General features: G+C 43.8%; 1 protein-coding gene across 4 annotated transcripts; it reads left to right on the forward strand.

Annotated features, from left to right (window-relative positions):
- The first annotated feature begins 23,135 nt into the window (after positions 1 to 23,135).
- LOC127575922 (CD99 antigen-like protein 2) lies at positions 23,136 to 90,615 on the forward strand. Of its 4 annotated transcripts, none has more exons than XM_052026162.1 (10): positions 23,136 to 23,348; positions 53,071 to 53,127; positions 57,897 to 57,956; positions 59,947 to 60,006; positions 61,830 to 61,886; positions 63,899 to 63,952; positions 65,896 to 65,973; positions 67,367 to 67,483; positions 70,670 to 70,723; positions 90,107 to 90,615. In XM_052026162.1, exons 1-9 carry the CDS (start codon positions 23,285 to 23,287, stop codon positions 70,708 to 70,710), a joined length of 588 nt encoding a protein of 195 aa, XP_051882122.1. In that variant the 5' UTR covers positions 23,136 to 23,284; the 3' UTR covers positions 70,711 to 70,723; positions 90,107 to 90,615. The 4 variants fall into 4 exon arrangements, with proteins under 4 accessions (XP_051882122.1, XP_051882123.1, XP_051882124.1 ...); XM_052026161.1 differs by lacking the exon at positions 90,107 to 90,615 and adding an exon at positions 75,076 to 75,280 and having other exon boundaries at positions 23,137 to 23,348; XM_052026163.1 differs by lacking the exons at positions 59,947 to 60,006; positions 90,107 to 90,615 and adding an exon at positions 75,076 to 75,280.
- The last annotated feature ends 47,884 nt before the right edge of the window (positions 90,616 to 138,499 follow it).

A 138,499-nucleotide genomic window follows, 5' to 3' on the forward strand; every position in this document is an offset into this window, starting at 1 on the left:
AAAGGCCTCCTCCATTACCGTGACAGCGCCTCTTTCCCAGGGCACCAATGCTCAATACAAGAGGGCATGGCTTTAAAGTAATGGGTGGGAAGTTCAAGGGAGATATCAGAGGAAGGTTTTTTAGCCAGAGAGTGGTTGGGGCATGGAATGCGCTGCCTGGGGTGGTGGTGGAGGCAGGTACATTGGTCAAATTCAAGAGATTACTAGATAAGCATATGGAGGAATTTAAAATAGAGGGATATGTGGGAGAAAGGGGTTAGATAGTCTTAGGTGAGGTTTAAAGGTCAGCACAACAATGTGGGCCAAAGGGCCTGTATTGTGCTGTACTGTTCTATCTTCTATGTTCTATGTGATGTTTTCTTCTTTAGACCGATGTGAAATATTCATTTATGCTCTCTGCCTTTTTGAGAAGGCTTCACAGAATTAGGTGGAATGAAAAGCAACATTCCATTCAGTACAACTTGCCAATGCTCAAGGCAAGCCCCCTCCTTCACCTCAAAGTATTTCCTCTCTTGTCTCTCAAGGGCCCCAATGTTGCCAATGACATGCAGCACACCAGGCAATGCCATTGTCTAACAACCTTGCTTTTTTATTAATCACGATGAGTCAAACAAATCAAAGATTCACTATATAGTTTCAAACATGACTCATTAACTCTTAAGTTTCACAACCCTTTTAATTACACAACTCTTTAGTTTACTTTCACAACTTCCAAAACTCACTACTTGTATTCAGATATTACCCACTCTTGCTGAACCTTGCTAGGGTTCGACCTCAGCCAATTCTTCTCTGAGTCCCTGACTCAGGATCTGCATCTTATCTCTTATCTCTTATCAGTGGTTGACATCCGGAGACACTGCTGCTGATCATCTTGTAAGGAGCCTTTTTATACATTTCTTTACATACCTTCCAATCATTGCTTCGTCCTTTATTGCCAGTTGCACACCTGTAATTCCAATCCTCATCGATACGAGAATATGTAATAGTTAGTAGGTAATTGGTTTATTATTGTCACTTGTACCAAGATACAGTGAAAGGCTTTAGCTTGCATGCCAGCCAGACAGATCATTCCATACATAGGTACATCGAGGTAATACAAAAGGATAACAGAATGCAGAATATAGTGTTACATTTACAGAGAAAGTGCACTGCAGGTAGACAAATAAGGAGCAAGGGCCATGATGACGTAGACTGAGGTATCAAGAGTTCATCTTTATTATACAAGAAGTCCATTCAAGAGTCTTATAACAGTGGGATAGAAGGTGTCCTTGAACCTGGTGATCCATATTCTCAAACTTTTGTATCTTCTGCTCGATGGAAGGGGGGAGAAGAGAGAAGGACCGGGGTGGGAAGGGTCTTTGATTATGTTGTCTGCTTTCCAGAGGCAGCGGGAAGTATAAGCAGAGTCAATGGAGGGGAGGCTGGTTTACGTGATAGACAGGGTTGTGTTCACAACTCTCTGAAATTTCTTGCGGTCTTGGGCAGAGCAGTTGCCATATCATGTTGTGATGCATCCAGATAGGATGCTTTCTATGGTGCAGCTGTAAAAATTAGTGAGGGTAACAGGGATGTGTCAAATGTCCTTAGTTTTCTGACAAAGTAGAGGCGCTGGTGAGCTTTCTTGGCTATAGCATCTACATGGCTGGACCAGGACAAGTTATTGGTGATATTTACACCTTGGAGTTTGAAGCTCTTGACCACCTTCACCCCCTTTAACTTGAAATTAAACCATTTGGTTCCTTAATTATCAGAATGTCTGTGCTTTTTTGTAATTTATTAAATTGCCCCTTTCACAAGATATCAGTCCCCAAAACATCCTCATTTGCTTGTTCTGTCTTCCGGATAGCTCACAGTGGGATAGTTTACAATGGGGTAGTTCACAGGGCCGTAAAGCTGTCTCATCTATGTTCTCATTTAATACTGTCCAGGTGTGGAGTACGTGACCTTCCTTCCCTGTTCTGTGATTCCCATCATCTCCACCTAGCAAACAAAGTGTCCTCCCAGAGCCTGATGGGATCCTTGACATCCCTGCGACTGCTATGCCATCAAACTACTCTCATAACTTATGACTTAGGAGCAGGAGTAGACCTCCTGGTCCTAGTTCACTCATTTAGTAACCGCGGACAATCTGATTGTCACCTGGGCTCACATTCCAGTCTACTTTTCACTCCCTTACTTATCAAGAGTCTACCTACCCATGTCTTAACAATATTCAAAGACTCTGCTTCCACAGCCCTTCAAGGAAGAGATTTCAAAGATGCACAGCCCTATGATTTTGACTATATTTTTTCCCTGATCTTGAAACGCTTACTGCCTTATCTTAGCCACTGTAGAAATTTTCACCTTGTGACTTCTAGCTCTTGATTGTCCACCTCAGATTCAGATTCAGACTAGTTTATTGTCCTATGCACTGGGGTGCTCATGTGAAGCTCACTGTGTAAACAGTGTACATGGTAATAATAAATACGACAATAATTCCAGTGACAAGCACAAAAACAACAGAATGGTGCAAACTGAAGTAGTGGAAAAAGAAATGCTAAAGTGACAATAACGGAAGCTGGGAGGTGATAGGTTGAGGCAACGAAGGGCTGCAGAGGATGGGTTCTGCCAGGAGAGGAAGGTGATGCATGGAATCAAGTGAGGGAGGTGGGGATGGCAGATGGGAACAGTGGGGGGTGGGGAACCAGTGGGAGGAGTGTGTGGGTGATGGGCAGATGGAGCATCTCAAGTTCCACCTGAGTGGTCTACAACCTGACTGCATGGACAGTGAATTCTCCAACTTCTGGTAAACTATTCCCCATCTATCCCTTTTCTCTCTCCTCCTGATCTCCCCATCTCTTGCTACACTCACCCCAGTCCCCCATCACCCAGTTCTTACCTCCCCTCCAGCCACTTCATCTGCCCATCACCTTCAGAACATGTACCACCAGGCTTCCATCCTGCTGTTGTAAGACTCTTGAACGGACCCGTTATACAGTAAAGATGGACTCCTGATCTCTCAGTCTACCTCGTCATGGCCCTTGCACATTATTTGTCTACCTGCACTGCACTTTCTCTGTAACTGCAACACTACATTCCACATTCTGTTTCCTTTTTGCCTCGATGTAATTATGTATGGCCTATATTTACTAAAGTCATACGTTCAAGCAGTCATTAAGTCATACGGCATGAGTCCAGGTCGACATCAAGAACCAATCTTTACTGATCCTACACTAATCCCATTTTATTCTTCCCACGTTCCCATCAACTATCCCTCAGATTCCACCAGTGACCTAGACATTACTTGCATTGGTCAATTAACCTACCAATTTGCATGTCTTTAGGATGTGGGGGGAAACCGGAGCATCCAGAGGAAACCCAGATGCCCATCGGGAGAACATGTAAACTCCACACAAACAGCACTGGAAGACAAGGTGCCACATAAGAGACTGAAGCCTTCGACAAGGTGCCGCATAAGAGACTGATTAACAAGGTGAGAGGTCATGGAATCACAGGTAGGATAACAGAATGGGTGGAGCATTGGCTGGTTGGCAGGAAGCAAAGGGTGGGAATAAAAGGATCTTGTTGTGGTTGGCTACTGGTTGCCAGTGGTTTCACCGCAGGGGTCGGTGTTGGGGCCGCTTCTTTTTACCTTGTACATTAACGATTTGGATGATGGTTTTGTGGCTAAGTTTGAGGATGACTTAAGTTTGAGGTGGAGGAGTAGAGAATATTGAAGAGACAGGAAGGTTGCAGAGAGACTTAGATAGTTTAGGAGAATGGGCAGGGAAATGGCAGATGAGATTCAATGCTGAGAAATGTGCAGTTGTACACTTTGGAAACAGAAATAAACGGGCAGATTATTATCTAGAAGGGGAGAAAATTCAAAGTACAGAAGTGCAAAGGGACTTGGGGGTATTCGTGCAGGATACCTTAAAGGTTAACCACCAGGTCGGATTGCTGGTAAAGAAAGTGAATGCTATGTTGGCATTCATTTCGAGAGCTATAGTGTATAAAATTAAGGAAGTGTTGATGAGGCTCTATGGGGCACTAGTGAGGCCTCATTTGGAATACTGTGCACAGTTTTGGGCCCCATATCTTAGGAAAGATGTGCTGATGTTGGAAAGGGTTCAGAGGAGATTTACGAGGATGATTCCCGGAATTAAAGGGCTTACGTATGATGAGCGTTTGTCGGCTCTTGGACTGTACTCACTGGATTACAGAAGAATGAGGGGGGACCTCATAGAGATATTTAAAATGTTGAAAGGACTGGACAGAGTAGATGTGGTCAAGCTGTTTCCCTTGGTGGGTGAGTCCAAGACCAGAGGGCACAATCTTAGAATTAGAGAGTACAGGTTTAAAACAGAGATGAGGAGAAATTTCTTTAGCCAGAGGGTGGTGAATTTGTGGAATTCCTTGCCATGTACAGCAGTGGAGGCCAGATCATTGGAGGCGTTTAAGGAAGAGGTAGATAAATATCTAAATAGTCAGGGTATCAAGGGATATGGGGATAAGGCTGGAAATTGGGGTTAGAATAGTGTTTTTTTTCTCCCCCCCCCCCCAATTCCCCAATTTCTCATTTCTTTTTCTTTTTTCCCTTTTCTTTGGAGCAGACTTGATGGGCCGAATGGCCTACTTCTGCTCCCTTGTCTTATGATCTTCTGTGAAACCCAAGTTGGAATTATGAGGCAGCAGCATGAGGATTGAAGAATCAGAGGGTATCCCTTGGAAACCCATACAAATTCTAACGGGACTGGACAGATGAGTTACACAGAGGGTATTCCCAATGGATGGAGAGACCCAGAACCAGGGATTGCAGCCTCAGGATAAAGGGTATGTTGCGTTCAGGAGAAATTCCTTCACTCAAATGGTGGTAAACCTGTGGAATTCTTTATCACAGAAGGCAGTGGAGGCCAAGTCATTAAATACCTTCAAGAAGGTAGATATATTGCTTAAAGAATATGGGGAAAAGGTAGGAACAGAGACACAAGAAATTCTGCAGATGCTGGAATCTGGAGCAATACACAAAAAGTGCTGGAGGAACTCAGCAGTCCAGGCAGCTTCCAACGTCCACTGTTTATTTGCCTCCATGGATGCTGCCTGACCTGCTGAGTTCCTCCAGCACTTTTTAAGGTAAGAACAAAGTCCTGAAGTGGATGATGAGCCAGGCCCATATTGAAAGGTAGAACAGACCTGAGGGGGTAGTGGAACAGGCCTATTTTTGCTCCAATTTTCTGTGTTTCAATATCTTAAGTTTCCACTCATCTCAAAACTCAGTTTCCGGTATCAGTTGGATGGGTGAACACCAGATAGTGGTGACTCACTGACTTCCTCACAGGAATGGAGGTGACATCATCAAATGCTCTTAATAGTTAGTTACCAAGGAAACAGACAAGGTTCATTTGCAATGATAAAACAGTGTCTAATGGCATTCACTTGATTATCTCCACACGGGCCTAATAAGAGTAAAAATAGATAAGAGAAAGACTTGCATTCATTCTTTTTGCAGCCAATGAGATGTGTTGGAGGTGTAATCACTGTATACAGTAGTAAGATTCCAAAGCTGCTTCATAGCAGTAGGGAAGATAGCATATCAAACTTTTCACATCCCTATCATAATGCACAGGGTCCTGAAAAAGGTCAGAAAGCGCTTTGCTATGAATTATTTTTGAATTGCATTCACGTTGGACTTTGCAAACAACTTGCACAACGGCAATGTGAAAACGATGAGATTGTTGTCCAGAAATTCACCACTACACATGCCAGCTTCAAGTGGAGTAAAATTCAAAGGCAGCCTACAACACTATGAAGCACATTGTCTTAACAGTTATGGTCAAGGGGTGCATTTTACCCAGGTCACTGGAGATAACACCCTGAGTATTTTTGAACCAGAACTATTGTTTTCAACTGAAGAAGGAAATTGTGGCTTAGTTTAACACCTGGTCTGAAGACAAGGGGTGTTCTGTTCCAACTTATCAGTGAAAAGCAAAAAAATCAAGTCTATTTATGTCAAAGTCCGGATGCGATGTGTCATGAAAATCTCCCAGGAAACAACAGTCATAGCCACACCCGATCTATGACAAAGATCTATGACCCTCACCATTTTTGTACAGATGCACAAATAAGAAGCATACAATCAGGATGCATCACAGCTAGTTATGACAAATGCTCTGCCCGAGACCGCGAGAAATTACAGAGATGAAAAACACGATGATGCTGGAGGAACTCAGCAGGCCAGGCAGCATCCGTGGAGAAAAGCAGGCGGTCAACGTTTCAGGTCAGGACCCTTCTTCAGGATGGTTGACCACCTGCTTTTCTCCACGGATGCTGCCTGGCCTGCTGAGTTCCTCCAGCATCATTGTGTTTTTCATCTAGATTCCAGCATCTGCAGTCCTTTGCTTCTCCAGGAATTACAGAGAGTTGTGAGCACAGGCCAGTCTATCATAAAAACCAGCTTCCCCTCCATTGACTCTGTCTACACTTCCCACTGCCCTGGGAAAGCAGTCGGAATAGAATTACTCTGAGAGTTATCAAAAGATCTGATAGGCCTGATAGCCTTTGTAAGGAAATATGGAAATGCAACACAACTGGAAGGGTGGAGATCCCTAGATTGTTCCCCATGGATGGAAGCAATGGCTCATGTTTCCTTTGTCACTGGTAATTGGTTTATTATTGTCACCTGTACCAAGATACAGTGAAAAGCTGTGTTTCGCATGCCATCCATGAAGATCATTCCAAACATAAGTACATTGAGGTAGGACAATGGGAAAAAGAACAACAGAATGCAGAATATAGTGTTACAGTTACAGAGAAAGTATGGAGCCAGAAGCGTGGCGACACTTGCGGGCTGCCCCCAGAACACTCTACACAAAAGATGCATTTCACTGTGTGTTTTGATGTACATGTGACTAATAAAGATATCTTATCTTATCTTATTCCACTGTTATCAGACTCTTGAACAGATCTCTCATACGCTAAAGATGAACTCTTGGTCTCCCAATCTACCTCGTTGTGGCCCTTGCATTTTATTAGTCTTCCTGAACTGCACTTTCTCTGTAAAAGCCACACTATATTCTGTCTTCTGCATTCTGTTTTCTTTGTACTACCTCGATGAAACTAAACGTGTGGAGTGATCTGCCTGGATGGCACACAGACTGAAGTTTTTCACTTTGTCTCAGTGCACGTGGCAATAATCAACCAAACTAACAATGAACTTGTTTTCAGAACGTATCCATTCACTGGATTTTTTCACTCATATTATTGTTCAATCAGAATCAGATTTATTATCACTGACATATGCAGTGAAATGTGTTGTTTTGCGGCAGCAGTACCGTGGTAAAAACATAAAGATATAAAAATTACTATATGTTACAAAAATAATAAATAGTTGCAAAATTGGAATAACGAGGTAATGTTCATGGGTTCATTGACCATTCAGAAATCTGATGGTGGAGAGGAAGAAGCTGTTCCTGAAACGTTGAGTGTGGGTCTTCAAGATCCTGTACCTCCTCCCTGATGGCAGTAACGTCAAGAGGGCATGTCCCAGATGGTGAGGGTCCTTAATGATGGATGTCATCCTCTTGAGGCACTGCCTCTTGAAGATGTCCTCGATGGTGGGGAGGGTTGTGCCTGTGATGGAGCTGGCTGAGTCTACAACCTTCTGCAGCCTCTTTCGATCCTGCACATTGGAGGCTCCATACCAGGTGGTGATGCAACCAGTCAGAATGCTCTCCAACGTACATCAGCAGAAATTTGCTAGAATCTTTGGTGACACACCAAGTCTCCTCAAACACCTAACAAAGCAGAGCCGCTGGTGTGCCTTCTTTGTGATTGCATCAATGTATTGAGCCCAGGATAGATCTTCTGAGATGTTAACACCCAGGAACTTGAAGCTGCTCACCCTTTCCACCATTGACCCCTCAATGAGGACTGGTGTGTGTGTGTTCTCCCGACTTCCCCTTCCTGAAATCCACAATCAATTCTTTGGACTATGCTGACGTTGAGTGCGAGGTTGTGACATCACTGAATTGCTGAGACAGAGCATGGAGTCCCATATAGTGTAAGAAATGCAGATCTCCTTCCCTGAAAGTCATCAGTGAACAAGGTGATTTTCATGAAATCACCAGCAGCCTCATAATGACCACGGCTCTCCAAACTCAGATTTCGATAATTACTTCATTGTTTGTCCTGGATCAAAGTCAAGGTTCGGGGTCCAGTAATGATTCAATTTGATTCATTGAAGTCAAATAGGACTGAAATTTAGAAACAAGTTCAATGTGCACAGGTTTCAACACCACACATTCAATGCATTCAACTGAGGCCAAATCTAGACGGCACTGTCTATTGGTCAAAATAATAAACTTAGGCTTTGTTGCTTTTGCAAGTGGGTACAAAATAAAAAGGTCCCACGCACTGACTTGCAGAGGAGATATCTCAGGTGTCTGTTCCAGTGTTTATCTCTCAACCAACAACATTATCTTACCAATGACCCCTGTGGGATCTTGCTGTGCGCAAAACAGCAGATACAACGACGACCACACATCTGTGCCACTGTCCATTCCAGGGGTATCTGGTCTGTAGATTATTCTCTCACGGGAAGGACAGCTCTTCTGTTGTATTTCAGATTTCCAGCATCTGTCATATTTAGTTTTTGCATTAGTTCCACTCCCCATACACTGCTCTTTCCCCACAATCTTTCCCTCCTTAACCGGTGTGAACCCAATTCCCATTTATAGGTCATTATTGAACTTGCCTCAAGGACAAGTTCATTCAGCAGTTTATCACTCCCTGATATAGGTTCATTCTTCGATAATCCAAATAGCACAAAATTGTTTACAGAGTCAAATTTAGTCTCTGCTAATTCCTCAAAATGTACTGGTGGTGAATTGTAATTATTTCTTAATGAAGATGAGAGGATTAAAGATTTGTCTGGTGCCTTGTGGTTTAATATTATAGTTCCTAATCCTTTGTGTCCATATAATGGTTAGGAGACTGTATCTCACACCACACACACCCCACACACACACACACACACACCACACACACACCACACACACACACACACACACAGAGGTACATACAAACACACACATGCACAACCACAAGCACAAGCACACACACATATGCACAGTCACACACTAAAACATAGACACATGCACAGCCACACGCATAAACACATACACATATACATACTCAGCTATTGGTGCACACGCACACACACACACACACACACACACACACACACACGTGCACAAACAAACACACACCTATGCAAAGCAACACACACAGATGCATACCTACACATGCAGAAACACATCAAAGACTCAGTCTGCACACATACATGCCTACACGCCTACACCCAAAAACTCTGACCATAAAAAGCTGTCTGAGACACAGGAAAGGAATTTATCACTGGCAGATTACAACATGTCGTCTGGAAAGGAATATGATGGGTGTTAAATTGAAACAAATGAATCACTGCCTCCATCCTCCGAAGTGGAAGCCTCCAATGCCACAGCAGAGTGAATCGCCTCTTTCCTTGACATTGCAAATCACAGAACTACAAAGCAGGAAAGGGCTGTGGAATTATTCACCATTTCACATTTACCAAGATCTCTCAGCAAGTCATTAACTGCGAGTTGGTGCAAGGTTGCAGTGCATGAATCATTGAAAGGACTTTGCAACTCATCGTTTTCTTGTGTGGATAATTCCTAACTTTCCCCTTTTGCTCGGGAGGAAGTAAACAATTGTTGGCTCTCCAATGAGATATTTAAATTACATTCTGAATGTATTCTTGGAGGATATTCCAGATTGTATTCAGCGTCATGTGGAAGCAATAAAGCTCAGAGCCAAAATGACTTGGTGTTATCCCAATTGGTACAACTGATCTATGCTGGGGTTTATGTTCCAGGAAGACACCTCCCATCCTGCATTATTAAATCTTATTGGCTTGTCCTTCTATTCCTTTCACCATCATCTGCTTTAAGCATTATCACCTTAAATAAAATTCTGAGAGGCATAGAGATGGTAGACAGCCAGAATCTTTTTCCCAGGTAGAAGTGTCAAGCACTAGAGGGCATAGCTTTAAGGTGAGAGGGGGAAAGTTTAAAGGGGATGTGCGGGGCAAGTTTTTTTACACAGAGAGCAGTGGGTGCCTGGAATGCGCTGCTAGGGGTGGTGGTGGAAGCAGATACAATTGTGGAATTCAGATAGGCACATGAATATGCAGGGAAGGGCAGGCATGGTCGTGTAGCGATTAGCGTAACGCTTTACAGCACAAGCGACCTGGTTTCAATTCCGGCCACTGTCTGTAAGGAGTTTGTATGTTCTCCCTGTGTCTGCGTGGATTTCCTCCCACATTCCAAAGACGTACGGGTTAGGAAGTTGTGGGCATGCTATGTTGGCACCGGAAGTGTGGCAACACTTGCAGGCTGCCCCCAGAACACTCTTCACAAAAGATGTATTTCACTGTGTGTTTCATTGTATATGTGACTAATAAAGATATCTTATCTATCTGGAGGGATATCATGCTCGGCACAGACATTGTGGGCTGAAGGGCCTGTTCCTGTGCTGTACTGCGCTATGTAAATGAAATGTACCTCAATTGCACCGTGCAGCAACAAATTCTGCTTTCTAATTGTTGTCTGTGCAAAGATGCTACAAAAGAACATGGTGATTAGGAACAGGAGTAGCAATCTGGATCTTAGAACCTGCTCTATCATTCATCAAAGTTGATCTCCTACCTTGTAATCCTGCACCATCCTCATATCCCTTGATTCCTGAACTATCCAGAAATCTATTGATCCTTGCCTTGAACAAACTCACCGACTGAGCATCCATAGCCCTCTGGGGCAGATAATTCAAAAGATTCACTACCCTCTGAGAGAAGAAATTTCTCCTCAGTCCTGACTGGCTTACCCCTCATCCTGAGACTGTGACCCTGGTTGTAGGTTACCATTCAGGAGGACCATCCTCCCTACATCCATCCTGTCGAGCCCTGCAAAAATATTGTTCACTTCAATGAGATCTCCTCTGATTCTTCTGAACTCTGAAAAATACAGGCCTAGTCTGTTTGGAGCGACGGAGGATGAGGGGGGACCTGATAGAGGTATATAAGATGATGAGAGGTATTGATCGGGTAGATAGTCAGAAGCTTTTTCCCAGGGCTGAAATGGTTGCCACAAGAAGACATAGGTTTAAGGTGCTGGGGAGCAGGTATAGAGGAGATGTCAGGGGTAAGTGCTTTACTCGGAGCGTGGTGAGTGCGTGGAACGGGCTGCCGGCAACAGTGGTGGAGGTGGATACAACAGGGTCTTTTAAGAGACTTTTGGATAGGTACATGGAGCTGAGAAAAATAGAGGGCTATGGGTAAAGCTAGTAATTTCTAAGGTAGGGACATGTTCGGCACAGCTTTGTGGTCCGAAGGGCCTGAATTGTGCTGTAGGTTTTCTATGTTTCTATGTTTCTAGTCTACTGTATCTCTCCTCACAATGCAAACCTGTTACTCTAGGGACCAGTTTCTTATTTTCCCTGAATTTCTTACTGGATTTATCCCACATTTATAATCCCTGGGTTTAGATTCCACACCAGCCAAAGACAAGATTCCTGTAAAAGTCACCAAATTTTCTGGAAGACGTTGAGGAAAGTAAGGATTGGAGCTTGTGTGACCTTTGCCTCTACTTCTGGAGAACAACTTGGCACTTTATTCCATCTTTCCATCACAGATGGTGAGGGCATACTTGGAGAATTGTGTTCAGTTTTGGTCTCCCTGCAATGGGAAAGATGCCATTAAACGGGAAAGAGTGCAAAAAGATTTACCTGGATATTGCCAGTACTCGGGGGACTGAGTTACAGGGAGAGGTTGGGCAGACTAGGACTTTATTCATTGGAGTATAGGAGAATGAGGGGTGACCTTAGAGAAGTGTATAAAATCATGAGGGGCATGGATAGGGTGAATACACTCAGTCTTTTTCCCAGGGCTGGGGAATCAAGAACTAGGGGGCATAGATTAAAGGTGAGAGGGGAAAGATTTAATAGGAACCTGAGGGGCAACTTTTTCACCCAGAGGGAGGTCAGTAAATGGAATGAGCTGCCAGAGGACGTGGTTGAGGCAGGTACATTAACAACATTTAAAATGCACTTGGACAGGTACATGGATAGGAAAGGTTTAGAGGGATATGGACCAAACACGGGCAAATGGACCTAGCTTAGGTGGGCATCTTGGTCAACATGGAGCGGTAGGGCTGAAGGGCCTGTTTACCTGCTGTATGACTCTATAAGAACACATTTTTTTTTATTGCTTTCAAATGTGTGAGGATCAGTGGCTGCATATTATTTAATAATTAACAGGAGGTGGGTGGTGAAGTGGTTAGGTTACTGGGCTAACAGCCAGAGATCTGAGTCACTGATGTAGAGACATAAGTTGAAAATATTCCCGGCCAGTTGGGGAACTTAAATTCAAGAAATTAAGTAAATCTGAAATTAAAAGTCGCGAGTGTCTGCAATGCCAGTATTGAAGCATTGCATTGCTTTAAAAACCCATCTGGCTCAATAAAGTCCCTCAGGGAAAGAAATCTGCCTTCTTTACCAGTCTGGCCCTTATGTACTTTCAGGCTCACCAACATAGTTGACTGTTAACACTCTTCTCAGTATAAGGGTAATCAAGGGCACGGTAGTGTAGCTGTTAGCGTAACGCTATTACAGCGCTGGCGATCTGGGTTCAATTCCGGCCACTGTCTGTAAGGAGTTTGTACGTTCTCCCCGTGTCTGTGTGGGTTTCCTCTGGGTGTTCTGGTTTCCTCCCACATTCCAAAGACGTATGGGTTAGGAAGTTGTGGGCATGCTATGTTGGCGCAGGACGAGTGGTGACATTTGCGGACTGCCCCCAGAACACTCTACACAAAGATGCATTTCACTGTGTGTTTTAATGTACGTGTGACTAATAAATAAATATCTTATCTTATCTTAAGTGATGAAATTGCCATCAATGTCCACATCCAGCGAGATTTACTTCATCCATTTGTTTATCAGTATCTAACTACCTCTGTCAAGGAGTTATACATGGATACAGGCCCTTAGGCCCAACTCATCCATGCCGACCAAGATGCCTGTCTATGCTAATCCCATTTGCCTGCATTTGGCCCATGTCGCTCTAAACCTTTCCAATCCATGTATCTGCCCAAATGTATTTTAAATGTAGTAATTTATCCATCTCTACCACTTCCTCTGGCAGCTCATTCCACATACCCACGACCCTCTCTGTGTAAATGTTGCCCTTAAAACCCCTTTAAGTCCTTCGCCTCTCACCTTAAACCTATGCCCTCTAGCTTTAGACTCTCCTATCCTGGGAAAAAAGACTTTATCAATCCTATCTATACCCCTCATAATTTTATAAACTTTTATAAGGTCTTCCTTCAGCCTCCTTTGCCTCAGGGAAAACAGTCACAGCCAATCCAGTCTCTCCTTACAACTCAAGCCCTCCAGTTTAGGCATCAATCCTGTAAATTTTTTCTGCACCCACTCTAGCTTAAGCACATCCTTCATTCAGAGTAGTGACAAGAACTGCACACAGCACTCCAACTGTGGCCTAACCAATGACTTGTACAACTGTAACACCGGGTCACAACTCCTGTACTCAATGCCTCAGCTGGTCAAGTCAATAGATAAGATAATGTGACTAATATCTTTATTAGTCACATGTACTTTGAAACACACAGTGAAATGCATCTTTTGCGTAGAGTGTTCTGGGGGCAGCCCGCAAGTGTCACCACACTTCCGGCGCCAACATAGCATGCCCACAACTTCCTAACCCACATGTCTTTGGAATGTGGGAGGAAACTGGAGCACCCGGAGGAAACCCACGCAGACACAAGGAGAACGCACAAACTCCTTACAGACAGTGGCTGGAATTGAACCCAGGTTGCTGGCGCTGTAAAGCGTTATGCTAACCACCACACTACCGTGCCTTAACATTTTTTCTCCACTCTGTCTCCCTGTATCACCACTTTCAGAGAACTATGTATTTCTACCCCAAGATCTCAGTGTTCAATAGCATTCCCCAGGGCCCTATCATGCACTATGTATGTCATGGCCTGGTTTAACTTCCCAAACTGAATCACTTCGTACTTGCCTGGTCTAAATTCCATTCGCCATTCCCTTGCCCACTTTCCCAGTTGGTCTAGATCCTGTTGTAATCTTACACAACTTTCTTTGCTGCCTGCAATACCAGAAATGTTGGTGTCATCTACAGACTTACTAACCATGCCACCTACATTCTCTTCCAATTATTAATATATACAACAAACAATAAAGTACCCAGCACCGATCCCTGCAGCACACCACTGGTCACAGATCTCCAATCTGAAAATCAACTCTCCACCCTCTGCCTCCCACCACCAAGTCTATTTTGCACCCAATTTGCTCTCTCATCCTGGATTCCATGTATTCTGGCCTTTCAAGAAAGTGGATCCCCATTGCCTTCTCAAAGGCAATTAAGTATGGGCAATAAATGCTGGCTTTACAAGCCACACATGGTAGTGTAGTGGTTAGCGTAGTGCTATTATAGCGCCAGTGACCCGGGTTCAATTCCGGCCACTGTCTGTAAGGAGTTTGCACGTTCTCCCCATGTCTGCGTGGGTTTCCTCCGGGTGCTCCGGTTTCCTCCCACATTCCAAAGACGTACGGGTTAAGAAGCTGTGGGCATGCTATGTTGGCGAAGGACGAGTGGTGACATTTGCGGGCTGCCCCCAGAGCACTCTATGCAAAAGATGTATTTTACTGTGTGTTTCGATGAACGTGTGACTAATAAAGATATCTTATTTTATCTTATCTTTGAGAAAATAAATAGTAGGATATGGTGTGGCTGATAGGCCAGCATTTATTGTCCATCCTCAATTGCCTGTGAGAAAGCAATGGTGAGGCAGCTGCTTGATCCACTGTATTCCTGCTGCTGAAGGTTCTTTCCAGCGCTGATGGGCACTTATCAGGGCCACCAAAATCTCCGCAGTTGAGAAGGCAGACACAGAACTGCCTTCAAAGTTCCAGGGTGTACAGTGAATTGGCGAATTAGTGCCGGCACCCTCAGGAAAAAAAAACCCCAAGAAGGTGTGAGGAATGGCCTTTGGCTTAAGCAAGAGGAAGAGACAAGTTTAGTCTGCAGTATGGAGGGAAATGCCAAGTGTGGAAGTTGAAGTCAAAGTCGAGTTTATTGTCATATGCACAAGTACATGTATGCACGGGTGCAATGAAAAACTTACTTGCAGCAGCATTACAGGCACATAGCATAATATAAGCAGCATTCACAAGAAAAACATAAATTAACCATAAATTATACACAATTTTTACAAGAAAGAAAACAATTAGAACAAATAAAAGTCAATTTTAGTGCAAAGTGATGAAAGTGGCCACAGTGTTACCAAACTGCAGTGATTAGGGTTTTGCACTAAAATCTGGGCCATGCCATCATTTCACAGCTACCATCGGGCAGCTCCCATCAATCACCACTACAGTTTAGCAACACTATGACCACACTGATCACTTTGCATTGAAATGGACTTTGTATTTTTTTGTTCTAATTGTGCTTTTTTCTTGGCTTTGTAGTGATTAGGGTTGTGTCGGTTCGTTCAAGAACTGAATGGTTGAAGGGAAGTAGCTGTTCTTGAACCTGGTGGTGTGGGACTTCAGGCTTCTGTACCTCCTGCCCGATGGTAGCTGCGAGAAGATGGCATGGCCTGGATGGTGGGGATGGTAGAAAAGTTAAACACAGAGTAAATAAGATTGCAGTGTCTCAGAATTGACGGGAAACAAGATCAAACAGAGACTCAAGTGTATGCAGTCAACATGGGCATTGTGTCATTCAAGTGCAGACTAAAACTTAGATGTAGATGATGCTTAAGAACATTCTCCTTACCAATTCAATTCTCAGTAACAACTCTGACCTGCATTTAACATGTCTCTTTGTTTTTTTCTCTCTCTTTCTCTGTGTTCTCATTCATCTACTAAGCAGACAATACAGTAAACATTAGAATTATCTTGGCAACCATGACCCCACCTTATTGGACACATTCCCTTTGGACTAATCACCTCTGCCTCACCCTCTCTGCAATTTAAAACCAGATTGTTTTCTCACTTACCCAGTCCTGACAAAGAATGCTGGAAATGAGATGTAAACTATTTCTCTTTCCACAGATGCTGCCTGCGCTTGAGTGCTTCCAGCATTTTCTGGTCTTACTTCAGATTTCTAGCATCTGTGGGTTTTTTTTGATTTTCAATTGACTTTTCATCTCTGTTCTGTCACACAATTGTCCAGTTTATCAAATTCACTTTTACAAGCTACATGCTGGAATTTGATTGTTTAACTTCCGATTTACTAGGCCAGAACCATAACCATTCAGATTCAGAATCAGATTTATCATCACTGACTAATATGACATGAAGTTTGTTGCTTTGTGGCAGCGGTACAGTGCAAAGACAAAAAAATTACCATAAATTACAAAATTAGACGAATAGTACAAAAAGAGGAATAACGAGGGACTATTTATAGGTTCATGGACTGTTCAGAAATCTGATGGTTTTCATTACCACATTACTCATTGCTAGCTTTCATTCGACTGACGATGATATCGTCATTGACAGACATGGTAGCGTAGCAGTTAGCGTAATGCAATTACAGTGCCAGCGATCCAGGTTCAATTCCCGCCACGGAGTTTGTACGTTCTCCCTGTGTCTGTGTGGGTTTCCTCTGGGTGCTCTGGTTTCCTCCCACATTCCAAAGATGTACGGGTTAGGAAGTTGTGGGCATGCTATGTTGGTACCGGAAGCGTGGCGACACTTGCGGGCTGCCCCCAGAACATTCTATGCAAAAGGTGCATTGCACTGTGTGTTTTGATGTACATGTGACTAATAAAGATATCTTATCTTATATGCCAGCCATTCTAGTCAGTAACAGAAAAAATTGACTTGATCTTGCTCCTCGTGTCTTCACTAACCTGTGCAGACACAAGAGATTGCAGAAGCTGGAATCTGGAGCAACACCCAATCTGCTGGAAGAACTCAGCAGGTCAAGCAGCATCTGTGGGGGGTAAGGAATCGTCGATGTTTCGGGTTGGGACCCCGATGTAGGGTTTTGACCCAAAACATCCACAACTCCTTTCCCCTCCACAGATGCTACTCGACCTGCTGAGTTCCTGCAGCAGACTGTTTGTTGCTTCAATAATCTGTTCCCCATTTTCCATTGTTGTGGGTGTCCAAAACAAGAGGGTATAGCTATAAGATGAGAGGTAGGTGGTTTAGAGGGGATCTGAGGGCAAAGTTTTTCCACACAGAGCATGGATGGGATCTGGAGTGCACTGCTTGAGGAAGTGGTGGGAGCAGGTACTCTTACAACATTTAAGAAGCTCCTGGACATGCTTATGAATCGTTGAGGCATAGAAGGCCACTGACCAAATGCAGGCAAATGGGACTAGTATAGATAAGATAAGATATCTTTATTAGTCACATGTACATTGAAACACACAGTGAAATGCATCTTTTGCGTTGAGTGTTCTGGTGGCAGCCCACAAGTGTCACCATGTTTCTGGCGCCAAAATAGCGTGCCCACAACTTCCTAATCCGTACGTCTTTGGAATGTGGGAGGAAACCGGAGCACCCGGAGGAAACCCACACAGATACGGGGAGAACGTACAAACTCCTTACAGATAGTGGCGGGAATTGAACCCGGGTCACTGGTGCTGTAATAGTGTTAAGCTAACTGCTATACTACCGTGCCTGCCTTACTACACTACCGTGATAAGTACAATGGTCAGCATGGAGATGATGGGCTGAATTTGCGCTACTGTAGGACTCTGTGACATTTTGCAGGATAGGTTCAGCCTTTGAGCTCTGACTCTTAACGTGACAGCAAGAGTTTTTTTTTGCTAAGGCTGGGGTGTGTGCTACTTGAGACTTGAGAAGCAGCTGCAAATAAACTATTGAATGGCCCATTGCCAAATTTACCAAGAATTCCCATGAACTTGAGGCCAAACGAAACTCTTCTGACAATATGAAAGAAAATTTTAAAAGAACTACAAATGCTAGAAATCTGAAATAAAAACAGAAATTGCTGTAAACGCTCAGCAGGTCAGGCAGATCTGTGGAAAGAGAAACAGTTTACACTTCAGGTTCAGGACACTTAATCAGATCTTGGAAAGAAAGAGAAAAAAGTAAAAAATATAACTAACTTGTGAATGGGGGAATGGGATTGATGGGAATTCTCTGAGGACCAGCATAGTCCCAATGGGCTGAATATCTTCCTGCATCCTGCAAAGGCACGTATAAATAAAATCGCATGAGTATGGCAAATGTTTCAAATTAAGAAGCCATAAATTTAGGAACGATGTCAGTGAGCTTTTCAAATGCAGAGTGAGCAAGAAATGGAAAGGGCTTAAAAGCAAAACACTGCAGATGCTGGAAGTCCAAAACAAAGTGCTGGAAATGCTTAGCGATGTGGCAGCATCTCCGGAGAGAGAGAGCAACAGTTTATGTTTCAGATCAAAGGCCCTGCATAAGCATTGGTTAAACTTTGTTGGAGGCAGAAAATGGGGGGGGGGGGAAGAGGTCCAGAAGGAAGGGTCTATGATCATGTGGAACTCAGGAGTGGTTAAATGATCGTTGTGTAAAGTAATGAAATCCTAGAGGTGGTGAGAATGCACAGTGATTACCAAAAATACCCAAGGGAATTTGGAAAGAATGCTGCAATGATCATTGTCCAGAATTGTTGAGCTCTGTAATACTGGCTATTATGTGCAATTCTGGTTGTCCCATTACAGGAAGGATGTGGAGGCTTTTGAAAGAGTGCAGAAGGGGATTACCAGGATGCTGCCGAGATTAGAGGGGATGAGTAGTTAGGAGAGGTTGGATAAACTTGGATTGTTTTCTCTGGAGCGGCGGAGGCTGAGGGGAGATCTGATAGAAGTTTATAAACTTATGGGAGGCATTGATGCAGTAGACATTCAGAATCTTTCTCCCAGGGTAGAAATATCAAGTACTGGAGGATGTGCATTTAAGGTGAGGGGGGGAAATTTTAAAGGAATGTGGAGGGCAAGTTTTTTACACAGACGGCAGTGGGTGCCTGGAAGGGGCTGCCAGGGGTAGTGGTGGAATCAGATACAATAGTGGCATTTAAGAGGCTTTTAGACAGACTTATGAATATGCAGGGCATGGAGGAATATGGATCATGTGCAGGCAGAAGAAACAATCTGCCGGAGCAACTCAGAGATCAAGTTTAATTTGGCATCGTGTTCAACACAGACATCGTGGGCCAAAGGGCCTGTTCCTGTGCTGTACTGTTCTATGTTCTATGCAGTGTGGTTTCTTGAGTTGCGTTGAACATCACTAGAACAGTGCAGGAGGCCCAGTACTGACGAGTTAGAGCGGGTGCAAGGCAGCGAATTAAAGTCCACACTTCTCGCTGCCTCAGTAAAGCAGCCAGCATAATCAAAGACCCCATCCACCCCGGACATTCTCTCTTCTCCCCACTCCCATTGGGCAGAAGATAAAAAAGCCTGAAAGTACATACCACCAGGCCCAAGGACAGCCGTTATAAGACTATTGAATGTTTCCCTAATTCATTAAAATGGACTCTTGACCTCACGATCTACCTCGTTATGACCTTGCACCTTATTGTCTACCTGCTCTGCACTTTCTCTGTAGCTGCAACACTTTATTCTGCATTCTTTATTGTTTTACCTTGTACTACATCAATGCACTGTGTAATGAATTGACCTGTATGGACTGTATGCAAGACAAGTTTTTCACTGTACCTTGGTACAAGTGACAATAATAAACCAATTCCAAGTCCAAAGTGACATGCAACTGGAAGATCAGGTTCATACCTGAGGACTGAACTCTGTTCTCCAAATTGACCTAACGTAATGGGTTTCCAGGTAGAGTAGTTGCTTTCTCTTCAGAAAATTGGAAGCGGCAACAAGTAATGTGATCAATGAATGGCAGGGCCTGAAGGAGTATTGAGGGAGGGAGTGACCTCTGTGTGCAAGTCCAAGGATCCCTGATAAGGTGGTGAAGAAGGCATATGGGATACTTGCCTTGAAGAACCAGGACATAGAATACAAGCAATGATCAAGGTGCAGGAGGAAATCAGCAGGCCAGGCAGCATCTGTGGAGGGAAGTGGACAGTTGATGTTTTGGGTCGAGACCCTTCATATGGACTGCACTTCTTCCGGTCCAGATTAAGGGTATCGACCCGAAATGTTAACTGTCTATTTCCCTCCACAGATGCTGCTCGACCCGCTGAGTTCCTCTAACATCTTGTTTATTGCTCCAGATTCCAGCATCTGCAGACTCTTGTGTCCGTCTGAATCAGAATCAAGTTTATTATTACTGACATATGTCGTGAAATTTGTTGTTTTGTGGCAGCAGTACAGTGCAAGACATAAAAATTGCTGTTACCAAAAAAAATTAGTGCAAAAGAGGAATAATGAGGTAATGTTCATGGGTTCATGGACCGCTCACAAATCTGACGGCGGAGGGGAAGAAGCTGTTCCTATATCATTGAGTGTGGGTCCTCAGGCTCCCGTACCTCCTCCCTGATGGTAGCAATGAGAAGAGGGCATGTCCTGGATGGTGAGGGTCCTTAATGATGGATGCCGCCTTCCTGAAGCACTGCCTCTTGAAGATGTCCTCAATGGCGGGGAGGGTTGTGTCCGTGATGGAGCTGGCTGAGTCTACAACCCTCTGCAGCCTCTTGCAATCCTGCGCATTGGAGCCTCCATACCAGGCGGTGATGCAACCAGTCAGAATGCTCTCCACTGTACATCTGTAGAAATTTGCAGGAGTCTTTGGTGACATACCAAATCTCCTCAAACTCCAAATGAAGTCTTCACAGAATATAAGAATACATAGAATACAAGAGCAGACAGGTTACAGTATAACCTGATAAGGTGCAGTGAAAAACTTGTTTTGCATACCGTTCATACAGATCAATTCATTACACAGTGCATTGAAGTAAGACAATAATGGAATACAGAGTAAAGTGTCACATCTGCAGGGTAGACAATAAGGTGCAAGGTCATAACAAAGTAGATTGTGAGGTCAAGAGTCCATCTCATTGTATGAAGGAACCATTCAATAGTCTTATCACCGTGGGATAGAAGCTGTCCTTGAGCATGGTGGTATGTGCCCTTAGGCTCCTGTATCTTCTGCCTGAGGGGAGAAGAGAGAATGACCCAGGTAGGTAGGGCAGCAAGAAGTATAGACAAAAGTCCGTGGAGAGGAGGCTGGTTTCTGTGACGTGCTTGGGCTGTGCCCACAACTCTCTGCAGTTTCTTGCGGTCCTGGGCAGAGCAGTTACCATACCAAGCCGTGGTGCATCTGGATAGGATGTTTTCTATAGTGCATTGATAAAAGTTGGTCAGTGTCAAAGGGGACATACCACATTTTGTTAGCCTCCTGAGGAAGTAGAGGTGCTGGTGAGCTTTCTTGGCTGTGGCGTCTATGTGGTTGGACCATGACAGGCTATTGGTGATGTTCACACCTAGGAACTTGAAGCACTCAACACTATCGACATCAGCACCATTGATGCAGACAGGTACATGTACACCGTCCCCTTTCCTGAAGTCAATGACCAGCTCTTTTGTTTTGCTGACATTGAGAGAAAGGTTGTTGTCATGGCACCATGTCACCTAGCCCTCTATTTCCTTCCTGTACTCTGACTCATCATTATTTGAGATTTGGCCTACAACGGTGGTATCATCTGCAAACTTGTAGATGGAGTTAGATCAGAATCTGGCCACGCAGTCAATAGTATATAGGGAGTAGAGCAGGGGGCTGAGGATGCAGCCTTGTGGGGCACCAGTGTTGAGAATAATCGTGCTGGAGGAGTTGCTGCCTATCCTCACTGATTGCGGTCTGTTGGTTAGAAAGTCAAGGATCCAGTTGCAGAGGGAGGTGTTAAGTCCCAGGTCTCGGAGTTTGGTGATGAGTTTGCTTGAATACCATAGGGTCGTTGAAGGGGCTCTTAGACAGGGACATGAATATTGCAGAGAATAGAGGGACATGGACCATCTGCAGGCGTTGGACATCGTTAGCTAATTTAGATCGACTTAACACTGTGGGCTGAAGGGCCTGTTCCTGTGCTGTACTTGTCCATGTTCTGTCCAGAGGTGTGCTTGTATCACCAAGGCTCAGAAGGCTCTGGACCAAGTGCTACTATGGGCAGGCACGGTAGTGTAGCGGTTAGCGTAACACTATTACAGCACCAGCAACCGGGATTCGATTCCAGCCGCTGTCTGTAAGGAGTTTGTACATTCTCCCTGTGACTGCATGGGTTTCCTCTGGGTGCTCTGGTTTCCTCCCATATTCCAAAGATGTACGGATTAGGAAGTTGTGGCTATGCTATGTTGGTGCCGGAAGCGTGGCGACACTTGTGGTCTGCCCCCAGAACACTCAACCCAAAAGATGTGTTTCACTGTGTTTCGATGTACATGTGACTAATAAAGATGTCTTATCTTAGTAAATGGGATTCATGTAGATGGATACCCAATGGTCAGGGTAAACATGATGGTCAGGATAAACATGATGGGCAGAATGGCCTGTTTCTGTGCTCTGTGATTCTGGATGTATAAGTATTTTCGTATCTGCAATGATCCAGATTATTTTGCACGTTTCTCTATTCCCAGCCGTCCGATGAGTCACGCGAATAATTTGTCTGCCTTCAACAGCAGTTTTAACCACCAAAGAGCGGAAGAAAAAAACACACCCTCTTCGACCAATTCAGCGGCATTTACCAAATGATGGGGAAGTATGCACAATCCTCGAATTACACACATTCTCCTCAAAACGGTACGCTTACACCAACAGTTTCCAAACATTCCGTTATTGGGGCGAAAGAATGCAAAACAGAAAAACAGTCAAGTGGTTGATTTTTATTTTTGCTTTGTGTTTTCATATTGCAGTTTTTTTTTACTGATGAGATTTTTTGCAGCCTGCTTTAGCCTCTGCACAGCGCCGCAGGGAGGGAGGATACTCTCAAGGGTGGGGCGATACAGTGTCCACAGGTCTGTCGGCAGGAACTCGCGGTGCAACAACAACTGTCAATTTCAACTAGGCGGAGCTCCGCAAATTCTCCAGGGAGCTCTGTTTCCAATTGGAGGAAGGAGCCGTCACTCACATAGATTGACAGGACTTTGGTTCGACTCGCTGTTGGGAGTTTGCTCGCCACGCAAATAAGTTACAGAATTAAAATTAATTTATTTTTAGGGAGTGTCAGTGCGAGGAGTCAAGAAGTTTGTGGAGCCTTTGAATTCCCCATTGCATGATGTTGTTTTTGAGAAGTCTCCTACTTGCCTGCTTGACATTTGTTGTTGTCAGAGCGAACGGTAAGACTTTAATTTGATTTCCAGTCATGTGTGTGTCTTACCGTTGTTTACAAGTCATTTCTGGGCGATTCAGTGCTGAAACATACATTTTTATAACACTACCCCAAAAGGCGTCTGCTGCCACCAAACAACCAAATCGAGTGCAGAGCGGAAACGGCCGAGTCTGCAGCTGTAACGAGAAGAGTCTCTTTATAGTTGTAGTGTCAAGGTTTGGACGGGAGTCCCAACTGGGTCAGCAGGTAGCGCAAGTTGGGATGGGCAGAGTGGTCTCCTGGGTCGTAACATTTCAAAGGCTGTTCTTACCCCTGAGGTATTGGTGATGTGCCCTGCTTTTGTCGATTATCCAATGCAGTATAATTTCTGTGCAAAATTATGCTTGAAAACGGGGGACTTGCAGAATAGTTTGCAAAGTTTGCAATGTGCATTCTGGAGTCCTCCGCTATATCTGCCGCGCAATACACATCAGAATCTTATCGGGGAGATCTGTACTGCCTGAGGGTTTGTTAGTTCAGTTTTCAGGACATGGGCATTTACTGCCCCCCCCCCCCCATCGCCCTGTACAGAGTGGACATTTGAGAGGATATTTTAAGAGTCAACCATGTCGCTGGGGGTCTGGAGTCACCCATAGGTGAAACTGGGTGAGGATGGCAGATCTCTTCCACTGAACACAAGAACATAGGAGCAGGAGAAGGTCATTTGGCCCCTCCACTCTTGCCCATAGATATGCACCACAGAAAGCATCCTATCTGGATGCATCATGGCTTGGTATGGCAACTGCTCTACCCGTGACCACAAGAAACTGCAGATAGTTGTGGACACAGCTCAGCACATCACGGAAACCAGCCTCCCCTCCATGGACTCTGCCTACACTTCGGGAAAGCAGCCAACATAATCAAGGACCCCTCCCACCCCGGTCATTCTCACTTCTCCCCTCTCCCATCGGGCAGAAGATACAAAAGCTTGAGAGCACGTACCACCAGGCTGAAAGACACCTTCCATCCTGCTGTTATCAGACTCTTGAACAGACCTCTCCTACGCTAAAAGACAAACTCTTGATCTCCCAGTCTATGTGGTCATGGCCCTTTGTTTGTCTGCCTGTACCGCACGTTCTCTGTAACTGCTACACTATATTGTGCATTCTGTTTTCTTTTTAGCACCTTGATGCATTTATGTATGGAATGATCTGTCTGGATGGCATGCAAACAAAAGCTTTTCACTGTATCTTGGTACATGTGACAATAAAAAAATAATAAGAATGATAAGCCCATCATTCAACACTGATCTGCGCTGGCCTCAACTCGTCTTCTGTGCCAGTTGTCTATTATTTCCTTCGTCTATCAAATATTTATCTATCGCCTTCATAAATGTACCTAATGATCTGCCTTCACCACCCTGGGAGGGGCAGGAATACCAGAGATTCACTACCTTCTGAGAGAAGAAATTTCTATGCACATTAGTGAAGTTGGTGACTTCCTGTAACTCCTTGTGTGCTGTTTTGGTGTGGCTTAAGGTGGGCCTCCTTGAGCAGCCCCTGCTCAATGTTAGTGAAATTAACTCCAGTGGGTTCCCTTTTAATAAAAAAACCCTGCAGATGCTGCCAGTCTGAAATAAAAACAGAAAATGCTGGCAATACTCAGCAGGTCAGGCAGCGTCTGTGGAAAGAGAAATGGAGTTCATGTTTCAGGCTGATGACCTTTTATCAGAGCTGGAAAACTTCCTGAAGCTGGTGATCATCACGTAAACCAGTCTGGGCATATGTGGGATTTCCCTGACCTCAGCACTGATTGCAAGCAAATTTTCCTTGCCCCCATTCCCTGCTTCCAAGCCAATGTTCCCTGAGGGTGTGGGAAAGGTTGTTGAAAGGAAGACGGCCACTTCTATTTGATTTCCTTTCTCTTTCTGACCTCTGATGCTCAACAGAGGCAAAGTTCTTCAAAGCAGGAGGATCCTACAAGGGTGTGACAAGATGACACAAGAGACTGCAGACACTGGAATCTGGAGCAGAAAGCAAACCGTAGAAACTCGGTGGGTCAGGCAGCATCTGTGGCGGCAGAGGAATGGTCAACGTTTTGGGTTGGACTCTGTTTATGACAAGATAGATGTTGAGATATTTCCGCTCATGGAAGAATGAGTGTCTTCCGCCACTGTCTCTAAGGAGTTTGTAAGTTCTCCCCGTGTCTGCATGGGATTCCTCTGGTTTCCTCGCACATTCCAGAGACGTACATGTTAGGAGCTGTGAGCATGCTATTGTTGGCACCAGAACAGTGGCGATGCTTGTGGGCTGTGCCCAGCACATTCTTAGTAATGCAAAAAGACTCATTTCACTGTGTGTTTTGATGTACATGTGACTAATAAATAAATATCAATAATCAATATATCAATCTTGAATGATGGGATATAGTTACAAGATAAAGGGATGATCATTTAAAACTTGGGTACGCAGGAACTTCTCATAGACAGTGGTGAATCCCTGGAGTTCTCTAGCCCCCGAGAGTTGTGGAGGCTCGATCATTGGATGTATTTAACTAGGAGGTAGGTAAATTTTTGAAAGATCAAGGAATATAAAACTTTGGTTTGGCCACACTTGGAGAATTGTGTGCAATTCTGGATGCCGCATTACAGGAAGGATGTGGGGGCTTTGGAAAGGGTGCAGAAGAGGTTTACAAAGATACTGCCTGGATTAGAATCTGTCCTTGTAATGTTGCTTTTGACCTCTGCGAGTTCTTTGCCTTTGACTGAACTAGAAAAAGGGAACTTATTAGAAGAGGCACACATCCAATGTGTGCACACGGAAGCCAGTGTGGCTAATGTTTAATAACCATGGTCTTGATACTCTGAGCATTGACCTTCAGACAGGACAATGACATGCAGCGGTTTTTCCCATTGAGATGATGAGGATTTGTGAAAGTCAGCACTGATAGAATCTGTCCCAAAGTTATTTTTTTTGGTACAAAACCCAGGTTCCATTGCCACAAAGAAGGGTTGATATCACCATGGCATTGTTCGTTGGTTCAGATCTGGAGGTCACAGAATCATCGAGAGATACAACATGGAAACAGACCCTTCAGCCCATTGAATCTGCACCAACTATTAACCATCCATTTCTACTCTAATCCTACATCAATCCCATTTCTCCTTCTCCTCGCATTCTTTCAACTCCACCAGATTCTGCCACTCACCTACACACTAGGGGCAATTTATAGAACATGGAACAGTACAGCATATGAACAGGCCCTTCAGCCCACGATGCCTGTGCTGACCAGGATGCCGAAGTTAACTAATCCCATCTTCCTACGTATGGTCTATATGCCTCCCTTAATTTACAGAGGTCAATTAATCTACTAACCTGCGCAACTTTGCAATATGGGAGGAAACTGGACTACCCAGAGGAATCCCACATGGTCCCAGGGAGAACGTGCAAACTCCACACAGACAGCACCAGAGGGCAGGATTGAACCTGGGTCGCTAGTGCTGTGAGGCAGCGTCTCTAGAACATAGAACAATACAGCACAGTACGGGCCCTTCAGCCCACGATGTTGTGTCAACCTATATAAACACCTACTCCATGATCAATCTAACCTTTCCATCCCGCACAGTACATAACCCTCAATTTTTCTGATATCCATGTGCCTATCTAAGAGTCTTTTAAATGTCCTTATTGTATCAGCCTCTGCCACCACCCCCGGCAGTGCATTCCAAGCACCGACCACTTTCTGTGTGAAAAACCTACCTCTGACACCTCCCCTAAACTTTCCTCCTCTGACCTTAAACAGATGTCCTCTGGTATTGGCCATTGCCGCCCCGGGGAAAAGGTGCTGGCTGTCCACTCCATCTATGCCCCTTGTAATCTTATACACCTCTATCATCCTGGATCGCTCCAAAAAGAAAAGCTCTATCTCGCTCAACCTTTCCTCATAAGACATGGTTTCTAATCCAGGCAGCATCCACCTACTCACTGTGCCACTGTACCATCAGGATTTGAGAACTTGCAGTGCGTTCGTAGACACACATAGCAAACATGATCAAGTGCTGGATCTCTGTGTCAGTATTTGTTTCCTGGGAAAGAAAACTCCCTGTGTGAGCAAAGTGCTCCACACTTTGTTGTACTGGTACAGCATTCTTGATGCCTGGTTGTGGTGTGGGTGTCCAGGAGATGGCTGATGGAATGCCTTTGTTTTCTCAATAATGATATTCAGTTCCAGGTGTTAAATCCCAGAGGTTTAGGATGTTCCACATGCCTTTCATTGTCTGTCTTACAGGAGTAGAACACAAAATAGGGCAGGAGTAGGCCACTTGGCCCCTCAAACCTGCCCCAACGTTCATGGCTGATCTACTCCAGGCCCTCATACCTTCTCTGAGCCAGATCCGCATAGTCCTCCATCCCCGTAACATTCAAAGATTTATCCACCTCCACTTTAAATGCTTCGAATGAGCTCGCCTCCATATCTCTCAGGGGCAGAGGATTCCAGAGATTTGCTGCCCTCAGCGTCCTCAAGGTTGGGGCCTTTCTTTTTCCATCGCTTGATGTCCTTTGAGGTTTGGATTTGCCCTACAGATCGACAAGATTGAAAAGTTCGCTATCGTGTCAGCACATGGTGGTAAACTCTGGGAGTTGGTGTGCTGTAAGGGGAATAAAATGGGAAAAAGGATTAGGGCTAGAATAAGGCCTTTCTTGGTGGCAAAAGAACCCATCTCTGAAATATGGCCTTGGACCTATGGTGGTCACATAATTGTGCAGGAGGATCTTGTTGTCAGCAAATTTCACCGGGTGGCCAACTTTGAACTGTAGCTGCCATTGGACTCTACTCAAAAGTCTGACAGAGGTTCCCACCATCAGTAGTATCTACACGAGATCTTAAGAAGGCAACACCTGTCGTCAAAGATCCCTACCATCCGAGCCATGCCATCTTCTCGCAACTACCATCGGGCAGGAGGTACAGAAGCCTGAAGTCTCACACCACCAGGTTCAAGAGCAGCTACTTCCCTTCGACCATTCAGTTCTTGAACCAACCCGTACAACCCTAATTGCTACGTCAGTATAGAAACACTTGTGATCACTTTGCACTACAATGGCCCTGAAGAAGGGTCCTGACCCAAAATGTTGACCGCCTGCTTTTCTCCACAGATGCTGCCTGGCCTGCTGAGTTCCTCCAGCATCATTGTATTTTTCATCTAGATTCCAGCATCTGCAGTCCTTTGTTTCTCCTGTGTTCTTCCTAACATAATTTTGTATAATTTATGTTGTTAATGTAGATTTTTCTTGTGAATGTTGTGCCTATGATGCTGCTGCTGCAGGTAAGTTTTTCATTGCACCTCTGTGTACATGTACTTGTGCATATGACGATAAACTCGACTTTGACATTGTAAGCCACAAACAATTCCTTCTGCTGCTTGAAACATATTTCCTTCGATTTTTCTGAGCAAAGAGATTACTTAAAGAAAACCCCAAGGCATTCTACACGTACATGAAGAACAGGAGGATGACTAGAGTGAGGGGTAGAACCACTCTGGAGTAAAGGGGGAAACATGTTCCTGGAGGCAGAGGAGGTAGGGGAGGTCCTTAATGAATACTTTGCTTCACTGTTCACTAGGGCGAGGGTCTTTGACGAATGTGTGGTCAGCATAGAACAGGCTAATATGCTGGAGCATGTTGAGGTTAAGAAAGAGGTAGTGTTGGAGCTTTTGAAAAACATTAGGATCGATAAGTCCCTGAGACCGGACAGGATATACCCCAGGTTACTACGGGAAGCAAGGGAAGAGATTGCTGGGGTGTTGATGATGATATTTGCATCCTCCCTGGCCACAGGAATGGTACCAGAGGGTTGGAGGATGGCTAATGTTGTACCCTTATTCAAGAAAGGTAGTAGGGATAATCCTGGGAATTACAGACCAGTGAGTCTTACATCTGTGGTGGGCAAGCTATTGGAGAAGTTTCTTAGGGACAAGATTTATGAGCATGTGGAGAAGCATAGTCTTGTTAGGGATAGTCAGCATGGCTTTGTGAGGGGCAGGTCATGCCTCATGAGTCCAATTGAGTTTTTTGAGGAGGTGACAAAACAAATTGATGAAGGTAGAGCGGTGGATGTGGTGGATATGGACTTTAGTAAGGTGTTTGACAAGGTCCCCATGGTAGGTTCATCCAGAAAGTCATGAAGGATGGGATCCATGGAAACTTGGCTGCGTGGATTCAGAATTGGCTTGCCCACAGAAGGCAGAGGGCAGTAGTAGATGGAGAGTATTCTGCCTGGAGCTTGGTAACCAGTGGTGTTCTGCAGGGATCTGTTCTGGGACCCCTGCTCTTTGTGATTTTTATAAATGACTTGGATGAGGAAGTTGAGGGATGGGTTAGTAAGTTTGCAGATGACACAAAGGTTGGTGGTGTTGTGGATAGTGGAGAATGTTGTCGTGGATGGAGTTCAATCTGGAAAAGTGTGAAGTGATACTCTTTGGAAGAACGAACATGAAGGCAGAGTACAAGGTTAATGGCAGGATTCTTAGGAGTGTGGAGGAACAGAGGGATCTTGGGGTCCAAATCCCTAGATCCCTCAAAGTTGCCATGCAAGTTGATAGGGTGGTTAAGAAGGCGTATGGTGTGCTGGCCTTCATTAGTGGGGGGATTGAGTTCAAGAGCTGTGAGGTAATGTTGCAGCTCCATAAAACTCTGGTTAGACCACACTTGGAGTATTGTGTTCAGTTCTGGTCGCCGCATTGTAGGAAGGATGTGGAAGCTTTGGAGAGGGTGCAGGCGAGATTTACCAGGATGCTGCCTGGATTATAGAACATGTCTTATGAGAATAGGCTGAGCGAGCTAGGTCTTTTCTCTTTGGAGCAATGTAGGATGAGAGGCGACTTGATAGAGGTGTATAAGATTATGAGGGGCATAGTGAACAGCCAGCACCTTTTCCCCAGGGTGGCAATGGCCAATACCAGAGGACATCAGTTTAAGGTCAGAGGAGGAAAGTTTAGGGGAGATGTTAGAGGTAGGTTTTTTTACACAGAGTGGTGGGTGCCTGGAAGGCACTGCCTGGGGTGGTGGTAGAGGCTGATACAATAGGGGTATATCAGAGACTCTTAGATTGGCATATAGATATAAGAAAAATGGAGGGTTATGGGCTGTGTAGGAGGGAAGGGTTGCATTGATCATGGAGTAGGTTTATATAGTTTGGCACATTGTGGGCCGAAGGGCCTGTACTGTGCTGTATTGTTCTATGTTCTATGTCAGGGGGTGTTTTGTGTGTCAAAAGTCTCTCTGGTAGGATTTTTCCAATGAGGGGAAGGAGCTGATTGATGAGAATTCAGGCAAGGCTTTGCCAGCATTGGAGCAGAGAGAGGTGCCATGATAGTTCCTACATAGAACCATTCAGGCGGTCCCCAGGTAACAGCTGGGTTCTATTTTTACAGAAGTCCATTAGTCAATTTTGTCTGTAAGCTGGAAAATACAGAAAAATCTCTCGATATGGTAACCATACTCCACAGTGTTGTAATGAATGGTATCAAAAGCACATAATACTGATAAGAAAGAGCAATTAATAAATGTGGAGAGAGAGAGGAAACTAGTTCTGCCGTTCGTAGGAACGAACATATGTACATATGTAAGACTTTTGAATCTAGTATTATTATTGGGAGCTCGTTTGTATGTAGGGGTGTCCTTAAGTTGGGCGTTCATAATCTGGAGACAGCCTGTAAACATCAAAAATAGAAGAATAAAATTGTATAAAATTATGAGGGGCATAAATAGAGTGGACAAACAATATCTTTTTCCCATTATTGAGCGATCCAAAACCAGAGGGCATGCATTTAAGGTGAGAGAGGGTAGGTTCAGAACAGACGTGAGGGGTACGCTTTTTACTAAGAGAGTGGTGGATGCCTGGAATGCATTGCCTGATAGGGTGGTGGAGGCAAATTCATTGGGGGCTTTTAAGAGGGGCTTGGATGGGCACATGAATGAGAGGAAAATAGAGGAATATGGGCATTCTGTAGGTAGGAGGGAACAGCTATGTTAGCACAACATTGTGGGCCGAAGGGCCTGTTCTGTGCTGTACTGTTCTATGTTCTATGTTCTATGTTCTAAGAAGCTCTTCAAAAAGGTTGTCTGATCTTTTATCCTAGCACCATTTTCCTGAATTAACCCTATAGCTCTTCATTCCCAAAATGTCCACATATCCACCAATCTCTATCTTGAATATACTTAGTGATTGAGCCGTCAGAGAGCTCTTGCAGAGAGGGCTGTAAGGATTCAGTACCGAGTTCAAGTTTATTGTTGTCAGAGGCACGCATGCACAGGGGATAAATGCCGTGAAGATTAGCTTTTTGCAGCAGCAGCACAGTACATTACAAGACGAGGACAAACATAAGTTAACATAAAGTTAAATTAACATAACGTAAACCCTTGATGAAGAAAATTCTTATCGCCTGTGCCTTGAATGGTCAATGTCTTGTTCACAAGCAGTGACTCCTGTTTCTTGAACACTGCAGCCAGGGGAATCATGAACTCTGCATCTTCCTGTTGCAGGAAGAATGCTTGAACACTACCTCGTTATTCCTCTTTTGCACTATTTATTTATTTTTGTAACTTACAGTAATTTTTATGTCTTTATGTCTTGCACTGTACTCCTGCTGCAAAACAACAAATTTCACGACATATGTCAGTGACAATAAACCGGATTCTGATTCTGAAATGACTCCTATGCTCGATTGTACATGTGGTTTCCCTGCTTCAGCCAGTTTGGTGGTGATGCCTGTCTATTCAGGGACGCTGGACTCTTGCCTATTGTGTGCTTAACTCTTTCACACTTGGCATCTCCTTCCACACTGCAGACAAACTCTGCCTCTTGCTTTTTATTTAAGGCAAAGGCTATTCCTTACACCTGCACTAATTCACTAATTCACCAACTCACTGTGCACTCTGGATCATCAAAGCCTCCTTTGCATCTGCCTTCTCATCTGCGGAGTCCTTGGTGCTCCCAATGCCCAACAGTTTGGAGGTGCTGCAAAGAAAAGCATTTCCAGACACAGCTTTTGTTTTCCCTTCTGCCGATGACCGCTGATAGTTGGGACAACTCTTATGGCCAGTTGTAATGTACTTGGGGGTGTTGTGTGAACCAGCTTTACAGTGTTGCTAAGCTCTGATTTCCAGGGGGCAGTTTGGAAGAGATCCCGCTTGAATCAGTGGCGATAAAACTCCTGATGATCCACCATCTGACCATTCAGGAATTCCAGTGGTTGGGCATCTGGTGTCCCCAGGTAATGGTTCCTGCATTCCTCTTCTGACTCACTGGGGCCCTGGTTCCTGCACTCCCTATAAATTTGGATAGTTCACTGAGAAATTTATTAGAACATAGAACACTACAGCACAGTACAGGCCCTTCGGCCCACAATGTTGTGCTGACATTTTATCCTGCTCTAAGATCTATCTAACCCTTCCCTCCCACATAGCCCCCTACTTCTCTATCATTCATGTGTCTATCTAAGAGTCTCTTAAATGTCCCTAATGTATCTGCCCCCACAACCTCTGCAGGCAGTGCATTCCACACACCCACCACTCTCTGTGTAAAAAATTTACCCCTGACATCCCCCTTATACCTTCCTCCAATCACCTTAAAATTATGTCCCCTCATGTTAGCCATTGTTGTCCTGGGAAAAAGTCTCTGACTGTCCACTCGATTATAATATATGTAACACCTTTTTATCAAATAAAAGTGAATTAAAAATGTGTTGGGGGGGGGGAGCGGTGGAATTAACATCCAATAGTCCAGGAAATGTGCTAATCTGGCACCATGCGGTCTGGATTATCGGAATTTTACACCTTGTTCAGCTTGGGATGGTAAGACAACCTCTGTTTAATGTGCCTTTTCTTGCCGTTGCCCTTGCCTCACTTGGGTTAGACAGAAAGGATCCTTGGAAAGGCTCCTCGCTCATGATTACAGCTGTCAAATTTGCATTTGGGCTTGAGATGGACCATCAAACAAGCACTGCCTCTGTGTGGCTTTGCAACTGGAGACTTCACCTGGGTTTTTGCAGGGGGGGGGCGTGGGTGGATCTAGCAACGTGGAAAAATCCGCCAATGACATCTTCTGGCATGGGGAAGTTGCTGCACTGTGAGAACCTCATGATCCTTGCCAGAAGAGAAATGCAAATCCAGGGGCAAAGGTACACTTGGCAATTGGAGATTCTTCCCCCATCACAGCGATTGAGCTCTCTTTGTCATCCTGCTTTGCTGTTGAGCTCCCAGAGTGGGATCACTTCTTCCCCAATGCCATCGAGTTCTTGAACTGACCTGAAAAACCCTGTCTCTACCTTGGACTATCTCTCTTTTCCTCTCTCTCAATTTGCACTAGTGTCATTATGTTTACTTTTACACATGTAAGTTATGCACAGTTTATGTTAATTTAATTTTATGTTAACATGTTTGTAATGTACTGTGCTGCTGCTGCAAAAAGCAAATTTTCATGGCATTTATACCCTGAGTATGCATGCCTATGACAATAAACTTGAACTGTTTGTCTGGTACCTGCCCTTTGACCTCACCATCTTAGATGACCCCATCACGAGTCCTTTTTTCCAATCATACTGGGTGTACTGGTTGTTGGTGAGGTCACACTTGGACTACCGTGAATGGTTTTGACCCTCTCACCTAAGAAAGGATATAATGACATTGGAGGCAGCCCAAAAGAGAGTCACCAGGCTAATTCTTGGGATGAGAGAGTTGTCCTTTTAAGAGAGGCTAGACAGATTTGGTCTGTATCCCTTGGAGTTGAGAAGGAGGGATGACCTTATTGAAGCATCTAAAATCCTGAGGATCCATGACAGGGTAGATTTCAAGATCTTTTCACCAGTGGGAGAGTCTTGAATGAGGGGATGCAGTTTCAAGGTAAGGGGCCAGTTATTTAAAAGCAAGGTATGTGGAAATTTCTTCCCTCAGAGTGTAGTAGATCTTTGGAATTTTCAACCCCACAAAGGTGTAGAGGGTAGTTTAATTCTTCAAAGTGGATGGAGATCACATTTTGAAAGATTGGGGGGGATTGAGGGCTACGGGGATCTGAAACAGAAGAGGAGATGAGGTAGATCATTTAAGATAAGATATCTTTATTAGTCACAGGTACATCAAAGCACACAGTGAAATGCATCTTTTGCGTAGAATGTTCTGGGAGAAGCCCACAAGTGTCGCCATGCTTCCGGCACCAACATAGCATGCCCACAACTTCCTAACCTGTACATCTTTGGAATGTGGGAGGAAACCAGAGCACCCGGAGGAAACCCACGCAAACACGGGGAGAACGTACAAACTCCTTACAGACAGCAGTGGGAATTGAACCTGAGTCACTGGCGCTGTAAAGCGTCATGCTAACCGCTACACTACCATGCTGCGTTTGTGGATCACTCGGTCCCACATGCTTGCCCCGCCATTCATTGTGATCATGGCTGATCTGCCCCTGGTCTCACCTCCTCATCTGTGGCTGTTCCCTATTGTGCTCAGTTTCCTGATCTTCCAAAAATGTATCTAATTACTCTTTAAATACCCCCAATGATTCAGCCTCCACACCCCTCTGGGGAAGAGAATTCCTCATATTCGTCACCGTCTGTGAGAAGAAGTTCCTACACGCTTAAGTTTTAAATCACTGCCCCCTGATCATAACCAAACCTTGTGGTCTGGGGAAGGCATGTTTACCGTATGATTCCAAAAAGCTGTAAGGGATATGAGCAAGCTGGAGAGGTGTGCATTTGGCTGACCCTGTCCAATCTGACCAAAATTAAACCATCTGCTGGAAGAACTCAGCGGGTCGAGCAGCACCTGTGGGGTCGACATTTCGACCCGAAACGTCGACAATTCCTTTCCCCCCTTACAGGTGCTTCTTGACCCGCTGAGTTCTTCCAGCAGCTTGTTTCTTGCTCCATATTCCAGTCTCTTGTGTCTCCTGACCAAAATTAAATGGTTTTGGTGAATCTCACTTCCCAGCTCTTGATCCATATTCCCAGAGGGCACTGCTCTTCAAGCACATATCCAAGTACTTATTAAACATCGGAGGGTTCCTCTAGTCCCCTTTCAGGCAGTGAGTATCTGACCGCTATTACTCAATAAATGAGAAAGTCTTTCTCAAGTTCCTCCTGTGTTCTTCCATCACTTAATTTAAATCTACATTCCTTGATTATTGACCACTCCGTGAGGACAAATGGGACTTCCTGTTTAACTTGTCTTATCTTCTCTTAGTTTTTATATTCTACCCCCTCCCCAAAACATCCTGTTTCATTCGTCCTAAAGAAAATGACTCAAGCCTAGATCTTTCCCCTCCCCCACTCACTCCCTGCCCATCACCCACGCACTCCTCCCACTGGTTCCCTGTTCCCATCTGCCCTTCCCTCTTCCCTTCCTTTACTGCAGACTCCACCTTCCTCTCCAATCAGATTCCATTATCTTCAGTCCTATCACCTTCCAGATTCTGGTGCTATTCCCCCCCCCCCCCCCCCCATCTGCCTATCACCTCCTCCCAGACCTGGATCCACCTATCGCCTGCCACCTCTTGCCCCACTCCTACCCTCCATGTTTTTATACTATCTCCCCTCTTTCGGTCTAGATGAAGGGTCTCAGCCTGAAACATCGACTGTTCATCTCCCTCCATAGATGCTGCCTGACCCAATGAGTTCCTCCAGCATCTTGTTCGTTGCTTCAGACTTTAGCATCTGCAGTCTTGTGCCTCTCCGAACTACTTTCCTGTTTTTTTGTGCTTGTTGCAGTAATTGGTATTGGTTTATTATTGTCGCATGTACTGAGGTACAGTGAAAAACTTGCCTTGCATACTGTTCGTACAGATCAGTTCATTACGCAGCGCATTGAGGTAGTACAGGGTAAAACAATACAGAATGCAGAGTAAAGTGTCACAACTACAGGGAATCAGAATCAGGTTTATTATCGCTGACATATGTCGTGAAATTTGTTGTTTTGTGGCAGCAGTACAGTACAAGACATAAAAATTATTATAAGTTAAAAAATAAGTAAATAGTGCAAAAGAGAAAGTACAGTGCAGGTAGACAATAAGGTGCAAGGTCATAACAATCATACTAGGGACCTTTCAATGGTCTTATAACAGTGGGATAGCAGCTGTCCTTGAGCCTGGTGGTACGTGCTTTCAGGCTTCTGTATCTCCCACCCGATGGGAGAAGGGGGAATGTCCCAGCTGGGTGGGGTCTTTGATTATACTGGCTGCTTTACTGAGGCAGCGAGAAGTAAAGACAGAGTCCATGGAGGGGAGGCTGGTTTCCATGATGTGCTGAGCTGTGTCCACAACTCTCTGCAGTTTCTTGCAGTTACGGGAAGAGCAGTTGCCATACCAAGCCATGATGCATCCAGATAGGATGCTTTCTATGGTGCATCGATAAAAGTTGGTGAGTGTCAAAGGGGACATGCCAAATTTCTGTAGCCTCCTGAGGAAGTAGAGGCACTGGTGAGCTTTCTTGGCCATGGCGTCTATGTGGTTAGACCACTAATTTGATTTTATTCTCGTCACATTACTATCAACTCATCCTAGATTCCACTACTTACCTACACTCTAGTAACCAATTATCCTATTGACCTACACCTCTTTAGTACAAGGTGTTGGTGAGGCTGCATTTGGAGTATTGTGTTCAGTTTTGGTTACCATGTGGTTGGCCATGTGGTTGGATCAGGACAGGCTATTGGTGATGTTCACTCCCAGGAACTTGAAGCTCTCAAGCTTCTCGACCTCAGCACCTTTGATGTAGACAGGTGCATGCGCACCACCCCCTTCCTGAAGTTGAGACACACGAATTTCTGCAAATGCTGGAATCTGGAGCAATACACGAAAAGTGCTGGAGGAATGTAGCAGGATACCTTCCTGAAGTTTATTGTGGTATTTATTATTGCCATGTATACTGTTTACTCTGTGAACTTCATGTAGGCAAGGAATTTCATTGCACCCTGATATATGTGACAGTAAACTAATCTGAATCTGAATATTCCTCGTTATTATAATTCTCCAATCCAGGCAACATCCTGTAAAACTCCTCTCTACACTCTCAAGTGTTATCTCGTCTTTTTGATGTGGCATATGAAAGAAAATGTGCTGGGGCCCTCCATCTGTGCTCCGTGGTTCGAAAGCTTTTAGCTTTACTGAGATACTCAACCCTTGTTGAAACAGGCAGATGCATTTGAAAAGAATCCTTTGTAAACTTGCGATGTCCTCACAGCCATTGCCTTACGGCCAATGAATTACTTTGAAGTATGATCATTATTGCAAAGTGGAAATTCAAGTTTTATTTGTGTGATCTGGTATATCTCATGTTTCATACACAATGCTAATTAAAACTTCCACTAATTATGTATGTGATCCCACCTACTTGGTGTGGTTTCATTTAAAAAATATTTATATTCTGTCAGTTTTGTGTGTTTGGAGATGTGCACCATATTGAGTTACACAATGGTTTCAAGATGTGTGTGTATGTGTGCCCTGTGTGTGGGTGCTCATGCACACAAATGATGATTCATTTTTTCATTGAAGCCCTTTCACACAAACCACTCTTTGGTTTCCTCACTATTGAAAACAGAAGCAAGTCTGAGATTTGTCTTTTGACATCTGAAGCCGTGACAGAAACTCAGACATTTTGAGCAGGGTCCAGGTTATATCTTTTTCTATTCTGGTTTCTACCTGTGACTCAAGCTTACACATCCCCACCCACATGGCTTTCATCTCTGACCTATTTATCCTTGTACATAGAACAGTACAGCAGGGGAAAAGGCCCTTCGGCCCATGATGTTGTGCCAAACTAATTAAGCTAATGACACATAATCTCTTATGTGTGCACATGGTCCATATTTCTCCATTCTCTGCATATTCATGTGCCTGTCTAAGAGCCTCTTAAACACCTCTATTGTATCTGCCTCCACCACCACTCCTGGCAGCACATTCCAGGCACCCAGCATTCTCTGTGTAAAAAAAATTACTCGCCCCACACGTCTTGTTTAAACTTGTCCCCTCTCACCCTAAATGCATGCCCTCTAGTATTAGATAGTTTGACCCTGGGGGCAAGATACTGGCTGCCTTTCTATGCCTCTTATAATTTTATAAACTTCTATTAGGCCTTCCCTCAGCCTCCGCCGCTCCAGAGAACATAACGCTAGTTTGTCTGACTTATCATGCGGTTAATAAGGCAAAAGTAAAGTTGTACATTTGTATAGCTCTCTTTGCAAGCCTTTTACGATGTTCTAGAGCATTCCACTGAAGCGTAGCAGCTATCATAAGTAGGAGGTAATTTCTGAATGGCCAGCTCCCACAAAGAGCAATGAGATAGCAACCAGTTATTCTGCGTTAGTGATGTTGATTGAGATAAATTTTGACCAAGAAACCAGAGATTACTCCTCTGCACTACTTTGAAGCGGATGTAGTAGGGTGTTTATATTCATTTTGGAGACCAGATAGCTCCTCCATCCCACACCCACCTTGACCTGTCTGTCTGTGGCCTTCTATATTGTTGCAGTGAGCAGGAACAGCACCTCATCATCCACCTGGGCTCACTGTAGCCTTCTGGACTCAAAACTGAATTCTCCAACTTCTCTTAACTCTATGACAACAGGCCATTTCTGCCAATCATCCATCTGTGCTTTGGGCTCAAATTTTCTCTCTCTCTTTAGTGTAAGCCTGGCCTGCTGAACATATCCTTTGGCCCTGCTGTTGGCAATACATAACACAGGTGAAGGAGTAGGATCTGCCTCAAACTTCCTCAGTAACTCATTTGGTCTCACCCTATCAGAGATATTTTCTTTGCTCTTCCCATCCCCTTTCCTCAGCATCTGTTGCAGCAACCTTACCACTATCAGTTTGCCTTAACTTACATCAGAATTTACCTGATGGAATGGTTGCATTCTGTCTGCTAACTGCTCTTTGTGACTATGCCATTGTGCTCAGGGCCACTGAGGAAGCCCAGCAGGTTGTATCTCTGCAGCTCGCTAGCGCTGACCTTGCCTTTGGGTGTGCGGCTGGTGGCTTCAATCCCAGTCTCCAAAGAAGGGCTCTGGAGCCTGAACTGGTGTCCTGCTGTGCTGCTGAGGGAGTGCTCCACCATTGGGGACAGAGGGTGACATTCCCGTCTTTCAGATGGGACCCTACTCCGAAAACACTTCCCAAACCTGGAACCTCCAGCACCAAGTGGAGCAGGTGCCAGAGGACAACACTACCTCGTGTTGCAGTCCAAGCCACTCACCACCCTGACTCAGATATGTGTCGCTGTTCATTCATGGAACACAGAACATCAGAATCAGGAATTTAAAATAGAGGGATATGTGGGGGGAAAGTGTTAGACAGTTTTTAGGCGATGTTTAAAGGTCGGCACAACATTGTGGGCTGAAGGACCTGTATTGTGCTGGACTTTCTATGATTCTATGATCACTGATATACAGTATGTTGAGAAATTTGTTGTTTTGCGGCAGCAACACTGTGCAAGACATAAAGACGTAAAAAATGCTATAAGTTACAAAAATAAATAAATAGTGCAAAAGAGGAATAATGAGGTAGTGTTCATGGACCATTCAGAAATCTGATGGCGGAGGGGAAGAAGCTGTTCCTGAAACATTGAGTGTGTGGGTCTTCAGGCTCCTGTAACTCTTCCCAGATGGTAGTAACGTGAAGAGGGCATGTCCTGGGTGTTGAGGGTCCTTAATGATAGATGTCACCTTCTTGAGGCCCCACCTCTTGAAGATATCCTCGATGGCGGGAAGGGTTGTGGCCGTGATGGGGCTGGCTGAGTCTACAACCCTCTGTAACCTCTTGCGATCTTGCATATTAGAGCCTCCATACCAGGCGGTGATGCATCCAGTTAGAATGCTCTCCACCGTACATCTGTAGAAATTTGCAGCATCGAACAGAACAGGCTCTTCGGTCCACCATGATGCCTATCTAAATTAATCCCATCTGTCTGCTCATGCTCAATATCTCTGCCTGTTTGTGTGTCTGTCTAAATGCCTCTTAAGCATTGCTATCAAATCTTCTCCTAACATCTCCCCTGGTAGCATGTTCCTTGCCTCATACATCTCCTTTAATTTTAAACCTCTGCCCTCCAGTATTTGACATTTCCACCCTAGGAGAAAAGACTGTTTACCCTATCTATGCCTCTCATAATTTTGTATATTTTATCAGGTCACCCTTCAGACTCCGATGCTCTAGAGAAAGTAATCCAAGTTTGTCCAAACTCTCCTTTTAGCCAATACTCTCTAGTCTAGGCAACATCCTGGTGAACCTCTTCTGCACCCTCTCCAAACCCTCCACATCCTTCCTGAGTGAGGTGACTAGAACTACACACAATAGTCCAAATGTGCCCTAACCAAAGTTTCTTACAGCTGCAACATGGGTTCCCAACTTTTATACTCAATGCCCCGACTGATGAAGGCAAGCATGCTGTATGCCTTCTTTGTCACACTTCTCACTTGTGTTGCCACTTACATAGAACAATGGACTTGCACCCCCAGATCCCTCTGTACATCAATGCTCTGAATGGTCCTGCCATTTACTGTGTACTATCCCCTTGCACTTTATTTGTCCACCTGCAATGCCCTTCCACTGTAACACTATATTCTGTATTCCGCTATTGTTCTCCTTTTGTGCTACCTCGATGTACTTGCGTACAGAATGATGTGTCTAGATGGCATGCAAACAAAGCTTTGCACTGTATATCAGTACATGTGACAATAATAAACTAATTACCAATTCAAACCTTCCATTCCATTTTCATAGCTGTAATTCCATTTAAACCAGCAATGTGTTTAAAAGTACTGGATTGCTTCCCAATTCCCAAGTTGTCAGAAGTTGAATCATCCCCTCCTCTATCTTCGCTGGAATTAGCTGAGCTGAAACCACCAAAGAGAAGAGATGGCACCATCCTTACCTGCCCCTCCTCTTGTCAACAGTCAGCTCTGAGTCAGTGGGCAGCGATCTGGCTTCAGGCTGGAGTCCCAATCCAAAGGTCGAATCCAGGCCGACGCTTCAGGGCTCCAACCGGGAAGCCAAGCAGAGGACCTGAGTGCCCTGTTGGGTGGGAACAAACACTGACTTATCCCTGGGGTTCTGACCAATACTTATCCAGCTAATAATGATTACTTTCCATGAATTGTGATCTTGTTTACCACAGAACATGGCTTCCTTCGTGGGGCTATAAAAAGCTGCAGGAGGATACAAAATTATGAAAGGCACTATAAAAATGCCAGTTCCCTCTGTTGAATAAAACATGTTTCCTGTTGATTACTGTTGTGGCTGGCAAGTTTTTTAAACACCCTGAGCTGCCTGTATCCTTGTTGAATTATATTCAGATGTTTTCATACTGGTAGAGACTTCCTTACGAGGTGGTGAAACTTAGCAATCTATCATTTTGTAAGATGCTGCGTATTTAAATAGCATCAGCGGCAGTGAGGAGGACAAACATGAGTGTAATTGCAAGAAAGGGCTTTGACCTCAAATGTTCTCTCTTTTTCTCTGTCTCCAGCTGCCTGACCTGCTGAGTGTTTCCTACATTTTCTGTTCTTATTGTAAGAAACGTTTTACGAGCAATTCCCAGGGTTTTGCCCATAGCTCAACAAGAATCTTGCTGCTCCCATGACTTTAGTCATGTGCCCCTCGTTTACTCAGCATATTTTGCGTGTCATGTGTTTCAAGGTAGTTACCTGCCAGTGTAATTTGCTGTGGTAGATGGAAGCTCATGAGGAGTACTCATTAGGTCAGACAGAACCTGTGAAGAGAGAAGTGGTTACTATTCTGAGTTCATGGCCTGTCACCAGAACTGGAATGTACACTGTCAAATAGCGTTGAGTCAATGCTGACTATCAAGCACTCATAGGGTTGGTTTATTGGTGTCACTTGTACCGAGGTACAGTGAAAAACTTGTCTTGTATACCGTTCATGGATCAATTCATTACACAGTGCATTGAGGTAGTACAAGGTAAAATAATAACAGAATGCAGAATAAAGTGCAACAGCTACAGAGAAAGTGCAGTGCAGGTAGACAATAAGGTACAAGGTCATAACGAGGTAAGTTGTGAGGTCAAGAGTCCATCTCATTGTACTAGGGGACTGTTCAATAGTCTTATAACAGCAGGATAGAAGCTGTCCTTGAGCCTGGTGGTACGTGCTTTCAGGCTTTTGTATCTTCTGCCCAATGGGAGAGGAGAGAAGAGAGAATGTCCAGGGTGGGTGGGGTCTTTGATTATGTTGGCTGCTTCACCGAGGCAGCAAGAAGTACAGACAGAGTCCATGAAGGGGAGGCTGGTTTCCATGAAGTGCTGAGCTGTGTCCACAACTCTCTGCAGTTTCTTGCAGTCCTGGGCAGAGCAGTTGCCGTACCAAGCTGTGATGCATCTGGATAGCATGCTTTCTATGGTGCATCGATAAAAGTTGGTGAGTGTCAAAGGGGACATGCCAAATTTCTTTACACTCCTTTGAGGAAGCACAAGTGCTGGTGAGCTTTCTTGGCCGTGACGTCTATGTGGTTAGACCACTAATTTGATCTTATTCTCGCCACATTACTATCAACTCATCCTAGATTCCACTACTTACCTACACTCTAGTAACCAATTATCCTATTGACCCACACCTCTTCAGTACAAGGTGTTGGTGAGGCTGCATCTAGAGTATTGTGTTCAGTTTTGGTTACCCTGCTATAGGAAAGATGCCATTAAGCCAGAAAGAATGCAGGGGAGACACAAGAGACTGCAGATGCTGGAATCTGGAGCAATAAACAATGTGTGCAGTGTAGATTTCTGAGGATGTTACCAGGACTCAAGGGACTGAGTTTATGGAGAGAGGTTGAGCAGGTTGGGACTTCATGCATTGGAGTGTAGAAGAATGAGGGGTGATCTTACAGAGGTGTATAAAATCATGAGGGGCATAGATAGGGTGAACACACACAGGGTTGGGGAGTCAAGAACTAGAGGACATAGATTTAAGGTGAGGGGGAGAGATTTAATAGGAACCTGAGGGACAATCTTATCACTCAGATGGTGGTTAGGATATGAAATGAGCTGCCAGAGGAAGTGGTTGAGGCAGGTACTTGGACAAGGCACTTGGACACGTACATGGATAAGAAAGATTTAGAGGGATATGGGCAAGTGGGACTAACTTGGTTTGGCATCTTGGTTGGTGTGTACCAGTTGGGCCAAATGGCCTGTTTCTGTGCTGTATGAATCGATGACTCCATGTGGGAAGAAACCAGAGCACCTGGGGGGAATCCACATGGTCACAGGGAGAACATGCAAACCCCACATAGACAACACCGGAAGTCAGGATTGAACCTGGGTTGCTGGAGCTATGAGGAACCTCTATGTGCTGCATCTCTGGAGGGAAAATGCTTACTGAAAGGACAAAAGGGGAAGGGAAAGTGTGTGTTGGGAGAAAAGGCAGGGGAGATTAAAAGGTAAAAGGCAACAGTGAGCGATAACCCTCGAAGTAAAAGAAGGAAGACGGGTCGGGAAGCCATGCAGGTGGGAAAAGTGGAAACGTTACCAGAAACATTTGAGATGAGTGTTGAGTTCAGAAGGCTGCAATGTGCCCAGTTGAAATTGGGTTCCTCAAGCTTAGGGAACAGTGCAGGAGGTCAGGGACAGAGAGGGCAGATTAGGATGAAGAATTAAAGTGAGAGGCAACCAAAATTTGGGGTCCCACTTGTGTATGAATGGGGCCATTCTACAGGGCATTTCCCAATTTGCCTTAGTCGCTCCATTGTCATCTGATTATAATCCAGCAATTCCCTGCCCAACATAAGGTCACTTATGTTTCACTGTACCTTGGTACACATGACAATAATATTCCAATTCCAATACCACACAGACTCTTATCAGTTTGAAAAGCCCTGTTGCTGCCTTCTTGGTGGTAACTAGGGATGGAGAGTAAATGTTGGCCTTGACGGTGAACAGCAGATGCTTTGGATGAATTAAAAACTTGCTCCAATTGAGGCAGGGATCAATGTACCGTACTGTTATGATATTTAAAAGGAGTTAGGAAAAAGTGAAATGATGTTTGCTCTGATTGGTTGATCTAGTGTAGAGCAGGCATGGTAGTGTAGCGGTTAGTGCAACACTATTACAGCGCCAGCGACCTGGGTTCAATTCCAGACACTGTAAGGAGTTTGTACGTTCTCCCCGTGTCTGTGTGGGTTTCCTCCGGGTGCTCCGGTTTCCTCCCACATTCCAAAGATGTACGGGTTAGGAAGTTGTGGGCATGCTATGTTGACGTCGGAAGCGTGGCGACACTTGCGGGCTGCCCCCCAGGACACTCTACGCAAAAGATGTATTTCACTGTGTGTTTCGATCTACATGTGTCTAATAAAGGTATCTTATCTTAGACAGAAGGAAAGTGACATCACAAAGAGTTTATTTGTACAAAAATTAAGTGAGGAGAAAATAATGCTTTATAAAGATGAATGGATGTGGTGTTCTCAGATTAAGGGACTGTGACCAGTGTTATCCACTAAGTATAGTGCTAGGGAGTCACAGTGGCACAGCTGGTAGAGCTGCTGCCACACAGCACCGGAGACCCTGGTTCAATCCTGACCTCGGGTCCTGTCTGTTTGGAGTTTGCACGTTCTCCCTGTGACCCTGTGGGTTTTCTCCAGGTGCTCCAGTTTCCTCCCACATCCGAAACACATGCGGGTTGGTAGGCTAGTTGGCCGCTGTAAATTGCCTCTCGTGTAGGTAAGTGGTAGAATCTGGGGGGGAGTTGATAAGAATGTAGGGAGAATAAAAAAGAGGATTAATGTAGGTTAGTATAAATGGGTGGTTGATGGACAGCATGGACTGGATGGGCCGAAGGGCCTATTCCCGTGCTGTATCTCTCTCTAATTCCTATGAATCACAAATGGCCAGAAGGGCTGTAATATACAGCACTGAGAGAGAGTGTATTTGTTGAATTAGTGGACAACTAATCCAGAGGTCTGGACCGATGATCCAATAAGAAGTCACTTCCTGACACGCTAAAGCCTTTCCACCATCTACAAGGCAAAAGTCAGCTGTGTAATGGAATTCTCTATGCCCTCTCTTTTTCTATTATTACAAAATAAACTTTAATCATCATAAAAAACAAAGTATATACAACAATAAAACAGTACAAACCTTTACATTCGTGTACGGATCAATCATTAGTGTTACCTTTTTATAAAAAAACCACAGCACCGATGCAACTCGTGTGGCTCCCTGGAGTGATACCCCAATCCCGTATTTACAATATTTAAGGGGCTTCCTGACCTGACCCCGCCCCTCCCTCTCCAGTGGCAGAAGAACCCTAAACTGTAGTCCTTCCCCATTGAGCCCTTGCGTTGGCTGCACCCAGCTTCAGTGCATCCCTCAGCACATACTCCTGCAGCCTGGAGTGTGCTAGTTGGCAGAATTCCCCTACGAACATCTCACAGTGCTGGGAGACCAATAATTTTTGGGCAGACCAAAGGGTGTCTTTCACCAAGTTGATGACCTTCCAGCAGCAGTTGATGTCCGTCTCCGCGTGTGTCTCCGGGAACAGCCCATAGATCAGAGAATCCTCTGTCCCCTCCTCTTGATGCTGCCATAAAGCAGGAGGTAGCTTAAGACCCATACCTTAAGGTTCAACAACAGCTTCTTACCCACTGCCATCAGGGTCAAACTGACCTGGAAAACACTAATTCTACCTCAGACCGCTCTCTCTCTCTCTCTCTCTCTCTCTCTCTCTCTCTCTCTCTCTCTCTCTCTCTCTCTCTCTCATATTATGTTTATTTTCCACATGTAATTATGTACAATTTATGTTAATTTAAGCTTACGTTAACTTATGTTTGTCCTCATCATGTAATGTACTTTGCTGCCACTGTAAAAGCTAACTTTCATGGCATTTGTACCCTGTATATGTATGGCTATGACAAGAATAAACGTGATGTCTGCAGCTCTACAAGAAGTTCCACACCACTCAGGACAAAACAATGCGCAGTGGCCGCCTGTGTGCTATCTACACAACGTACTGCAGCTACTCGACATGGGTATTCTGATAGCACCTGCCAAACCTGTGACCTCCACCTCCAAGAAGGACAAGGGCAGAAAGTGCCTGGCATTGGCACTACCTTCAGGTCTGGAGGGAAACCAATGCCTGATCACATTCCATTCTGACTTGGAACTACATTGCCGCTCTTTCATTGTTGCTGGATCTAAATCCTGGAACTCTCTCCCCTACAGGACTGTGGGAGCACCTTCTCCAGAAGGACTGCAACAATTCGAGGTGGTGGCTCATCACCATCTGCTCATAGGCACTTAGGGATGGGCAATAAATGCTGACCCTGCTGAGGGCTTAAAGTAGAACACTTCTGCTTCCAACCAGAAAATGTACTGTAGTTATTCACCCAGGTTACTCCAACAGCACCTGCCAAACCCACAATCTCTACCATCTCGTCGGGGCATGGGAACACCACTACCTACAGGTTCCCCTTCAAGTCAGTGCCTGTTCATCATTGGCATTCCTGGAACCCCACATCCAACCTCAGTTTGGGAGCCACTTCACCAAATGGGAGGCAATGTTTCAAGATGACAGCTCACTGCTACCTTCCCAAGAACGCTTAGACTTGGGCGATAATTGCTGACGTTGCCACTGAGAGCTCCTGAACATTGAACAGTGCAGTGCAGGAACAGGCCCTTCGGCCCACAATGTTGTGCCGAGCTAATTAAACAAGTAACTGAAAAACTTAACTAAATTAATCCCTTCTGCCTACACAATGTCCACATCCCTCCATTCTCTGCACATTCATGTGCCTATCTAAGAGCCTCTTGAATGCCTCTGTCATATTTACCTCCATTACCATCCCTAGCAGCGCATTCCAGGCACCCACCACTCTATGTTAAAATAAAACCTGCCCCACACATTCCTTTAAACTTTCCCCTTCTCACCTTAAGTGCATGCTCTCCAGTGTTAGACAAATGAAAACAGAAGATCAAATGTCACTGCTACAGCTGGGGAATTTGGTGAATTAAATAACTAAAGATTCAGCAAACCCTGAGACTGACACCATACTGTCAGGATATTGAAATTGTGGAAATAGTCAGCTATCCAGGCAGATGGGAGTTTGACGGGTTAGATGCTATGGAGGAGGTTTGCCCTAGAGTTAGAGGTCCTAGTTTTAGAGCAAGTGGTCATCTTATTAAGATAAGATGAGATATCTTTATTAGTCACATGTACATCGAAACACACAGTGAAATGAACCTTTTGCATAGAGTATTCTGGGGGTCAGCCCACAAGTGTCGCCACACTTCCGGCGCCAAAGTAGAATGCCCACAACTTCCTAACCCGTACGTCTTTGGAATGTGGAAGGAAACCAGAGCACCCGGAGGAAACCCATGTAGACATGAGGAGAATGTACAAACTCCTTACAGACAGCAGCCGGAATTGAACCCAGGTCGCTGGCACTGTAAAGTGTTACGCTAACCGCTACACTACCATGCCTGCCCTGAAATGAGGAGAAATTTCTTCTCTGTTAGGTTTATGAATCTTTGGACTTTCCTACCCCAGAGAGCTATGGAGGAAGAGCCACTGTGTATATTCAAGGCTGAGAGTGAGAGATCTTTGGTTTATTGTGTTGAGGGTTATGGGTGATGAATGACTATGTGAACTAAGTGACATTGTGGCTGAATTAGAGTATGTTTGGCAAGCTCTAAGGATATATCTGCTTAATATCTGCATCATGCCAATCTAAATGCAGTCATTTGTTCACTGTTCAAAATGCATCCACGGAATTTATTTCACAGTCCTTTTCCATTCTCCCAGATGTCCAATTTAATGACTGCGTTCTGTGGTGGCGAAACTGTGCTCCACTGTGGTTAGGTGTCTGGCCAGAGTCAGGAACCAGTGTGATTGAGTGTGTGGCTGGAGTTGGGGACTGGTGTAGTTGGATATGTAGCTGTGGTTAGGGACTAATGTGGTTTGTGCTAGAGTTGGGAACCGGTGTGCTTGGGTGTGTTGTTGGAGACTTAAGAGTCTACGGTGTCAAGATACGGTGTCTGCGAGAGGTCAGGATACGGTGTTCCTGGATTGGAAGCTCCACTTTTAGTCAAAGAATGCTCTATAGGTACCTGAAGGTGAAGGTCCAGCAGAAAGTCCATGAACTGAAGAACTGAGGATGGATAAAGAGGGTGCAGGAGGCTCAGCAGCTCACTGACAGCGATGGCGTGTTATGGAGTTGGGTTTATTGTCATATGCACATACATGTATGCACAGGTGCAATGAAAAACCTGCTTGCAGCAGCATCACAGGCACATAGCATCACATAAGCAGCATTCACAAGGAAAACATAAATTAAACAAATTATGCACAATTTTTACAAGAAAGAACACACGGTAGTGTAGTGGTTAGCATAACGGTTTATAGCGCCAGCGACCCAGGTTCAATTCCGGCCACTGTCTGTAAGGAGTTTGTACGTTCTCTCTGTGTCTGTGTGGGTTTCCTCCGGGTGCTCCGGTTTCCTCCCACATTCCAAAGACGTACGGGTTAGGAAGTTGTGGGCATGTTATGTTGACGCTGGAAACGTAGCAACACTTGCGGGCTGCCCTCAGAACATTCTATGCAAAAGCTACATTTCACTGTGTGTTTCGATGTACATGTGACTAATAAAGATATCTTATAAATTTGTGTGCAGGTTTGTCAGCGAATTAAAAGCTATTTATAACTCAAACACCAAAAGCCACACCACATGGAGAATCAGGAACGGAGCTGGGCTCATAAGAGCCAGCAAGGCAGTCAACAGCCATTGGAAGAAACACTCCTCCACCATGACTCTGTCCATGACGGGAGCACCCTTGAATCTATCCTGCAGCAACCTACTTGGTCCAACCTTGCTGCAATTCCTGACCCAGCAAGCAGTCAGGGAGGCCGTATCCAACTAAAAAAAAGGGCTTGGGAGCAGTTGACATCCTTGGTAAAATCCTAACCTTGCTAGTGAAGGGTTTTGGTCACAAATTCACAACCTCATCTCCCACATCTGAGAAACGATATTCCAGAGGATGTCAGAGATGCCACAACCATGACCATCTTCAAGAAAGGAGTCAACCATCTATGATATCTAAGGTGGGGTCTTCCTGGTGGCTGCTGCAAGGAAAGCCATCACCAGTGTCCTCCCCCATCACATCCTCCCACTCACCAAAGGTAGTGTGGATTCTGCCCATCCAGAGGCGTGGTGGGCATGAATGTCACTGCACAGCACTGCCAAGCACCAACTAGCAGGCACAGTAGTGTAGCAGTTAGCGTAACACTATTACAGCACCAATGGCCCGGGTTCAATTCCGGCCACTGTAAGGAGTTTGTACGTTCTCCCCGTGACTGCGTGTGTTTCCTCCGGGTGCTCCGGTTTCCTCCCACCTTCAAAAGACATACAGGTTGGGAGGTTGTTGGAATGCTATATTGGTGTCAGAAGCATGGCGACACTTGCGGGCTGCCCCCAGAACACTCTACACAAAAGATGCATTTCACTGTGTGTTTCGATGTACATAGAACATAGAACACTACAGCACAGTACAGGCCCTTCGGCCCACAATGTTGTGCCGACATTTTATCCTGGTCTAAGATCTATCTAACCCTTCCCTCCCACATAGCCCCCTATTTTTCTATCATTCATGTGTTTATCTAAGAGTCTCCTAAATGTCCCTAATGTATCTGCCCTCACAACCTCTGCAGGCAGTGCATTTGTGACTAATAAAGATATCTTAATCTTAATCTTATTGTACATGGCCTTCTCGACTTCACCAAAGTCTTTGACTCCATCAATCAGCAACGAGCTCCCCAAATTTGGTCCATAGAAATTAGTTTCCTCAGGATTGTGGAGTCACACAACACAGAAACAGACTCTTTAGCCCACCACATCCATCCTGGCCATTTTGCCTAGCAACAGTAAACCTCACTACCTCATAGTAACCAGGAGCCAGGAGAATTCCAAGTGCAAACTGGAGGAACAGCACCTCATTTTCCATCTTGGGACCTTGCGGCCTAACGGCATGAATATTGAACTCTCCCACTTTAGGTAATCCCCACCCCCCTTCCCCCAACCACCCCCCCCCCCAACACCATTCTTCTCTTTCCTATCCTCTTTTTTTTCTCCTTACCTTTGACCCATCCCCCGATGGATCTGCTCTCCCCTCCTCCCCCGCATCTGCCTATCACTATCTCTTACCTACATCTATCTATCACCTCCTTGTGCCCACCCTGCCTCCCCTCTTTTGTCCACCTATCACTGCTCTGCTTTTCCCTCCTATATACTGGGCTTCCCCTTTTCCTATCTTCAGTCCTGAAGAAGGGTCCTGACCCGAAACGTTGACCGCCTGCTTTTCTCCATGGATGCTGCCTGGCCTGCTGAGTTCCTCCAGCATCATCGTGTTTTTCTTCTCATGGTAACACCTTGACCACTTTGCACTACAGTGGACTTTGTTTCTTTGTTCCAATTGTGTTCTTTCTTGTATGATTTTGTATAATTTATGTTTATCTTGTGCATCTTGTGTCTCTAATGCTATGTGCCTGTGATGCTGCTGTAAGTAAGTTTTTCATTGCACCTGTGCTTGCATGTACCTGTGCATATAACAATAAAATGGACTTTGTCTTTGAACAACAGAACCAGAGTGAAAGCAACACCTATCATCAAAGATCCCCACCATCCGGGCCATGTCATTTTCTCTCAGCTACCATCAGGCAGGAGGTACAGAAGCTCTGAAGTCCCACGCCACCAAGTTCAAGAACAGCTACTTCCCTTCAACCATTCAGTTCTTGAACTGACCTTCACAACCTCACTACCTCGTAGTAACACTTTGACCACTTTGCACTACAATGGTCTTTGTTTTTTTGTCATCCTCAGTCTCGAAGAATGGCATAGAAGGTTACGGACCTAATGCAGGCAGATGGGTTTAATACAGCCTTATAACCGTCAGCATGGACGTGGTAGGCAGATAGGCTGTCCTGTGCTGGATGACTTTATGTCTTTATGTAAGACGATTTCATTGAAGAAAAGTAGACCTATACCAAGGTCAAATCGGACCTGATCTTGTTGAATGGCAAAGCATAATCAAGGGGCTGTATAGCGTAGTTTTATTCTGACATTCATGTTATAGAAAAACAGATTAAAATTCAGACTAGAGTCATCAGGTTTGTCAGGATATAGTCTAATGGGTGTGTGCTGAATTGCAGTGTGAATTGCAATGAGGAGATGAGCACTAAACCTGATTTAACAGATCGTGTTACCACTTTAGGCAGGATGGGCTGAGTGGCCTTGTCATGCAACATTAGTGGAGAAGTTTATTGTGGTTGTTCAAAGCGTGGGCTCTCTGCAGATGAGCTGTGGTTTGTGCAAGGATGGGCAGCGTAGAAAGGAAGTGAAATCAGAAGCAACGACGGCAACCTTCATCCTGTCACAGATTAAGTTCACTGTTTCTATCACACACACCAACAATGTGCCTCCTACAGATAACGGGAGGCTGGATTGCACCTTGCACAAGTGTTGGTCTTCTGTCAAAAGCTGTCACCCGAATGTGTGCAGGTTAGTTCAGGGTTGTTGGCAGGTTGTTCCACAACTCTGGCCTATTAGTCATGCCATGCAATTCTAGGTACTCAGTAGGTGCACATAAAGTGGAATGGCTGTTCTCTGATCAATGTGGCACCGGATGGCTTAGGTTATATTTGGTGAGGTGTCAGCACATATTTTCTGCAGTCATACCATGCCATTCTTAGGGGAGATATTCATGTATTCCTGGTACTTTGACCCAGAATCTATTCAGAGAGCTCATTTGACTGTCCATTTCCATTCTCTCAGCTCTCCAACTCTTGAGCGCATGCATAGCGTGGTCATGAAAATATACTGCATAATCTTGCACCATCTAGCTCGTGATTCTGAGAACATTGTCGGGTAAAGAAGAGAAATTGCACAAGGTTCATTATTTTAATTCCAAATCTTTGGAAAATGGCTTCACTGCCCTTTAAATTCACTTCCACCTTTCTTACAGAATGTCACATTGTGCTTATTTTCTCAACCTTTTGTATTTATAATTATTGGTTTATTATTGCCACATGTATACTTTCCCCTTACATTTGAGCTCCCAAAGTGCAAGACCTCACACTTGCTTGGGTTAACACAATGAGTTGATGTGACCTGGGTTGTATTGCCTGAAGGGAATAAGGGAAGCTTCCTTATAATAAGGAAGGTAGTTTTAGCTTTCTGTTGGACAGGTACCGAAGAGAGGAAATGTACAAGATTGTATTTTTCAAGGAATTCGGATAGGTCCAATGGGCTGGATAAACTCAGTCTATGTTGATGTGATATCCTTGCCCTTCTATTGCTCCCAATGGGCTTCTCTGTTGCAGGCACAGTTACAGAAAAAGTGGGAATTAAAATAATCCCCCCTCCCCCTTTCTGTCATCAGCTATTCAACTTCAGCCCAAGATCTTCCCAATCTTTCCAGTAAGAAAGCTCTGTCTTTGTACCAGTTCATGCGTGGTGAGTGAATGCACTGAGCAATTTAAATTGTTGATCCAAGTCCTGATGACGATCATGGGTACCATTTTGAGACTGGTCGCTGCCAAGCTCATACTTAGCTGGAACTCATCCAATCTAAGGATCAGAGGCTCCAAAAGCTTGGCAGTCATTAAATCCCTGCACTAAAAATGGAAACTTAAGTAAGTCTCTTAACAACTAAGTGTTGTGCCAGAAAGTTTTATGAAACAAATTGAAGTAATTACAAACTTTTCCTTTCCAGAGGCTGATGAATTTGATCTTAGTGATGCTCTCAGTGATGATTCCTATGTGCCAACAGGTGTGTATTGTTTTATATGAATCATCTAGTTGCATGGTAATGTCTTCTTACAGAAAGTGGATCAATAAAATGTTTCTTTGCAGCTTAAACTGAGGCCATTCTGCCCATCATGTCCAGGCCTGTCAATACAAAAACTGCCCAACCTAGTCTCGCCCTGTTCCATAGCCTGGTGCAGTGCAGGTAGACAATAAGGTGCAAGGTCATAACAAGGTAGATTGTGATGTCAAGAGTCCATCTCATCGTATAAGGGAACTGTTCGATAATCTTATCACCATGGGATAGAAGCTGTCCTTGAGCTTGGCGATATGTGCCCTCAGGCTCCTGCATCTTCTGCCTGATGGGAGAGGAGAAAAGAGAGAATGACCCAGGTGGGTGGGGTCTTTGATTATACTGGCTGCTTCACCAAGGCAGCGAGATGGTTGTCAGATTCAGGGCGGCTCCTGAGTGATCAGGAATTCACCCTGAAGGCTTGGTTTGCAAGGTTACGGCTGAACACATCCAATGATGATCATGTCAACAATTAGCCCATTGTAACTCTCTGTTTATATACACCTGAATCATTCTTCATTTATCAAGTATTGGATAAAGCTGCTCAGCCTTAACATAGAACATGGAACATTACAGCACAGTACAGGCCCTTCGACCCACGATATTGTGCCGACATTTTATCCTGCTCTAAGATCTATCTAACCCTTCCCTCCCACGTAGTGCTAGTGTAGCAGTTAGCGTAACGCTATTACAGTGCCAGCGACCCGGGTTCAATTCCGGCCACCGTCTGTAAGGAGTTTGTATGTTCTGCCCGTGTCTGCATGGGTTTCCTCCGGGTGCTCCAGTTTCCTCCCACATTCCAAAGGCATACGGGTTGGGAAGTTGTGGGCATGCTGTGTTGGTGCCAGAAACATGGCGACACTTGCGGGCTGCCCCCAGAACACTCTACACAAAAGATGCATTTCACTGTGTGTTTCGATGTACATGTGACTAATAAAGATATCTTATCTTATTTCTCTATTATATATGTGGCTTTCTAAGAGTCTCTTAAATGTCCCTAATGTATCTGCCCCCACAACCTCTGCCGGCAGTGCGTTCCACGCACCCACCACTCTCTGTGTAAAAAACTTACCCCCTTTTTCCTTCCTCCAATCACCTTAAAATTATGTGCCCTCGTGTTAGCCATTGTCGCACTGGGAAAAAGTCTCTGGCTGTCCACTCGATCTATGCCTCTTATCATCTTGTTCACCTCTATCAAGTCACCTCTCATCCTCCTTCTCTCCCAAGAGAAAAGCCCTAGCTCACTCAACCTATCCCCATAAGACATACTCTTCAATCCAGGAAACATCCTGGTAAATCTCCTCTGCAAGCTTCCATATCCTTCCCTTAATGAGGCGACCAGAACTGAACACAGTAGTCCAAGTGTGGTCTAACCAGAGTTCTATAGAGCTGCAACATGACCTCACGGCTCTTGAACTCAATACCCCAACTAATGAAGGCCAACACACCATACGCCTTCTTAACAACCCTATCAACCTGCGCAGCAACCTTGAGGGATCTATGGACGTGGACCCCAAGATCCCTCCACACTGCTAAGATGATTTTCTTGCATAATCCATTGTTTATGATAGCAGCTGAAATGAATATGATGGATGATTAAAGTGAGAAAAGATTTATTTATTTAGGATATAGGTGTCACTGGCAAGCCCAGAATTTATTGTCCATCCCCAATTGCTCTTGCCAAAGTGGTGATGGTGACTCACCTTCTTGAACTGCTGCCGATGTGCCAAATCCCACAGCTCCCTTTATCCTTGGAAATCCTGCTGTTCAGTAAAATTACAAGATATTCTGCTAGTTATCCAGGGAAGAAATAAGACATTGCTACTTACTTCACATGTTGACATAGAGAGCATTCTATCCCGATGCATCACAGCTTGGTGTGGCAACTGCTCTGCCCAAGACTGCAAGAAATTGCAGAGAGTTGTGAACACAGCCCAGTCCATCACACAAACCAACCTCCCCTCCACTGACTCCGTCTACACTTCCCACTGTCTCGGGAAAGCAGCCAACATAATCAAGGGCCCCTCCCATCCCAGTCATTTCTGTCTTCTCTGTCAGAAGATACAAAAGCTTGAGAGTATATAGCACCAGACTCAAGGGCAGCTTCAATCCCACTGTTTGCGTGATGGACTGCATTCGCAACTGTCTGCAATTTCTTGCGGACTTGGGCAGAGCAGTTGTCGCACCAAGCTGCGATGCATCTCACTGTTATCCGGCACTTGAATGGACCTCTTATATGATAAAGATGAATTTTGATCTCTCAATGTATCTTGCCGAGGCCCTTGCACTTTATTTGTCTGCCTGCACTGCACTTTCTCTGTAACTGTAACATTATATTCCGCATTCTGTTTTTACAACCTCAATGTATGGCATGATGTGTCTGGATGGTACGCAAAACAAAAGCTTTTCACTGTGACAATAATAAATCAATACCAGTATAACAAATTGACATGAGTTAGACCTGTACATATTAAGGGGTGTTATAGACATCACAGATGTTTGCCATTCCATGCTTGGGGGCAGGTATAGCTCATTCACAGGCTTGATGAATAACAAACTGTGCTGGTCTTGCTGATCAGAATAGGTGTGTGGCTTTGACTGGAGGTGCCGCAGATGGCTGTGTAAGCCTCCGGTGCTGTCTAACCTGTTTCACACCCACATACTGGTTTCCTCCACCCTCCCAACCTTCTTCCCAAGGACGCAGTGGTTAGATTCTAATTGTGGAGTTATTTAAACCATTGTGTGAGGGAATTAGTGCCAGGGAAAGCACAACAAAGTATTAATCAAGAAAATCAAAATATTACTGATACTGGAAATCTAACACTAACAAAACAAAATACTGAAAACACTTAGCTGATCAGGCAGCATCTATGAAGAGAGAAACAGAATGTTTTGGATTGAAGCCGTTCTGATGAAAAGGCAATACAGAAAAGTTTGTATTGACAATTTTGCAAAGAATCTTCTCTTGGAGCTCATGAATTTCGTAGAGAGCTTAATCCTCAACAGCTTTGGGCACCGATTTTATTTGGTCTTAAAAACTGTAAAGTAGATTGCATCAGTGTCTGAGTAAATGGTATGTGGTTTACTATTCTCACATGTACCAAGGTACAGTGAAAAGCTTTTGTTTGCATGCCATCCAGACAGATCGATCGATACATGAGTATATCAAGGTAGACCAAAACGAAAAAAAACACAATGCAGAATATACTGTAATGTACAGTTACAGAGAAAGTGCAATGCAGACAAATAAGGTGTAAGGATCATGACAAGGTAGAGCGAGAGAACAAGAGTTCATCTCTATCATATAAGAGGTTCGTTTAAGAGTCTTATAGCAGTGGGATAGAAGCTGTCCTTGAGCTTGGTGGTACGTGTTCTCAAGCTTTTGTATCTTCTGCCCGATGGGAGTAGGGAGAAGAGAAAATGACGAGGGTGGGAGGGGTCTTTGATTACGTTGGCTGCTTTCCCGAGGCAGCGGGAAGAATAGACAGAGTGCATGGAAGGGGGATTGGTTTTAGTGGTAGATTGGGCTGTGTTTGCAACTATGTTGTCGACAAATCATTCTGAGGCTTTGAAGTGATGCAGTTTCTCGGGTGTCAAATCCAACCCAAGGAGAATGTGCCAACGCGCAAGAGTGTTGGTGGTGTCTGGAAGCAGAGTTCTTGGTGATGGTTGTTAGGGTAAATGGTGAAATATTGCAGAGATGCAGAGGGATCTGAGTATCTTAGTGCATGATTTGTTATGGGCTAGTATACAGGTACAGCAAATAATAAGGAGAGCTAACAGTATGTGATTGTATATTGCTTGGGGAATTGAATAAAAAATAGGGCGGTTTTATTGCATTTATTAAGGATGTTGGTGAGACTATATCTGGAGTACAATGTACAGTATTGGTCTACTTATGGAAGGATGTTAGAAGCAGTTCAGAGAAAGTTTACTGGTGTATAGCCTGGGATGGGACTCTTTTCTGATGACAAGCTAGACTTGTATCATCTGGACTTTAGAAGAGAGAGAGAGAGGGCTTGATTGAAACATGTGAGATACTTCGGGACCTTGACAGGATGGATGTGGAGATCATGCTATCCTTTGTGGAGTCACTGATTAAAAATAAAGGGTTGCCCATTTAAGATCAAGATCAGGCAACTTATTTTTCTCTGTGGGTTATGAGTCTTGGAAATCTCAAAGGGCAATGGAAGCAGAGTCTTCAAAATATTTAAGGTAGAGCTAGATAGATTCTCAATAAGCAAAGGGACGAAAGGTTTGTATTGCAGAATTGAGGTTACAATCAGATTAGCCATGATCTATGTGGGCCCCGTGGTCGGCATGGACTGGTTGGGCCGAAGGGCCAGTATCCGTGCTGTATTGTTCTGTGACCCTACGATCTTATTAAAAGGAAGAGCGAGCCTGAGGAACCAGTTGGTGGTGCTCCTAATTCATCCATTCGTGAGCTCTAGGTGTGGAAAGGTGTTTCTAGCCATTGGCTGCAGGTGGGAGCTTGCTCCTTGATTTATGACTTGGTTGTGCCAGAGTCTCCAAAACCAGCTGGTTATTAAACCAGCTGTAAGGTCACCCCTTAGTTTCCTACATTCCAAAGAATAAAGTCCTAGCCTGCCCAACCTCTCCCTATAACTCAGAACTCAGGCCCTCGAGTCCTGACAAATTGCCTGGAACTACTGGAGGTAACTGCGAGCTTAAGTAGGTGACTGTTACCACTTACCTTTCAGATGATAACGATGGATTTGATCTTAATGATGCTCTCCAAGATGATACTATTCAACCCCGAGGTATGTATTGACAAGGAATATCTTCATAGATTGGGTTGTAAATTGCTAATTCATGAGACCCATTTTTTTGATGCAGTTGGTAAATCTACAAGAAGGCAATTTAACCATTTGATGAAGAGTTTAATCCAAACCTTTCATATTTGCTTTTGGGAGAAGGATGGGGTTCTGTTGTCTGTCAGATATGGGTGTCTGGGATGGACAGTTGCAAACATAACACCCCACACACCTCAGAAACGGTTTATTAACCAGACCAGGTCAGATAAATTAAAACTATCTGGATTACATGTGGGTGACAAAAATGAAAGGCACAGAAGAATAAGCTTACAGAGTGGGATTGGAACAGGACAAGGCTTACGTGGAGTATGAACACCTGGAGAGACAGGTCGGGCCGAATCGTCTGTATTAATTTTACGTAACAATGGTCTAGAGGTAGAAAAGTCAAACTTTTTATTTGTTCATTCATAGGAGCTTATTGGTAAATTATTTGGTAAGTTAGTTTATTATTGTCACATATACCGAGGTACAGTGAAAAACTTTGTTTTGCATGCCATCCATACAGATCATTTCATCACATCAGTGCATCGAAGAAGTATAAGGGAAAAGCAATAACAGAATGCAGAATAAGGTGTTGCAGTTACAGTTGATGAATGGTGTGACGGTGAATGGTAAGATGTTACAGAGATGCAGAGAGATCTGAGTATCTTAGTGCATGATTCATTAAGGGCTAATATGCAGGTACAGCAAATATTGAGGAGAGCTAATGGCATGTTATTGTATATTGCGAGGGATGTTGAAAACTAAAGTAGGGCGGTTATATTGCAGTTATAAAGGGTGTTGGTGAGACCACATATGGAGTACTGTGTACAGTATTGGTCTACTTATGGAAGAATGTTGACGTTTTGGAAGCGGTTCAGAAAAAGTTTACTGCTGTATAGCCTGGGATAGGAGGCTTTTGTTATAACATACTAGGTTTGTGTCAAGTGGACTTTAGAAGAGTGAAACAGGGCTTGATTGAAACATCTTAGATACTTAGGACTTCGACAGTATGGTGTGGAGAGGATGCTATTCCTTTTGGGGTCACTGATTAAAATAATGAGTAGCCCACATAAGGTCAAGATCAGGTAACATTTTTTTCTCTGTCGGTCATGAGTCTTGGAACCCTCAAAGGTCAATGGAAGCAGAGTCTTCAAAATTATTTTAAGGTCGAGCGAGAGAGTTTCTCATGAAGCAAAGGGGTTAAAGGTTAGTATTGCAGAGTTGAGGTTACAGTCAGATTAGCCATGACTTTATGAAAATGAGGAGCGAGCATGAGGAGATGGTGATGCTTCTAATTCATCCATTCATGAGTTCTAGGTGTGGAAAGGTGTTTCTAGCCATTGGCTGCTGTTGGGAACTTGCTCCTTGATTTATGACTTGGTTGTGTCGGAGTCTCCAAAACCAGCTGGTGCATCAAACCTCCCCTAAGTTTGAATTAAAATTAGAATCATAGAGTAATACAGCATGGAAACAGGCCCTTCAGCCCAACATATCCATGCTGACCAAGATGCCCATCTAAGCTCATTTGCCTGTGTTTGGTCTATACCCCTCCTAAACCTTTCCTATCCATGCACCTGTCCAAGTGTCTTTTAAATGTTGTTATTGTACCTGCCTCATCCACTTCCTCTGGCACTTTGTTCCATATATGGACCACCCTCTGCATGAAGAAGTTGCCCCTCAGCTCCCTTTCCTCTCTCACCTTAAACCTATGCCCGCTCGTTTTTTATTCTCTTCCCCATGAAAAAGACTGTGTACATTCACCCTATCTATGACCCTCATGATTTTATACACCTCTATAAGGTCACCTCTTAGTCTCCTGCACTCCAATGAATAAAGTCCTAGCCTACCCAACCTCTCCCTGTAACTCAGGCCCTCAAGTCCTGGTAAATTGTCCTGGAACTAACTGGAGGTAACTGCGAGCTTAAGTAGGTGACTGTTACCACTTACCTTTCAGATGATAACGATGGATTTGATCTTAATGATGCTCTCCAAGATGATACTATTCAACCCCGAGGTATGTATTGACAAGGAATATCTTCATAGATTGGGTTGTGAATTGCTAATTCATGATACCCATTTTTATAATGTAGTTGATAAATCTACAAGGAGGCAACTTAACCATTTGATAGAGAGTTTATTCCAAACCTTTCATATTTGCTTTTGGGAGAAGGATGGGGTTCTGTTGCCTGTCAGACATGGGCATTCAGGATGGACAGTTGCAAACACAACACCCCACACACCTGTGAAAAAGTTTGTTAACCAGACCAGATCAGGTAAAATAAAACTATCTGGATTACATGTGTGTGACAGAAAAGAAACGGAGAGAAAAATAAGCTTACAGAGTGGGATAGGAACTGGACTTGGCTTACGTGGACTATGAACACCTGGAGAGACAGGTCGGGCCAAACTCTCTGTAATTCCACTGCCCCACACTCTCCCATAGCACTCTTTCAATCCCCAAACTAATCCCACTGCATTTCTCTCTCCCCACAGCCTTGTTTCAATCCCCAAATTAATCCTACTGCCCCACTCTCTCCCCACAGCCTGTGTAACAGTGGTCTAGAAAATTCAAACTTCTTATTTATTCTTTCATAGGAGCTCATTGTCCTTGAACTGAGGGACATGTCAGAGGACAGTTTAGGGTCAGTCTCACTTTGTGAGTCTGGCTTTGCAACTATACCAGAGTGGGAAAGGGGGCCAGATTTCTTTTCATGAACCAAATGAGTTTTAGCAGTCCAGTAGTTTCTTGGTCACTATTAGTGATGCCTACCTTATTGCAGGCTTCTTTAGTTATTATCGAATTTCAAACCCTACTGCAGCCACGTAGGGTATGAACCTGTTTCTCGGTAAATTCAGTCCAGACATCTGGGTTACTAACCCAATAAGGTCAAAGTCAAAGACGAGTCGAAGTTGAGTTTACTGTCACGTGCACAAGTACATGTAAGCACAGGTGCAATGAAAAACTTACTTGCAGCAGCATCACAGGCACATAGCATCAGATAAGCAGCGTTCACAAGAAGGACATAAATTAAAGACAATTTTTACAAGAAAGAACACAATTGGAACAAAAAAACCCCAAAAACTTAAAAGTAACATCCAATAACAAAGAAAATCTAATTAGAGTCATAGATCAATGCAGCACAGATACAGGCCCTTCGATCCAACCAGTCCATGCTGACCACGGTATCCACCCAGCTAGTCCCAATTTCCTGCATTCAGCCCATATCCCTCTAATTCCTGCCCCTCCATGCACCTAACCAAGTGCTTTTTAAATGACACTATTGTACCTGCCTCAGCTGCTTCCTCTGGCAGCTCGTTCCATATACTCACCACCCTCGGCGTGAAAAAGCAGGTCCCTTTTAACTCTTTCCCCTCTCACCCTAAATCTATGCCGCCTCATTGTGGACTCCCCTACCCTGGGGAAAAGACTGTTACCGTCCACCGTATTTATGCCTCTCATAATTCTAAACATTTCTATAAGGCTGCTCCTCATCCTCCTACATTCCAAGCAATAAAGACCTAGCATGGCCAACCTCTCCCTATAACTCAGGCCTTGTAGTCCTGGCAACATCCTCGTAAATCTTTTCTGCACTCTTTCCAGTTTAACCACGTCCTTCCTATAACAGGGCGACCAAAACTGTACACAGTACTCCAAGTGCGGCCTCATCAACTACTTATACAATTGCAACATATTGTCCCGACTCCTATACCCTGACTGATGAAGGCCAGCGTGCTAAACGCCTTTTTCAGCGCCCTGTCTACCTGTGACGCTGCTTTAACTGATGAAGCTGAGAGATTAACTGTTTATTTAAGTGACCACTGCCATTTATTTTTCAGGGAAGGATGAGTTTGACCTTAGTGATGCTTTGAAAGAAAACCCCAATGGTGCCCCAGGTATGTACCAATGAGCAGAATATCAGTGACTGTCACATTTATAAGTTCATGTACAATTGGAGTGGGTCAGGTCACTGTGGAAGCATTTGCTAAGCCAAGAAATGTCACTAAATTGGGAAGAAAAGCCTGTTTGTTCAGTTCTGATCTTGGATTATAAACAATAGCCTAAATTAATTATCTAGATACATGACAGCTTATTATGGCAACTGCTCTGCCCAAGACAGCAAGAAATTGCAGAGAGTTGTGAACGTAGCCCAGTCCATCACAAAAACCAGCCTCCCTTCCATGGACTCTATCTGCACTTCCCACTGCCTCGGGATAGCAACCAACATAATCAAAGACCCCTGCCGCCCTGGCCATTCGCTCTTCTACCCCCTTCCATTGGGCAAAAGAATAAACTAATCTGAGTCCGAGTCTGAATTTGGGTGGAACTGGTGAGTTGCCCAATTAGAGAGCACGTACAGACGCAATTGGCCAAATGGACTCCTTCTATGGCGTAACCTATAAATGAATCCTGACCTCCGCATTTAGAAGTGTGTAAAAGTCATTTGAGTAATCCGTAGTTGTGCAGAGAAGTTTTAGTAGAATAATACCAGTGAATGTTGGGCCTCAGTGTGTGGTGAGACTGGACAATCCTTTGAAGTGTAGAAGATTAAGAGGCAATTTCACAAGAGCAGGACAAATGGTTTTGAGATAGAGAAGAAGGAGAAATGGTTTCCAGCGGCCAAAAGATTGGTATTCAAAGGACAAATACTTAAGATGACATGATGGGTGAAACACAGTGAACGGTTGTGATCTGAAATTTATTATCTGTAAGTGTGGTGGAAGCAGATTGAATCGAATGTTCTATTGGATATGTCCTGGGGAAGAAATTAAGGGCCACAGAAAGAGAACAAGCGAACTGTCAAAGCCCACGGACTGAATAACCACGTGACTCTGCATTAGCATTTCCTGTCCTTCTACTTCCCCACCCTCCCTCTTCACCCCCAGCAGCACTGCCCCCCCCCACCTCCTCTACTGCGGAAAGTTATGGAGGTTTTGGCAGTTAAATGACTTCACCCCTGCTAGGACAGAGTCACTGAGTCATACAGCATGGAAACAGGCCCTGAGGCATAACCGCTCCATGCCGAACAAAATGCCCATCTATACTAATCCCATATGCTAGCATTTAGCGGGTACCCCTCTAACACTACTACAGCGCCAGTGACCCGGGTTCAATTCCGGCCACTGTCTGTAAGGAGTTTGTAAGTTCTCCCCGTGTCTGCATGGGTTTCCTCCGGGTGCTCCGGTTTCCTCCCACATTCCAAAGACGTACGGGTTAGGAACTTGTGGGCATGCTATGTTGGCACCAGAAGCGTGGCGACACTTGCGTGCTGCCCCCAGGACACTCTACACAAAAGGTGCATTTCACCGTGTGTTTCGATGTACACGTGACTAATAAAGATATCTTATCTCATCTCAGCTATACCTTTTCTATCCATGTACCTGTCCAAGTGCCTTTTAAATGTTGTTAATATACCTGCCTCAACCACTTCTTTTGGCGGCTCGTTCCACATACACACCACCCTCTGGGTGAAAAGGCTGCCCCTCAGGTTCCTATTAAGTCTCTCCCCTCTCATCTTGAACCTATGCCCTCTAGTTCTTGATTTCTTGACACCAGGAAAAAGGCTGTGCACATTCAAAAGAATCAGCCATTGCAGCTCAGACCAAGTACATTCTCAGTCTCTGTAGCCTGGAAACAATGTCCTTCTACCAATTTGTCCATAGGGAAATGAAAGCACTGAGCAGTTTTAATTGTTGATTCCAAGTCCTTGTGATGATGGTAGGAACCTTTTTGAGATTAGTCACTGCCAAGTGCATACTTAGCTGGAACTGATCTAATCTCGAGGTTCACAGTCTCCAAAAGCTTGGCAGACATTACATTTCTGCACCAAAAATCTTTTAGCAACTAAATACAGTGAGAGAAAGTTTTATAGAGCAAACTGGAGTAATCGTAAACTTTTCCTTTCCAGAGGCTGATGGATTTGATCTTAGTGATGCTCTTGACGACTCTATTAAGCTAACAGGTATGTATTGTTTTATTTGAATAATCTAGTTGCAGGCAGTAACATCTGTCGTGCAGAAGGTAGGTCGATGATTTATTTTAGAATTGTGGAAAAGGAGATTGTTCTACCGACCGTATTTATGCAACCCAACTTCTCGCACTAGGTCTGTCTTCTGCAGATACACATCCAAGTACCATTTAGATGTGATGAGGGGTTCTTTCAGGCAATGAGTTCCAGACTCCATACCATCCTTCGGATAATAATTCCTGTATCCATTTCTTTAAATCCACCCTCCCTGGTCTTTAACCCTTCTACCAAGGTCTTTCCTACTTCAGAATCAGAATTAGGTTTTTTATCACTGGCATATGTTGTGAAATTTGTTGTTTTGCAGCAGCAGTACAGTGTAAGACATAAAAATTACTATAAGTTACAAAAATAAATCATAATGCAAAATTGGAATAACGAGGTAATGTTCACGGGTTCACGGACCGTTCAGAAATCTGATGGCGGAGTGGAAGAAGCTATTCCTGAAACTTTGAGTGTGGGTCTTCAGGCTTCTGTACCACCTCCCTGATGGTAGTAACGAGAGGAGGACATGTCCTGGATGGTGAGGGTCCTTGGTGATGGATGCCTCCTTCTTGAGGCACCACCTCTTGAAGATGTCCTCGATGGTGGGGAATGTTGTGCCCGTGATGGAGGTGTCTGGGTCTACAACCCCCTGCAGCATCTTTTGATCCTGCGCATTGGAGCCTCCGTACCAGGCAGTGTACAACCAGTCAGAATGCTCTCCACCATACATCTGTAGAAATTTGCAAGAGTCTTTGGTGACATACCAAATCTCCTCAAACTCCTAATGAAGTAGAGCCGCTGGCATGCCTTCTTCATGATTGCATCAATGTGTTGGGCCCAAGATAGATCCTCTGAGATGTTGACACCCAGGAACTTGAAGCTGCTCACCCTTTCTACCGCTGACCCCTCAATGAAGACTGATGTGTGTTCTCCCAACCTCCCTTTCCTGAAGTCCACAATCAGTTCCTTGGTCTTGTAGACATTGTGTGTGAAGCTGTTGTTGTGACACCACTCAACCAGCCGATCTGTCTCACTCCTGAGAGACCATACTCTCTCTTGGCCACCGATAATTTTATTCAGCTCACCCCGTGAAACATTCATTCCACTTCCAGTAGAAGCAAAAATAGAGTAGCTAATCATTTATATCATTGTTGTTTGCTGGACTTATTTTGAAACAAAGATGCTACTGCATTGACTTGAATAATATCTATAAAAACTTACACAATAGTTGTGAAACGTTGGCATTCTTGGTAAAAAGTTGCAATTGAAGTGCAAGTACTTTTAATATATTTTATGTACTTTAAATTATGTGAAGCATTTATTAATGCAACAAATCTGAAAAGCATTGGGTGCGTCCGAATAAAAGCACTGGGTTACATTCAAATTGTGTCACAGAAACAATTGGCAGACGATTTGGCTTTCAATGTGCTAGGACCTGAATGGAATAGTGAACTCAATGATTCCATTTTTCTATCATTTTTCAATAGTTTTTAATATTTTCTTCCAAAGCCATATTGAATTCTCTTTTTTTGGATTTGAGGGAAGATGATAAGCCCAGACAGAGGAAAATAAAAGGGAGACATTTGTCTGTTACATCTTGGACTAAATCCCTGCTGAGGTGTTAGTCGCTGGTTGCACAAACCTTCTGACTTTATGACTTCAGTCGCAGTGAGCGTCCTCAAAATCCAGTGCCCCTGTGTGTACTTTTTCCAACGACTGGATGCAAATCTCGATCCTGTTTTCTGCTATGGTGGGATATTTAACAGGGAAGGGCCCAACCCAGTCAAAGATGGTGATGACACACCAGCAGTACCAACCAAAGAAATCCATAGAGCAGGAGCTCGGAATTACAGATTTCCATTTTAATCATTTTGGCTTGTTTTCTTTCAATACAGCAGGTGGTGAATTTGATGATTCTGATCTTGAATATGTCAAAAATAGTGGTTATGAACCTGACAAGACCAACTCTAAAGGTAATCCTTTATCGCAGTCTTTAATTTGTGCACTTACGTGACTTGCAAAGGAACCAAGCAGCAGCTTAATGGTTTTCTTATACTTGTAACAACAGAGAATGAGGCCATTCTGTCCACCAGGTCTATGATAGCTCCAAGGAGAGCGGTCCCTTATTTCCCTTTACCGCTGCAGCAACCTTCCTCTCAGACTTACACTGTCTGTTATGCCTGTGTAAGTCAATACTTGATTGATTTTTAAGTAAAGGCTTAGACAGATATAACAGATGTTTACAGTACACTTAATTCCAGTGATTCCTTGGGCTGTTAATCATGGTTACATCACTGCCTAATTATCAGGAGAGAAGTTCTCAAAGGAGACCATCAGAGATAGTGGCAACGAAAATCAAAAAACTGCAGCTGGTGGAAATCTGAAACAAAATCAAAAAGTACTGGAAATTCTCGGGCTAGGCAGCATCTGTGGAAAGAGCAAGAGAGTTAATGTTTTAATTCACCCTCTAACTGCCTCATTAATCAGTATAGTAACCCTAACCCTTTTCATTTATCATAGAGTTGTACAGCATGGATAAAGGCCCTTCAGCCCATACATCCATGCTGACCAAGAAGTATATTCAAGTTAATCCCATTTCCCAGCACTTGGCCCATGTTCCTCTAAGCTCTTGTTATCCATATACCTGTCCACATCCTTCCTAAATGTACCTAATCGAATCAACCACTTCCTCTGGCAGCTGGTTCCATATACCTACCACCCACTGTGTAAAAAAAAGTTTCCCCTCAGGTCCTTATTAAACCTTTCACCTCTAACCTTCAAATTATGTCCTCCAGTTTTCCATTTCCCAACCCTGTAAAAAACAACCATCTCTTCACCCACCTTCTTTGAAAATCAAGACTCTTTTTTTGTCCTTTTCTGCTTTGACCTGAAAATTAACTCTCTCTCTCCACATATGCTGCCTGACCTGCTGAGCATTTCCAGCATTTTCTGTTTTTGTTACTGACTAGTGTCACTCCAGCAAATGGCAAAGGTGCATTGAGGAGTTTCCCTGCACTCCCTTGAGTTTCAGAGGGACCCAGGAACCGGGGCTCCAGGGGAGTGCAGGAGCTGGGACCCCGGTGAGTTTCAGGGGAGTGCAGGAGCTGGGACCCCGGTGAGTTTCAGGGGAGTGCAGGAGCTGGGACCCCGGTGAGTTTCAGGGGAGTGCAGGAACCGGGCTCCTAGTAAGTTTGATATTTATTTCTTTCAGTTGCACATTTATAGCTTGCTGCTATGGTATTATTCATTATTGTTGATGTATACACAGTGTATTTTGTTTTGCAATGTCTTTAACTTAGTTTTGTAGCAATTTAAACATTTGCAGAACTATTCACGGTCAATTGGCTTGTTTTAAAATCTTTCCAGGCCAGGACCCACCAGGCCAGCAGCCTCCAGAAGCGACTGACCTCTTCAGTGACCTCCTGATGACCATATTAGGCGGGACATCAGAGCAGTTTAAGAAGATATGCTTCAGTTTACTGGGTGAGGCTGTTTGGCCTGTTCATAAGGATCGTCCAGCTAGCTGCACTGTGTGTGTGTGTGTGTGTGTGTGTGTGTGTGTGTGTGTGTGTGTGTGTGTGTGTGTGTGTGTGTGTGTGTGTGTGTCCATGTGCCTGTGGCCTGTGTCTGTGTGTGTGTTCATGTGTTTGCACGTGTTCCCTTATTCCTGGTCTCTGCACCTGTGTGTTGCACCTTGGGGGGGTCAGGGGTTGGCTGATGTTCTGACTGGGCTTCGCAGTGCATTCAACTTGAGGGGAGAGACCAAATCCACTGCGCACTCAGCCCCTCTCCCTTACGCCAGGGATAGCCAGCTTTTGTAGCTCGACACATTCCATTGACAGAAGGAGTGTAGGTCCCAAATGTCTGTGCAGAAGGTGGCACTATCTGATCAATCAGACCTGGCACTCCTCCAGCCGATTCAGAACAATCTCCCTGGGTAATTGTGTGCTTGGCTATCCATGAGTTAGAAATAAGTTGTGCAATCGGCCATAGTTATTGCCATGAATTGAACGCTAATCGATCCATTAACTTGCACTTATATTTTTTCTCATGTTTTCCTCAGAAGGAGATCGTTCTGCCCATCGGGCCTAGGCCAGCTCACAGATCAGTCCCAATCCCCCACTTATTTCCCTGTCATCCATTCTCTCTCACGTGCACATCAACTCCCCCGGTTCTCCAACTACATCAGAAGCAATTTATAACGACCAATTTACCTACCAGCATGTCCGAGAGATGTGGGAGAGAACTGGAGCGCAGGGAGGAAACCCACGAGAAAATATGCAAACTCCACACAGAAAGGGACGAGCCTGGGTCACTGGAGCTGTGAGGCAACAGTACTGCCCTGTTGTGCCTTTCTGCTTCCTTGTATTGGTATTGGAATTGGTTTATTATTGTTCGTACACGGTGGCATAGTGGTTAGTGTAACGCTATTACAGCGCCAGTGATCAGGGTTCAATTCCCCTCGTTGTCTGTAAGGAATTTGTATGTTCTCCCTGTGACTGTGTGGGTTTCCTCCGGGTGCTCCGGTTTCCCCCCACATTCCAAAGATGTACGGGTAGGTTAACATGGGTTTAAATGGGTAGCGCGGACTCGTTCGGCCGGAAGGACCTGTTACCGTGCTGTATAAATAAAGTTTAAAGTACAGGTCAATTCATTACCTCAATGCACTGTGTCAAAACAATAACAGAATACAGAATAAAGTGTCACAGCTGCAGGGAAGTGCATTGCAGGTAGACAGTAAGATGTAAGGTCATAACAAGGTAGAATGTGAGTTCAAGAGTCCATCTCATTATTTGAGGGAACCGTTCAATAGTCTTATCACAGTGGGATAGAAGCTGCCTTTGAGCCTGGTGGTATCTGCCCTCAGGGTCCTGTATCTTCTGCCTGATGGGATAACATATGCATTGCTTTTGTTACTGAGCTAACGAACAAAAACTTGTTACATTGAATGTTTGCTTATGTCTGTAATCTTAACAAGTGGTGGTTGGACCGTTGAAGTGGAGAGTGAGGTCTTGACAGGGCGAGGTGATAAAGAGTATTTTAAAGGAGGAGATAAAAGTACGAAGGAATAATATGGGAATTTAGAGCTCAGAATGTTGGCAGCTGAAGGCATTGTGGCTGGTGGTGGAAACATTTAAATTGAGAATGACTTTTACATTTCTGACGATGAAAGCATGGAACATAGAACAGTACAGGAACAGGCCCTTCAGTTCACCATGTCTGTACTGACCACGATGCCAAATTAAACTCATCCCATCTGCCTGCACATGATCCATAACCTCTATATCCTGCCTGTTCATGTGTCTGTCCAAATCCCTCTCAAATGCCATTCTCATATCTGCTTCCACCACTTCCCCTGGCATTGTGATCCAGGCACTTACATGTAAAAAAAAATTAGCCCCACACATCTCCTTCAACCTTTCCCCCTCTCACCTTAAAGCTATACCCTCTAGTGTTTGACATTTAAAAAAATAAATTCCTTATTTTTGTCCAGAGACATGTGGGTAGCGAATTGTCCTCAAACACATGGTCAGCAAGTATCGTCTAAGTGCTGTATTCTACATTTAAAATTCAGTTAGTCATGGGGTCACGCATCATGGAAACAGGCCCTTCAGCTTATCATGTCTTTACCAACCATATGCACCCACTATGCTAATCCTACACTGATCTCATTTTATTCTCCACATATTCTTATCAACAAACAGACCTCTCGTACGCTAAAAGGTGAACTCTTGATCTCCCAATCTCCCTCAACGTGGCCCTTGCAATTTATTTGTCCACCTGCACTGCACTTTCTCTGTAACTGCAACACTATATTCTGCACTTAGTTTTCCTGTTTACTACCTCGATGGTGTATTGTGTCCAGCTAGCTATCACCTGAACTTACCCAAAGCATCAAGGAAGCACAGCTCACAAAATGCTGGAGGAACTCAGCAGGTCAGGCAGCATCTATGGAGAGAAATGGACTGTCGACGTTTCGGGTCGAGACCTTTCAACTGTTTATTGAAGCAGTTGGATTTTAATTGAAAGCTGAAGCGCATAGCAAATACGTGTGGAACCATTTGATTCTTAAGATCGTGCCATCCAGACAGCATGTTCTGTATGGATCGCACGCAAACAAAATCTTTTCACTGTATCTCGGTACACATGAGAATAATAAACCAATTCCAATTTCAAAATTCCCCAATGAATCTCCCACTCGCCTTCACACTTTTAGAGTGGCCAATTGTCCTTCCAACCCATTTGTCTCTGGGATGTGGGAAGACACAGAAGCACTCAGAGGGAATCCAGTCACAAGGAAGATATGTAAACTCCACTCAGACAGCACCAGAGGCCAGGATTGAACCTGGGTCGCTGGATCTATGAGGCAGTGGTTCTGCTAGCTGTGTCACCGTGCCATGCTACTCTGTTGACTAAAGAAAGAAACAAGTTTCAGAATTAGATTACACGACACAGCTCACTGAAGCTGTGGTTCTCCTCTGTGGAATCAGTTGAGATATCCCATTAGAACATTATACGGGAGGTGAGACAGCATTAGATGGAACATTACAAGGGGAGTGTTACAGAAGAAAAGCTCTGATGTAAAGTGACATTTGACTGAACGTCTATTGAGCCACAGACAAGAATCATACTGTCTAACTCATTAATCTTTTCTGTTTGTGTTACCAGAAATGTTGAATGATCTGTATAATACTCAACAGGACCAGTGAGAAGATGCTCGGGGTATGTACAGAGTTACAGATAACAGCATTTCTCCATCAGGGACTATCCGATTGGGAATAAAAAGTGAGAAGGATGAAAATGATTAGTCGCTCGGGCAGTCTCCACAGAAAGAGAAACAGTGATAAAGATTTAGATCAGTGACCATTTTTGAGAGCTGGAAAATGTTCGAGGTAGAACGTGTTTTAAATGGGGAGGGAGGTGTGGTGTATTGTGTCCAGCTAGCTATAACCTGAACATACCCAAAGCATCAAGGAAGCACAGCTCACAAAATGCTGGAGGAACTCAGCAGGTCAGGCAGCATCTATGGAGAGGAATGGACTGTTGAAATTTTCATGGACAGGGACAGGTGCAGAGAGGACAAGAAGATACTTAATTGGGGAAGGGCGAACTATGAGGCTATAAGGAGAGAACTTGGGAGTGTAAAGTGGGATGTCCTTTTTGAAGGGAAATTTACCATGGAGGTGTGGTCGATGTTCAGGGATCTTATGCAGGATGTTAGGGATAAATATGTCCCGGTGAGGCAGAGAAGGAATGGCAGGGTGAAGGAGCCGTGGGTGACGAGAGAGGTGGAACGACTAGTTAGCGAGAAGAAGGTAGCATACATAAGGTATAAGCAGCAAGGTTCAGACAGGGCCCGTGAGGAATATAGAGTAGCGAGGAAGGAACTTAAGAAAGGGCTGAGGAGAGCTAGAAGGGGACATGAAAAGGCGTTGGCTAGTAGGGTTAAGGAAAATCCCAAGGCCTTTTTCACGTACGTGAAGGGTAGGAGGATGGCTAGGGTAAAGGTAGGTCCGATTAAAGACAAAGATGGGAGAATGTGCCTGGAGGCGGCGGAAGTGGGAGAAGTTCTCAATGAGTACTTCTCTTCGGTATTCACCGAGGAGAGGGGTCTTGATGACGCGGAAGTGAGTGCCGGTAAGGGTAATGTTCTTGAGGTTGTAGATATCAAGAGAGAGGATGTGTTGAAGTTATTAAATAATATCAAGACAGATAAATCTCCGGGGCCTGACGGGATATTCCCCAAGCTGCTTCGAGAGGCGAGGGAGGAGATTGTTGAACCTCTGGTAAGGATCTTTGAGTCCTCGTTGTCCACGGGGATGGTGCCGGAGGATTGGAGGGTGGCGAATGTTGTCCCCTTGTTCAAAAAAGGTAGTAGGGATAGTCCAGGGAATTACAGACTGGTGAGCCTTACATCTGTGGTGGGTAAGCTGTTAGAAAGGATTCTAAGGGATAGGATCTATGAACACCTGGAGAATAATGGACTGATTAGGGACAGCCAGCATGGCTTTATGAAGGGAAGATCTTCCCTCACAAGCCTGATAGAGTTCTTTGAGGAGGTGACGAGGAAGATTGATGAGGGTAGTGTGGTGGATGTGGTCTATATGGATTTTAGTAAGGCGTTTGATAAGGTTCCTCATGGTAGGCTTCTTCAGAAGGTCAGAGGCCAAGGGATCCAGGGAAGCCTGGCTGTGTGGATTAGGAATTGGCTTGCCTGTAGAAAGCAGAGGGTTGTGGTGGAAGGAGTGCCCTCGGATTGGAGGGCAATGACTAGTGGTGTCCCGCAGGGATCAGTTCTGGGACCTCTACTTTTTGTGATATTTATAGATGACTTAGATGAGGGGGTAGAAGGCTGAGTTAGTAAGTTTGCGGACGACACTAAGATCGGCGGTGTTGTGGATAGTGTGGGGGGCTGTCGGAACTTACAGAGGGATATTGATAGGATGCAGAGCTGGGCTGACAAGTGGCAGATGGAGTTCAATCCGGAGAAGTGTGAGGTGGTACACTTTGGAAGGACAAACTCCAGGGCAGCGTACAGGGTAAATGGCAAGGTACTTGGCAGTGTAGAGGAGCAGAGGGATCTGGGGGTTCATATTCACAGTTCACTGAAAGTTGCCTCACAGGTGGATAGAGCAGTTAAGAAGGCCTATGGGATGTTAGTTTTCATAAATCGCGGGATTGAGTTTAAGAGCCGCGAAGTGATGATGCAGCTTTACAAAACTCTAGTTAGACCACACTTAGAGTATTGTGTTCAGTTTTGGTCGCCGCATTATAGGAAGGATGTGGAGGCATTGAAGAGGGTGCAGAGGAGATTTACCAGGATGCTGCCTGGATTAGAGCGTATGGAATATGAGGAGAGGTTTAAGGTGCTAGGACTTTATTCACTGGAAAGGAGGAGGATAAGAGGAGACATGATGGAGGTATATAAAATATTGAGAGGAATAGATAGAGTGGACAGCCAGCGCCTCCTTCCCAGGGCACCAATGCTCAAGACAAGAGGACGTGGCTTTAAGGTTATGGGTGGGAGGTTCAGGGGAGATGTCAGGGGGAGGTTTTTCACCCAGAGAGTGGTTGGTACATGGAATGCACTACCTGGGGTGGTGGTGGAGGCAGATACATTGGACAGGTTCAAGAGTTTGTTGGATAGGCACATGGAGGAATGTGAGATAGAGGGATATGCAGGAGGAAAGGGTGAGATAGTGTGAGGGTGGTTTGACGGACGGCACAACATGGTGGGCCGAAGGGCCTGTTTTGTGCTGTATGGTTCTATGGTTGATGTTTCAGGTCGAGACCTTTCAACTGTTTATTGAAGCAGTTGGATTTTAATTGAAAGCTGAAACACGTAACGAATACGTGTGGAACCATTTGATTCTTAAGATCGCAGCAACCTGCCAATCTTAAGGTAGCAGTTGCAATTAACTGATGGCAGACATAACAAGGAGTGAACACAAGGAAGAGTGTGATAGAAATTGAATAACAAAAGGGGAACAGGGCAAAAAGTGATGACATATACAGATGGGAACAGTAAAACCATTCCCTGAACTAGTTGAACTTAGTGTAGAGTCCAGAAGGTTGTGATTTGTCTTGTTAGATGATGAGGAGGCATTCCTCGAGTTCATGGTGCATTGAAACACTTGGAGGGCAAGGAAAATGAAGTTGGAATGGGAAGGAGACTTTTAGGGACAGGATGCTGGAAACTGGGGGTCACCTTTATGGACTGAACCAAGATATTCTGCAAAGCCTTCACCCTATTTGTATCTAATCCCCCACCATGGAAGAGACCATGTCATGGCTCGTGAATATGGATCACAGTCACTTTATTCTTTCACTGTGACTGGAACCTTGGATGGTGGAAAGAAAAGTAAAAGGTTGCATCAGGGCCACCAGCTGGCTAGTCCCATCACTGAATTAGCTCTTAAGCAAAATGCACACCATCTCAAATTGGAAACCAGCACCAAGGAAACACAAGAGAAGTATAGTACCTTTCCTAACATGAGTATGCCCCAAAGAGCTTTACAGCACGTGTGATGGGTATAACTCAGTATTAATCTGATAAACATGGCAGCCATTTTAAATTTGGCAAGGTCCCACAAACAGCAATGTAATTAATCTCTTTTTCTGGTTGAAGGCTAAATGTGAGACAGAAAACCCTTAAGCTCTCCTTTCAAGTGGCATTGTAAGACCTTTCAGGTCTACCTAAAAGAAGAGAGAGCTTTACGACTGTCCTGATGGAAACAATGAAATTTCTGACTCTCTGACCTACCTGCAGCACTAAGTCAGTTCCTCTCTCTGTGGCCCGGCCAAGAGTGTTTCCAGCCTTTTCTGTTCCTCTTTCAGATTCCCAGCACTGTCAGAGTTTTGCTGTTGTATTTTACTGAGACACATTGGCCCACTTGTACTGACCAAGAGCCCAGCTAACAGCTGTTGATGCCTCAGGGCAGCTTGCTCTTGTGTAATCAAACACATTCAGGCCAGCGGTGAAGCAGTGACTCCCCAGACAGAGGATCTGGATGCACCTCGCATATGTCCCTCCTCTTTAGGGCAGAGAGGAGCAGGTTGAACCAATTGTAATGAGCAGCATCGAAAGACTGATGATAAAGAACAATTACTAAAAGTGGAGAGAGATAGGATACTAGTAGAAATGAGATTATGTACGTACATCGGACTTTTGAATTTAATAATATGATGCGAGCTCATCCGTATGTAGACTGACGAGATTGCTCTTCTAGAGGTTGGTATAGGCCTGAAAGGCCAAATTGCCTCCTATGTTATAATAAGCCTGATGGTATAGTGGTGGTGTTTCATGCACAGTAAAAGAAAAGGTACAAGTGGTCCTTGTTAAAATATCTGGAGGATGATCGGAGATGAACGGAAACAATGGATTCGACCCAGTCTTTATTGTGCACTATTTTAAGATCCCTCCCAGACCCCCTCCCATTGTAGACTTGAAGAAATTATTTAAAATCAGGAACATTTTATTGTCAGACTTTATATTATTGCACAGTTAAATGTCCCGCAGTGAGGGCAACTTTGTGTTGTGTGAAGTATTGTTTGCATTATTTCCTGATTTATAGGTCATAACTACTGCGGTGGAGCGACAAGTATCTGTGTCTGAAGGCATAAGAAGACCACTGCAATACTTATTTATGGACTTTTATAATTGGTGAAAATGACATCCACCTTAAGCTTAGTTTCACTGGTGTGGGATATGTAAATTACATTAGAATATCGCCTATGGACTGCTCGTAACTCTACAAATAAAGCAGTTTTGAATTCCTAGTCTTTTACACTGTCAACCTTCTTCTGTCATATGATCAATGAGGTTAGAAATTGGTAAATTGCTTTATTATGGTCATATGTACCGAGGTACCGTGAAAAACTTTGTTTTGCATGCCGTCATCACATCAGTACATCAAGGCAGTACAAGGGAAAAGCAATAACAGAATGTAGAATATAGTGTTACACTTACAGAGAAAGCACAGTGCAGGTAAACAATAAGGTGCAAGGCCATGATGAGGTAGATTGTGAGGTCAAGAGTCCATCTTATTGTACTAGGGGACCATTCAATAGTCTTATAACAGCGGGATAGAAACTTCCCCAAAGTGCTTTCAGGATTTTGTATCTTCTGTCTGATGGGAGGGGGGAGAAGGGAGAATGTCCAGGGTGGGAGGGGTCTTTGACTATAGAACATGGAACATTACAGCACAGTACAGGCCCTTCAGCCCACAATGTTGTGCTGACATTTTATCCTGATCTAAGATCTATCTAACCCTTCCCTCCCACATAGCCCTCCATTTCTCTATCATTCATGTGCCTATTTAAGAGTCTCTTAAATGTCCCTAATGTATCTGCCCCCACCACCTCTGCCGGCAGTGCATTGCATGCACCCACCACTCTCTGTGTAAAAAACTTACCCCTGACATCCCCTTAATATCTTCCTCCAATGACCCTAAAATTATGTCCCCTCGTGTTAGCAATTGTCGCCCTGGGAAAACGTCTCTGGCTGTCCACTTGATCTATGCCTCTTATCATCTTATGTTGGCTGCTTTACCAAGACAGTGAGGTGTAGACAGAGTCCATGGAGGGGAGGCTGGTGTCTGTGACGTGCTGGGCTGTGTCCACAACTCTTCAGTTTCTGGTGGCCTTGGGCAGAGCAGTTGCCGTACCAAGCTGTGATGCATCCAGATAGGATGCTTTCTATGGTGCATCGATAAAAACTGGTGAGGGTCAATGGGGACATGCTGAATTTCTTTAACCTGCTGAGGAAGTAGAGGTTAGCGTGCACTGCCCTGGTTTTGTATCTAGATTACGGCTTTGTACATTGCCAAGTGGACGTTAAAGAACTGCAGGCAAAAACTCTTGTTGTTTATTTTCTCTTCTTTTACGGAATGTGGATGTCACTGTCTCCTCTGTGCTGAGCAACTGGCTAGGCTACTTCAGAGGGCAGTTAAAAAGTCACAAGAAAATAGGAGGATTAGGCCATCCAGTCCCTTAAGCCACGCCATGTTGACGCCGGAAGCACGGCGACACTTGCGGGCTGCCCCCAGAACACTCTACGCAAAAAGATGCATTTCGCTGTGTGTTTTGATGTACATGTGACCAATAAAGAAATCTGATCTTGTACATTGCTGTGTCACCTCCGTTATAGATGCAAGAGCATATTGAGTTGCTCTTTGTTTCATGCACGGTCCTTGGTAACGATACTTATACACCGGTGAGCTTTTAACTTTCCAATTCAATCTCCTGTGCTTTGTGCAAAATATGATTTGCAGTTGTCCATGAGCATTGTAGAAGATCGAAACCAGAGCGTGGCATCAATATGTTTTCAGACTCCTCTGAAGTTGACAAGAAACTGGTTGGAGCACAGATCAGGCCATGACATTATTGAGTGGTGATTCAGGCTCGAGGGATGTTATGAGCTTGCTACTTGTGTTTCTTATGTAGCTCAGAACGAGAATCATGACATGATGCAGTGCAGAAAGAGGCCAATCTGGCCGTTGTTCCTGTGCCAGCTCTTTGGTAGAACTATCCAATTAGTCCCACTCGTTTCTTTCACTGTAGATCAGATGATCTGACTCGAGATTTGCTGAGCCTCACACTGCTGTTTGTGGAAGCTGGCTATGTTTATTAGATTGTAGCGATGACTACTCTTCAAATATATATAGAGTCACAGAGAGATAAGATGAGATAATATTTCTTTATTAGTCACACGTACATCGAAACACACAGTGAAATACATCTTTTGTGTAGAGTGTTCTGGGGGCAGCCTGCAAGTGTCGCCACGCTTCCAGCGCCAACATAGCATGCCCGCAACTTCCTAACCCGTACGTCTTTGGAATGTGGGAGGAAACCGGAGCACCCAGAGGAAACCCATGCAGACACACAGAGAGAACGTACAAACTCCTTACAGGCAGTTTTGGGAATTGAACTTGGGTCGCTGATGCTGTAATGGCATTACGCTAACCGCTACACCACAGCAGGGAAACAGGCCCTTCAGCCCACCAAGATTGTGCTGAACAACTACCTATTTATACCTATCCTACATTAATTCAATTTTTTTACTCTCCACAGCTTCTCATATTGTTGGCTGTAACACCCTTTGAGATGTCTTTCGATTGTGAGAGGCAATATATAAACGCATCTTTCCCATGGCTTGTAGAGATGTGTCAAAAGAATTCCCACTGCATGAATTCAGCGGGTCAGGCAGCATCTATTGGAGGGAAATGGACAGTCGACGTTTCAGGTCGAGACCCTTCATCTCGACTGGAAAGAAAGAGGGGAGATAGCTAAAGTTATGAGAGGCATAGCTAGAATAGGAAGCCGGTATTTTTTTCCCAGGGTCAAAATGTCTAATACTAAAGGGCATACATTTAAGGTGAGAGGGGGAAAGTTCAAAGGAGATGTGCGGGGCAAGTTTTTTACACAGAGAGTGGTGGGTGCCTGGAACACGTTGCCAGGGGTGGTGATGGAAGCAGATACCAAAAGGCTCTTAGATAGGCGCATGAATGTGCAGAGAATGGAAGGATATGGACCTCGTGTAGGCAAAAGGGATTAGTTTAGTTGGGCATTTAATTACTAGTCTAATTAGTTCAGTACAACATCGTGGACGGAAGGGCCTGTTCCTGTACTGTACTGTTCTATGTTCTATTTACAGCATTTAGAATATAGTGTGCAATTCTGGTCATCTCACTACAGGAAGATGTCGAGGCTTTGGAGAGGGTGCAGAGGAGGCTTACTAGGATGCTGCCTGGATTAGAGGGCATGTGCTATCAGGAGAGGCTGGACAAACTTGGGCTCTTTTCTCTGGAGCGGCGGAGGCTGAGGGGTGATCTGTTGGAAGTGTATAAAATGATGAGGGGCGTAGATAGGGTGGACAAGCAATATCTTTTTCCCATTATTGAGTGCTCCAATACCACAGGGCATGCATTTAAGGTGAGAGGGGGTAGGTTCAGAACAGACGTAAGGAGGAAGTTTTTCACTCAGAGAGTGGTGGATGCCTGGAATGCATTGCCTGATAGGGTGGTGGAGGCAAATTTATTGGGGGCTTTTAAGAGGGGATTGGATGGGCACATGAATGAGAGGAAAATAGAGGGATATGTGCATTCTTTAGGTAGGAGGGATTAGCTATGTCAGCACAACATTGTGAGCCGGAGGGCCTGTTCTGTGCTGTACTGTTCTATGTTCTAACATCAGAAATTGGACTATGTGTTATCCTTCCTCTACAATCTCAGTCCTGATGCAGTGTCTCAACCTGAAAGGTTGACCATCTCTTTGTTTTCACAGATGCTGCTTGACCCGCTGAGTTCCTCCAGCACTTTGTGTATTGCTTCAGATTCCAGAATCTGCAATCTCTTGTCTCCCTATTGCATGAAGACTGCTTTAGCTTTAGGAGTTGTCTCCAAATCTACCTCCTTTCATGAGGGGAAACAAACTTGGTGCATTCCGGTTACATTGAGTAAACCACACTGTTGGAAAGAGTTCATGGATTTCTCCATTTGCAAGCAGTAAGCCATTATGATTAGGGAACACTCTTGAATTAACATGAAAGTTGTTAAAAAGACCAGGCCAATCTGTGTTTGTTTACTGCAGGACAGATGGGTTGCTATGACATCCCCTTTCCCTGCTGAGAATTCCGAGTGAGATATTGCTCGCCACCCACTCACAGTTTTTGCCTCAAGCCGCTTGGATCCATTACCTAAAAACCCAAGAGGGTGCGGAAGTTTTACGTACATAAGAGATGGTGGCTCATCCATCTTCTCATGGGGAGTAAAGGATGTCCTGACCTGTGTTATTCCAAACAGTGACAGAGAATAGCTGCAGAATCACCACTGTAAGTAGAAGAAGACCCAAGAATCCAACAACAGCAACAATTTGTATTTATATAAGCACCTTTAACGTAGGGAACCCTGCCAAGTGTATCATTAAACAGAATTTGAAGCTGGGTTGCACTGGACGATGTTATTTGATGACCGTGGCAAGGTCATCAAATTGATATTTGATATTTATTTATTAGTCACATGTACATCGAAACATGCAGTGAAATATGTCTTTTTGTGTTACTGAGAATGTGCTGGGGGGCAGCCCGCAAGTGTCGTCACGCTTCCGGTGCCAACATAGCATGCCCACAACTTCCTAACCCGTACGTCTCTTTTTGGAATGTGGGAGGAAACCGGAGCACCCGGAGGAAACCCGCGCAGACACGGGGAGAACGTACAAACTGCTTACAGGCAGCGGCGGGAATTGAACCCAGGTCGCTGGCGCTGTAATAGCGTTACACTAACCGCCATGCTACCGTGCTGCCCCCCCCCCCCCCATAACGTCTCCCAACGCATTTGAGGGTGAGGCTGAGGGATTTAGAGAAGGAATCTCGAAGTTCAAGACCTTGACAGGTATTGGCATGGAGGGGTGAAGGAACTCAGTAAGAGACTTGAGGCTGGCACTGGAGGAGTGCCACAAATCTGAATGCTTGTCGGGTTGGCGGAAGTTACCAAATGGAGAGACTGGGAAGGGTAAGTCAACGCATCACACAGGCCAACATCCCCCTCTAGTGGCAGACTCATTTAATATTTGAATTTTTGGTTTCAATAGATAATAAATGGAAAACAATCCCAAAGGCTGCCTTGGAAAAAGGCAGTTTTTACTTTTTCCGACAACAGTTGCCTCTGCAAACGTTTGCTGTAAGGGTCCCACATAAAGAAAACATTTATGTTGCAGCTTTATAAAACTCTGGTTCAGCCACATCTGGAGTATTGCATTAAATTATGGTCGCCCCATGACAGGAAGGATGTGGAGGCTTTAGAGAGGGTGCAGAAGAGGGTTACCAGGATTCTGCCTGAATTAGAGGGCATGTGCTATAAGGAGAGGTTGGACAAACTTGGGTTGTTTTCTCTGGAGCAGCGGAGGCTGAGGGGAGGCCTGATAGAAGTTTATAAGGTTATGAGAGGCACAGATATAGAGAGCTGGTATCTTTCCCCCAGGGTCTAAATGTCTAAAGTGAGTGGGGTTAAGTTCAAAGGAGATGTGCTGGGCAAGTTTTTTACACAGAGAGTGGTGGGTGCCTGGAATGCGCTGCCAGGGGTGGTGGTGGAGGCAGATACGATAGAGGCATTTAAGAGGCTCTTAGATAGGCAAACAAATGTGCAGAAAATGGAGGGATATGGACCTTACATTGGCAGAAGGGATTAGTTTAGTTGGCCATTTAATTACGAGTTTAATTAGTTCGGCAAAACATCGTGGGCCAAAGAGTCTGTTCCTGTGTTGTACTATTTATATTTTGCTGGACCGTGATGTACTATGTTCAGTTTGCAGCAGCATCAAAGATTGGACTTTTGGCAAAGAGTCTATGTGTTATCTTTCCTCTGCAATCTCAGTCCTAATGCAGTGTCTCAACCTGAAATGTCAACCATCCCCTTGTCTCCACAAATGCTACCTGACCTGCTGAGTTTCTCCAGCAGTTTGTGTGTTGCTCCAGATTCCAGCATCTGCAGTCTCTTGTGTCTGAGTGTTAATTTCACCACGTTATGGGATTCTGGTGCGGAAGTAGTCAAGTTCAAAACCTTTATAGAAGTAGCAATAGACCAACACAATGTCAGCCAAGTTTAAATTTTGTGGAAACAAACCCAGATTAGAGACTGCTTTGTAGAATACCTTCATTCTGTCAAATAAAACTGTAGCTGGTATTGGTATTGGTATTGGTTTACTATTGTCACTTGTACCGAGGTACAGTGAAAAACTTGTCTTGCATACCGATCATACAGGTCAATTCATTACACAGTGCAGATACATTGAGTTAGTACAGAGAGCTTTGATGTAGTACAGGTAAAAACAACAATAACAGAGTAAAGTGTCACAGCTACAGGGAAGTGCATTGCAGGCAGACAATAAGGTACAAAGTCATAACAAGATAGATTGTGAGGTCAAGAGTCCATCTCAACGTAGAAAGGAACTATTCAATAGTCTAATACCAGCACGGTAGTGCAGCGGTTAGCATAATGCTATTACAGTGCCAGTGACCTGGGTTCAATTCCCGCCGCTGTCTGTAAGGAGTTTGTACGTTCTCCCCGTGTCTGCGTGGGTTTCCTCTGGGTGCTCCGGTTTCCTCCCACATTCCAAAAGACGTATGGGTTAGGAAGTTGTGGGCATGCTATGTTGGCGCCGGAAGCATGGCAGTACTTGTGGGCTGCCCCCAGAACACTCGATGCAAAAGATGCATTTCACTGTGTGTTTTGATGTACATGTGACTAATAAATAAAATATCTTATCTCATCTCTTATCTTATACCTTATCTCAGTGGGATAGAAGCTGTCCTTGAGCCTGGTGGTATGTGCCCTCAGGCTCCTGTATCTTCCTGTAGCTGCTGGAATCTGAAACAAAAACAGAATTGTTGGAAGACCTCAGCCAGTCGAGCATCATCTGTGGAAAGAAAAAAAGAAAAGGTTGTAATTATGGCTCCCTGACCTGAAACATTTACTGTTTTCTCTTTCCGCAGATGCTGAATGATTGGCTGTGTTCTTCCAGCATATTTGTTTTTGTTACCTCACTCGGCAAGGATGATCCCAAATTTCCTGTTTTCCTTGCACTGAAAGACATTACTGAACCAGATGCATTTTATGACAATCCAGTTGTTTGAGTTATATCACTGATTTAGCCCAGTTTACTTACATGAATTTAAATTCTCCAGATTCCCTGGTGGGATTTGAACCCATCTCTGGATTGATAGTCAGGCCTCTTGATGATGATCCAGTGATTAAGACCCAATAGTGATTGTGTTTTTTGGGCCAATCCCCCTTCAGCAAAGAACACAATTTTTGACCTGAAACATTACGCCTTTTACTGCCTCAACAGATGCTGCCTGACCTGCTGAGTGTTTATCACATTTTCTGGTTTTATTCCAGATTTCCAGCATCTGCAGTTTTTTAGTTTTCAACACCATTTTCTGTGCTTACTTTCAGAAAGGCAGCTGGGACAGCTCTGGATTGAGGCAGAGATCACATTCTGTAAATGGGGAGATTTTCTTTGTCATATCTTGCTGATGTTGGTTGGTTGGTGACTAATCAAGATACTTCTCACTATGCAATAGCTTGAGTCAATTTAACTGCATATTATTTTTGCATACTTGCATATTTATAATGGAAGAGGCTCATGGGAAGTCACAGCTCAGTAAGGGTGCAGAGAGGCTTCAAATGTTAATGGTGTCTCCAGGGCTTCAGAAGGATCTCAAAGGAAACAAGGTGCAGAAGGTGGGATTTTCCTGTGGACAAGGAAGGGCAGAGAAAATGAGTTTTCTTGATTTAGTCAGAAGACTTTTTGACCAGCTCCCAACCTGATTCAACCTGGGACATGTGTCCTTACCGAAGCACAGGTCAAAAAACAATTGTGGTCTGAATGATAGTCATAGAGTCATACAGCACGGAAACAGGCCCTTTGGCCCAACTGGTCCAAGCCGACCAAGGTTCCCATCTAAGCGAGTCCCATTTGCCTGTATTTGGCCCATATGCCTCTAAATCTACTCTATACATGTACTTGTCCAAGTACCTTTCAAATGTTATTATACCTGCCTCAATCACTTCCTCTGGCAGCTCCTTCCATATACTGACATTAAAGAAATTGACCCTCAGTTTCCTATTGAATCTCTCCCCTCTAGTTCTCGATTCCCCGACCCTGGAAAAAAATTGTGCACATTGAGCCTCATGATTTTATACACTTCTATATGATCTTCCCTCATTCTCCTACCCTCCAACGAAAAAAGTCCAACCTGCTCAACCTCTCTCCATATCTCATTCCCTCAAGTCCCGGCAACATCCTCATAAATCTCCTCTGCACTGTTTTCAGCTTAATGGCATCTTTTCCAATAACAGGGCAAACCAAAACTGAACACAATATTCCAGACGTGGCCTCACCAACGTCTTGTATAACTGCAACATAAACAGTGCACAGATAGAACATTACAGCACAGTACAGGCCCTTCGGCCCACAATGTTGTGCTGTCATTTTATCCTGCTTGAAGATCTATCTAACCTTTCTCTTGCACATAGCCCCCCCATTTTTCTATAATCCATGTGTCTATCTAAGAGTCTCTTAAATGTCCCTAATGTATCTGCCCCCACAACCTCTGCCGGCAGTGTGTTCCACGCACCCACCACTCTCTGTGTAAAAACCTTACCCCTGACATCCTCCTTATACCTTCCTCTAATCACTTTAAAATTATGCCCCAATCTGGAAGAATTAACAATGTTCCTGCCAGCTTTAACTGAGGGTCTTATCTGACCTCAGGAACTTTCAGGTTAATACCAAGGATGGATAAATAACCTACTCATTTTAAGCATCCATTAATGGGCAGGGTTAAAATCTGACTGCCTTAGATTTTTTATTTTCAGGAGTTGTACAACATCTGTCTGGTTGTCAAAAGAGGGAGCCATATGTGCATTAATGATAATGTGTATACTGGCTCCTGACTTCTCACTATAGCAGGGCGATTGCTGAAAGGCATTAGAAGTGAATTACATAGACCCACAGCTTGCATTTATATAGCACCTTTAATGTAGCAAAAGACCGAGGTCACTCCACACAAGGCGATCAGACAAGATCTGACAGTGTACTACATAAGATGTTAACAGAGTAAATGGGCAATAACTTAGTCAAAGAGATGGGTTTTTACGGTCATCTTAAAGTTGTGTTTTTAGTAAAGGTATGTTCTTTGTAGCCATTGGTTTTGAGTTTCTGAAATCCGATTAGTGGCAGGGTTCACACTTGGAGTATTGTGTTCAGTTCTGGTCACATCATTATGGGAAGGATATGGAAGCTTTTGAGGTGACTTTATAGAGGTGTACAAGATGAAAAGAGGCATAGATCGAGTGGACAGTCAGAGACTTTTTCCCAGGGCGACAATGGCTGACATGAGGGGACATAATTTTAAGGTGATTAGAGGAAGGTATAAGGGGGATGTCAGAGGTAAGTTTTTTACACAGAGAGTGGTGGGTGCGTGGAACGCACTGCTGGCAGAGGTTGTGGGGGCAGATACATTAGGGACATTTAAGACACTCATAGATAGACACATGAATGATAGAGAAATGGGGAGCTCTGTGGGAGGGAAGGGTTAGATAGATCTTGGAGCAGAATAAAATGTCGGCACAACATTGTGGGCCGAAGGGACTGTACTGTGCTGCAGTGTTCTATGTTTTATGTTCAGTTAAAAGAGAAACTTGGAGGTTCAAGTCCATAATTTCCTGAAAAAGTAGAGGTGAGTTCTGGAGTATGACTCAAAGGAAACAGAAGGTTGGGCAGCAAACAAAATCTATTTATTCAGAAAATAAAATTTACTGTAGCAAGGTGTTGAGTTGAGAAGTAGATTTATAGAGCAGAGAAACAGATCCTTCAGCCCACCAAGTCCACACCGATCATCAGGGACCCATTTACCTGATCCTGCAGTATTACCATTTTATTCCCCCACATTTCCTATTAGCACCCCACCCCCCCAGATTCTACTTCTTGCTTATGTAGTATGAACATTTTACCACAGCCAATTAACCTACCAACCCGCATGTCTTTGAGATGTGGGAGGAAACTGGAGCACCCAGAAGAAAGCCACACAGTCACAGAGAGAATGTGCAAACTCCATACAGACAGCACCAGAGGTCAGGATTGAGTCACTAGAGCTATGAGGCAGCAGATCTACTCGCTATGCATCAGTGTTGCCCCAATTAATTTGTGGAGACCTGGGCTATTGATCCAGAAGCATGCGTTTATAAAAATATAACCTTACCTAAGAATTAGGTGTCGAGTAGGTCAAGAGGCCCTGCTCCACCTTTGATCAAGATTATGCCATTGATCTCAATGCCATTATCCTGCACTTTACCCATATCACTTGATTCCTATCTCTCTCTCTCTCTCTCTCTCTCTCTCTCTATATATATATATATTGATATGTCTGTGTATATATATATATATATATATATATATATGTATATGTATATATACACACACACATATCAATCTGTTTTGATAGAACTCAGTGACTACATCCACAGCTCTCTAGGGTAGACTTGGCACCTTTTCCACGAAGAGATGTCTCCTTATCTCAGCCCTAAGTTGTCCTAAATTGTCCAAAGAGCCTGTTTCTGTGCTGTATGACTCTATGACTCAAAATTGCAGATAATGCAGAACGAGGAAAATAATGGCACGGATTTTGAAACTACTAAAGCTTGCATCACTACGCAATGGAACTGGAAGGTTCTTTAGGATTTCCATGTGGGAATAGTTTGACATAGAAATCCCAAAGCTGTTGTTGAATCACTGCTTCTGCACAGGGTACACTGTTTGTAACCTTCTCCAGTGGAATCAAGGAGGAATGTTGAAGTGGCATGAACATTAGCTTTTTATGAACAAATTTTGTTGCAAAATACCCTAAGTATTTTACGCTTTGTTGCATGGGATGCAAGTGAGTCCTTAATGGCATACCAGGCTAGAAGAGCTGCTTAGGCAACTTTCTCCTCCTCATTTTATGCTGTATTCTTTTGCATGAATATTTTAAAGTAAAAAATGCCCTAAAATTTATTTTTTGGTAGTGGACCAATTTGGTATGTGTTATAATTCAGCTTTTGTCATAGTCATGTGTGCATGTTCCAGTGGAAGACACAAGACTATGTCCCTTGCAGCAGTCTTTAATTGTGCGTTTTAGCTTCTTGTATACTATCTTTGAGAATTCTCCAATATGACTGGCTACTCAACCTGCATGTTGACATCACAGCAACTGGGAACAAAGGATCCCATTGAAACGTCTACAGCAGAAATTGGAAAAGGGGAGGTTCCTGTCACACAGGTTTTTTGTTCTTTCCTTGAGTTTCTTCAATGTTGCCAAGTCCGCAGACTGAAAAATCCTGGCCAATGTTGATGACAGTTTCTTATTCCTACTGGAGTTGAAGCTTAAAGATGTTGCATTTTCCCATAATGCATTCCCTCATAAAATAACACAGTGAACGTTCTTGACTTCGACTGATGATGTAAAATGGGTGTTAGCACTTGGCCACTCATTAAACATCTGTCATGGATTTTGTTTCTGTCATGTGTTGGTCATGACATCACTGCTAAAAAGAAATTGGGAGAGCAGTTCTCAGGAATGTTGATCTGATATTGTTTGTTTGCATATATACCAAAGAAAGGTGGAACTCTCACTGAAGTTTGACTGTGGTTACGACAATTAAGATAAATAAGGTCTACAAAGAATCAAGTGATGAGTCAAAAGGAACGATTACTTTGTTGGGTGTTTACTATTGACTCCGGGTTAATGAGATGGATCTTAAGGAGCTAACTGCCTATATATTTAAGAATAAATTTAGAAAATAATAAATCGTACAGACTGGGAAATAAACAATGAGGAGGGCAAGAGGTTGGGAGAGAGGATAGGGGCAGATGGTGAAGAATTGCTAAGATATGCACAAGAGAATGTCCTGAATTATTATACTTCTAGTCTGATAAGTAAGGAAGCAATGCTAATCTAAGGCATGAGTGGTGTGTTGGTATGAGAGAACATCTGGATAATCCTGTCTTTGGTTCTTACATCTCAAGTGATCCCTCCACTCAATGGACACTGTTAGAATGTTTCTCTGCTGCTGACACTTCCCTATCGTAAGGTAAGAGATAAGATAAGATATCTTTATTAGTACATCGAAACACACAGTGAAATGCATCTTTGCCTGGAGTGTTCTGGAGGCAGCGCGCAAGTGTCGCCACGCTTCCGGCGCCAACATAGCATGCCCGCAACTTCCTAACCCGTACGTCTCTTTTTGGAATGTGGGAGGAAACCGGAGCACCCGGAGGAAACCCACGCAGATACGGGGAGAATGTACAAACTCCTTACAGACATTGGCTGGAATTGAACTCAGGTCGCTGGCGCTGTAATAGCGTTACGCTAACCGCTACACTACCATGCCTATTCTCACGCTACAACTCTCTTTGAATAGCTTTACAGACCTGCATCATTTAACCTGGTTCAAATGAGGATCACAATATAAATCTCAATAAAAGTGTCATTAACTTACACAAAACTCAATCCAAAAAACTCTGTGACTGAGGAAGAGAAGCAAGAAGACTGCCTTCTTTTGGAGTATATCACATTGAAATTCAATGTCTGGTTAGTATATAAAGTTGAATATCAACAGAAGAACGGTGTGGTGTTTGATACAAGCTGAAAGACAATGTTTTGGGGTTGGTTCCTATAAATGAGGCACCTTCTGACGCTGGTTGGCATATTGTGAATTCCTGACATCTTCTTAAGTTTGCACTGTTGCAGTTTCCTATCATTTTTTCCCATCCTATTTTCTTTTGAAAAGCAGACCACAAGTCATTTCATCATCTGTAACAATGCCAAAATGTAAGGTTTGCAGAGAATGTCTTGATGTGATATTGTTGCTATATTCTTTTCAGAACTGACATGTTTTAAATGTTTCTGAATAGGTTGTGTGGTGAACTTTGCAGGGATGTAGTACAAAGCCATTCCACATCTGGCCTTGCAATTCATTTCTCAAATTAAACAAGCATCTGAAGAATGTCATGAGTGTCAATATTTAGAAAGCATTCAGCTGTTCTAACTAACTCAGTGAATTTTAATTCTGTAGTACAAACGGCCAAGCCTGTGTTTTATAGAACGTTGGTGCTGCTGTTTACTTTTGGAGAAGAAATAGCCTTTTGGGAATCAAGTCTGCCTTGACTGGCTGTGAGACCGCATGGTTAGTTTGATGATTGCGCTTCTGAGGACAGATATTGCTACAACCAGATCAGCCCTCTTTTTTGTCTTATAATTCTATTGCAGGTAGAACAGATAGAACAGTTTGTTCCTCACACAAGTGTGCAGTAATAGACTTTGAGGCTGAGTATGAATGCATAAACATTAGATTTATCTTGGATACCTCTAAGGCCATTTCTACATTGAAGGACAGGGATGCATCAAATGAGATCCTGATCCACATTTAAAATTCAGCCTTGGACAAAGGAAGAAATGAGGCTTTGGGGGCAAAAGATCTGATTGCTCCTTCATGATTCTCCCTTCACTTGTTTGGTTCAGGATGGATTGTGTTTGGCTCATATGCACCATGATTGCATTAGTGGCCTTCCATTAGGTTTGAGTTTCAATAGTCAATGTGGAAAGTTAAATTTAGCAGGTCAGTTGACAGAAAACTGCAGTGGCCAACACTGAACACCACGGAAACACACCCGGCAGGTGAGGATTAATGTGAAATAAGGACTTGTGGGGAGGGGTAACATATTAACAAGGGTGCAGTATTATTTCACCTGGGCAGTCTAGAACCTAATGGTATGGACATTAAAGTTTCCAATTTCAGGTCACCTTTACATCTGGTTCCTCCCTCTGCTTTCTCTCTCCTAGTTCTCCTCTGGCCCCCCTATTTTTGTCCCCTTTCCCACACCTTCCCTCTCCAGTCCCCCCATTTCTGTCCCCTCCCCCTCCCCTCCATACACCTATTACCCACATATTTCACCCACCAGCTCTCCTCTCCTCTCCCCCATCTGCTCCTGGTTCTACCTGCCCTTCATCTCCTCCTTCGTGGTTCCCATTATCACCTTCCTTCGTCATCAGATTCCAGCACTGGTAGCCTTTGTGTTCCTGCTTTTCAACTCTCCACCTTCACCCTCCCCACACCCCTCCTGTCTTTTTTTACATCTGCCTCCATCTACTGTGTCTCCCAGCTCCTCTCCCTCCCCCTCCTCAGTCCACCAATCACCTCTGGGCCCCTGTCTCACCACTCCCCCTGTCCTCTTTATACTGGCTGCTGCCCCTCTCCATTCTCAGCTCCAATGTAGGGTTTCGACCCAAAATATCAACAATTTTTTCCCTGCCACAGATGCTGTTCGACCCGCTGAGTTCCTCCAGCAGATTGGTATTGGTATTGGATTATTATTGTCACTTGTACTGAGGTACAGAGAAAAACTTATCTTGCATACCATTCATACAGATCAATTCATTATACAGTGCATTGAGGTAATACAGGGTAAAATACGGAATGCAGAGTAAAGTGTCACAGTTACAGAGAAAGTACAGTGCAGGTGGACAATAAGGTGCAAGGTCATAACGAGGTAGATTGTAAGGTCAAGAGTCCATTTTATCATATTAGGGAACTGTTCAATGGTCTTATAACAGCAGGATAGAAGCTGTCTTTGAGCCAGGTGGTACGTGCTTTCAGGTTCTCTCCCATCAGGATAAATAGGCCATTTTCAGGCTATTAGACTGTTACTAAGGTGCTACAGGCCTGGAAACTCAGTCATTTACATTCCAAATTAACGATTCGGATGAAAAGGAGGACTGTAATAATATATCCAACTTTACTGATGATACAGTGGTAGGAGGGGAAGTGAGCTATCAAGAAGAAGCCAAGAGTCTGGAAAGAGATATAGACAGATTAGGAAGGTGGACAGTAAGGTTTAAGATGGACTAAATCTGTGGTTATACACTTGGACAGAAGGAATATAAAAATCAGTGAGAAGCTGGTAAATGTTGGGGAATTGTGAGGTGGGTCAAAAGCTAAACATGCAGGTACAGCAAGCAATTAGGAATAATAATGACCTCAGCATTGGTTTCCATTTTTCTTGTTGCAGTGTTGAACTTCATTTCCAACACTTCCCACTGGAGTGGAGCTGATATACAGGATAAATGAGCAACAGTTCAATCTATGTCACCTCCATATTAGAACCAAGGTCACTCTAACTTCCAACACTGAGCTGTATAACTCCAGTGATGCTTGTATTCAGAAGCCAAGTTACAGGTCACTGTCACCTTGTTGGCTGAATCCTCAAGAGGATGGACCTTACACTAAACATCTCAAAACATTAGTTCTCTGCCTATGTGTCCCCACTGTATAACACAGTCCTCTGGCAATAAAGGTCTACAACAAAATCCTGGAAAATATGGACTGCTTCTCTGCAAAATTCTTCAACTGACCATCTGAGGAAAAGTGTGTTTGATGATCAGAATCAGAATCATATTTATAATCACTGACTTAGATGACATGAAATTTGTTGTTTTGCTGCAGCAGTACAGTGCAAAGACATAAAATTACTACAAGTAACAATAAATAAATAAATAATGTCAACAAAAGGAATAACAAGGTAGTGTTTGTGGGTTATTGGGCCGTTCAGAAACCTGATGGCAGAGGGGAAGAAACTGTTTCTGAATCATTGAGTGTGGGTAAGACCTCAAACCCAGCTTAAAGGGGGATGTCAGGGGTTAGTTCTTTACACAGAGAGTGGTGGGTGTGTGGAACGCACTGCCAGCAGAGGTTGTGGGGGCAGATACATTAGGGACATTTAAGAGACTCTTAGATAGACACATGAATGATAGAGAAATGGAGGGCTATGTGGGAGGGAAGGGTTAGATAGATCTTAGAGCAGGATAAAATGTTGGCACAGCAGCGTGGGCCAAAGGTCCTGAACTGTGCTGTAGTGTTTTATGTTCTATGTTCTATGTTCTATGTTAAAGCTTATACTCTACTGGGCAGCAGTGATCCCTGCCGTCCTGTATGGTTCTGAGATATGGACTGCAGGTACCTCAAGGGATTGGAGAGGCATCACCAATTCTGTCTCCACAAAATACTCCAAATCCATTGGCAGGGCGAGTGAAGTCAGGATCTTCACTGAGGACGACTACCCCAGCATTGAGGTCCGAAGTCCACCCAACTGACTCTGATGGGCGGGGCACATCATTTGTGGACACAAAATCATATTCCTAAAACAGATGTTCTATACTGAGCTCCTTCAGGGCAAGAGATCAATCAGTGTGACGGACAGAGAGATGATCCGAGGATGTTCACATAGTTGAAAGATTGCGACATCTCCTTGAACATGTTGGAATCTCCACATGGCAGCTCAAAATGGAGAAGGAGCATTCAGAAAAACATTGGGAACCTTGAGTCCATTTGTTGGGAGCCTACAGAAGCTCTGCATACGTGGCAGGAGGAACGCTTCACCTGCCCTGTCAAGCTCCACCTGCCCCATCTGTAAGAGTCGACAGTTCCTGCACTGGCTTCATATGACACCAAAGATCACATTGAAATAGACTGGAGGTGACGAACTGTCTAAGACATAGTAGAAAACAGTACTTGGCTTTGATTGCAAGAAGCTTGGAGTGCAAGTAATGAAATCTTGATGACATTGTGCAAAGCTTTAGAGAGACTTCAATTGTCATATTGAGTGCAATTTTGATCATCTTAACAGAAGAGTATAATTGCTGTGGATTCAATGCAGTCCAAATTCACCAGAATGATGCTGGGGATAAGGGGATATTACATAGAAATGGCCTCCATTCACTGGAGTTTAGAAAGAAATGAAAGCTGATCACATTGAGATATAAGATTCTGAGATTGGATTGATAGAATTGTGGATTGATGGAAGATTGTGAGGTGATTTAATAGAAATGTTCAAAGTTATCAATGGTCTATACAAAGTGAACAAAGTGAATAAAGAGAAACTGTTCCCATGGCAAAAGGATTGAGAATTAAAGGACACAGGTTTAAGGTAATTCACAAAAGATCCAGGGGTGATGTGGGGAAGCACTTTCTCATGCAGTGAGCTGTTATGATCTGGAATTTACTGCTGGAAGGGGAGTGGAAATGCATTTAATTGTTATTTTAAGAAGGAATTAGATGGGTAATTGTAAAGAAAAGAATTGCAGGGCTATGGGGAAAGAGCGAAATGGGATTGAATGGATTGCTTTTGGAGAGAACTGGTGTGGATTTGGTGGCTGAAAAGCCTCCTTTTGGACAGTAACAATTCTGCAATTCTATGAATCCATGATTCCAAATGAGATATTCAAAGATTTTGACTGAACCTCAATGCAAAATCAGTAACCTGATCGGTTGCATCATGGCTTGATACGACAATTTGAATGCACAGGAACATAGAAGAGTAGTGGACTCAGCCCAATACATCACTGGCACATCCCTCCCCACCATCGGTAGTATTTACATAAAGCGCTGCCTCAAGAGGGCAACATCTATCATCAAGGATCCCACCATCCAGGCCATGCCATCTTCTTGCAGCTACCGTCAGGCAGAGGGTGCAGAAGCCTGAAGTCCCACACCACCAGGTTCAAGAACAGCTACTTCCCTTCAACCATTCGGTTCTTGAACCAACCTGCACAACCCTAATCACTACCTCATTATAGCAACACTATGACCACTTTGCATATTGGTTTTTTTTTGTTCTAATTGTGTTCTTTCTTGTAAAAATTGATGTTCACATTTTTCTTGTGAATGCTGCTTACCTAATGTTATGTGCCTGTGATGCTGCTGCAAGTAAGACTTTCATTGCACCTGTGCACACATGTACTTGTGCATATGACAATAAACTCGACTTTGACTTCTCAAGTCATAATGGTGTGTAAATTACAAGCACGATAATCCCATGTGTCATAGAATCATACAACACAGGAACAGGCCCTTCAGCCCACCATAGAACCATAGAAACACTACAGCACAGAAAACAGGCCATTCAGCCCTTCTAGTCTGTGCCAAAACTTTATTCCGCTAGTCCCATTGACCTGCATCCAGTCCATAACCCTCCAGACCTCTCCCATCTATGTATCTATCCAATTTATTCTTAAAACTTAAGAGTGAGCCGGCATTTACCACGTCAGATGGCAGTTTGTCCCACACTCCCACCACTCTCTGAGTGAAGAAGTTCCCCCTAATGTTCCCCCTAAATCTCTCCCCTTTCACCCTAAAGCCATGTCCTCTCATACTGATATCTCCTAATCTAGGTGGAAAGAGCCTACTCACATTTACTCTGTCTATACCCCTCATTTTGTGAACCTCTATCAAATCTCCCCTCATTCTTCTGCGCTCCAAGTCCATGCTGACTATCAAGTACTCATCTATACTAATTCCATTTGGTGCATTGCTTTCTATGCCTTGGTGATTCAAGTGCTTTTTAAATGTTGTGAGAGTATCTGCCCTCCACCACCTTCTCAGGTAGTGTGTTCCTGATCCTGGTGTGCCCTGCTGCCCTAGGCAGTAGAGGTGAGGATTTGGAAGTACTGCCGAAGAAGCTTTGGCACATTGGCTGCAATGCATTTTGCAGATAGCACACACTGCAGCAACATGAACCCTGCTGTCCCTATAACCAGGCTATAATTGGCAATTTAGCACAGAATAAGGATTAAACCAATGACTTTCCTGAGGCTGAAATTTCTCCTCCCAGAAGTTTTACTTTTAAGAGGTTGACTTGAGTACAAAAAAAGGGTTCTTTGTGATAAAATTATCAATGAGGAAAATAAAAAGCTGCTCCTTCCACAGTGAGTATGATTCAGTAATATTTGCTGGAAGTATGTGGGAATGCTTAATTTCCTGAATGCAATTCAAGTCACTCAGTTTTGAGACTTTGTGACAACAATTCTTCACTTTTGACCATGTATTTTGGTGAAGTTGGAAATTAGTTCTTGGTCTGCATGGTTCTCTTTAATATGGAAGTTAGGTACCTTGATCTAAATTTCTTGTTGATTGCTTTGAATAGTAATTTCACATCACTACCTGTACAGAAGTGAGAATGGGTATGCAGTTATGATACTAGAAACCAGATTAATTAGACCAATCTAAGTCAGGTTCCCACAAAGAGCTTCACATAATTATTCAGTTCATTGGAATCATAATTGATTTTATAGTCTGTCTTCCCTGGCTTACGGCCGTCGATAGCTTTCTCATTAAAATAAAATTTTAATGAGTAAAATAACCCCTTTTTTTTCATGAGTGATCCAAGCAATGCAAAGCTAGTCAAAGGGCAGAGAAAGATAAGTTAATGCTTTGGGAGTCAACATGGTGATCTAGAGAATGACTAAACTTACTTACTTAGTCTCTTTACCTCTTGTCACTAACGAGTGAAGTTTTTCTCATATTTCTCAATTTTGTGATGATGTAGAAGGAGACCATTCAGCCCATCAAGTCTATGCCTGTTCTCAGAGCAGTCTCATCAATCCCATTGCCTTTCTTATTTCCTTGTAACCTATTCTCTTTCACATGCCCATAAACTCCACCCTGAATGGGACCTAATCAAATAATTTGATCTTAAAATGGATGCTTCATTCCTCAATGTGAATCTTTTGGAGAAATTTAGAAGATATAAAATGTATGCTCAAGGTAACTCTATTTTTCCAATTTATGGATGTAGTGATATCTGCTTGCCCCTGAAGGTCTTGAATTGCTCTGGTCCTTCTGGTGAATGTGCTCCCAAGCATGAGATGTTGTGTTCAGCAGTTTCAGGGTATGGATTCAGTGATATTGAAGTAGTGGTGATATACTTCCAAGTCAGGATGGTGTACAACCTAAAGGGGAGTATGGTTATATTCCCATGTACCTTCTATCTTCATTCCCTAAATTGGTAGAGGTCATGAGTTTGGAAGGTGTGGTCCGACCTTCCAAACCCAGGACCACCCCAATCCCGTCGAATGTGCCCACCCTCCCACCCCATTCCACACCCCTGCCAAAACCCACTCCACATCCTTCCTCAGTCCACTACACCCCACACCCCATCCCAACAGAGGAGGAAGTTATTGTTTGTGGTGGTGGTGGAAGGAGTACCAGTTAAGTTGGCTGTTTTGTTCAGCATGGTCTTGAACTTCTTAAGCAATGTGGGAGCTGCATTAATCCAGGCTGGTGGAGAACTTCAGCTCACTCTTGGACAGTGGAAGGACATTGGCGAGCCGGGAGTCGTGTCACTCATCGACATCATACCTGTTATAAACACAAAACTGACCAGAAAGGGAACATGCTGTCACCCTTCCCCTGCTCTTTACCTACAGCCCTGCAAATATTTTCCCTTGAGTCCCTGTAAAATTTCCTTTTGAAATCCCTGATTGACTCTGTTGCTTTACCGAGGCAGTGAGAAGTGCAGACAGAGGAGGGAAGGCTGACTTTTGTGATGTGCTAAGCTGTGTCTGCAACGCTCTGCAGTTTGTTGCAGTCTAGGGCCATACCAAGCCATGATGTATCCAGATAGGGTGCTTTCTATGATGCATCAATAAAAAATTGAGGGTTAACAAAGAAGAAACCTTTGCTTTTCCACCATGTCCTTTCTGCAATAAGTCATATCTACGCAAAAGATGCATTTCACTGTGTGTTTCGATGTACATGTGACTAATAAAGAAATCTATGTCCCCTGGTGCTTGAATCAACCAGCAATGGAAACATTTTCCCTCTCCATGTTCCCTCTGAACCAGTCATAATCTAGCACACTTCTGTCAAACCTCCCCTCAACTTCCTTTGTTCAAAGAACAACTTGAGTCTCGTTCCTGGAATCATTCTGCTAAATAATTTCTGCATTCTCTCCAGTGTCTTCAGATACATTCTTAAAGTGTTGTGCCCAAAATTGGATTCAGTACCTCAGATGTGGCCTAGCCAGTGTTTTATAAGGTACTCACTAAGCTAGCAGCTAGTTTGTGCATGGAGTTTTTGCCTCAGAGATCAACAAATGTTGCCTTGAGGTTCAGAATTGGTTGACTGAACTGTTAATGTATGCAACTTGACACATGGAGAAGTTGTGATTTTTTTTTTGTCATGCATATGTCTAAAGCCTACACTAACAGAAATTATGTGAAGGAAACTGCAACATTGCTAGTACCACCTCAACCATAAAGATGAAAAGACCGTTAACATCTCTATTAACTTGTTTACTTCAAATGGAATGGGTTGTCATGAGGAAGAAATGCCAAGCACAAAACTGGCAGTTTGCGACCAGTTACTGGCACAAGAGCACTGAGCCCCATGTGTGAATTTAGATGTTTATGTAATCAAGACACAACGTCTTCCCTTGAAGGACTGTGGAAAGAAAAACTTAACTGTTCCATCTAAAGGAGACGTTGGCTGTCAATAGCCCATAAGGAAATGCTCTTTGAAGGAGTGTGTATTGTAGGTTTGGTAACAATTATGTTAGGTGGCCAGAGATTTCAACCACTGATCTAAGGATTTGAGTTTGAAGATCACCATGATAGTTGGGAAGTTAAATTCAAGTAACTAAATGAACATGGTATAAAAAGCTAGCATCAATAAGGGCAATCATGAAAATACTGGAATGTAAAATACTTGATTCACCCATGTTCTTCAGGACAAGAAATCTGGCATGCTTATCTAGTTTAGCCTATCTGTAACTCCAGGCTGACCAATGTGCCTTTGTGGCAATTATTGATGGCCCACCCACCCTGGACATTCTCTCTTCTCCCCCCTCCCATTGGGCAGAAGGTACAAAAGTCTGAAAGCACGTACCACCAGGCTCAAGGACAGCTTCTACCCTGCTGTTATAAGACTATTGAATGGACCTCTTATATGATAAGATGGATTCTTGACCTCATAATCTACCTCGTCATGGCCTTGCACCTTATTGTCTGCCTGCACTCCACTCCACTTTCTCTGTAACTGTAACACTCTATTCTACATTTTGTTTTTCCCTTGTACTACCTCGATGTACTGATGAGATGAAATGATCTGTATGAAAGGCATGCAAAACAAAGTTTTTCACTGCGCTTCAGTACGTGTGACAATAATAAACTAATTACCAATTACCTTCCTGAAGGGTGCTGTTGACCCAGACAAATGTACTACCTGTCCAGTGGTTATGCTTATCATAGTTATTAATTTGTTCACTGGGGAAGTGATTTTGGTGTATTTCTCTTATTACTCCTCAGGCTTTCTGACACTTTTGTTCCGGTCTGTTGCCACTTGCGTGTATTCATAAATAGAGGATAAAGAGAGTGCAGATTCCTAGATCTGAAATCATGCACAGTAATGAATTGGGGTAGTTTCTGCTTCCACCTGTCGGGTTTCTGACACTTGTTTCTCATCATTCTAAGTGATACTTCAGTTTGCATCTACTGTGGATTTGACCCAATCCACTTCGATTTCTTAGGAAAGGTTGTTCAATTTATTACTCTAATCCCCCTACAGCAGCTTCTAGGTATATCAGGAAAACCTCTGGAATACTTTTCCATCCTTGACATTAAAAATAGACATATCTAATTAGATGCTTCGAAGTATGAACAGAAAGAGGACATCAGGTGATAATGGCAGCTGATGGTGTTTGGGTTTGAAAAGCCTTTAGGTTTGTTGGACGAAGGATGTATTCACAATTCAATTGCCTTTCTTACCTTGACATTTCCATGTTCCCAGTTGCTTATGAGTCTATCATCTCTCTGCACAGCTTTGGTACAATCCGTACTTGCATTTTTAAACTCAATCTTGTTTAGAAAATTGAAAGGTTCACGAGAACAGGAACATCTCTACCCAAATGGAGACAAAATGATCTGAAGTTGCACTTTGATTAAAGAAGACTTGCATTCATATAGTGCCTTGTTATGTCACTCAGAAGCAGGTCAACATGCTTCAGCTCCAACAGATGATGCACCATGATACGCAAGTAGTTAGCCTGAGTAAACGTGGCAACTGTGTTACACACAGCAAGGTCATGTAGGTAGCAACCTGTGCTATGGACATTGATAAATTGCGGAGTTTCTTAACATTAGAAAGCTTCCTATACCATAGAAAGCATCCTATCCAGATACACCATGGCTTGGTATGGCAACTGCTCTGCCCGAGACCGCAAGAAATGAAGTTGTGGACACAGATCAGCACATCATGGAAACCAGCCTCCCCTCCATGGACTCTGTCTACACTTCTTGCTACCTCGGTAAGGCCTGAAAGCATGTACCACCAGTCTCAAGGACAGCTTCTGTCCCACTGTTATAAGACCATTGAACGGTCCCCTAGTACGATAAGATGGACTCTTGACCTCACAATCTACATCCTCATGGCCTTGCATCTTATTGTCTGCCTGCACTGCACTTTTTCTGCAACTGTAATGCTATATTCTCCATTCTGTTACTGTTTTCCCTTGTACTACCTCAATAAACTGATGTAATGAAATAATCTGTATGGATGGTGTGCAAAACAAAGTTTTTCACTGTACCTCAGTACATGTGACAATAATAAAGCAGTAATAATAAACTAATTAGACCCCAACATGATTTATTTTCAGTGGGAAGAAAGGCTAGTTAATATTTTTTTCTGTTGGTGTTGGCTAATGAAGAACTTTAGCCCTAATCTCCCTATTTTTCTTCAAACTATGCTGTAGATGATGTGCCATCCACAGGAACAGAAATAGTGATACAATGTTGAGCTAATGTCAGCAATGATCCAACTGAAAGGCAGAACAGGCTTGAGCAGGTGACCATCCTGTAAACATATCCCTACAACTTTTATTCTAAAGGATAGGAATCTTTGACATATGGTCACTCTTTCAATTCTGCACTAGGTATGTGTTTCAGAGCTTTGAATTGGCACCTTATCGGGCAAAATTGCCCTGCAAGTGAAGCAAGCTAGTCTAACCCAAGAGATAATGGGATGACAATTTAGTCTTTTCATAAAGACAGTTTTATAGTTTGAGCTGGAAAGTTGATAATAAATGATTCAATGTGAGAGATGGCATCGGCAGTGTAGCGGTTAGCGTAACGTTATTACAGTGCCAGCAACCCGGGTTCAATTCCTGCAGCTGTCTGTAAGGAGTTTGTACGTTCTCCCCATGTCTGTGTGGGTTTCCTCCGGGTGCTCCAGTTTCCTCCCACATTCCAAAGACGTACGGGTTAGGAAGTCATGGGCACGCTATGTTGGCGCCAGAAGTGTGGCGACACTTGCAGGCTGCCCCCAGAACACTCTAAGCAAAAAGATGTATTTCACTGTGTGTTTTGATGTACATGTGACTAATAAAGATATCTATCACTGTTTGTTTGGCCCATGCAATGTGACTGAGATCCTTATTGAATTTAGTCTGATGACTAACTTAGTAGTTTCTTCAGGCAGAAAGCCTTTTGCACCTGGTATTCCCAGGTGGTCTCCTATCCAGGTACTAATTGGGCCTGATTCTACTTGGTAGGGTACTCACATAGACCCTGACAAGAACATTGACCCATTATTACTAATGGTTATTTCAATAGAATATTAAAGAGGAATAGTTGCAATTGAGACTAGAGGTGCTCCTATCTTACATAATACCTTGAAATCAAAGATGAATATATTGGAAACTACACATTATTTCTATTGGAAACCACTCACCTCTTTTCACCGTTCTCACTTATACCAAATCTCAACAGCCAGTCTTCACTATCTCAGCGGAAAAACACGATGACGCTGGAGGAACTCAGCAGGCCAGGCAGCATCTGTGCAGAAAAATACATGGTCAACAATTCGGGTCAGGACGCTTCTTCAGGACTGAAGATAGGAAGAGGGGAAGCCCCATACATAGGAGGGAAAAGCAGAGCAGTGATAGGTGGACAAAAGAGGGGAGGCGGGGTGGGCACAAGGTGGTGACAGGTAGATGTAGGTAAGAGATAGTGATAGGCAGGTGCGGGGGAGGAGGGGAGAGCAGATCCACCGGGGGATGGGTCAAAGGTAAGGGGGGGGGGGAAACAAGGGTGGAAAGGGAAGAAGAGAGGAAGCATGGTGGGGGTGGGGAGGGGGGGTGGGGAAGGGGGGTGGGGATGACCTAAAGTGGAAGAACTCAATGTTCATGCCTTTCCTTCCTATATATTAGGCTTCCCCTTTTCTTATCTTCAGTCCTGAAGAAGGGTCCTGACCCGAAACATTGACCGCCTGCTTTTCTCCACGGATGCTGCCTGGCCTGCTGAGTTCCTCCAGCATCGTCGTGTTTTTCATCCAGATTCCAGCATCTGCAGTCCTTTGTTTCTCTCTTCACTATCTCAGCCAAGTGCTGGGAGATGTGATGAATAGAGATGGATGCCCACCTGCCAGTATGGACAGAGTGGGCTGAATGGCCTGTTTCCAAGCTGTATGATTCTATGACTCTTCTACTCTCCTGCTGCTGTCGAAGGTGCCTTAGATAAACCCACAAACACCATCTATGCCTCTCCTGCTACTTCCTAGAGGGATCAACAAGATACTGCTGGCTGCTTCCTTGTGGGTAATAGTATCAACTGCTTCCATCTCCCCTTTTGTCAACCCTCTCATCCATCCTGGGGGCAGCCTCGCCAAACTCCTGCCCATCTTGGTCATCTGTCCTATAACTAATCTCTTGGACTCTGCTAGATGAATAACAATCTCTCCATCTCTCTTCCAAAATAGATGTTCACTTAGTCAAAGCTCACACATCCACATGCCTGACTCCAGACCCCTGAAGCATTCTATTCTGAGCACTTTCATGAGAAGAGATTACCAGACAGACAGAGGAAAAGATTTAAGATCTGGTCAATGCCCCCTTGGGGAAGTGCTATCTCTGAACTAGAATTTGGACAAGAGAAGGAGCATTTCTGATGGTATTGAGAACTTCAAGGCCATGCATTGGAAGCATACAGAGGTCCTGTGTAAAGGCCGGAAGGAGCTCACCACCTCACAAACTACCCACCCAACCACTCACCTCACCTATCACCTCCTGCCCCATCTGTAGACGGGTCTGCAGTTCCCACAATGGTCTCAGCAGCTACCTCAGAGCCCACAGATCAAGAAGGGAAGTAAGTCATCCTCAATCCGGAGGAGGAGGAGGAGAAGAAGAGGAAGGAAAGCATCAATGTCATAGCCATTGGAGCTCCTGGGATACAACACATCAGCCACTTCCTCTCCTACCTCTATATATAAAAAAAAATACCCTTAAAGAATAAATCTTTGATGAAGTATTTAGCCTCTACCCCTATTTTTTCCATTTTTTCCATCTTTCCCTCAAGCTCTTTGGGACGTTATCCTGTGTTGGATATTGTGTACAAATTTAAATTGTTCTTACGATCAGCCAGCATCTGAAGGAGTAAAAAATGGATTCAACTTCAGTGAGAGTTTTTTGCTCATTCCAACAGAAGTACCTAAAATATTGTTCCCTTTATCTTCTCCTCAACTCTGACGAAGCTTTCAGCATTTTTTTAAAAAAAATTTGATTGACAGTATTTTGATTTGGTTTAGAGAACATAGAACACTACAGCACAGTACAGGCCCTTCAGCCCACAATGTTGTGCCGACATTTTATCCTGTTCTAAGATCTATCTAACCCTTCCATCCCACATAGCCCTCCATTTCTCTATCATTCATGTGTCTATCTAAGATTCTCTTAAATGCCCCTAATGTATCTGCCCCCACAACCTCTATAGGCAGTACGTTCCACGCACCCACCACTCTCTGTGTAAAAACAAAACTTACCCCTGACATCTCGCTTATACCTTCCTCCAATCACCTTAAAATTATATCCCCTTGTATTAGCTGTTTTTGCCCTGGGAAAAAGTCTCTGATTGTCCACTCGATCTATGCCTCTTATCATCTTGTACACCTCTATCAAGTCACCTCTCATCCTCCTTCTCTCCAAAGAGAAAAGCACTCGCTCCCTCAACCTATCCTCATTAGACATGCTCTCCAATCCAGGCAGCATCTTGGTAAATCTCCTCTGCACCCTCTCTAAAGCTTCCACATCCTTCCTATAATGAGGTGACCAGAACTGAACGCAATATTCCAAGTATGGTCTGACCAGAGTTCTATAGAGCTGCAACATTACCTAACGGCTCTTGTGTCTGCTTTACGTCTGCTTTAAATTTGTTGAATGAACTTGAAAGGTCATAAGCCCAAATGAAAGAAATTGACAGGTTAAATGGCCGCGGTTAAATTTCTGCTGAGTAGATACAGAAGCCAAAACATCATAAATGTGGGCCTCAAGAAGAGTCCTGACCTGAGACATTGACCGTCTGCTTTTCTCCAAGGATGCTGCCTGGTCTGCTGAGTTCCTCCAGCATCATCATATTTTTCATCTAGATTCCAGCATCTGCAGTCCTTTATTTCTCGATAAATGTGGTCTCACTTGCCCCTCAAATGCCCTGTTTTAATTGGGCCACAGTACAAGCCAATGTCATTGAGTAAAGCAACCATGGTGCACAGAGCTCAAGTTAGCAAAATCAGCTGATCTGAATGTCTGTATCCTTGTTTCAAACACTGACCCACATTCCAGCCTTCCAGCACTCCGCGGTTTGAGAATTATGTTTCATGCTGTGATAACTTTCCTCGTGTGATTAAAGAATAAAAGGTGTTAATTGCTGGCAGCCATATTCCAACTGCCCAAGGGCCTAAGCTTTAGAATTCCCTCCCTGAAACACTGTGACCTCCTCTCTTCTTCCTCCTTCCCCTCTTTACAACTTACCTCGTTGACCAAGCTTTCAGTCATCTCTGTACGTGGCTCCATGCCAAAGATTGTGAAGCGACTTGTGCATTGTGCCAGGTCTGAGGTTTTGTTCTTCAAATAACATTTTCCTTAACCAAACAAAGTCTGTGTTGCCACAATGAAGGTGATGGTGAATTTCATCACTGATACCTGCCTTCTCCAAGAGGTGATTTTTTAAAAAAATTATCCAAGGGATGTGATCTTTGTAGGCTGAGCCAGCATATAGGGGGCAGGCACGGTAGTGTAGCAGTTAGCGTAATGCTATTACAGCACCAGTGACCCGGGTTCAATTCCAGCCGCTGTCAGTAAGGAGTTTATACATTCTCCCCGTGTCTGCATGGGTTTCCTCTGGGTGCTCCGGTTTCCTCCCACATTCCAAAGACATATAGGTTAGGAAGTTGTGGGTATGCTATGTTGGTGCTGGAAGCATGGCAACACTTGCGGGCTGCCCCCAGAACACTCTATGCAAAATATGCATTTCACTGTGTGTTTCGATGTACATGTGACTAATAAAGAAATCTTACCTTATCTTATTTAATTGCCCATGAGAAGGTGGTGGTGAGCTGCCTTCTTGAACCGCTGCAGTCCTTGAGATGTGGATATATCCACAATGCTGGTAGGGAGGGAGTTCCAGGATTTTGACCCAGCTACGGTGAAGGAACGGTGATATATTTCCAAGTCAGGATGGTGTGTGGCTTCGAGGAAAACTTCCATGAGGTGGTGTTCCCATGTTTTTGCTGCCCTTGCCCTTAACGCTGGCAGAGGTCATGGGCTCCCAAGACAGAGGGAGAGGTCCATGTTTTCCAGGGTCTCACAATGAACCTTTATTGTCAGAGAGGTACAATAGGGGCAGGCTGATAAACCACTTCTGTTTTGCGGCCTCTGACCGTTAGACCCATCTACTTATTTGCTTCAGTGAAAGTGTGGATTGGTATTGGTATCGGTTTATTATTATCACTTGTACCGAGGTACAGTGAAAAACTTGTCTTGCATACCGATCGTACAGGTCAATTCATTACACAGTGCTGTTACATTGAGTTAGTACAGAGTGCATTGAGGTAGTACAGGTAAAAACAACAACAGTACAGAATAAAGTGTCGCAGCTACAGAGAAAGTGCAGTGCAATAAGGAGCAAGGTCACAACAAGGTAGATCGTGAAGTCATAGTCCATCTCATCGTATAAGGGAACCGTTCAACGGTCTTATCACAGTGGGGTAGAAGCTGTCCTTAAGTCTGGTGGTACGTGCCCTCAGGCTCCTGTATCTTCTACCTGATGGAAGAGGAGAGAAGAGAGAATGACCCAGTTGGGTGGGTTCTTTGATTATGCTGGCTGCTTCACCAAGACAGTGAGAAGACAGAGGATGATGGCTCGGAGCTTGGCCTATGAGTACACACAAATGCAAGTGTCGTCTGCATTACACAGTATGAATTTGAACTATATTTGAAGATCAAGAACTCCTACCTGGCACCAAAGTCATGGTCTGCTGAGCAGCAGCGATTTCTAGTGCTTCTGAGACCTAGACTACCTACAGCAGGTACATAAGGGCACTGGAAAAATACTAGTCAAGTTAAGTCGTCACATTTATTGTCAAATGCGCAAGTACACGTATGCACAGGTGCAATGAAAAACATATTTGCAGCAGCATCACAGGCAGATAGCATCAGATAAACAGCATTCACAAGAAAAACAAATTAATTATGAATTATGCACAATTTTTACAAGAAAGAACACAATTAGAACAAAAAAAAATGAAGTCCATTTTAGTGCAAAGTGATCATCATGTTTCTAAACTGTAGTGATTAGGGTTTTACCAGTTGGTTCAAGAACCAAATGGTTGAATGGAAGTAGCTGTTCTTAAACCTGGTGGTGTGGGACTTCAGGCTTCTGTACCTCCTGCCCGATGGTAGCTGCAAGAAGATGGCATAGCCTAGATGGTGGTGATCTTTGATGATTGATGTTGCTTTCTTGAGGCAGCGCCTCCTGTAGATACTATCAGTGGTGGGGAGGGATGTGCCCGTGGTGTATTGGGCTGAGTCCACTATTTTCTGCAGCTTTTTACGTTCCTGTGCACCACCATTATACAAATACTACCATTGCTGCCTCTGGAAAATCCTTCAAATTTACAGAAAGGACACGAGAACCATTTTCAGTAGCTTCGCCTCAGTGTTGAGACTCCAGTTACTGTCAGTCAGCTACGTTTGGCTTGCCACATCAATCACATGCCTGACAGCAGACACCCAAAACAGATGCTCTATTCTGAGCTCTGTCAGAGTAAGGACTACCAGGTAGACAGAAGATTCAAGGATTTACTCAAAGCCCACTTAAAGCAAAGTGACATCCTCAGTCACTCATCGAACATAGAACATAGAACACGTACAACACAGGAACAAGCCCTTCAGCCCACGATATCTGTGCCAACCCTGATGCCAATCAATACTCATCTGATCTGCTTGCACATGGTCTGTATACCTCCATTCTCTGCCTGTTCATGCACCTGTCTAAATGCCTTATAAATATTACTATTGTATCTGCACTACCACCTCCCCTGGGAGCGAGTTCCAGGCACCTACCACTCTCTGTGTGGGGAAAAAAAAATAAAATGCCTCACACATCTCCTTTTAACATTCCCCCTCTCACCACAAACCTATGCCCTCTAGTATTTGACATTTTCATTCTAGGAAAAACAAGCTATCTTTGCCTCTCATAATTTTATACATTTCTATCAGTTCACCCCTCAGTCTTCGACACTAGAGAGCAAACAATCCTAGTTTGTCTACTCTCTCCTTATTGCTAATACATTCCACTCCAGGCAACATCCTAGTAAACCTCTTCTGCACCCTCTCCAAAGCCTCCACATCCTTCCTACAGTGTGGCGAGCAGAACCGAACACAATACACTAAACGTAGCCCAATCAAAGTTTTATACAGCTGCAGCATGACTTCCCAACTTTTATACTCAATGTCCCAACCGATGAAGGCAATTATGTCATACACCTTATTTACCATCCAGGGAGTTATGGACTAGCACCACAAGATTCCTCTATACATTAATGTTTCTAAGTGTCCGACCATTTACTGTATACTTTCTTCTTTTCTTGACCTCCAAAAATGCATCACCTCACACTTGTCCAGATTGAACTCCATCTGTCATTTCTTAGCCCAAATTTCCTTCCAATTGATCTATATCCTGCTGTATCCTTTGCCAATCTTCCTTACTATCCACAACTTTACCAATATTTGTGGCATCCACATACATAGTAATTGGACCACCTATATTTTCATCAAAATCATTGATATATATTTCAAACAACAGAGGTCCCAGCACTGATCCTTGCCCAACGCCACTGGTCACAGATCTCCAGTCAGAATAACACCCCTCTATTACTATCCTCTGTCTCCTATGGCAATTTTGAATCCAACTTACCAACACCATGGATGCCATGTGTCTTTATCTTTAGAGAGGGTGCAGAGGAAGTTTACCAGGATGCTACCTGGATTAGAGGGCACGTGCTATCAGGAGAAGCTGGACAAACTTGGGCTTTTTTCTCTGGAGCGGCAGAGGCTGAGGGGTGACCTGTTGGAAGTGTATAAAATTATGAGGGGCATAGATAGGGTGGACAAGCAATATCTTTTTCTCATTATTGAGTGATCCAATATCAGTGGGCATGCATTTAAGGTGAGAGGGGGTAGGTTGAGAATGGACGTGAGGGGTAAGTTTTTCACTCAGAGTGGTGGATGCCTGGAATGCGTTGCCTGATAGGGTGGTGGAGGCTTTTAAGAGGGGCTTGGATGGGCACATGAATGAGAGGAAAATAGAAGGATATGGGGATTCTGTAGGTAGGAGGGATTAGCTATGTTGGCACAACATTGTGGGCCGAAGGGCCTGTTCTGTGCTGTGCTGTTCGATGTTCTGGACCACCCTACCATGAGGTATCTTGTCAAATGCTTCACTAAAAAGACTCCTAAGAATATCTGACCCAGGACTGCTCAGAGGAGAGAAGAAGCATTCGGGACGGTATTGAGAACCTCAACGATGTGCAGCAGGAGAACACAAGAGCCCCGCACAAGTGGTGGAAGGAGGGCCCCACCCACCTGCCCTGCCCCATCAGCTATCATCCGCTCCACCTATAGAAGGGTCTGCAGTTCCCACATTGGCCTCATCAGTGTCCTTTGAACCCCTTCACAACCAGAAGGGAAGCAAGTCATCTTTGATCCTGAGAACTACCTATGAAAAAGATAATAGGAAGTGATTTGGATATTTTACTACAATAGATGCAATGCAAAAAAAAAACTTGTTTATTGCTTCCACAATAGGTATCAGTTTTCTGTTTACCTAGAACATAAGTCATAGAACATTACAGCACAGTACAGGCCCTTCGGCCCGCAATGTTGTGCCGACATTTTATCTTGCTCTAATATTTATCTACCCTTCCCTCCCATGTAGCCCTCCATTTCTCTATCATTCATGTGTCTATCTAAGAGTCTCTTAGATGTCCCTAATGTATCTGCCCTCACAACCTCTGCCAGCAGTGTGTTCCATGCACCCACCACTCTCTGTGTAAAAAACCAAACGAATCTCTGGCATTCCCCTTATATCTTCCTCCAATCACCTTAAAAGTATGCCCCCTCATGTTAGCCATTGTCGCCCTGGGAAAAAACTCTCTGTCCAATCAGTCTATGCCTCTTATCATCTTGTAGATCTCTACCAAGTCACCTCTCATCCTCCTCCTCTCCTAAGAGGAAAGCCCTAGCTCACCCAACCTATCCTCATAAGACATGCTCTCCAATCCAGGCAACATCCTCATAAATCTCCTCTGCACCCTCTCTAAAGAACAGAGGGCTCTTCCTGTCTATCGGCGGCTTTCTGCCATTGTATTGGCCGGGTGAGTTGGATGATAAATTGCTGTAGAAATAATGAAAATCTAATAGTTGCCATTTATAGTCCCAAGCCACTCCACTGCCAGTAAACATAGAAGATAGAAGAGTACAGCACAAGAACAGGCCCCTGGCAGGCAATGTCTTGGCTGAGCATGATGCCAAATTACACTAATCCCTTCTGTCTGCACACAGTCCATATCACTCCATTCCCTGCATATTCATCTGCCTGTCTAACAGTCTCTTAAATGCCTTAAAATCGTCTTAAAGGACTTGTGAAGGTAGACATTCTTTAAGCAAGGGCAAATGCCAGGATTCACAAGCTACACTGAGGTAAGCAACCAGGTAATTTGTTAGTTAGCAAACGTGTGTTGGCCAAGGAACTTGGATAGTGCCGTGAATCTTTTACATCCATCCAAGAAGGTAAATGGGCTCTTAGTTTAACACAGAGTCATGGAGCAATACAGCACGGACACAGGCCCTTCAGCCCAATGGGTCCATGCTGACCACGGTGCCCACCCAGATAGTCCCAATTTCCTGCCTTCGGCCCTTTCCAAGGGAGGCAATTTCCAAGCCCCGCCCCTCCATGTACCTACCCAAATGCTTCTTAAATGATACTATTGTACCTACCTCAACCACTTCCTCTGGCAGCTCGTTCCATATACTCATCACCCTCTGCGTGAACATCTCATTCCAAAGATTGCTCCTCTGACAGCGCTTGTTTTCTGCACTGATGTGTCCATCTTGATTATGTCTCAAAGTGATAGAATGGGGTGTGGGGCATAAAGGCAATAAGGCTACCAATGAACCAAGGTTGGTGTCTTATGTAGCAATGAGATTGTTATCAGCAAACCTTAAGAGGAAATATTCTGCTGGGAAAGCATTGGACAAGATACACAAGACTTACAACAGCTTTCATTTATGTAATGCCTTTAACAAAGTGTAAATATCTCAAGGCACTTCACAGGTCGTTTATCAAATAAAAACTGTTTCCCAGCTATTTTAGAAAATATTGGGACTAATGACTAGATGACAATTTTATGGGGTGCCTTAAATAAGAAACAGGAGGTTTAGAGAGGGAATTTAGGGTTTTGACAGTTGAATGTATGGCCACTAGTGGTCTGGTGATTACATTTGGGAATCAGCAGGAGGTTGGAATGAAAGTAACACAGATATCTTTCATGGATGTAGCACTGGAGAACATTACAGAGATAGGGAGGAGTGAAACCATGAAAAAAAAGCATGGATGTTTTAAAATCAAAATATTGCTTAGCTGAGAGACACAGGAGGTCAGTTAGAGCAAAGGTGTAGGTAGGTTTTACTGTGGCGTTTTTGATGTGCTCAAGCTAACGGAATGTAGGATGATAGGGGCCAGGCAGGACTACTTGGAACAGTCAAACCCACTGGAACATTACCATGAAGCTCTTGGAGCAGATGACCATAATTATAAGGAGGTAGAAATGGACAGTATTCCATGGATGTGCACCTCCAGTAAACTTGCTAAACCTTGATAAACTCCTGTCCAGTTTAAAGCCATTTCCCTGCATGAAGTCATCACATTTCAGCTCCACTCTTCTCCTGGTGGTGAGCTGTAGCGCCACCACTTGGCGGAGGTTATTGCGGCATCCCAAGTCTACATTGGGCAGTTTCCATAATAAAGATGGACGTGGGAATTTATAATGGAAAACACGGAAATATGGACAGAATGTATGAATTTTAAACGGGGCTGAACATGTTTGCATAATGCGGCGTTGCAATCCCTTGAACTCTAAACTTCACTTTGAAAGCTGCACTTGATCTATGTGCAAATCCAGGGTATTACATCCACATAAACACGTGTGCCGTAATGTTCATTTCTGAATGTTTGAGGATCTGCTGACATAAATACACCTATTAATCTTATAATCTGCTTCGCTTTGCCTATTTAGCTGGCATACCATTACGATATCATAAAAAAACCTTTACCTACAGCAACCGGGAACCTCCCAAACGTTACGAAAGAATAATTTAAAACACACACACACACGCACACGGCTGTAAAAACAGAACTACCTTGAGCGACAGCATGCAATTCTAAAGGAAATTCCCCGCTCCTAAATAAAACCTTTGGTCCCTAGTTTAACGGTCTAAATAGATTTTGCAAAACTGCACCGTTTAAGTTAGTACGAGTTTCAAATGAATGGTTATAATTTAGTAGTCACTGCACAGTGGTTTAAAATCTAAATGTAGTATTTTACGGATATCTATTTTAGCCACAGCTGGCGGGCACTGAAACCCTGCTGTATAATGTTTGCTGAATTATACCTTATATTACTTTCCCTCACACTCCGGATATTATCCCATGTAAATCACAGAATCGCGAAGTCGATCTGTTACAGACGGAATTTAAAAGAAGCACACATGGTACTCGTGTTGAGAGGTGTCATCTGTCTGTATCTCTCCCTTTTTCTCTTCTTACTACGGAATCTGAGAAGCCATCCGGCTTGGGACCGCAGAGTGTAAATGAATTGTTGATATCCCAGTCAGGTTTGGTCTTCCTTTCTGCAATAATTTATCTTGGGATCAAAGGGGTCGGGGGATAGGGAAGGGGTAAAATCCTCCCTTTTAAGGAAAAAGAGGGCTTTAAAAAATGACATCAAAGACAGACAACGTGGAAACCGAGAGAGAGAGAGAGAGAAATCCCTCCATCACGTGAAATCAACAGCGCATTGGGAAGGTTTCTTCCTGGAATACTAATCAATGTCTCTCTCTCTCTCTCTCTCTCTCTCTCTCTCTCTCTCTCTCTCTCTCTCTCTCTCTCTCTCTCTCTCTCTCTCTCTCTCTCTCTGTAACACACACAAACGTCTCCTCCGCTCACAGCGAAGGATTTGCTGGGAAAGAAAAAGGAATAGAACTTTGATTCTCGCCCGGTCTCTGCCTCTTCCGGGAGTGAGTGAGTGAGTGAGTGTGTGACAAGAATGTGAATCTCCAAGCCTGATCGCTTCTACTCTGGATGTCCTGAAGATTGGGATAGTTTGCTTCTCTTTGACACGGCGCCCGTTACACTGGATCTCTCTCTCTCTCTCTATATTCCCCACTCATTCCTGATTCCTTTGGGCGATTTCTTCCATGTGGCCATGCTAACGTTTGATGTGCTCAGAAGTGTCTTATTCAGCTACCGGAGAGGAAGCTACCTATTTTTTTAAACTCTCTGCCGAGTTGACACTAAAAGGCACCATCCTTCCCTCAGAGGCATATTTTGTCTGGAACTCTGGTCGTGTGCTGCGCCGTCCAAGCAGCAGCCTGGCGGTCAAGGGGTTGCTTGTGATTTCCAACAATAATATTGTTGTTATTTCGAGATCTGATACATTCATACCCAGGAGTTCCGGATGTCATGCAGTCTTTGATCTCTCCTGTGACAAAGGCTATTTTGGTCGCCTTGTTTATTTTTGCCATTCTGCTGATTCTTTATGTGATCCTGTGGTACATCTGTCGAGATGTCGATTGTGATCACGGCATCTGATTTGGGAGGCGAGACACGCTGAGGACAATCTGACATTGACCACGGAGGAAGAGTCTGAAGGAACGGTGAGTACAATTGCTCTAGCCACCCCCGCCTTGCACCCCCCGCCCTTCCAATCTATTAACAAAATACATAGAGATAACACCAACCTTCTGTATGGACAAGGTGAAAAGCACCGGTTGATGTGGCTCAGATTGTATCCCCAGAATTATGTGCAATTTCATATTATTTCCCTCAGCCAAGATGTTAACCCTCATTTCATTGATTTCACCTTGCATTAAGAATACAGCCAGTCTTTTCCACGTCTTGATTGAACTTGCTACTTTCCCAGGAGACCTGCAAGTTTTCTTACACCAGATTTGTATTTTTGCATTTGGGGTGTGCATGTGTGTGTGTGTGTGCATGTGTGTGTGTGTGTGGCGGGAGGGGGTTTGTGGGGGGGATGGGGTGGGTGGCTAAGGGTGGCGACTGTTGAAAGGTTAGGAATGTCCCCATTACACTCGGTCGTTTGCAAATCAGTGCTCTTGATTGTCATTGATCAGTGGCAACGCGGCAAGGTGCAGTGCTTTTCAAAGACTCTATTCCCCTTCAAAGCAACCAAACATCAATATCCGGATTAACTTTGGTCCACATTGGCTCATGTCTTTGGGTGGAAGTGTGTGGTTGCCCATATCTGCTCGATATGCACCCGAACAGCACAGCCGCTGAAATCATCTTAGCGGAGAGGCGAGAGGTTTAATATTTTCTTCACGTTTGCTTCTACCGAACCGTATTTGTCTCACTTGATCTGTACAAATCCCGAGCAGTCACGAATTGTATTTCCCCCACATCACAGTGCGTCTAAGTTCCCAGGCTGTAAACGCACAGATCGGATCTCACGTTAATCTTTGATGCACTTCAATAATGTTTTTTTTAAAAAAGGCTTGCTCGATACAATCGCTCGATACAATCGGGAAAATGAAAAGCATTCCGCGAAAAATAAAACGGGTGATTAATCTTTTGAGGAATGTGTTGGGGTGGGGGCGTCTTGAGTTTTAATTAAACAGAAACGTTCGTAGGTCCATTCAGATTGTGAAAAGCCAGCTTCAATTAACTTTTCCGGATAGAACGTTATACAGATCATATTCTGATTTCATTTCTACAACAACAAAGTGGAAATTAACTATCACCCTCCCCATTCCCCCCCAAAAAAAAACACAGAGAAATCAGATCTCCATTTCCCCCATCTTTCTTTATTTCCATGTTAATTTGCGCAGAGGAAGTCTCAATGATTTCAGCGCAGTGCACAGACTGGTAATGCACCTTGCAAACAACCTGTATTCACCAGGTGCAATGTTTCCATTTAACATCAGGGATTGAAAATTAATCAAAATGGATTTTTTCTGCACCAACAAAACAGGACATTCGTTTAATAGATATGCTGGCGCTTATAGTAACTTCAAAAATGCCAATGCAACAAGTTGTTTATAGGTACAGCGGCAATAACGAAAACATAAATTGCCGTGAAGTGCACGTCACATTCTCCTCTCTGGTTTCAGTTCGTACTGCTTTGAATTTGACAGGCCATCTCATTTAATTGAAGATTAATTTTGTAAACCTACATTTCATATATCATCTTCACGAATATAATCCTCTTCTCAAGGGCATTGCTGTAATAAGTGTGCGTTTGCAAATTTACTGGTTTAAATCTAATTTGTAAATTTTTAAATGCAGGGGATTATCAATTCCAACAAATGATTACTTCCCCTGTGAAAACCTTTTACCAGAAAAAAATCTGTCTATTTGTGACAATATAACTGCCTGCAAAACAACATCAGAGAAACGGACAAACACAAACCCTTTTTTTCGTTGCCTAGAGTGATTCCTCAGAACTATTAGGTCAGTCTAACACACAAATGTAAAACCTTGCTTCCAATTTCTACGCATCGTAAAGTGTCTCTTTGCCTCTTCCCTCCCTCACCTTCACCAGCTCCATTATTGCAGAGAAAGTATCAACCAAAATCCACTGTAATCCACTGATTTCCACAGTTGCCTTGATTTTTTTTATCACCCTGCTTTGCTTTCAGTAAGGATTCTATTCCATTCTTTCAGTTACCCCATTCCCCGTTGCATCTGTCTGATGATGCCAACTTCCACACCAGTGCTTCCAATACATCCTTCTTTTTCCTTGAACTTGGACTCTCCTCTTTCATTGTTGACAGGGTCCTCAATTCTGTCCATCCCATTTCCCACACATGGAGTCATAGAGTCAAACAGCCCTTCAGCCCAACTCACCCCTACCAACCAGGATGCCCATCTAAGCCAGTCCCATTTGCCTGTGTTTGGCCCATATCCCTCTAAACCTTTCCTATCCATGTACTTGTCCAAGTACCTTTTAAATGTTGTTAATGTACCTGCCTCAACCACTTTCTCTGGCAGCTTATTCCATATACGGACCACCCTCTGGGTGAAGAGGTTGCCCCTCAGGTCCCTTTTAAATCTTTCCCCTCTAACATTGAACCCATGCCCTTGAGTTTTTGATTCCCTTTCCCTGGGAAAAAGACTGTGTGCATTCACCCTGTCTCTGCCCCTCTTGATTTTATCTGCCCACTCTTGACCTCACAATCTACTTTGTTATGACCTTGCACCTTATTGTCTGCCTGCAATGCACTTCCCTGTAGCTGTGACATTTTACTCTGTATTCTGTTATTGTTTTTACCCTTTCCTACCTCAATGAATTGACCTGTACGATCGGTATGCAAGACAAGTTTTCCTCTGTACCTCGGTACAAGTGACAATAATAAACCAATACCAATACCCCTCAGTCTCCTACACTCCAAGCAATAAAGTCCTAGACTGCCCAACCTGTAACTCAGGCATTCGAGTCCTGGCAACATCCTCATAAAAACTTTCACTCTTTTTTCTTTGTTAAACCAAGATAAGGTTACCTTTGTCTTCATAGTTCATCTCACCATTCCCCATGTCAATTCTGCTATGCTCAGTGTTCCTCTAATTCTCCCCTTCCCTTTTACTATTTTAACGGGCTCATTGCCCTGTGAGACCCTGGTCCATTCTTCATCCACACCTTCCACTCAACACCACCTCCCTATTCCTGTTCAGGGCAGGATCTGCAGTGTTTATCATTTTACCTTACCCAACCGCCCCCCCCATGATCCAGGGCCCCAACCACCCCTTTCAGATGAAATATAAGAACATAAAAAAATAGGAGCAGGAGTAGGCCACCTGGCCCCTCAAGAGGCGCTGCCTCAAGAAAGAAATTTCCATCATCAAAGATTCCCACCACCCGGGCTATGCCGTCTTCTCGCAGCTACCATCTGGCAGGAAGTACTGAAGCCTGAAGTCCCACACCACCAGGTTCAGGAACAGCTGCTTCCCTTCAACCATTTGGTTATTAAACCAACTGGAACAACCCCAATCACTACCTCAACATAGCAACACTATGACCACTTTGCACTACAATGGAGTTTTTTTTGTTCTAATTGTGTTCTTTCTTGTATAATTTTGTATAATTTATGTTTAATTTATGTTATCCTTGTGAATGTTGTGTCTCTATTGCTATGTGACTGTGATGCTGCTGCAAGTAAGTTTTTCAGTGCATACATGTACTTGTGCCTGCGATAATAAACCCACCTCAACCCGAAGCCTGCCCTGCCATTCAATATGATCATGGCTGTTGGACCCAGGCTTCATCTCCTGTCCTGTGCCAATTCTCCATAGTCCACATTTCTCTGCTATTTAAAAAAAATCTACTTTCTCTTTAATGATCTGCCTTTTGGCATGGAGAATATCAGAGATTTACCACCCTTTGCAAGAAGAAGTCCCTCAGACCTCAATTTTTAATGATTGCCCCCTAATGTTGTGACTACATCCTCTCATTCAAGATTTCACACTAGTGCAAACATCTCAACATCTACCTTGTCACGTCCCCCTCAGGATCTTATATGTTTCAATAAATCACCCTTCTAAATTCCAAAGAACACAGATCTAATTTCTTTAGCCATTCATGACAGGACAACCCTCTTATACCAGGAATTAGCCTAGTGAATCCAGCTTAGTGAATCTCTTTTGGACTGCTTCCAATGCCAGTATAAAAAAACACAATAATCTGTACTTCTTTCAACTTTGTCTGCACACAATGTGTGTTCATCTGCACTGACAAGACCAAATGCAGATTGGATGACAATCCAAATCGCAACACTACTAGTTTTATTGTCTGGACTTGATACATACATTTGAATATCTTTTAAGCAGTAGACAAACAAACAATATTACTGCATTTTCTTCTCCTGTACAGAGATAATACTTGTTCTTTTTGATCTTGAATCTCTCTACAGTTTCTTAAGAATAGATTGATTAAAAATATATGTATATTCTTTGTTATGAAAATGTATTCTGATAATGAATGATGATTAACTATGATAGTGAACAATACACCAGGAAAGAGTATACTTCCTTCTAAACAAGGTTGCCAACAGCTCTTCATCCTCTTACCATTGTCTCGTCCCTTATCATCCAGCTAACCCATTTCATATTGCAATATATAAAGATTCGCAAATGCCATACAACCAATCTCCTTAGCAAACTAAACTAGAATGTAAGCAAAATCATATCCTAACTCATCAAGATGTCCTTTGATTAATTATTTCAACTGGAAAGGTCAGATTAGGGAAGCAGAGTTGTTCTCCTTAGAGCAAAGAAGGTTGAGAAATTTCGTACGAGATCATGATGGGTTTAAACAGGGTAAATAAGTGAATGGCTTAAGGACCAGGGGACAAAATTTAAAGTGAAATGCAAATGATACGGGGGCAAAATGAGGAGAAATATCCAATGTAGAGAATGGTCAAGATCTGGAATTCGCTGCCTGTAGGGGTGGTGGAAGCAAACAATCAAGGAAGGAATTGGACAGGCACTTGTGGGTTAAATTATTGGCAGGTCTGTGAGGAAAGAGTGGAGAAATAGGACTGACTGGTTTTCCTGCTAAGACCTTGCATAGGTTCAATGAGCCAAATAAATTTCTTCTGCACAGAAATAATTCTATGATGCTATGAAAAAGAAATCTGAAATTTTAAGTTATGAGGTTAAATCAAGTAGTTAATCTATATCTCCTAATTCTATATATCTGTGTATAAATACACAGTGAATGCAAGGTCCTGGGGATCTGCGGAACAGAGGGACCTTGGAGTACAAGTACATGGTTCTGTGAAAGTGGAGTCACAGGTAGACAGGGTGGTGAAGAAGGCTTTTGGAATGCTGGCCTTCATCAGTCAGGGCATTGAGTATAAAAGTTGGGAGTTCAGAACGCTGGTGAGGTCGCACTAGGAGTACTGTGTTCGGTTTTGGTCACCCTGATATAGGAAAGATGAGATTAAACTGGAAAGAGTGCAGAAAAGATTTACAAGGATGTTGCCAGGCCTTGAGGGACTGAGTTATAGGGAGAGGTTGGACAGGCTCGGACTTTATTCCTTGGAGCACAGGAGACTGAAAGGTGATTTTATAGAGGTGTATAAAGTCATGAGGGGCATAGATAGGGTGAATGCACTCAAGTCTTTTTCCCAGAGTTGGGGAATCGAGAACTAGAGGGCATAGGTTTAAGGTGAGAGGGGAAAGATTCAATAGGAATTTGAGAGGCAACTTTTTTCACACAAAGGGTGGTGTGTATATGGAATGAGCTGCCAGAGGAAGTGGTTGAGGCAGGTACAAAAATAACTTTTAAAAGACGGACAGTTACATGGATAGGAATGGTTTAGAATGTTATGGGCCAAGCACTGGCAAATGGGATTAGCTTGGATAGAACATCTTGGTTGGCACGGACCTGTTGGGCTGAAGGGCCTGTTTCCAAGTCGTATAACTCTATGACTCTACGAACTAGTTGCTGTATCCTGCATGGCTGCTCGACAAGCATTCTGACTCTCGAGGTTCTGGATGTCCAACATTTTAGTTCTCTATCACGATCCCACCCTGACCTCTCTCCTCACACCACCACTTCAAAGGAAGCCCAATGTAAGCCTGATTACAGCATCATTCATTTAGTTGAATCTAGTCCCCAGGCTCAATTTCAGGTCACCCACTCCCCCTCTGGCCCTTTCTCTCTCCCTCTAATCCACCCAAGCCCTCTCACACACACACCTTTCTTTCCAAGCCTCACCCCTCAGCCCCCAATCTCCCTCCCCCACCTGCTCCCATCTGGCCACTATACCTCCCCTACTTGGTTCCTCTTCACCTTCCTCTCCTGTCAGATTCCATCATCTGCAGCCCTTTGTTGCCTCCACCTATCGCCTCCCAGCCTCTAGTCGCGATTTCCACGCCTCCCCCCCCCCCCCCCACCACCTGACTCCATCTGCCAATCACCCCTCCTCGCCTGGATCCACCTATCACTTGCCGGCTCTTGCTGCACCCCTTCCCCTCAGCTCTTTATACCTGCTATCTCCCTTCCACTCTTTCACTCCAGATGAAGCACCTCGACCCAAAACGTCGACTGTCCATCTCCCTCCACAGGTGCTGCCTGACCTGCTGAGTTGCTCCAGCTGCTTGTTCCTTGCTCGAAATTCACCAACATTTTCAGCTGCTTCCACTTACACCCATTTTTTGTACCTTTACTTGCCTTATTACCACACTATTTTACCTCGTACCATCGCTCCTCTTGTTATGTAAACCCTTCTGCCTTTGACCAGCTCCTCCCTTGTTCTCTCCTCAACCCCCTCTTTCCCACTATGTTTGGTTAAAACCTGTTACATCGATAACTTTTTCTATTCCAATCGATCTGAAAGATTCACCCTGTTTCTCTCTCCGCAGATGCTGCCTGATCTGCTCAGCATTTTCAGTTTAATCTTTCAGATTTTCGGCATCTGTAGTATTTTGCTTTCGTCCGACTGGTAACAGATTGACATCAGTTTGAGAATATCACAAAATGGTTGAAAGAGCAAATGGTTGTTTTTGCCTTAAGGCACATTGAAAATAAGGGAGTGCATACATAATTCATTATTAACAGTTGCCTGGTGAAGTCTTTAATAGCATTTATTGTCAAATGTGGAGAATAGGAAGTGGGTGAACTTGGTATACTCTGCCTTTTACTTTTGCCATATATTGGTGTTATGTTACTCCCCACATTGGGTGAATACTTTACAGTTCTTGTAGTGATCACAACCTTTCTACACTTACTCCCATGTCATGTGTCACCACACTAGATGGGGTAAATTGCCATACATATCACAGGCTGCTGTACACAGGTTAATTTACACATTCTACAGGGGTTACATTGTTCAGACTGTCTCATGTGGGATGATTGTACATGAGTTGTTGTGTTATGCATAGTCCGTAGTAGATATTCTGTTCTACATTCTATGCTCATAGGTTACCAGGATGCTGTCTGAATTAGGGGGCATGAGCTATAAGGAGAGGTTGGAAAAACTATGGCTGTTTTCTCTAGAGTGGCAGAGGCTGAGGTTTATAAAATTATGAGAGGCATAGATAGTGTAGACAACCGATATCTTTTTTTACAGGGTTGAAATATCTAATACTAGAGCACATGTATTTAAGGTGAGAGGGGGTAAGTTCAAAGGAGATGTGTGGGGCAAGTTTTTTTACACAGAGTGTGGTGGGTGCCTGGAATGCACAGCGGGGTGGTAGTGGAGGCAGATACGATAGGGGTGTTTAAGAGGGTCTTAGATAGGCACATGGATATGCAGAGAATAGAGGGATATGGAACACGTGCAGGCAGAGAGGATTAGGTGTCATTAGCTTCATTCATTCAGCACAACATCGTGGGCTGAATGGCCTGTTCCTGTGCTGTACTGTTCTATGTTCTAGTTTTGTACATAGGTTGTGATAAATTATATATTATACATACATTCCTGCACCATTTGTTATATATTGGGAGCAAGAACTATTTTATTAATTATGAGCTGTTGCATAAAGGTTCTTATATACAGTATGGACTGTTTTAGATATTGTACATTGACTGCTGCCTATGTTGTTTATAGACTATTCTACATGTATTATTGTATATAAGCAGTTTAAGATAGACCACAGCATAAAGGCTGTGTCAGTACTGTGTTGACCAGGACTAATGAAGTGTTGTTACGTTATTCCACAGCTTTCTGATGTACAACCAGTAAAAGTACGGCAAAAGTCTTCAGCCTTAAGCAAAGTTTCTGTTGACTTAATAATCTTTCTTTTAATTGTAATCAATGGTCCGAATGGTTTCAGGAAAGGTTTGGAAGCAGGTCATTATTTTTCCCTCTCTCATGCCTCTTGATAAACCATTTAGTAAGTGTTTCCAAATAGGCATCTTGATTGTTACTTGGGTCAGAAATAATAGGAACCAAAGAGGCAAAACAGGTTGAATGCTCAAAAGAAATTGTTCAGGAATTGTTCTTGTAGGATGATGCATATCGGACAAAAGCACACCAAGCCCAGTCAACTCCGCAGAACAGGAAATGCTGGAAATGTTCAGCAGATCAGGTGGCATCTGTGGAAAGAGAAACAGGATTAACATTTCTAGTCGAGACCCTTCATTGAAGAACTGCTGAACCCTGCAAAATATTCTTCATTAAGACCTGGAGGTTGATGCAAAATTTGGGAAGCAGTCTCACAGATGTGTTAAGCAACAATAATGATTTGTGTTTATATTGCACCTTCAACATAGTAAGGTGCCTCAAGATACTTCAGGATACCTAAGAGCACTATCAGACATGGAAACAGATATGAGAGAAAATGACCAAGAAGGCAGTCAAATAATTATATTCTCAGGACTATCTTAATGAGTAAAGAGGCTTATGGAGGGAACATACATCTGCCACAGGCAGAGCAATCAATGTGTGCTAGAAGCCAGAATTAGCAGTGCTCTCAGAGGACTGTCAGGCTGGAAGATGTTAAAAGCAGGGGACTGGCAAAAAACATGGAAGGATCGAAAACAAAGGTAAAAGTTTTAAAACAGGTGTCATTGGGTTGGGACTTGATTGGCCCAACACATTGATGCAATCACAAAGAAGGCACGCCAGCAGCTCTACTTCACTAGGAGTTTGAGGAGATTTGTTATGCCACCAAAGATTCTTGCAAATTTCTACAGATGTACGGTGGAGAGCATTCTGACTGGTTGCATCACCGCCTGGTATAGAGGCTCCAACATGCAAGATCGAAAGAGGCTGCAGAGGGTTGTAGACTCAGCCAGCTCCATCACGGGCACAACCCTCCCTGCCAATGAAGACATCTTCAAGAGGCGGTGCCTCAAGAAGGCAGCATCCGTTATTAAGGACCCTCACCACCCAGGACATGCCCTCTTCATGTTACTGCCATCGGGGAGGAGGTACAGGAGCCTGAAGACCCACACTCAATGTTTCAGGAACAGCTTCTTCCCGCCCACCATCAGATTTCTGAATAGTCCATGAACGCTACCTCATTATTCTTCTTTTGCACTATTTATTTATTTTTGTAACTTATAATAATTTTTATGTCTTGCACTGTACTGCTGCCGCAACACAACACATCTCACGACATATGTCAGTGATAATAAACCTGATTCTGATTTTGATTCTGATGTAAGTCAATGGTCACAAAGTGAGTGCAGTATAGCAGTTAAGTTACAAGAACTCACAGCAAGAGTACTGGATCCAGAACCACGAGTTTGGATCCTATGGTGGCAGCTGGGGAATTTAAAATTGGAATGACTAAATAAATCTGGAATTAAAGCTGGCCTCAGTAACCAAAATCATGGAACTATAGGGTTCTTGTAAAAACCATTTGATTTACTCATGTCTTTCAAGGAAGAAAACCTGCCACCCTTAGATGGTCTGACCTTTATGTAACCAATGTGTCACCCACAAATGTGGCTAACCCTTAATTCAAAAAGCAAGAGACTGTAAGTTTTAAATAAAAACTGAAAACTCTCAGCAGGTCAGACAGCGTCTGTGGAGAGAGAAACAGACCTGATGTTTCAAGACAATGACCTTTCATCAGAAACATATTCTTAACTTCCTAACTGACTCTTGTCTTCCCCCTTAGTTCAAGGGCAAATTAGGGATAACCAATAAGTACCAACATTTCCAGCAATTGTTCACATCCTGTGAACAAATAAAGACAATAGGGATTATGAGTGACCAGGTCTTGGTGGGGGTAGAAAGAGTGTCGAGGTTTAGATAAGAACAAGTTAGTGCAAGGTGGGTGATGGGAGGGCACTGATGCAGAAAGTCTAGAAGTAACAAAGTTATGTGTGAGGGTTTCAACATCATATTTCCATATTACTTTATGGCATAGAAGGGGGCTATTTTGGTCCATCCTCTTTATGGTGGCTCACAGAACAATTTACCCTGTGATCCATTCTCCCTGCATTCACATCAACACCACCCCCCCCCCCCCCCACCCCCAGGCTTTACCACTCAGACACTAAGGGTAATTTACTCAGTCATAGAGTAATACAGCACTGAAACAGGCCGAACTCATCCACGCCGACCATGTTGTCCATCTAAGCTAGTCCCATTGGTCCATATCCCTCTAAACCTCTCCTATCCATGTTCCTGTCCAATTGTCTTTTAACCACGTCCTCTGGCAGCTTGTTCCATATATGCACCACCCTCTGCTTGAAGAAGTTGCCCATCAGGTCCCTATTAAATTTTTTCCCTTCCACCTTAAACCTATGTCCTCTGGTTTTTGATTATCTTTCCCTGGGAAACAGACTGTGTGCATTCACTCTATCTATGCCCCTACCAATTACCTACCAATTCACACCACTTTGGGATGTGGAAGGAAACTGTTAGACTCGGGAGAAATCCACATAGCCATGGGGAGAACATTCAAAAATTCCCCACAGAGAGCATGGAGATTGGGATTGAATGCAGATCGCTGGAGCTGTGAGACAGCAACTCTACCAGCTGTGTCACTGTGCAGTCCCACAGTAAATGAACTGAGTCAGCAGACAGCAGACAGCACGGTTGCAGAGATGGAAGTGGGCAGCCTTGCTGATTGAGTGGGTGGATAGTTAGAAGCTCATTTCTGAAAGCAAGGTGCCAATCCATTCAGGCGTACTAAATGGTGAGATGGCATGCTACAAAAGAGGTTTGTGCAATTCACAGATGAGATCACAGATCTGTGGTTCCGCCACCTTCTAGTTGTGAATGGTGCTGGACAATTAAGCAACTAACAGGAAGAGGGGGTATCATGAAAATCCCCATTCTCACTGATGGGAAACTCTAGAATGTGAGTTCAGAAAGAGGGGATGAAGCAACTGGTGGTCTCATGATCCATCTGAGCTTGGCCCTGGGTTTCTTAGCATTATTAGATTAGAGTTTAGGAAATGAGTGGTGGTCTTATAGAAACATATAAGGCTATTAGGGGAATTGGAATTGGTTTATTATTGTCATAGATAAGAGACAACAGATAATGCTTTTAGTAAAATGGAAACACAAGAGACTGCAGATGCTGGCATCTGGAGCAACAAACAACCTGCTGGAGGAACTCAGTGGGTCGAGGAGCATCTGCGGGGGGAAAGGAATTGACCATAAGACCAGAAGACATAGCAGAATTAGGCCATTCAGCCCATCAAGTCTGCTCAACCATTCGATCACGGCTGATTTATTTTTCCCTCTCAACCCCATTGTCCTGCCTTCTCCCCGTAACCTTTGATGCCCTTACTAATCAAGAATCTATCAACCTCCACTTTAAGTATACCCAATGACTTGGCCACTACAGCTGTCTGTGGCAATGAATTCCACAGATTCACCACCCTCTGGCTAAAGAAATTCCCCCTCATCTCTATTCTAAAGGGACATCTCTCTGATCTTAGACTCTCCCACTACTGGAAACATTCTCTCCATGTCCACTCTGTCAAGACTTTTCAATATTTGATAGGTCTCAATGAGATCCCCCCTCATCCTTCCAAACTCCAGTGAGTACAGGTCCAGAGCCATCAAATGTTCCTCATACATTAACCCTTTCATCCCCAGGATCATCCTTGTAAACAACCTCTGGACCCTCTCCAATGCCAGCCCATCCTTCCTTAGATGTAGGGCCCCCAAAGCTGCTCACAATACTCCAAATGTGGTCTGACCGACGCCTTATAAAGCCTCAGCATTACATCCTTGCTTTTATTTGCCTTCCTTACCACTGACTCAACCTACAAGTTAACCTTTAGGGAATCCTGCACTAGGACTCCCAAGTCCCTTTGTACCTCCAATTTCTGAATTCGCTCCTCATTTAGAAAATATTCTACACCTTTATTCCTTCTACCAAAGTGCATGACTGGACACTTCCCTACGCTGTATTCCATCTGCCACTCCTTTGCCCATTCTCCCAACCTGTCCAAACCCTTCTGCAGACTCCCTGCTTCCTCAACACTACCTGCCTCTCCACCTATCTTTGTATCATCTGCAAACCTGGCCACAAAGCCATCAATTCCGTACCGAAGTACAGTGAAAAACTTGTCTTGCATACCATTCACACAGATCAATCCATTCCAACAGTGCATTGAGGTAGCACAAGGTAAAACAATAACAGAATGCAGAATAAAGTGTAACAGTTACAGAGAAAGTGTAGTGCAGGTCGACAATAAGGTGCAAGGTGATAATGAGGTAGGTTGTGAGGTCAAGAGTCCATCTTATTGTGGAAGGATAGAGTAGATGTCATTATCTACTTGTATGAGAGTCTCGAATGATGGGACATAGTTAAAAGATTAAAGAGTGGTCATTTAAAACTGAAGTGTGTAGCATCTTCTTGTCAAGGTGGGTGCTGAATCTCTGAAATCCCCTAGCATAGGAGGTTGTGCAGGCTAATTCATTGGGGGCATTTAAAGAGGAAGGAGATACATTTTTGAAAGACCAGGGAGTTGAGGGCTATCCAGAGCTTGCACAGAAGAGGAGATGAGGCCTGGGATAGCTCAGCCATGGGCATATTGGATGGTGGGGCAGGCTTGAGGGACCAAGTGATCTACTCCTATACCTACACATTTTACCCACCAGATCTTTCCCCCCCTCCATCTGGTCCCAGTTCCATCTGCCATTCACCCCTCCCCTAACCGTTCCCATTATCATCTTCTTTACTTATCAGATTCCAGCACTGATAGCCTTTGTGTTCCTGCTTCTCACTCTCCCAACTGCCCCCACTCCCCTCTCTTCACCTGGCTCCATCTGCCTCTTATTTTTTTGTCCATCTATCATCCACCTGACTCTGTTTCCCATCTCCACTGTCCCCCCCCCTTCCCTACCTGGCTCGATCTGACTGTCATCCTTCAACCTCCCGCCTGGTCCTCCAATCACCTCTGGCTCCTGTCCCACCACTCCCCCTCTCCTCTTTATACTGGCCATCTCCCCTCGCCACTCTCAGTGCTAATGCAGGAGTTTGTCCCAAAACATCAACAATTCCTCCCCTCCCCCACAGATCCTACTTGACTCATTGAGTTCCTCCAGTAGATTCCAGCATCTTCAGTCTTTTGTGTCTCCAGTCTAGTCCTATATTTATTAAGCCCATATTTCATCTTTTTTTTTTGAGGTTGATCCTCTCAGCTCCATGAGCTCTTCAGGAAGACTCCTCGGGTTGACGACCTCACTGCTTCATCAATGGCTTTTCATCCCCCCCTTAAAACACAGCTCTGCTTTGATGTACAAACAGAAAATGCTGGAAATACTCAGCATGTCAGAAAGCATCTGTAGAGAGAGAAACAGAGTTAATGTTTCACTTTGGTAATTCTTCATCAGGACTGGAATAAGTGAGAAATGGAACAAGTTTTAAATTGCAGAGGAAAGGAGAAGGAACAGAGGGAACAAAATGGAAGATCGGTGAAAGGGTGGAGGCTGGGAGACACTGGCTGATACATGTGGTGATTCTGTTGGCTTAAAGAAGGTGTTAGTGGTAAGTCTGGAGCAGGTGGTAGTAAGAGGAGACAAAGAAAATCTGAACCACCAGAAGAGGAAAGAGAATGCTGGAATTGTGAGATATAGGACAAGGATGGCTGATTACCTGACATTGTTGAATCCTGAAGGTTGCAATGTTTAACTGCAGAGAAGGGGGAGGAGTAGTGGTAGGATCTTCCTTTCGTTCTCATGTTCGGTTCCACTTGCAATTCCTCGGACAATGAGGACAACTCAGACATACATGCAGCAAGACCCAGGCAACCAGACAGACCAGATGCAAGGTCTGAGATCCACATCGAGACACACTTTCCCTCAGTTGACCAAAGGCCATGCTTGTGCATTGAAGGCAGCAGTGAATTTCACCACGGATGTCTGCCTTTGCCAACAGTTGATTCCTGAGATCTGGAAAGTAGCTTTCCAGTATCTCGCTGTGAACCTCTACTGTTGGATTGCAATGTGGCACAGCAGAGGCAGGTTGGGAGAGGAACTTTGCCTTGCAGATCCTGAGTGTAAGGCCAATCCTCTTGTGTGCTTCAGTAAAAGACCTGGAGCTCAGCCTCTGAGCAAGTTCAAATGCAAGCAAGATGCCACCAACTCTGATTCTGCAAAACCCTCCAAATTCACTGGAAGGATAAGCAAACCAACATCAGTGTCCTCTTCCAGGGTAACATCCCCAATTAATGGGCTACATTGAGATTGTCATGTTGTTTTCATGTCCAACAACAGACTCCCAAAACAGATACTCTATTCCAAGCTCGATTATTGGAAGAGATTACCAGGTGGATAGAGGAAAAGAATCAAGGATGTGCTCAAAGATAAAGAAATGCAGCATCTTGTCCAAATACCAGGAATCTCTGTCCCATAACCATCCATAATATGGACAAGGAACATTCAGCATGGTGAATAGAACCTCAAATCCATCCATCCCGAGAACACAGAAGCCCTGCATAAGCAGCAGAATGGGCATGCTACCTCACAAACTACCCATCCACACATTACAGCAGGCCCCTCCTGCCCCATCTATGGAAGTGTCTGTGATTCCCAAATTGGCTTCATCGGTCATCCTGGAATCCACAAAACCAGAGTGGAAGCAAGTCACCCTCGATCCCAAGGAAATGCCTAAGAGGAAGAAGAATATTGGTACAACGGAATTTCCAGGCAGTGACCATCTTCAAAAATAGTGTACCGTATACTATCACTTGACAATGCCCTGAGTCATACAGGGTTGGGGAATCAAGAACAAGAGAGCATAGGTTTAAGGTGAGATTTAATAGGAACTTGAGGGGCAACTTTTTTTTTACACAGAGGGTGGAATGTGTAAGGAATGAGCTGCAAGTACAATAACAACTTTTAAAATACAGTTGGACAGGTACCTGGATAGGAAAGGTTGTGGGCCAAATGCAGGAAAATGGGACTAGCTTGGATGGGCATCTTAGTTGGCATGGACTAGTTGAGCCGAAGGGCCTGTATGATTCTATGAATCTATGACTCTATGCTGGTAAATGTAATTAGTATAGATGGGTACCTGATGGTTGGCATGGATGGATTGTGCCAACAAGCCTGTTTGTGCTGTATGACTCTATGATTCTCAGTACACCTTTTCACCAGACTTGTTATTAGTGACTTTAAGCCTGGTTAATCAAAAGAGTTTCTGTTCTATTGCTCCAATTTTCAAATCTTTTCTTATTACTTAGCTCCTGGTAGGTATGTTGCTCTGGGTTTTAAGTTTAAAAATAGAACTGGAAAATTGAGGATTGCTTGATTAGATTTTATTAAGGGGGGTTGACATATAAAATTCTGATTGTTAATTCCTTTTATTACTAGAATCCTTGACCTGACTTTATAACTAAAATCTCTCCCTGCATCTCTCTTCAGTCTTTTGGGGCATGTTTTCCACTTTGCAGCAATATTAAAGTATTTTTACAGAGTCAGGTTTGGACCTTACAACAGAGAACAGAGGCATCCCTCAGGGTTCAAAGAATCATAGTCCTGCAGAAATTCAAAAGAGGACCATCACGTTTATGCCAGCCAAAAATGGAGAAATTTAGGTCACCCCCACTTTCCAGCTTTTGGTTTGTAGCTCTATAGTTTATGACTCATAAATTGTTTTTCCTTCATTAAATGTGATCAAGACATCTACCTTCACCAACACTTCAGGCAGTCAGTTCTAAACCGCCATTACTCACTGCATGTAAATAAAGCTTCCCTAATGGTCTTTGAATTCTTCAGTCATTTAACTTAAATTAAAGTTAAATTAAGTTAAATTTAAGTGAAATTTAACTAAGTTAAAGTTACTTAACTTTAACTTAAATTCTTCCGTCACTTAACTTAAGTTCTTCAGTCACTTAACTAAAATTTATGTCTCCTAGTTATCGACCTCACTGCCAACAGAAGGGTTTTTCCTGTTTCACTTTCGCTAAGCCTCTCATAATTCCGTCTCCCCTCATTCTCTCTTGTACCTTAAAAACCAACCCCAGACTTGTTACTGTCTCCTTATGATTTCAATATTCAGCCCCGGCAACATCCTTGTAAATCTCCTCTGCAAGTGTTCTCAGATACTTACTGTAAAGTTGCACAAGGCTCAGTTTGCACAGTTCTGTCTGGGATCAGTAGGTCTCCTGCGGAACTTCATAAAACCATCTGTGCCCTCAATATATATTTCCATATACCATATCTTCATATTTTCTTATGATATAAGAGGCCATTCAGTCCATTGAGTCTTATGCTGATCACAGAGTAATCCCATTCCCACCCCTAATTTTCCTTGTAACTTCTCCCTACCTTCCCATAAATAATAAAATTCCTTTTGTCTCCTTCCCAGTTCTGATGCAGGGTCTTAGACCAGAAACATTAGCTCTGTTTCTCTTCCCACAGAATGCAGACTGACCTGCTGAATACTTCCGGCATTTTCTGTTTTTATCTGACCAGCCACCCACCCACCCACACTGAGGTCAACTTACAGTGGCCAGTTGGCCGACCAACCTGCACATCATTGGGATGAGGGAGGAAATGGGAGCACTCGGAGGAAACCCAAGTGGTCACAGCGGGAACGTGCAAAGTCCACACAGACAACACTGGAGGTCAGGGTCGAACCTGGATCACGGTTACTGTGCGTCAGTGGCTCTACCAAGCTGTGCTACCCTTCTATAGTACAGAAGCTGGGAGATGAGCAGGCTTGCTTAAGCAACTGGACAGAGTTTTCCTGAAGCTAATAGTCTGGATTACAGTCATTAATAAGAATGCAACAACTATAATACAGGCATCACCAGCTTTGAAGAAGCATAATACCAACTGATATGTTATCGGCATCTACAATGTAACTGCGATCTCCATCTCTCTCACATAACCCAGCTCTCTCTGTTTAAAGCACATGATTTTTTTTTGAATACTGAGATCCACAAGAGAGGCACAGAAACATTTAAAAGATTTCATCTATTCATTCATCTCTGTTATGGTATGTCAAACGTCCTGGAGCAATAATTTACTCAGTTGGGAGGAGGGAAGGGTGTGAGATCTGGGAACTGCTCCAAAAGAGTTGCTGACAGTTTTGAAAACTGAGACAATTTGAAGAGACAGACTGTTACCTCAGTCTGCGCAGCCTTCAAAATTGGTTATGTCGCTGACCCTGGCTTCTCCATGACAGGTAATCCTCACAGATGCATGTCTGCTTTCATGTCTCTATAGCTTATCTCCAAAATCCTCTCCCCATTTCATGTCTTCTCAACTGGGGGCCAATGGGACTGCTGACTTAGAAAGTTGGTTGGAGAGTTTCAACCATTGTGGGCCAAAGGTCCTGTTCCCGTGCTGTTTGGACCACAGAAATGTGGAGTGTTAAAGAGGCCATTCAGCCCCTTGGGTCCATCTGGTTGATAAAACCTGTTCCTATTTTTCAGCAGCCTAACCTCAGCCTTATTGCTTGCAGGTGCACCGAGTGCTCATCCAGGCACTCTAAATTTGTTGGAAGTTTCTGCCTCTGTTGCTTTCTTTCCCTCAGTTTCTTGCCAACACATCACGGAAACCAGCCTCCCCTCCACGGACTCTGTCTACACTTCTCGCTGCCTCAGTAAAGCAGCCAACGTAACCAAAGACGCCACCCACCCCGGACATTCTCTCTTCTCCCCCGTCCCATCGGGCAGAAGGTACAAAAACCTGAAAGCACGCACCACCAGGCTCAAGGACAGCTTCTATCCCGCTGTTGTAAGAAGTGAATAGTCCCCTTGTAAAATAAGATGGGCTCTTGACCTCACAATCTACCTTGTCGTGGCCTTGCACCTGCCTGCACTGCACTTTCTCTGTAACTGTAACATCCTGTTATTGTTTTCCCTTGTACTACCTCAATGCACTGCTGTAATGAAATGATCTGTATGGATGGCATGCAAAACAAAGTTTTTCACTGCACCTGAGTACATGTGGTATTGGTATTGGTTTATTATTGTCACTTGTACCGAGGTACAGTGAAAAGCTTGTCTTACAAACCGATCGTACAGGTCAATTCATTACACAGTGCAGTTACATTGGGTTAGTACAGAGTGCATTGAGGTAGTACAGGTAAAAACAGTAACAGTACAGAGTAAAGTGTCACAGCTACAGAGAAAGTGCAGTGCAATAAGGTGCAAGGTCACAACAAGGTAGATCATGAGGTCATAGGTCATAGTCCATCTCATTGTATAAGGGAACCGTTGAATAGTCTTATCACAGTGGGGTAGAAGCTGTCCTTAAGTCTGGTGGTACGTGCCCTCAGGCTCCTGTATCTTCTACCTGATGGAAGAGGATTTACCAATTGAATCCTTCTGCCTATTACCCTAAGTCTATGCTTGCCAGTTATTGACCTCTCTCCTAAGGGGGAATAGGTCCCTCTTACTCACTCAAACCCAAATCTCTTATCATTTTATGGTCACCTTGATTGACACCACCATAGCCAATAAGAATGGAAATGCTTGGGACAGTCATGTTCAGTGACCACACTGTGTCTCAGTGGCACAGCCTCTCCTTACCTCCCAGCACTGGCCTGCAAGACCCTAACATCCTGCCTCCTACCACATGGAACCCTCCTTGTATTCGTCACCCCATCTGGGTCTGAGGTGTGACTGAGCTTAATCTTATGCACATAAATTGGACGTAGTTACCCTTCATTCACTTCTGTTTTCTGGACAAACCATCCTGCTTCAGTTGCTGTTGTTTGTTCTTTTGGCTTTGTAAATAGATTCTATTTTCTGAGTAAATTGACTTTGCTTGCAGTACACTTGACTGCTTACTGTGAGTTGAATGTCCTGTACCGTTACAACTCTTTTGCTGATGCAGTGTTGTCGAGAATTACTCTGTAATTATGTACATCTCCTATTCCCATGTGTCTCCTGTGTTTCAAGGAGGCAGAGGTGAAGAAATAGAAACCAAGCAATGGTGAGGCTCAAAATATCTTCTAGATTACTTTATTAAAAAAATGTAGGAATTACAGTGAGGAAAAAAGGCTAATATCATAGGATTGAAGAAGGTGTTTGGCAGATTGGTCTTCATCAGTCAGGGCAATGAGTGTAGGAGTTGGGACATTACGTTGCAGTTGTACAAGACGTTAGTGAGACTGCACTTGGAGTATTGTGTACAGTTTTGTTTGCCCTTTCAAAAGAAAGACATCATTAAACTGGAAAGAGTGCAGGGAAGATTTATGAGGATGTGCCAGGACTTGAGGGTCTGAGTTATAGGGAGAGGTTGGCCAGTCTAGGACTGGAACATAGAACACTGAGGGATGACCTTATAGAGGATGGTGCGTATCTGGAATGAGCTACAAGATAAGGTAGTTGAGGCATGTACAATAACAACATTTAAAAGACATTTGGATAAGTACATGATAGGAGGGGTTTAGAGGGATATGAGCCAAATGCGGGCAATCGAGACTAGCTTGGTGGCACCGTGGTTGGCATGGACAAGAAGGTCCTGTTTCCATACTGTATTACTCTATGACTCTTTATCACCAGGTTTGAAAATGTTAGAGGAAACAAGTAAGGCACCATATTCAAAGACAAACGGTAAATTGTTTCATGGCACCATTCAAGGATTGTTGGAGTAGATTTGGGTGAACTTCCATGATATGGAATGAGCTTTGGATGGCTACTTTGTGCTGATAATCTATCCTTTCTTGCCATTAATAAGGTTGAAACTGCAGATGTACTAGTTATAGTGGAGGAAGATGCACCTTTGGAATAAAACAACTGGGTCTGGAAATAAGACAGTATAGTGCTATTGAAAATGCTATTGAGAGTGAAACATGATGATGACTAAAACATGACGGTTTCATGTCATTCTCAAAATCGACTAGGCACCTTGACACGTGCTGCAGAAACACAGAGAATGAACTACAGGGAGATTTAACTGAGGTATTTAAAATAATGAGTTGTCTGGACTGAATGAAACATTTTCAGGTACGATGCTTACATGCAGCAAGAATATATGGCCCAGGTTCAATGGATTAACAGGTTCTTTTTGGTTAGTAAGTAGGGATTAGATGATAGAAAGGATTAGGTTTTAAAATCCTACAGACTGTCAGAGAAAGGAAAGAATGAAGGAGATAAAGAGTAGATTTGAAGCCAGGAAAAAGAATAAGAATAAAGAGCAATGTCACAATACCACATCCACCAATACTGAAAAGATACAGAGATAGCAAAAAAGAAGGGCAATCGGCCAAACCAAAAATTGTTGATAGGTATCATAATGACCCAGATCTTTAGATCCATGGACTATAAATCACTGCACTGTGAAAACACTGGAAGATTTTTGTTTTGGGGGATAATGACTGCTTTGGTATGAAGGATTGCTGCCAGATTAGATTGTGGGATGTTTCAGACTAGCAATATATGCCCCCGTGGCTTCTCTCCGTAGAGTTCCCATTCTCAGTGCCAGCAATCTTCTGCGTACCTGTGGCCATGCTTAACAAGGACGTCACGGAAACCAGCCTCCTCTCCATGGACTCTGTCTACACTTCTGGCTGCCTCAGTAAAGCAGCCAGCATAATCAAAGACCCCTCCCACCTGTGTTCCCCTCCCATCAGGCAGAAGATACAAAAGCCTGAAAGCATGTACCACCAGGCTCAAGGACAGCTTCTGTACCGCTGTTATAAGACTATTGAATGGTTCCCTAGTACGATAAAGTGGACTCTTGACCTCACAATCTACCTCGTTATGGCCTTGCACCTTATTGTCTGCCTGCACTGCACCTTCTCTGTAATTGTGACATTGTATTCTGCTTTCTGTTATTGTTTTTCCTTGTACTACCTTAATGCACCGTTGTAATGAAATGATCTGCATGGATTGCATGCAAAGCAGTTTTTCACTGTACCTCAGTACATGTGACAATAATAAACCAATTTACCAATTTACAATGTGAGTCAATGAATGGAAATTGGTTAGGCTATTTATTCTTGACTCTTTTCATTGTGTAGGCTGCCTGTGACTACATTTGAGGTTCTTTCATAAATATAAACAGAAGATAGTAGAAATGCTCATCAAGTCAGGAAATATCTGTGATGAGAAGCACAGAGTTAGTATTTCAGGTTGGTGATCCATCCTCAGAACCTGATGAAAGTTACACTGGAAGGTCACCAGCCTGAAATGTTCACCCTGTTTCTTTTTCTGGTTTTATTTCAGATTTCCAGCAACTGCATTTCTTTTTGCTTTTTGACTGGAGTCCATACATCTGCAGTGAAGGCCTGTTGGACAACGTTCAGAAACAGAACTCTTTGCATAATTTAGAAGTGCAGACATACTGTACGTCACCATTGGTAGAGCTGGGATTATCTGACAGTGTGGATATGGACCTAATGCTGGCAAATGCCAGCTTTTCTCTTTGGAGAGAAGGAGGATGAGAGGTGACTTGATAGAGGTGTACAAGATGATAAGAGGCATAGATTGAATGGACAGTCAGAGACTTTTTCCCAGTGTGACAATGGCTAACATGAGGGTACATAATTTTAAGGTGTTTGGAGGAAGGTATAAGGGGGATGTCAGGGGTAAGTTTTTTTACACAGAGAGTGGTGAGTGCATGGAACGCAGTGCCATCAGAGGTTGTGGGGGCAGATACATTAGGGACATTTAAGAGACTCTTAGATAGACAGGAATGATAGAGAAATGGGGTCTATGTGGGAGGGAAGGGTTAGATAGATCTTAGAGCAGGATAAAATGTCAGCACAACATTGTGGGCCAAAGGGCCTGTACTGTGCTATAGTGTTCTATGTTCTATAAATGGGATTGGTGTAGATGGGCAAAAAAGGTCGGCATGGAAGTCATGGTCCAAAGGGGCCATTTCTGTACAGTACAACTCGATGACTCTATGACTGTTTGGATCAATACTATGCACTCACTCAAACAGAGGCGGGGAGATAGAACTGCCCTCCAAAGGGAGTGATGGAGGTAGAAATTCTCATCACATTTGTGATGTATCTCGATGAGCACTTGAAGACCTGTAACCCACATTGCAGCCATTCAATTAAACCAAACTTATGTAGAAACAGCAAAGTTCTGATTCATTGTGAGGTGGTCGAACATGTGCAACCTTTGTGAAATGGCCATCTTTTTTGCTGTTATGGAGTAGCCCTCCATACACAAGACGCAACAGTATATACAGGGTCCTAGTACCCTGATATTACCATACAGTATCTCTTTCTTTCTCTTAATTTGATAAATACATGCACTCATTTAGAAAAAAGTTGAAGAAAAAGGTTCAGAAAGCTTGTTGACAATAAAAGTATAAAACCAACTGCTCTGGACCTGGGTGGACTATCCTGGTCTGCTAATCATCATTGGTCAACTGGGATTATTCTGCCCTTCAATAGGAATGCTTTCCCTTTTCACAAATTTAACCAATTTGTTGTTTTTCTCATTCATTGAGAACTATGCAGCTCAAAATGTGTTGACTCATCACTTAGTAGGTGGTAACAACTTGTTTCAATGTTCTTCATCACTGTGCAGTACAATGTGTGGAAAGCTCTGTTCTATCACACACTCATCTGGTTGAGCTGTTATCAGTAATATAGTATGTCTCTGTGGTCTTGATAACACTTCACTATGTGATTACCTTCTGACAGACCACAAATGAGACTGATCCAGTGCAATCAGTGATGTGCAATCAGTGACGTGCCCTGATAACCAGCCTCCTTGTGTGATGTATACAACATAGAACAGTACAGCACAGGAAAAGGCCCTTTGGCCAATGATGTTGTGCTGAACTAATTAAACTAATGACACCATGGTAACTAATCCTTTCTGCCTGCACATGGTCCCTATCCCTCCATTTCCTGAATATTCAGAGCCTCTTAAATGCCTCTATCATATCTGCCTCCACCACCACCCCTGACAGCACATTCCAGGCACCCACCACTCTTTGTGTAAAAAACCTGCCCCGCACACCTCCTTTGAACTTACCCCCTATCACCTTAAATGCATGCACCCTCGCATGGGAAAAAGATATCAACTGTCTACTGTATCTATCTATCATAGAATCATAAAACAATACAGCACAATACAGGCCCTTCGGCCCACAATGTCATGCCGACCTTTAAACCTCACCTAAGACTATCTAACCCCTTCCTCCCACATATCCCTCTATTTTAAATTCCTCCATATGCTTATCTAGCAATCTCTTGAATTTGACCAATGTACCTGCCTCCACCACTGCCCCAGGCAGCGCATTCCATGCCCCAACCACTCTCTGGCTAAAAAACCTTCCTCTGATATCTCCCTTGAACTTCCCAACCATTACTTTAAAGTCATGCCCTCTTGTATTGAGCATTGCTGCCCTGGGAAAGAGGCGCTGGCTGTCTATCTACTCCTCTTAATATTTTAATATTTTGATAAGATAAGCCTCTCATAATTCTATAAACTTCTGTCAGGTTTCCTCTCAGCCTCTATCACTCCAGTGAAAACAACCCTAGTTTGTCCAACCTGTCCTTATGGCATGCGCCCATCCAGGTAGCATTATACAAATGCAGATCATCTCCTTCGATGAGTTGATCATGAGGTCTTGCTGCTCCTATCATTTCACTTGATTTAAACACAGTGTTATGTCAAGCTCTAACATCACCAAATCCATGTGTGTTCTGTCACATTTGCCCATCAGTAATCCACCAGATAACTGCATGTGGTGTATTCCAGTGATCTCAATTTCACATCGTTTCATCTTTCACGGTGTGAACTGCCCTTTCTGCTCAACTAACGAGGTTGGTTGATATGGAGTCTCACACATGTTAAGGTCAAGTCAAGTTGAGTTTATTGTCATATGCAAAGTACAGTGAGGTACAGGTACAATGAAAAACTTGCAGCAGCATCACAGGCATGTAGATTCAAATAATACACAGGAGATAAAGGGTTTAGAAGAATGAGAGATGATTTCATTGAAATATACAAAATCCTTACAGAATTTGACCAGGATAATTGCAGGGAGGATGTTTCTCTTGGCTGGGGTGTCTAGAACCAGGGGTTATGGTCTCAAACTAAGGGGTCAACTGATCAGTACAGAAAAGGCAAGAGATTTCTTCACTAAGATGGCAGTGAATATTTGGAATTCTGTGTTCAAGATGGCTGTGGAACACAGTCTTTCTGGATATTCATGAAATAAATTAGTAGGTTCTTAGATTGAGAGAATGAAGGGATACAGATTAGCACAGGAAAGTGGCAATGAAGTAAAAGATCAACCATGATCTTGTAGAATGTGGAGCATACACAATGGAATGAATGGCCCAATCCTGCTTCTGTTTCTTATACCTTAATGAGCTGTGGATGAGTCCATAGGAACTGCATCTATCCATCTGGAATCTGCATCAGCTATGATCATGATCATTTTTCCCAAAGGAATCTAAAATACCAATTCTGGTCATCTTGATTTGTATTACAAAAGCACCAATACTTAGTTTGACCATTGGACTCTTTATTGGTATTGGTATTGGTTTATTATTGTCACTTGTACCAAGGTATAGTGAAAAACTTGTCTTGCGTACCGATCATACAGATCAATTCATTACACAGTGCGGTTACACTAGAAACTTTACATGTGCACTGCAGCTTCATGACTTTGGTTCACCTTTGTCAGCAATCTTGACCCGGCCACAAAAGACCCAAAAATCTCACAAAAGTTAATCAAAATTTATTTGAGAAAGAAACATTCTGCTTTGTCTTTGTTTCCGATTGTCACCGTGGTATCATTCAATTGATCCAAACCCATATAGAACAACATGAAGTCTCAATTCATTGGAAGCATGTCCAACATGTGCAAGCTATATAAAAAACCATCTCTTTCACTACTATAGAGTAGTTCTCCACACGAGATAGTGTTATGCCAAATAAAGTAGCATATTCAATGTCTGTATGGCAATATATGCCTTGAGGTTTCCATAGCTCTGGACAGGGATATGGAAGTAACCTCAGCTTTCCACTTTTTGCTGGAATGAATGGATGGATATGATGACCTCCTTCTGTGCTGTAAATTTCTATGATTCTTTGCACATGGAAACCTTTGGGAATCCTTTGTCAATTAAATGCGTCTCAAAATTTCAGAAACACTGACAAATAGTTCACCATTGTTCACAATGATATTTTTGTCCCTCTAACAATTCCCCCATGGTACACTTCTCCTGAAATCAGAATCTTATTCAAGGCTAGGTCTCCATGAATAGCCACTGCCCTTCGTTGGATCATCCTTATGTTTAATGTAAGTGCAGGGAGAACAATCGCCATTTCTGCCTATCCTATCTCCAAGGCAAATATGTCATGGGCACTTACAGCACCCCAGCTACTGGTACTCAAACTCTGCTGGTCAAAGGGAGAGGATTAATAGGAGTTTGAAGAATGTAGTGGGGTTACTTAAAAAAGAAGTTACAAGGGCAAAAGGAGCAGGAAGTATCATTGGTGGGCAGGCACGGTAGTGTAGCGGTTAGCATAACACTACTACAGCGCCAGCGACCCGAGTTCAATTCCGCCTGCTGTCTGTAAGGAGTTTGTACGTTCTCCCCGTGTCTGCGTGAGTTTCCTCTGGGTGCTCCGGTTTCCTCCCACATTCCGAAAGATGTACAGGTTAGGAAGTTGTGGGCATGCTATGTTGGCGCCGGAAGCGTGGCGACACTTGCGGGCTGCCCCCAGAACACTCTGCACTGTGTGTTTCTATGTATATGTGACGAATAAAGATATCTTATTTTATCTTATCTTATCTAAGATTCAGGAAAATCCCAAAGCATTTAATAAGTGTGTTAAGGCTAAGAAGGTAGCCACAGAAAGAGTAGGGCCCATTTGGAACCAAAGGAACAATCTATGCATGGAGCCAGAGGACAGAGGTGAGGTCTTAAGTAAATACTTCTCATTAAGGAGAAGGGCATTGTCGTTGGTGAATTCAGGGAGGGGGGAATGGTGAAATTCTAGAAATACTCATTAAAAAGGAGGAGGTATTAAACATTTTCATAGGCTTAAAGGTGGATAAATCCCTTGGGCCTTTTGGGGTGTTTCCCAGGTTGCTATAGGAGACAAGAGAGGACATTGGTGGGGCTCTGACAGGGATTTTCATGCTTTCATTGGCCACAGGTGAGGTGACAGATGACTGGAGGACAGCAAATGTTGTACCTTTTTTCAGGAAGAGCAGCAGGTGCCAATCCGGGCAATTGCATGCTGTGTATCTAATATCAGTGGTAGGGAAACATAAATAGCAGGGAAGTTATTAAAAATCTGAAGGACATCTACACTTGCAAGAGGGAGCGATTAATCAAAGATTGTCAACATGGCTTGGCTGGGGGAGATCCTGTCTGATCAACTTGATTTAATTTTCAAAGTAACAAAATGTATTGACGAAGGCAGTGTGGTTGAGGTAATCCACGTGGACTTCAAGAAGGCCTTTGACAAGGTCGCACATAGAAGACTGGTCCACAAGGTTACAGGGTTAGCAAGTGGCAAATTAGCTCCAAATTTGGCTTGGTAATAGGAGGCAGAGGGTTGTTCATGTGATTGGAAGCCTGTGTCCAGTGGTGTACCATAGTGCTGGAAATCAACTGTTTGTTATATACATTAGCAATTTGGGTGTGAGTACAGGAGGTATACTTAGTTAGTTCACAGATGACCCAAAACTTGATGGTGTTATTGGTAGGGAGGCTACAGGATATTGGTGAGTTGGTAAAATGAGCAGAGCAGATGGAATTTAATCCTAATAAATGTGAGGTGATCATTTTGATGGATTAATAAAGCTAGGATTTACACAATGGCCTTAGGGTGTATTGAAAGACAGAGATGTTGGTGTACAAATCCAAGGATCCCTGAAGGTGGCAGCACAGTTAAGGTGGTTAAAAATGCATATGAGATATTTCCTTCATTAAGCAGGGCATACAATACAAGATCAGGGAGCTTATGATACAACATTGTTAAGACCATAGCTGGAGTGTTGTGTGCTGTTCTGGTTGCCACAGGACACAGTTGCAGGGTGGAGAGGAGATTCAGCAGGATGTTGCCTGGAATGGAGCATTTCAGTTATGAGGAGAGAATGGATAGTCTGGGACTGGAGGCGCTGACTGAGGTATACAAAATTGAAGGGCACAGAGAGGGTAGACAGTAGTTTTATTCCCATAACAGATGTGTATAA

The sequence above is a fragment of the Pristis pectinata genome, chromosome 11, assembly GCF_009764475.1.
Source record: "Pristis pectinata isolate sPriPec2 chromosome 11, sPriPec2.1.pri, whole genome shotgun sequence".
NCBI lineage: Eukaryota > Metazoa > Chordata > Chondrichthyes > Rhinopristiformes > Pristidae > Pristis > Pristis pectinata.

Coding starts and splice junctions, on each gene's coding strand:
- LOC127575922 (XM_052026162.1), top strand. CDS start 23,285: ATGATGTTGTTTTTGAGAAGTCTCCTACTTGCCTGCTTGACATTTGTT. Junction 23,349..53,070: donor TGTTGTTGTCAGAGCGAACG/GTAAGACTTTAA, acceptor TTTCCTTTCCAG/AGGCTGATGAATTTGATCTT. Junction 60,007..61,829: donor TGATACTATTCAACCCCGAG/GTATGTATTGAC, acceptor TTTATTTTTCAG/GGAAGGATGAGTTTGACCTT.